The 115,764-nt window shown below is 37.1% G+C and overlaps 5 protein-coding genes across 5 annotated transcripts; 3 read left to right on the forward strand and 2 right to left on the reverse strand.

The window, feature by feature from the left end:
- Positions 1 to 25,138: 25,138 nt before the first annotated feature.
- On the forward strand, positions 25,139 to 25,960 carry LOC142169797 (uncharacterized). Its single transcript, XM_075231712.1, has one exon. The coding sequence runs from the start codon at positions 25,139 to 25,141 to the stop codon at positions 25,958 to 25,960; it is 822 nt and encodes a 273-aa protein (XP_075087813.1).
- Positions 25,961 to 27,850: 1,890 nt separating this feature from the next.
- Positions 27,851 to 29,226, forward strand: LOC142169798 (uncharacterized). The gene is made up of 4 exons (XM_075231713.1): positions 27,851 to 28,354; positions 28,472 to 28,594; positions 28,725 to 29,044; positions 29,106 to 29,226. Exons 1-4 carry the CDS (start codon positions 27,851 to 27,853, stop codon positions 29,224 to 29,226), a joined length of 1,068 nt encoding a protein of 355 aa, XP_075087814.1.
- A 1,307-nt stretch (positions 29,227 to 30,533) lies between these two features.
- LOC107817133 (B-type cell cycle switch protein ccs52A) lies at positions 30,534 to 37,332 on the forward strand. Its single transcript, XM_016642905.2, has 10 exons — positions 30,534 to 31,158; positions 31,775 to 31,897; positions 32,015 to 32,119; positions 32,929 to 33,108; positions 33,206 to 33,268; positions 33,380 to 33,574; positions 36,189 to 36,290; positions 36,408 to 36,470; positions 36,589 to 36,657; positions 36,767 to 37,332. The coding sequence occupies exons 1-10, from the start codon at positions 30,655 to 30,657 to the stop codon at positions 36,818 to 36,820; spliced, it is 1,458 nt and encodes a 485-aa protein (XP_016498391.1). The 5' UTR covers positions 30,534 to 30,654; the 3' UTR covers positions 36,821 to 37,332.
- Positions 37,333 to 37,656: 324 nt separating this feature from the next.
- LOC107817134 (protein STAY-GREEN homolog, chloroplastic) lies at positions 37,657 to 39,444 on the reverse strand. Its single transcript, XM_016642907.2, has 4 exons — positions 39,095 to 39,444; positions 38,825 to 38,998; positions 38,244 to 38,411; positions 37,657 to 38,076 (listed from the first exon to the last, which is right to left on the reverse strand). The coding sequence occupies exons 1-4, from the start codon at positions 39,206 to 39,208 to the stop codon at positions 37,753 to 37,755; spliced, it is 780 nt and encodes a 259-aa protein (XP_016498393.2). The 5' UTR covers positions 39,209 to 39,444; the 3' UTR covers positions 37,657 to 37,752.
- A 17,106-nt stretch (positions 39,445 to 56,550) lies between these two features.
- LOC107816198 (MADS-box protein SOC1-like) lies at positions 56,551 to 92,389 on the reverse strand. The gene is made up of 7 exons (XM_075231116.1): positions 91,839 to 92,389; positions 61,403 to 61,484; positions 58,386 to 58,447; positions 58,137 to 58,236; positions 57,790 to 57,831; positions 57,605 to 57,646; positions 56,551 to 56,841 (listed from the first exon to the last, which is right to left on the reverse strand). The coding sequence occupies exons 1-7, from the start codon at positions 92,018 to 92,020 to the stop codon at positions 56,719 to 56,721; spliced, it is 633 nt and encodes a 210-aa protein (XP_075087217.1). The 5' UTR covers positions 92,021 to 92,389; the 3' UTR covers positions 56,551 to 56,718.
- Positions 92,390 to 115,764: the final 23,375 nt, after the last annotated feature.

Consider the following 115,764-nt stretch of genomic DNA (forward strand, 5'->3'; position numbering starts at 1 on the left):
ACGATACTTGTTGAGTACATTGGATCGATTTTACTCATACTACACCCTGCACTTCGTGTGCAGATCCAGGTACTTTTGGGCACGACGGATGTTAGCTTTGGAGCTTTATCTATTCGGAGATTATTGAGATAGCTACCTTGGCATCCGCAGACCTTGACTCTCCTTTTCAGTTATTAGTATTGTTCTATCTTTCTAGACAGTGTGTTAGCAGTCAGACTATGTTGTCATTTAGATGCTCATGTACTCAATGATATCCGGATTTTAAAAAAATTTGTATTGAGTTGCGGTATTTTCTTATCAGTTATTATGAGATTTTACTGTTTAAGCTTACTTCAGTATGTTTTAAATTAAAGATGCATGGTTATTTGTGAGTGTCGTCTTGCCTAGTATTACGACGGGCGCCATCACGACAAGTGTGATTTTGGGTTGTGACAATAAATATGCTCCTACCTAAATGCTGACCTTCAAACCATCAAGCTTAACAACACTCTACAACACATAATTAAAAATTAAGAAGCTTTTACGAGCAGTAGCTACAACAAGTACTTACAAATGGCCTTGAAAGCTTTCTTGGTTATTGCTGTTATTTGCATGGTTCTTGCTCCAGTAATGTCAACTGATCATTGGGCAGGGGATGATCAAGGTTGGAAGCTCAACTTTGACTACAAAACATGGGCGGAAAGCAAAGAATTACATGTTGGAGATAAGCTCGGTATGTTATTTAGCCTCTTCTTAACGTTGTACCTTTGACAAGAGTGGATTGCTCTAGTAGTGAGAATTCTCCATTTCCAACTAAGAGGTTGTGAGTTCGAGTCACCCCAAGAGTAAGTTAGGGAGTTCTTGGAGGAAAAGAACTGAGGGTCTATCGGAAACAGCCTCTCTACCCCAGGGTAGGGGTAAAGTCTGCGTACAAACTATCCTCCCCAGACCCCACTAGTGGGTTTATACTGGGTTGTTGCTGTTAACGTTGTACCTTAGTTTTTGATAAGGATATATATGTATTTCACTTATATATGTATACAAATATTAGTGTATTTTTACATAGGTGGTAATGTGACTTTTTTTTATGTTACAAGTATACTTTTTCTATGGACGGTTATTTACAATTATCTTAATTTTAAGTGATTTGATAGAGTAAAAATTCTTTTATTATGCACAAAAGCAAGGTTTAATTTTGGGATCATAATGAAAATTATTTTTTGTGGTGCATACAATTTTCAAGTACAAGGAAGGAGCTCACAATGTGTTCAAAGCAGATCTGATATCATTCTAAGACTGTCCACCGGCAACTACTACTACATCCTTCAACGCTGGAAATGATGTGATTGAGCTGATATCTCCCGGAAAGAAATGGTACTTCTACGGATAAGAGATCATTGTGACCAAGGCATGAAAGTTGCTATTAACGTTGTGCCCGAAGTGGAATCTCCTTCTACTGCACCTTCAAGTCCCCCCGGCTTATCTGCTGCTTTTTGAATAGGATAAAATCGGTTCATATTAAATACTCGCATAATATAGCAACACGTGGAACCAAAGACAGACGGAAGATAAGATAGGTAGAAACCAAGACCGGGGGCAGCAGTTTCGATTGACACCAGGAGGCTCCCGAAAGAAATATTGCTAATAAAGACAAATGAATGCATGTCGCGATAGCATTGAATGAAGATTATTCTACGATATTAAATACACAAACCATTATAGAGAATTATGGCATTCATAGCCTACCGCTACACATTCTTCAATGGCCTCCATAATTGTCATTTAAGAGGGGTTTGATCCTAGGACCTTGTTCCCTAGATGCAACTATAAATAGTGATTTCAATAGCCATTGTAAGGGGACAAATTTTCTAATAAACTTATGCTATATACTATTCAAAAGCTCAATAACATTTCATTTCTTGCTTATTAATATTGCTATTACAGCATTCAGAAGCCCTGCTTCTGGAATCAAGCTATTCATTGTCTTGTCTGGATTTCAACACTAAGCCATGTATTTTATTTAATTTATTTATCATTTTGGGATCAAATCGATTCGCTTGTCTATAAACCACATTACAAATTTAACTGTACCATTGTACGGGTAAACAATTTATCCTTACATCTATTACTAACCCGTTTAATTCTTTGTTTCTTAGCAAAAAATTGTAAGAAAATGGCAGATAACAATGTCAACATCACGCCCAAGATAAAGAGGTATCGGGCTCCCGTGACTCCACCTACCCCAGACTTTTCGAATATAATTTCAATGTCAGCGTAGTGGAACTAGTGTCGACTATAAAGAACATTAAGGAAATATGGTTTTCGAGGCCGATGAGATCCTACCCTAGTAAGAGGGATCCTAATCTATGGTGCGAGTACCATGGGACCAACAGCCACCGGATCGGGGACAACCGACATCTGTGTGAGGAGGTGGCGGTATTGCTAAAAAATGACCATCTCAGAGAATTATTAAGTGACCGGGCTAAGAATAACTACGGCCACAACCAGGATAACACGGAACCCTCAAAAGCACGAGAAGATCCTGTAATGACCCGACCGGTCGTTTTGCTTTCTAGATCCCCGTTTCCCTAAATAAGACTCCCCATATGTTCTTTTACTATTTTATGACTTGCGGGGACGGTTAGTTTGGGATTTGGAAGGGTTCGGGTTGAAATCATAACTCTTAGTTCCTTAATATTGGCTTTAAAGGGGTAAGTTTGACTTGAGTCAATATTTCTAGTAAATTTGGTTTGGAGTAGGCGCATTGAAGGTTTTAAAGTTCTTTAAATTTGTTTTAGAGTAGGTTTTGGTGTTATCGAGGTTCATTTGGGATTCCGAGACTGGGAATAGTTCCATATGGTGATTTAAGACTTGAAAGCAAAAATTAGTATCATTCCGAATAGTTTAAGTATGAATCGGCATGTTCGGAGTAAGTTGGAAGGATTTGAAGTTTATAAGTTGATTTTATTGGTTTTGGGTTGCAATTCTTAGTTTTAATATTGTTTTCCGCGTTCCGAGGGTGCAAGCAAGTCCGTGTTATGTTTACAAACTTGTTGGTATGTTGGACGGGGCCTCGGGGCTCCGGATGCCATTCGAACGATGCGCGAAAGTCGTTTGGCCTTGGGCGAACAGCCGAAGCATCAAGCTTCTGGTGCAATCGCACCTGCGGAGGGCCAGTCGCAGGTGCGAGCTCGCAGAAGCGAGCGTATGGTTACAGAAGCGGTTTTGGGCGAGTTGACTGTGGCCGCAGAAGCAGCGAGGGTTCCGCAGAAGCGGCCTTGCTTCTGCGAGGGAAGGACCGTAGGTGCGAAGGGGGCCGGCCAGGCCTGGGCTGCAGAAGCGAGAGGCAAGCCGCAGAAGCAGGCTCGCAGATGCGGTTTCCTCTCTGCAGGTGAAGCCAGTGCTGGGTCTGGAGCATTCCGCAAAAGTGGACCTTAGTCCACAGAATCGACGCCGCAGATGCGTCCCATTGTCCGCATATGCGAGAATGCTGGAGGCAGTGAGGTTCATTTAATACAGGACTTAGGCCATTTTGACTCATTTCTTTCACTTCTTGGGCGATATTGGAGTTTCTTTGAGAGGGGTTTTCACCTAACTATTGAAGGTAAGTAATTTCTATCCAATGTAAGTTAAATACTTAGATTATGGGCATATTTTTATATAAAAAATTATAAAAATCATGGGTTTCGATGAAAAACCTAGATTTTGATAAAAATGGGATTTAACCACGAAAATGGTTATGGGATTGGGTGAAAATTATATATTTGAGTTCGTGAGGTTATGGGTAACAATTATCTTCGAAACTTCCCGAATCCGGGCACGTAGGCCCAGGGGTGAAATTTTGAGAATCTTTCAATTTGGGTTGGGTAATCACTCTAATAGTTATGAACTTTGGAGCATGTACTGATTAATTTATACAACATTTGACTAATTTCAGATTTTTCAGCACCGAGTTGAGGCTTTAGAGTGAATTCGAGGCCGGAAAGCGAACTTTGAAACGAGGTAAGTCTCTTGTCTAATCTTGTAAGAGGGAATTTACCCCATAAGTGATTTAAATTAATATTTGCTTCTAGTTGTGGGGGCTACATAATCACAAGGTAATGAGAGTCCGTGCGTAGATACTAATTATGCCTATGTCCGGGTAGTTTAGGACCCAGATCATGAAATACTTGGAATGTTTGCACCCTACTTGTTAATTAAAGTGCCTAAATTATATTGAAACTTTATAGAGGAATTGTAAAAGACCGAATTTCGCTTACTTATGTTTTGGCGGGTTACTTGACCGTTAATGGGAATTGTGCTTCTTTGTGTATTGGCCATGTAATAACTTTTAAACTAAACGTTTATAAAGTATCATCTCTTCTTGTGGAGAGGTCCGAATGCCTCAGCAGTAGATAGATGCATCTATGGTTCGTGCCGCACGACCCTCGGCAGTGTACATATTATTCTGGATCAGGTCATACGACCTCGGCATAATCGTGCATGATAATACTCAGAGTTTAATTATATTTGATATTATTTCATGGCTTGAGAGGTTAAAATTATATAAGACAGAAATTGACTTGAGATTTACCATTGTGAAAGGATTATTTATTTTCATGCTTGTTATTGAGTTATTATTATTATTTACATAACTCATGATTATTTAGGATTTCTGTATTTTTACTGTTAGCCCATAGTAAGTGTTGATGTATACCCCTTGTCACTACTTCTTCGAGGTTAGACTAGATACTTACTGGGTACATGTTGTTTATGTACTCACACTATACTTCTACACTAACCGTGCAGGATCTGAGGCAGAAGCATCTGGCAGTCTTACCGGTGCGCACCCCCTTTACCCTGAGGCCTAGTGGTGAGCTTCTTCCTGAGCCGTCCTACAACACCTTGAGTCTCTCTTTTGCACTTATTTCTGTCTATTTTTATTTTAGACAGTAGTTAGAGTTTTGTATAGTTTATTAGTTGCTCATACACTTGTGGCGGCAGGTTGCGGCTCACATACTAGTAGACTTTATGGTTTTAGAGTATTTATATCACTATGATTGCACTCAGTTGCTTTCATTTTATTTATTAAATTTTTTACTTCTTAATCTCGTAATAAATAGAATTTAATTACTTGGAAACTTATTAAAAAGAGTAATCACGTAGTTAGTTCACCGTTGGCTTACCTAGCGGCGATGCTGGGCGCCATCACGGCCTATAGGAGAAATTGGGTCGTGACAGATCCCCCTCGTCTAACGATCAACATGATTTTCGGGGAGAACGAGATTAATGGTGTAACCTTTTCGGAAGCGAAAAAGACACAGGTATCGGTGACTGATGGTAGGCTAGAAACTCGTGTTTTAGTTGTAGTATTGCACTCAAATCACTGCATTTTACTGGTGTTGAACTTTAAATGGTAGTGTTTTTGCACTTATTGGTTGTTTTATGCCTTATAGGGGTGATTCCAAATTATGTGGCTATGGTGGAGCCAATCCGAGCTATTTGGAGCTTTGAAGTCTGAGTAGAAGCCCAAGCAATTAAGTCGGGATATCGTTCGGGGGTCGAAGACCAAGTCCAGATGTCAAAAACTGGAGAAGCAAATTTACTCCAAGAAAAATGCACTGCCGCTCCACGGCAGTACAAAATGTACCTAAAATTTCATTTGCAACATGTTCTGGAAATCGTCACAAGCGCGCAACATGCGGCGCGATAGCTCAATTTCCTTAGAGTATTTCTCATTTTCGCTAATTAAGGGTAGTTTCGTCCGGGGGTTGTTTTGGACTTCTGTTTTAAGGCACCAAAAACACCCTTTTTCAATATGTTTTGACTTAGAGAAGATTGGAGAGCCACCAAGGGAGAAGACTCAAGAATTCATCAATATTTCAACCTACAATCGATGCAATACGAGAGTTTGTATCAAATCTTTAGAATTGATGTTTTCTTTGTTCTTAAACTTATTTGAGATGTCATACTCCATTGTTATGGAATAATTTTTATTTGGGTGTTGATAGTATGGTGTTTCAATAACTGGACTAGGGATTCGATTCTTGATACTTGCTAGAATTAATTGATGGAGCTTGAATTGTATTGTGGAATTAGTTAGTATTTTGCTTAATCGAAAGAGAAGTTCGATATTAATTTTCTGCACATCTTATACTCTAGTTTAAATTCACGATTCAAATAGGTAATCGAAGGAGCCTTTTAAATTGTTGATTGAACGAGAAAATAGAGAATATTCGTGAGAAATTACCCTTTAGATCATAAACATCATTTTTATTCTTGCAACTGTTTACCATGCTTCAATTGGGTTAATTACTGAAACTAGTGTTTAATCGAAAGAGGAATATTAGCTTCAACAGGAATCTGATAATCGGTTGAATTCGTAAGAATCAATCGTATTATAGAGTGAATTAACTCAAGAATTGGATCCTGAGTCAGTTATCGTGCATTTATCTAGTCAATTACCCTTATTTTACTCATAAATATTTCTTCGTGCTTACTTGTTCTTTTTAGTGATCAACTGTTATTTGCTTGAACTTCATTAGTTAATCATAGTAATAGATATCCAACCAAGTGTTAATTTTCCTGGATAGTAATCAACTGGAGATTATTCAAACACTGTTTAATTCCAATCCCCGTGGAGATGCTAATTAATCTATACTACCTTTGACTAACGAGCATAATTTAAGTGTGGGTTTTGCGTTCGTCAGTGACCCATAGCAAGAGACTACGGGAAGTCGTCGAGGACGGTATCACCTTCACGGAGGAGGACGCAGATGGACTCCTACTACTGCACAACGATGCCCTGGTAATTTCCCTTAATGTTCTAGATTTTAAAATTGGACGTGTTTTGGTGGACCTAGGGAGTTCAACCAATATTATCTAATGGAGAGTGATGGAACAAGCCAAGCTGACCGGAATCATCATTCCGGTCACAAAGCCCCCGGACGGGTTCAATTTAGCAAGTGTGACAACCCGAGAGGAAATTCTGTTGCCCATGAATGTCGAAGGGGTAATGAAGACGACTTTTTTTAAATTAGTAGACAGCGATACGGGCTACAATATTATTCTTGGAAGACCATGGCTGCACGAGATAAAGGTTGTGATGTCAACATGCCATCAACTTCTGAAATTCCCAACTCTGGAGGGAACTAAACAAATAAGAGGAGATCAACCAGCAGCAAGGGAGATTAGCGCGATCTCAGTTTCTAGTAGCAAAGGGAAGGAGCATGCGGCATAGCAATTACAGGAACCGATGCCTGCTCCTGAGTCGAACAAAGTCAACAAGGAGGAGGAGGAGTCTGAATCATATCAGGTACCAAGATATTTTTAGGTACCAGAAGAAACGGACGCAACCAAATCCACAGCTGAAGTACTCAAACAAGTCACATTGTTTGAGAAATTCTTAGAGAGGAAGTTCCACTTGGGGATAAGATTAAACCTAGAGCTCAAGTCAGGATTTATAGAATTTCTTAAATTTACTGTTGACTGTTTTGTGTGGTCGCATGCGGATATGATAGGTATTCCGTAAGAGGTGGCCGTGCACAAGTTAAGCTTGGATCCTAACACCCCTCCGGTAAGGCAGAAGAAACGCCCTATTGCCGAGGTTAGAAAGAAATTTGTCAAAGAAGAGGTAACTCAATTGCTTGCTATCGGTTCAATCCGGGAGGTAAAGTATCCTGATTGGCTAGCTAATGTAGTAGTAGTTCCAAAAAAGAATAATAAACTTTGCATGTGCGTAGATTATAAGGATCTGAATAAGGCGTGCCCAAAAGACTCATTCCCATTGCCAAATATTGATCAAATGATTAATGCGATGGTCGGGAACGATCTGATGAGTTTCCTCGATGCCTATTCCGGGAAAAATCAAATCAAAATGAACCCGGAGGATCAGGAAAAAACTCTGTTCATAACGAACTTCGGCACATATTTCTATAATGTGATGCCTTTCGGGCTAAAGACATCAGAGCCACTTATCAGAGGCTTGTGAATAGGAAAAACCATGCAAAATTACATAGATGATATGTTGGTTAAGTCTTTGAATGCAATTGATCATCTTAAAAACCTATAAGAAATCTTTGACATGCTAAGGAAGCACAACATGAAGCTAAACCCTGAGAAGTATGCGTTCGGAGTCAGCTCAAATAAGTTCTTAGGATTCCTGGTGTCACAAATGGGGATCGAAGTCAATCCTAATAAAATTAAAAACATCGAGGATCCCCGGCCAGCTATCAAACGTGAAAGAGGTTAAAAAGATAACAGGAAGGCTGGCCGCTTTAAGTAGTTTAATTTCCCGATCCTCGAAAAAAAGTCATCACTTCTTTTTACTTCTAAAAAATAAGAACAACTTCGAATAGACTCCGGAATGCCAGCAGGCTCCGAAAGATTTAAAAAGGTATTATCGAGCCCTCAATTATTATCGAAATCGGAAGAAGGCGAGCAGTTACTGATTTACTTAGCTGTCTTGGAGGTAGCGTAAGTGTCATTTTTGTCTGTGAAGATGAAGGTACGCAATCTCCTATCTATTATGTTAGTAAAATTAACGGGGGCAGAAACCCGCTACCCACATCTGAAAAAATTGGTTAGCTCTCGTAGTCGCCGCTCGAAAACTTAGGCCTTATTTTTAATTTCATCTGATAACCGTGGTGACAAATTTTCCCCAATAGAATATTTTTCACAAGCATAAACTGTTAGGTCAACTGGCCAAATGGGCAGTCGAAATGAGTGAATTTGACATAGAATATAAACCCTGGACTACGATCAAGTCACAATTTTTTGCCGACTTTGTGGCCGATTTTAGTCCTCGACTGCTACCCTTGACCACCAAAGAAGCGGTGATGGTGTCAGAATCGACAACGGGAGTCTGGACCTTATTACAGATGAAGCTTCCAACATAAAATGACCCGAGCTCGGGGTAGTACTAATCACGTCCTCGGGGAAACCCTAAGGCCTACCATAAGAACTGTTCCCTTGACTAAAAATGACGCCGAGTATGATGCTTTGATTGCAGGACTCGAGCTGTCCCGGTCACTGGACTCCGAGGTCATAGAAATCAAATATAATTCCCAACTGGTAGTAAATCAGATCTACGGGATCTTCCACACCAAAGAAGAGCGTATGCAACAAAATGTAGTGAAAGTCTAGACTCTGCTCCCACGGTTCAGGTAATGGTCAATTACCCACATCCCAAGGGAAGAAAATGCGGAAGTAGATGCACTGGCTAATCTGGGCTCGTCCACAGAAATGAAGGGATCAGACTCCGGTACAGTCGTGCAGCTTATACACTTGGTATTGGATGTGGATGGTTATTATGAAGTAAACGCAACTAATTTGGTCTAAGACTAGAGAAATGAGATCATTGACTATTTCGAGCACGGAAAACTACCCGAAGACCCCAAATAATCCCGAGCACTGCGCATTAAAGCAGCCTGTTACTGCTTTAAAAAGGCCAATTGTATAAAACGTCTTTCCAAGGCTCGTTGGCCCGATGTTTAGGAGCCTCCGAGGCTAATTACGTCATGAGAGAAGTTCACAAAGGAATCTATAGAAATCACTCGGCCGCGGACTCCTTGGTATTAAAACTAATTAGGGCAAGATATTACTGGCCCTAGATGGAACAAGACACCAAGTCATATGTCCAAAAATGCGATAAGTGTCAACGCCATGCGCTGTTGGTACACCAACCAGCAGAACTATTGCACTTGGTTTTGTCGCCTTGGCCATTCATGAAATGGGGGATGGACGTAGTCGGTCCACTGCCACTGGCTCCCAATAAGGTAAGGTTTCTTTTGATTTTAATTGACTACTTTTCTAAGTGGGTTGAAGCAGGTCCTTACCAGAAAATCGGCGAGCGCGAAGTGGTCGATTTTCTGTGGGAGAATATAATTTGCAAGTCAAGATACCAAAAGAGATAGCCTGCAACAACGGGCCACAATTTATAGTTGCAAAGGTCACAAAATTCTTGAAGACCTGAAAATCAAAAGAATCACATCATCACCTTACCACCCGAGCGCAAACAGTCAAGCGGAATCAACCAACCTGGTGATTATTCAAAATCTCATAAAGAGATTGGAAGAAGCCAAAGGTAAATGGCCTGAAGAGTTACCAGGAGTATTATGGGCATATCGAACGATGACCAAGTTAAGCATAAGAGAGACACCTTTCTCTCTCGTGTACGGAGCAGAAGCCTTGATCCTGGTGGAAGTGGGAGAACTTACTCTGAGATACTTCCGGGCGGACGAAAAAGAAAACAACGAAGCATTGTTGGTCAGATTGGACCTACTCGACGAATGCAGTGATTTGGCATATATAAGTAGGGGTGTTCATAAAAACCCGAAAAACCAAACGAAACCGACCAAAAAATCGATACTTTTTAGGTTGGGTTTGGGTTTGATTTTGAATTTTAGAAACCGATCAAATTTGGTTATATATATATATATATATATATATATATATATATATATATATATATATATATATATATATATATATATATATATATATATATATATATATATATATATATATATATATATATATATATATATATATATATATATATATATATATATATATATATATATATATATATATATATATATATATATATATATATATATATATATATATATATATATATATATATATATATATATATATATATATATATATATATATATATATATATATAGTAGTTTTCTTTTGCTAAGTACAAGAATTTATTTCATATTATAATTGATTTTTAATGGAGTACTTAAATTATTCATCACTATTTGATTCAATTAACATCAATATATATTGGTAAATGATAGATTTCTCAAAGACCAATTGGTTTGATGGTGTTACGTTGAAAATGTAGTCGATGGAATATGTGTTTGGTAGTGTATGTTTCATATTTAAGAAAAAACCCGATAAATAACCAAAAAAATCGAAAAATCGACAAAAACCAAATCCATAAAAACTGATTTAATTGGTTTGGTTTGGTTCCAATATTTGAAGAACCGACTTACCTGATTTGATTTCTTTTTAGGGAAAAACCGATCCAAACCAAACCATGAAGACCCTACATATAAGGATGGTTTCCCAGAAGCAAATAATGGACACCCGGGAGCTCAACGTCGAAAAAATGGGTCCAACGTAGGAAGGCCCCTACCGGATTTCAGTTGTCGCCGGGAAAGGATCATATGAACTGGAAAATCAAGATGCGGTAAAATTTCCAAGCAACTAGAACGTGGAACACCTAAAAAGGGTACTATTGCTTATGGGGACCACTTATACTGAAAGTATGTGCTGCACTCTTTTTCCCTTCGTCCGATTTTTATCCCAATTGGGTTTTTCTAGAAAGGTTTTTAACGAGACAACAACGAAAATCATACTATAAAGGAAGCATCGTCAATAAAAATAAGACCTTTAAATGACAAGGCATGGGAAAACAATGAACTGCTACAGGATGGTTAGATAATCTTTTGCTTAGTAGCAAAGTTCCTACCGGAAAATAAAGCTTACTCTCAGGCCAAAGGTTACCCAATCGCTCACGAGTATAAGCCACTAGGGTGGTTAGATAGTCTTTGGCTCTATAGTAAAGTTCCTAATGGGAAGTGAAGATTGCTATCGAACCAAAGATTATCCAACCTTTCACTAGTGGAGTCATCAAATGAACAAGACTTCCAGTGTTCGAATCACATTTCTCGCATTCGAATAGGTGGGGGGGGGAGGAATGATATGAGAATACGGCAACATAACTTTTACACAAACTGGGAATGCAAAATCCAGGAACGAAATTGTATCATCGGGACCAGGGACTGCACGACCAGCCTCGTAGAAACAAGTTGTACAAGTTAGCCACAAGTAATGGCAATTTCTTTTCAGCACAACGAATACTTATGTACTTTTAAAAATGGAAGGAATAAAGTAAAGTCCTTTTATTTTTATCTTGTTTCTTGTCCAAACAATGAATTAATTTTATCATTTGAAAGTTAATCAAGTACTTCAAATGCTAGTGCTGGAATGAAAATGAGACGTCCTATTCAAGAGCACTTTAAACATAAGAGGGCCCTCTCTTATAAAATTCTCACAGTAAAGGGTTGGTTACGAAAGAATTTATGCTCGAAATCCAAATGCCATCAAGGAAAAATGCACCCGAAGCCTTGCATAACTCGACGAAAAAAGTAAAATTTGCACAACGCTTAAACGAAAAAGCACTTTTATATATAACAAATGTGCAAAGCACCACAAATACAAAAGTACAAAAAATAAAAACAAAGGGAAAAAAAAGCTAAAAGCTAAACTACTGCATCCCCAGAACTTGGGTGAAGAGAAGCATATGCGTCCCCCAGGAGAAGTAGGCAGATCTGCCGCCAGCTCGGGACCTTGGTCTTCATCATCATCCCCTTCAAGTTCCACCTCCGTTCCCAAGAATGCGGAACTAGAACTAGAAGAGTCAGTTGCATCAGGCTGAACCGGGAGGCCCCTTCGGGTAGTTGACTCCAGCTCACGGGCTTGGCGATCTCGACATAAAAATCAATGACACCTGCTTTATCCTCTTCCAAGGTTTTTATCCTCATGCTATACATTGAATATGTTTTTTTAACAATGAGGGAAGTCGCTCGGTGCTGAAGCTCTTCTATAAGCTGGTCAACCTTGGTCAAAAGGTTATTTCGCTCGGATCTAGCGGCCTGAAGGCTGACATCAAGGTCACGGATAGTGGAGTTAAAAAATTATGCTCCATGACCTTCTTGTACTTCTCTTCCATCGAGCATGCTTCTCTTCGGCAGTAGCATCCTCTTCAGCTTTGGAGTTCCAGAATGCCTCTAACTTATTTAGCCTCTCAGTAGTGGCAGCCTCACACTCGGCAGCAGCAAGAACAACATTTTGAACCTCGGACCACTTAGACTTAGCCTCTTGGAATTGTACCCTTAACAAGGCGGCCTCTTGGATGAGGGTCACCACCTCTTATTCGCTCTACTGCAATCGAGCCTCCAACTCAATGGCTTTGGCAACTTATGCTTCCAGTGCCGGGAGGCGAGCATCAAGTTGCTCCTGCTCGGCCAATAGTTGACCCCGCTCAGATGTGAGTTTCTTTTTATCAAGGATCAACCTCTGAAGGCCCTTGGAAGCAAGGAAGTTAGCCTACAAAGTAAAAGTTCAAATAAAAAATCCTGCCACAGCGAAGCTAGAAGAAACAGTAAAGAGAACAAATATTGTACCGATATTGCATTGTGCATGGCATTGTTTACCATACACTCCCTTGAGAGAGAGTATATTTTATTCTTATCTCTCTCTGAAGCCAGAGGCTTCAGGTAATTGGCAAGTTCCACCGGCTGAGACAACAGATGGCACTCGGTAAAGACCGGGAGGGAGACAATCCTTCTCCTCCGAGGATCTGCGAAGGAGGGCGAATAGTTATGCCCCAAATTTCCATGGACTCGAGACTGGGGATGAGGGACATCCTCCTCTCGGGTGTCTGCGGCAGGTGGGGGTGATGTAGCAATTGCTGGTGGTGAAGAAGGATATGAAGCTGATAGCGTTGTGGGTTGAGAAGTGGCTGCGACAAAAGCAGTGCTTGATATTGGTTTCTCATCAACTGAAGACGGAAGAGGCACGGTACCCAGCCTCATAGTACCGGGAGAAGTAACTGGGGTTTGAAAGCGAGAGTTGGCATCTTCCACTATATCACACTCTCCCTAGAGCGCCTGGACGTCGTCCTTGGTTGGTGTAACTAGCTCAACAGATTGAGCATTATGTTGAGCTGATGAAGATCGTCGTCTTCTCTGTAGGGAAGCCCTATCATCACTGGCTCCCCCATCATCGTCAATCACCAAAGTGGCTGCGGTTGGCTCGAGCACGGCATTCTACACCTTTTTGCTATTACCCTCGGTCGTAGAGGAACATCGCCTTTTTTGCTTGTTCTCCGGCGGGGGATTCTGAGAGAAAGCAGCTACACTGGAAGCAGGTCCTATGACATTCGTTCGGGCGAAGGCCTCCTGCAGCAACCTCGCCGTATCTGTGGGATCAGCTAAAACGTCCTCCTCGGGGAAAATAATAGAGCCCTGTGGAAGACTTGAATTCAACAAAAAGAGAAATTACCCAATTTTTTTATACGCGAGGTAAAAACAAGATTAGTTCAAAAATTAACTTACCATGATTTTTGGCTTTCCACCCGTATCTGAGAGCTAATTCGTTCCACCGGTAGGTTTCAGGCGTAGTAACATCCAGAATCTTCTGGACCCATTGGTCCAATCGTTCAACTCTTGGTGGTGTCCACCGAGTTGCTGAAATAATGAAATGTCCATGACTTAGAAAAGTATAGATTTGTGGCCGAGATGATATCCCTGGTGGCAACTACAATGAACCGCTCCATCCATCAACGGTCGTTGTCGTCATCCATGCTGGTGAGCAAAACATGGTGACCCCATTTTCTAAAGTTTATCATTCCCCCATGGAAAATCTTGGGGGAATAAAGGTTCATCATTCGAGCCATGGAGAGCTCTTCCCTCTTATCTTGGCATAACCGTCGAAGACAGGCTACCGTCCGCCATACAGAAGGGATCACATGTGCCAAGCAGACTTGATAGCGGAAGTAAAACTCCAAGATTACGGGTTCAAGTTCCCCGCTCAATAAGAACAGGACCAATGTGAAGGGGTACATGTAAACGTACGTAAAACCCTTCTTAGGGAAGGTTACCTGCTTTGTCAGATCGAGAGCAATGATGTTCAAATCTTGGCAATCACAATATTCCTTCACAGGAATGCTAGAAGGGCGGATGGAAGAAGGGTATACACCAACAACCCATATGCGCGAGTTAGCAGAAGGAAACTTATATTCAAAATCTTTGGTTGTATTAGGACTCTTGGGAATAATGGTGCTCACCGTAGGATGAGCATCATCATCAGTACTTTCCTTGTTTTTTGAAGAGTTAGAGTTCTTGGAGGAGGAGGCCATGGTAAGCAGAAGGAAGTAAGAGTTTCTATGAAGAAGAAGGTTAAAGAAAGTTGAAAGAAAGAGAGAGTTTAGTAAGAAAAGTTGAGAGATTTCAAAAAATTATGAAGCGTAAAAGGAGAATAATGAAGCGTATAAGTAAAGGAATAGGCGGCTAAAATCGTGGCCATGATTATCTCGAGAACCGGTGAAAGTATTGTTGAATCGTGGAGTGACGCGTGTTCCGTGCAATTAAATGCGGAGAGACGTGCGTCTAATCAAGCGTCAGAAATGTTTTCAGTGGGGCTTGATCCTAGGACCTTGTTCCCTAGGTGCAACTATAAATAGTGATTTCAACAGCCATTTTAAGGGGGCAAATTTTCTGACAAACTTATGTTATATACTATTCAAAAGCTCAATAACATTTCATTTCTTGCTTATTAATATTGCTATCACTTCGGAAGCCTCGCTCCCGGAATCAAGCTATTAATTGTCTTATCTCTATTTCAACGCTAAATCTTGTATTTTAGTTAATTTATTATTATTTTGGGATCAAATCGATTCACTTGTATGTAAACCACGTTAAAAATTCAACTGTATCATTTTACGGGTAAACACTGTTTTACGGATAAACACTTCTGCCATTAGTCCTTCCAAATTTGTTGCTTCGATTGTTGCCGCATTTGCCATGTTTGTGATGATTATTGCTTAAGAACTAATTGAGCACCTAGCACTTGATGGTTCTTTTGTTATGTCTATGTTTGGTTGACTGTTTGGTTGACTGATAATGAATCGAGCAGCTTGGGTTTGAGCACTTGAGATTGTTGTAGTTTTTCATTTGAATTTGATTCAAGAGATATTTATTCGTTTTCACAAATTTTGTGCGCAATCAAACATTTTCACATAAAAGGAACCGAATCGAGTATATGATTCATTATACTGTGGTCCTGCACGAGTCAATAATAGTAGAAATCACTACAATATAATTAATTTATGTCGTATATGCAGGGCTCAAGACCTATTCTCTAATTGTATTCCACCTTCTGCTGGTGTTCTCTTAACTAATCCACCCTAAGATCTTGACTGAAATATCTTTTATATATTCTCTCTTCATTCATGAAAGTCGCCTGCTCGCGTTTTTCATGTTCTTATATGGTACTTGAGATGATTAATTTAGTTATGGAATTTCGTTATGTTCAATGTTTACATAAAAATAATGCTAGATGGATAAGAACCTTTCGGAAAATTTTGAAAAATCAGGATTTTATTGACTTAATTTACTTCTTTTGGTATAAATAGGATTTTTACGTAATTTTCCTTATTGGAAACAACACGTTTTACTTGCTTCTATGTTATTCTCTTAAAATTCATGAAATATTTTGTCAAAAGGCACGACAAAATCTGTACTAGGTTTAAATAACTTGATGAAATTTGAACTAATACTCAAGAACTAATAGTCAAGAATTCAAAGAAGCGATATAGATGGGATGAACATCTTGTCATAAATTTTCATATCATTCACGAAGACCCCCTAGTTCCTCTTCTCTTATGGTACTCGAGATGGTTATACACCTGAAGCACTGGAACCTATAACTGGAACCTTCACTTTTATTTGGTTAAAGAGAATAAAACTAGGAATTATATTGCAGATTACTGTCTAAATTGGGGTACTACAGTTCCCCTAAAACGACCATATTTCATTCAATTGTATCAATATTACATGCCCAAAAATTCCTAACTACTTCAGTTCCTAGGATGTTTTCCCAAAAGATATCATTTGAAAATATCGGAGGAACTGCTAGCATGGTAGTTCTACCCAAAAAATTTGAATTTGCTGCCTCCTTTGCCAGTGCATCGACCACTCTATTATGTTCCCTGAAGTTATGCCTCTGTCACACCCCGAACTCGGGGAGTGCGAGCGGCGCTCAACCGAGTGAACCCGGCCGAGCAAGCCTATTAGATTTTCTTCTACCCAAACTCATTCATTAAAAAAAAAAACAGATGCACTCCATTAATCAACCACTGAAAAGATTTCATTAATAACTCCCATTTAATTTCCATTAGTAGCTTCCTTCATAATTTTTAAAATATTACAAGTTTATAGATATAATGAAAAACATATTTGCTAAACACCAACATTTCTAGTTCAATTTCCCACATCAAACACCACCCACAACCTGTCTACGGAGCCTCTAAATACAACTGAAGAGTAGTATGGAAGTGCCGGCTATACCTCAAAATACAATGTACAACATTAAATGACATCAGGCCTGGAATAGAGTAGGGCTCACCAAAACCTGCTGAATAGAGAGTGACTGCTAACGAGGACCTAAGCTGCTTGTTGATGAACCACCTGCATCCATTAAAGATGCAGCGCCCCTGGCAAAAGGGACGTTAGTACATATGGAATAGTACTAGTATGTAAAGCTAACTATCCACTTTCAAAATAGAATGTCAATATAAGAACAAGAAAACCATAGAAACAGCAAGTCACAATCAACAATATCCAAATGCCCAGTTAAAACATAACAATTGTAAAAATGTGAAAATAATATATATATTTTTGGTTGAGAGATCATTAGCACCGATATACCACCGTATTTTTAGCACGGAGTCCGATCACGACCCGATCAGCTAGGCCGTCTCATCCGAGATATCAACCACAATCATAATTTCAATTATAATTTCCAGCATAATCACCACCATGTGTGCGGCATGGCATACGATCACGACCCGATCGACTAGGCCATCTCACCACAATGTCGTGTGGATCAACATCATCATTTTCTATCAATCATCTCATCCCAATTAAGTGGAAGAATTTTTATCACATCAATCTCATCCCAAATAAGGGGAATAATCGCAATTCACTCATACACCGGCACGTATAGTTTCGGGGTTAGGTTATTTCAGCCTACCCTTCCTCGGTGACTAACGATACTCCCAAAAATATTTATGATTTTTATACAAATGAAACAGCAACACAAATGTATTTATCTCATAACCTTTTACACAATTTATAGCCTCATTGGCATTTTCATCAACTTACAACATCATTATTTTATTGGCTCTCTTGGCCATACATATGATTCTTCATTCATGACACAATGACTGTATTTCATATTCCACACTTTCATATCTTTCTTTATCATGGATCATCATCATAAATATCAACAAATAGAATATTTCAAAAATCACAACTTTAGGTTCATTGGTAATGAAGACATTAAACATAATGAATTTCTTTCTAAGAAATGGAGCAAAATGATTGGCAATCGAAGCACAAGTTAAAATCATAAACGAGTAACACATCATTTATTCTTGAAACACTTTTTCCCAAAAGGGAAATACATAATTTCAACTCATGAATACATAAGAGCTCAAAACACGTTAGAAATACTTATAAGCATATATATATTCTAAGTCAATTTGGAACAATTGAATCAAACTCATTTCTTGACCTTTATCACATCACTTCATTTCATTGGCACCATTGGCCCCAAATATAATTTTCATTATCGGAACGGTGGCCACACATTACATCTTCAACCCACTTCTTTCACTTTCAAGCATCCTTATAGATTATCAACAACAAGGTATTTCAAATCAAGACTTTAGGTACACATATAAGCAATTGGAGTTTTAGACGCATGGGGTATTCTTTCCAAGTTAAGCATAATGGACTTTCATTTGAAATACGGCTCAAAGCCATAACATTTTAATACACATATCATTCTTGAACACATTCCCGAAGGATAACATAATATGATAGGAATATTCAGAACATATTTTGAATACATAATTCTCGACACTTGCTTACTCGGTGCAATCGAATTTATTGAGAACAACTCGGAACATGGGAATAAGGAACTTGAGCCAATCATACTTGCAACTTACGGGAACATCATGGAATTCATTTCTAAAAGAGTAGTTTAGCCAACATACCTCAAATTCATCCCTTAATGATACTACAATGATCCACTACACTAAGAAACTTCAATCCACAATAACAACATCCAATGGGACCAATATTAGTAACAAATTCCATAGTTTAGGCCATTTAGGCACTTTATCAAACACCCAGTAGGCATGAATCTCTACATCTCTTAACCATAGAATTAGTTCATCCAACTATTACCATTTACCAATAATTTATCCCACCATCATTCTTAAATAATTCATAACTTCCAACATCATATACATGACCATCCATCCACACCCAACCAACAAAATTCCATCAAATAATCACTTTTCAATCTCTACAATAGTTATGTATTTAAATTGGGAACTTATGGCTTCCAATCATCATATCATAAGTTCCAATACTTAATTCATACTCATATTCCCATAATATATCCATACATGTACATCTAAGAGTGTAGGATTACCTTTTGGAACAAATCTTGCAAAACCCTCCTTTGAGTTCTTGAAAATCTATGTATTTTATGGAGGATTGAGTTAGTTTTAGGGTGGAATTGATGGAATAAAATACCACATTAGTAGGGATTACTCACCTTGAAGACGGGGGAAGTTGGAGGTCTTGAGTGAGTGGAGGAAAACCCTAAATTTCGGCTAAGAGGAATGGGGAAAAATGAACCCCGAAATTGTATCTATAGGCCCAGATTTTTGGGTTTCGGATGCTACTCCGGATGCTATGGCAGCACTTCACTGCCAGCCCTTCTTTCGGACGCGGCCCTGGATGCTTCACATCCGTAGTTCACTCCCCTGCCAGCCTTTGGGAATTTGGTCATAACTTCTTGTATAAATGTCCAAATAACGAACGGTTTGAAGCGTTACAAACTAAACTCGAAGATATTTCATTTGATAGGCTGTCCATCACATAACTCCATATATATATATATATATATATATATATAAGAATATCTATATCTATATATATATATATATATATATATATATATATATATATATATATATATATATATATATATATATATTCTTGTCCAAAATTAGGTCTTGTACCGAAACCTTCTAGAAATATCCAAATAAAATTTCGGGCATACGCCCAAGTCAAAAATCACCATCCGGACCTAACAGAACTATCAAAACTTCATTCTGAGGTCAAATACTAAAAAGTCAAACTTGGTCAACCCTTTTTCATTTAAGCTTCCAACATGAAATTCATTCTTCCGAACTAATCCCGAAACACCTAAAAATCAATACTGACGATTCACACACGTCATAATACATCATATGAAGCTATTCAAGACTTTAAATATTTAAAAGGAGCGTAAATATTCAAAACGATAAGTCGGGTCGTTACAGCCTCACCATCACCTTGTCCATCCTTTGCATTAATAACCTGCATTCACAAATCAGAGGATCGTAAGTTGTGTTGCCTGTGAGTGAAATTTTTATTACTTTAGCCGAATCTGTATTTATGTCTAGTGGAATCCAGCCATTATGTTTTGCTAGTTGTATGCCCTTTAGCAGTGATTTTAGTTCTGCCATGGTGTTGGTGGCATGTGGTATATTTTCCATATACTCCATAATCCAATCCCCACTATGATTCCTGAATACTCTCCCAATTCCCCCAATGCCTAGGTTGCCCTTGGCAGCCCCATCCGTGTTGAGTTTATTGTGGCCCCTCCTGGGGGGGTCCCATTTTGTGCCAACATATAGTACTATGTTTCTTTGGAAATGGTTTTATTAGCATTGATGTTATCTCTTTTATTATTGAAAAGGCTATGGTTTCTCACTAGCCAGATGTGCCAAAAACAAAAAGGAATGATGTTCTCCCATGGGATGATATTGTTGAAGGAGAGCTTTTTCAGCTTATTCCATGTTAATGGCCATAGTTGAGCTAAGAATATGGGATTCAATTCCTGACTTTCAGTAGATCCCTTGGCTATTATTTCACGCCATAAGTGGGTTACATTGTGGAATTCAAAGAAGATGTGGTCACTAGTTTCAAGACTTGCTGAGCAAAAACAACATTGAGGGTTGCAATTAACCCCAATTCTGTGCAGGAAAGCTCTAGTAGGCAGCCTATCTTGGGCAATTAGCTATATAAAGTTTTTGATTTTGTTAGGGACTTTTATCTTCCATATCTAAGTGAAGTTGCCTTCCTTTTCTTTCCACAAAATCTAATTATTGCTGCTAAGGAAGCCATAGCTGATTTGGTGGTGAAAGGCCCACTTGGAGTCAATCCCCATATTAGCTTGTCTTCCTTGGCAGAGTTGGTAGTGATGAAAGTTGATTTGATCAGGTTAGTAATGTTCTTAGGGATGTCTATAGAGATGGAAGAGAGATCCCAGTTCCCAGAATTATAGACAGTATCCACTTTGGCAGCCATGTCATTAGGGGTTAGAGGGCCCTCAATCATGTCCCTGATTGTTGGCTGGTTTGGGATCCATTCATCATTCATGAAGCTCACCCTATTTACTTTGTGGACAACCCATCTACTGGCCTTATTGTATCTATCCCAACCCTTGAGGATACATTGCTAGATTGGAGATTTTGGCTTCTTGGGGGTATGGTTCCAGTTACAGTGCTTAGAGATCAGGACTCTAGCCCATAAGCTGGAGATGTTATGGTAGATCCTCCAAGCCAGCCCAACATCTGATGCTTTATTTTTAAGCCCAACTTTATTTAAACCCAACCCTCCATAGGACTTCTGCCTGGTGACTTTGTCCCAGCTAACCATGTGCATTTTTTTCTTGTTTGGAGTTGTGCCCCAGATAAAATTCCTCTAGATTCTATGAATTTGTTTGGTAGTCTTAGTGGGCAATTTGATGTATTGCATAATATGGCTTGGGATACTACTGAGAGAGGCCTTGGCAAGGATGATCCTTCCAGTCATATTTAGATAATTGTTTTCCAGCCAGCCAGTTTGGATTGCATATTATCTATTATGAATTGGAAGTTAGTACTAGTGGGTCTCTTATGGAAAATAGGGAATCCTAGGTATTTCCTAAAAGATGTTATAGCTTGGATTGTCGGGGCATTTGTGAGGCATTCAATTGTGTCTTGCCTTGTGTTAGAGGAGAAAAGAACCCTGGACTTGGTGAGATTGATTTTTTGGCCAGAATCCTCATTGAATACCTGCAGGATAAAGTAGATTATGGTGCAGTTCCTAATGTTTGCTTTTGCAAAAGAGGGTTCGGTCATCAGCAAAGAAGAGATGAGAACTTTTTGTGCCAGACCTACTGATAGGGAGCCATTATTTGTCCTGGACAGCTTTATCAATTGACCTAGAGAGCCTCTCCATACACAGAATGAACAGGTAAGGGGAGATTGGGTCCCCTTGTCTGATTCCCCTAGAGGGCTTGAAGGTATCTGGTTTGCCCTCATTCACTAGAATGGAGATGTTTGATGAGCTAATGTAGGATATTATTAACTTAGTTAGCCCAGGAGGGAAGTTGAAGGCATGTAGTGTGTCCCTAATGTAGGACCACTCCAGCCTGTCAAAATCTTTCTCTAAGTCAATTTTGAGAATCATATGAGCCTGGTTCCCTTTCATTTTTCCAAAATGAGTGATGTATTCTTGGACAATGATGGCATTATCAGATGCCCTTCTATTGGATAGGAAACTAGCATGGCTAAGGCCAATTATAACCTTCACTGTGGAGGCTAGCAGTTGAATAGAAATCTACACCTTTAGTTATGACATGTAGTGATTGTTAATGTTTGCATAGACATGACGCTAATAAGATTCTTTTTTTTTTGTTGATAAAAATTACTAAGATTTATTGGTTTGAATTACGTTCTGTTTAAAAAAACCTAAACCCATACTGCGACAAGAGCTCTGGCGATCAAGCGATTGCGACGACTCACACACGAAGCTCTCGCGAGCTTTTAATGGCTTCTCCGGCCACTATCCAGTGTCCTCCTGAGATTGGTCAGTCATCCCTTCCATCCCCACATCCCCAAACAACAACTACCAACCCTAATCCAATCCAGAACTATGCGGAATTATTACAACAAGCGACATTAACTGTCCTCATGCAGTCGCAGCCCATCGTAACCCTAAAACCAATCGAGTATCTTCATGGGGAAGCAGTTATGAGATGGAATAAACAAGAGGTTCGTCAATTTATTGCTCAACGAGGATTGCATTTTGCAGTACTGGGTAAATTCTCATATGGTAAGCCTGTTATTCAAGAACTACGTAAAGTTGTCCCTATACAATACGAATTAAAAGGACAGTGTCCAGTTGGTTTAATTAAGGACAGCCATGTATTAATTAAGCTTTCATTGATGGAGGATTAAATTCATCAATTATCGAAGCCTACTTTTTATTTGAAAGCACAAGGTGATATGTGGCAGATGAGATGTACCAAATGGAGCCCGTGGTGGAGATATAATGAAGAAACCCCAATTGTTATTGCTTGGATTTCGTTCATAGACTTGCCTCCTAACGTTTTTGGTATGTATTTTGTATTTTCTTTAGCAAGGGCAGTAGGGAAGCCATTACATGTCAACATGGAAACTCAAAATGGTACTCGACCAAGTTGTGCCAAGGTGAAGGTGCAAGATTAGGTATGATTACATGCCTAAATATTGTAAAACATACAAGAAACAAGATCACAAAGAAGCTGAATGTTGGATGATTAATCCGAAGTTGAGGCAGTTTGAGGAGCAAAGCAATGACAAAGGGAAAGAAAAGGAGATTGTTGGCACAACAGCTGCTTCAACCAAGGTGCTTTCAAGTGGTAAAGTCTTGGCTAAACCAATTCCAAATCATGTTAGGCAGAAATGGATGTAAGCAAGGAGAAACAAGTACCAACATGATAATACAGGTCATATTATTGACAATACAAAGGAGAAGGAGAATGGCAATGTCAAGGGGAAGAATAAGGCTGAGGCAGTATCAACTAAAATAAATTTTATGCACTGGAAGTTGAGGAAAGTGATCCACCAACATTGAGGATTACTGATGGTAAGTGAGATAATAATAACAATGCTCAACAGAAGAAACAAAAAGGAGATGAAGGTAGGAAGGTTCAGGAGAAAGAGCAGGTGAAGAATAAGGAAAATCCCAGTGCCACTCCTAATGATACTGGGAATACCTCAGCGGCTAAGAAAGGAACTTCTAATCCTAGTAATACAAGGATTAGGGTTGAGGAGCATGGTATGGAAAATCCAGTAGGTACAAAAAGCCTTAATCCTACTGGTAATGGGATTTAGAATGCAGCTATAAAGGAGAGTACAGTTGACTGGGTACAAAGAAGGTTTGGTACTCCTAAGGAGGTGCTCAATGTCTCATTAAATCATTCCTGCCATGAAGTGCCTTCACAAATATTTCTTGAATCACCTAAGTCAACTGGGGCAACTAGAGGTGATAGATCATTATGGAGTGATGAAGTGCAAGAATTAGAAGACAATTCAGAGGTCAATATAAGTATAGAAGTCGATGATCAAGGGGGAAATACATAGCAGAAGCAGGCAGCTAATGTAGACATCTTGTCTACAATAAACCCTAATCCCCAGGAAATTAGGGTTGAGGATTCTGAGGAGAAAAGTGAGCAGCAACCTACGCAACTAACTGGAGCTGATATAGGAACACAAGAAGATCTTATAAACACTGAAGGATCAATCATAACTTCTACAGGGAGGAAGGATCTCAGTGGAACAGTAAACCCTAGAAAAACTGTTCAGGTTTTGGAGAATTCTAGGGTTGATCTGGTGGAGAACTTGGGAAAGGAAAAGTTTGGCAATGTTAATGTCTTAGAGGATACAGTGAGGGCAAACCAAAAAATAGTTGATGGCAAGACCTTTGATCTTAATGGAACAGTAAATTCTGGGAAATCTGCTACAGTGAACCCTAATCTGGGCAATGTTTATAAACTAAAGTTCAGAATGATGCAGGAGGCAGTATGAGATCTGGAGCAGAATGCTACGGTCGATGAGGAGCAGGCTATTGTTACATAGAACCCTGAAGCACTAGAGCTAGTGCCAATGGCTTGTGCTTCAGCCACTGATCAGATTATGCAGCTGCATCTCAATGTACATTTGAAGTCACCATTGCATACACTACATAATACAGTCACATTTGGAGGAAGGAGATGATGAATCAACTGCTGGCAATTTTAGATAAGTGGCAAGGGAGGCTGATTTATCACCTAGAACTAGTGCAAAGGGAGGTGAGAAGACAAAGAAGCAGACTCAAAATAAGGAACCTCTTCAACCTGTAAAAATCATGCCCAGGAGGGCAGCCTCACAAACTAAATGATGATCAAGAGGTTGATTTGGAACATTAGGTCTGTGAATACACAGTAGGCCTTTCCTAGGGTGATCAACATGCAAAAGGAGCATAATTTCTTTGTCATTGCACTAATGGAACCATTCCAGAAGGCAGATCATATACAAAGGTATAAGAGAAGATTGAATATGGAGACTGCTTTTTTCAAATTTGAATGGGAAGATATGATTTTTTTTTATACTGTGGTAGAATGGGAGTTAGTGATGGAAACTACACAACAGGTAACTGTAAAGGTGCTTCATCATGAGTTAGGGCAACATATTATGATGACATTTGTGTATGCAAAGTGCTCTTCATTAGAGAGGCTGGAATTATGGGATAACTTATACTACATGGCAAGTGATATGGAGCTACCTTGGCTAGTAGGAGGGGACTTTAATGTGGTGTTACATGAAGATGAAAATATAGGTGGATTGCCAGTGCATCTCCCGGAATATGAGGATTTTGCATTTTGTGTAAACTCTTGTGGTTTATTTGATCAAGGCTGCAAAGGCAGTCCATTTACATGGTGGAATGGGAGGCCTAATGCTGAGTGTATATTCAAAAGACTGGACAGGATCTTTGTGAATTTTCCATTTCAGAACATGATGCCAATAATTGAAGTGGGACACTTAATCAGAACTAGATCAGATCATGCACCATTACTCATGACATATGGTGAGCAGGTTACAAACTTGGTCAAGCTATTCAAATTCTTAAACTTTTGGACAAAACATGCTACATTTATGGATGTGGTGAGACAGAATTGGAATGTTGATTTTATTGGAGATCTTTTTCTAATGTTTAAGCACAAACTCAAGAAGGTGAAGATAGCACTGTCTAAATGGAGTAGGGATACTTTTGGTGATATCTTCAAATAGTTAGCAATACTGGAGGATATTGTTAGGGTGAAGGAGATGTTGTTTGAGGAGGAGCCTACAATTGAGAATAGGATTGTCCTTCAGAAAGCTAAACTAGAATTGAAGAAATACCTGAGTATAGAGGAATAATACTGGAAGCAAAAAGCTGAAATGACATGGTTTTCTGAGGGTGATAGGAACACTAGTTTCTTTCAAAACCATGCCAATGGCAAGAGGAAGAAGTTACAATTGAAAAAAATTCAGAATGGAGATGGGGCATGGCTAGAAGATCAAGAGTAGATGGATAATGCTTCAGTTGAATTCTATCAAAGACAATTCACAAAAGAGGGAGATCCTACTGATTTTTTTATGTTGGACAATGTCCGAGCTATTATTTCCATCGAGCAGAATTTGGAGCTATGTAGGTTTCCAACACTAGAAGAGGTCAAGGCTGCAGTTTTTGAGCTAAGTGGAGATAGTGCCAGTGGTCCTGATGGATTTACTGGTCTATTTTATCAATCATGTTGGGAGGTGATCTGCTATGATATCCACAACATAGTTCTACATTTCTATGAAGGTGCAACTTTGCCAAAATCTATTACTCACACTAATTTGGTGCTACTGCCAAAGAAGCCAAGAGTTCAGACATTCTCAGACTTAAGACCTATAAGTTTGAGTAATTTTATTAACAAGGTGTTTTCTAGAGTTCTTCATGACAGATTGGAAAAGTTTCTGCCTAGTTACATCTCTCCTAACCAATCTTGCTTTGTGAAAGGGAGGAGTATCTTTGAAAACATCCTACTTACATAGGAAATTGTCACTGACATAAGAATGAGAGGCAAACCTGCTAATATGGTGATCAAGCTTGATATGGCAAAGGCATATGATAGGGTGTCCTGGAAGTATTTGATGCATGTGCTAAGAAGAATGGGGTTTGCAAAACACTTTATCACTATGGTTTGGAACCTACTCTCTAATAATTGGTATTCGATTTTGGTTAATGGACAATCCTCGGGTTTTTTCAAGTCTACAAGAGGAGTGAAGCAAGGAGATCTACTGTCTCCTGCCTTATTCATTCTATCAGCTGAAGTGCTATCTAGGTCTTTGAACAAATTGTTTGAAGACAAGTCCTTTGTTGGATTTGGCATGGCTAAATAGTCTGATCCTTTGAACCATTTGGCCTATGCTGATGATACAATAATCTTTGCCTCAACCCATCCTACCTCATTGAGTAAGATCATGGCAGTGTTAGGAGGTTATAAGCAGGTTTCAGGACAGTTGATCAACAAATCCAAGAGTTCTTATTACATGCATGCCAATGTTGCACATGCATTATTTCAAGCAGTTGGGGGTACAACAGGTTTTACAAGAGGGCATTTTCCATTCACATACTTAGGGTGCCCTATATTTTACACTAGAAGAAGGAAGGAATATTATGATGATCCTATAAAAAATGTGAAAGCTAAGCTACATGCTTGAAAAGGTAAACTGCTATCATTTGGAGGAAAGGCAACTCTCATAACTAGTGTTCTTCAAAGCATGGCAATGCATCTTCTGTCAGTTCTTGATCCTCTTGATAAAATACTGGAGCACTTGCATAAAATATTTGCAAGATTTTTTTGGAGCACCAAGGAAGAAGGTAGGAGTAGGCATTGGTCATCTTGGCAGAACCTATGCCTTCCTAAAGAAGAATGGGGCTTAGGTTTTAGACCTTTACATGATGTATCAAAAGCTCTATTTGTTAAGCTTTGGTGGAGCATTAGGACTACCAAATAATTGTGGTCCAACTTTATATGGAACAAATATTGTAAAAAGGAGTTTCCTACTGTTGTGCAATTTAGAGGGGGCTCTCATGTGTTGAGGCAGATGTTGAATGCTAGGGAAGAAGTAGAACATGAGATCATGTGAGAGATGAAGAGTGGAACAACTAGTATTTGGCATGAAAACTGGACAGGACTAGGTGCACTCTATCATGTACTGCCTCCTGATTTTCCAATAGATGAAGAATTACATGAGGTGTTAGAACTGAGACATTTAGGAGTATGGAATGAGCAACTGATTGATCAAACTTTTCCTGAAGACATTGCTGACCATATCAAACATAATGTCCACTATGATGGTAGTGGGAAATACTGGGACAGACCATGTTGGATGCCAACTCCATTAGGTAAGTTCTCTGCTTGGCAAATTCTGAGGCATAAAGCTAATCATAATCAGGAATTCAAACAAATATGGACTAAAGATTTACCTTTCAAGATATCTTTCTTCTTGTGGAGGTTATGGAGGCACAAATTGGCTATTGATGATTTATGGAGAAGGAAAGGGTATATAGTCATGTCCAGATGTTGGTGTTGTCAACATCCTCAGGAGAAAATAATAGATCACATATTCTTAACTAGTCCTACTGCTTCAAAGGTATGTAAACTGCTTATGGGAGCTGCAGGGATTAATGTATCGTTAGTGCAAGTGAAGTAAGTGATAAGGAATTGGTGGAATGCAAAATGTTGCCCAAAGTTAAAACCATTATTTCAGGCAGCTCCAGCCATCATTACATGGGAGTTATGGAAAAAGAGGAACACGGGCAAGAATGGGGGAACTATCTCTACTAATAGAGTCATTCATGAAGTCAACAAGACATTGCATTACTTGGCAAGGGTTAGATATCCATGGTTATCTCATATACCTTTGTTTGTGGCCAGATATGATCCAATTCTTTGAAACTTATAAACCAATATTGATCACTAGGAGAGTTACTTGACAACTCCCATATCAAGGATGGTACAAGTGTAACACTGATGGAGCTTCAAAAGGAAATCCTGGGCCTAGTTCACTTGGCTTTTGTGAGAAAAATGATGTTGGAGATCTAGTGTATACAAGGGCAGTGGACTTAGGAGTGACCACAAATATTGTAGTTGAGGCAAAAGCAATCCTGCAAGGTTTGGAGTATTGTGTGGAGCATGATCTTCATCCACTCATATTGGAGACTGACTATTTGGTGCTAAAGAAGGTTGTTGAAGGGGAATGGGATCCACCTTGGTCTACAGTACCATATGTGCAGGAGATTAAAGAGATGAGGGATCACTTTAATGTGATCTTTCAACATGTGTTCGGAGAAAGCAACTCAGTTGCAGATTTTATAGCTAACATTATTTTATTTTTTTTGCAGTACAATTCAATTTCAATTCTTTTCTGAACTGCCTAGTGCAGGGAAGAGACTGATCAATCTTGACAAATCACAAACTCCTAATCTTAGGGTTAGGATTGTCAAAATAAGAGCTCCAGATTGATGATGATTCAAGGTTTGTTATTCCAGTTGCCTGCTTGTCGCTTTGTTAAGTTTAGAGTCTATACACTGTTAGAGTATTTTCTAGTGGTATTAGCATGTTATCATGCTCATTCTGGAGGTGCTCTAATGGTGTATGAAGGTTCATATACAAGAAGGCAGTGGATAGTTCACTCTATAAGGTTCCTGGAGAATATAATGTCGGATTATGTGTCTCGGTATATCCTTTGCATTGAGGTTAATGTGTGTATATATATACTAGAACAATGGTTGGCTAAATTCAAAAGTTGGGATCCAATGTTATCAACATGAGTAATGTTGATTTATGTGTATATGTGCAATGCTAAGACATTAGCCAGTGGTATTGGTATGACTTCATGCCCAATCTAGAGATGTAATGGCAATGTACATAGCTATTTTGAAATGTTGTCTTGGTCGATATGTATAGCCTACGGCTGGCAGGTACTACTGCATCACACAGGTAACTACTGGAGCAGTATGTATATTGGTTACAACACACCAATTCTGCAAGGTTTCATGAAGGATCAAAGTTGGTATTTATTGTTACTGAAAGGTGTAAGATCTCATATTGGTAGGCTTTGTAATGTCATGGCATTATTCAGTGGTATTGACATGTATACATGTCCAATCTGGAGGTGTCATGGCAGTGCAAGCATGTGCTCTATTTTGTAGGAGATAACACCTATCACTGTCTTTCTTTGGTTAATCTCATTCTGTATAGGTTGCTTTCGGCTTGGACTACAGTCATCATATGCAGGGATACCTACATTGTTCATGATTTTGGAAATCTATATGGATACTTGGTCACTCCCAATTGGTGGTGTTGCTTGGAGATTTATATTTGCCTTGTCCTTTGGAACGCAAAACTTGACGCCTGGGTGCTATATTAAGGTTTTGCACTTGCTGGCGGATACACATACCTACCTATGTGGGGAGTTGGCTATGGCACTATTTGTAATACTTAGCATTTCATATTTTATTACCTTTAGCCCTAGTTTAGCATATTTGAAATTTGGTAGGATAATTTGTAAATATTGTATCTTTGTTTCCGTTTGTTATATATATATTAGCCACTCGGCAGCCTATATATTTGCTAAAAAAAAATATTACGTTCTGTTTAGGTAAAAATAGGAAACTTTCCTAGTTAAAAGGAAATCACACGTTTTCCTACGTTGTACGAATTGGTTCCCAATCCAATTAGGAAAGAAAGTATATATAGAACGGTGCTTCCTAGTTTAATAAAATGGACCCCACATATATAAATTTCCCGCAAAACTCAAGTACTGTTACTATTTCTCCCGGGAAAATTTAACGAAAAACCAACAAATTTTATTCCCGTGAGAAATATTATTCTCCACCTGCAATTCCCCTCTTCTTCTTCCTCCTAGGGTTTGTTTCAGAAATCTCCTCTATGGAAAACCCCAGCTCAGGTTCCATACACTCTAATCAATCACCTCCTAATCCAAATCTTAATCCCAAAACTCCTAATAATAATCATCTAATCCCGGGTTTCAACTCGTATCATCCTTCCCCTTCTCGTACTATTTACAGCGACCGTTTTATTCCCAGCAGATCTTCTTCTAATTTTGCTCTTTTTGACTTGCCACTTTCGTCCCCGAATTCTAACTCTACAGATGATTCTAGCAAAGCATATACTTCTCTTTTGCGTAATGCGTTGTTCGGGCCTGATTCTGGGCCTGTATTGCCTCCTGTAACACCGGAGAAAAATATTGGTTTAAATGGGAGGAATTTGCAGAGTATTAGACCCAATCGCAATATTTTTCGGTATAAAAGTGAGACCCGTCAATCTTTGCATACTTTGTCTCCTTTTGGGCTTGATGATCAGCTGCTACCTGGTGTTAGTGGTCCTAGCCCTGTTAAGGCCCCCCGCAAAGTTCCAAGATCACCTTATAAGGTAACACTTCTTGAGTCTTTCTTCAAGCTCTGTCCCATTTTACGTGACCCTATTTTCTATTTGGAAATAATTTAACTTAAACTTCCTATTTATCCTTAACGAAAAGCTTTTGTAACCACACAAATGTTATAGCATGTTTAAGAATGACAAGTTTCAATAGTCTTATAGCCAAGAAAATGTGGCATGTTTAAGACCACAAGTGTCAAAAAGTCTTTTCTTTCTTTTTTAAAATATCTGCCCAATTAAATAGGTTTACTGTAATTGAACGGAGGGAGTACTATTAAGGATTTTCGTTCCGAGGAATAGCAAAGTGGTTGAGGTAAAGGAGTAACAATCTAGAGATCTTAAGTTCGATTTTCAGCTAGAACACTTAGTGTGAGCTCATTGCGCTGGTGGGCAAGTTTACTTGGCACCTCAACTTGTGACCTGTAGAGTAGGAATGACACTTATTATATGTTAGTTCCCTTAGCAGCTTCCCAAATCACCACCCTATTCCTCTTTTTTTTTTTTTTTTTTTGGTTCTTGACTATAACGTTGTTATTTTTTTGCTGCGTGGTGAATATGTTATTACCAGATGAGAACGCTTATGTAGGTGTGGTTGTATGGTTGTTGCTAGGTATTAGATGCGCCTGCGTTGCAAGATGATTTTTATCTAAACCTTGTGGACTGGTCTTCGCATAATGTATTAGCTGTGGGACTGGGGAGCTGTGTATATCTGTGGCATGCATCTAGTAGCAAGGTGAGTCGTTTGGCTTCATTTTCTTTCCTTTCATGGAGATGTTAACGTACTCTTGCTCGATCAATGCATCTATCTGGCTGATAAACATAACTTAATTCTGTCGATTGCAATATGCAGGTAGTGAAGTTGTGCGACTTGGGAAATGATGATAATGTCAGTTCAGTTGGGTGGGCACAGCGGGGTACACATCTTGCTGTTGGAACAAGTAATGGCAAAATTCAGGTCTGGAATGCTAAATTGGTTATCTTACTTACTATTTTTATATGAAAGAAAACTGTTAACAGGAGCCAATCACAGATTCTAAATTTTAAATTTTTTTCTGCTTATTAGATCCAGAGTATAATAATCCTTGAGTCAGAAACATAGGCTTTCTCGAAAGGAAACTGCATGTCCTAGCACTGGTGGTATTTGTATATATATAAAGTGCTTTAATCACACTAAGCTGCATATTTATCTCGATGTTCTCTACATATGTTTATTCTGTAAGCCAATTTTGTTCTATGAAATTAAGTAGCATAAAACTTGAAAAACTTGCTGCGGCTGTTGTCTCTGCAGTATTTGGAATTTGCATATAAAGGAAAAAGATTTCAATATAAGCTTCATGAAGTTGTCATATTGTGTTTATAATGAACAAAGTTAAGTTACAAAGGAACTTTACTATTCAACGTAAATTCCATGGGAACACTTATTTGAAAGCTTGGGCTGGTTACGCAGTTGTTTTTCCCTATTTTTCTGAAGCAAGAAATAGCATGAGGCTTAAAGCAGAAAGCACACAATGTTTACTTTTCACCTTTGTCCTCTGAATTCGGGCATCCTAAAGCTAACATTGGCTCGCTTGCTGTAATAACTTAGATCTTTGTTCTCCTTTATTCATGCGCAATTTATTGCATGAAACTTAAATTTCTCTTTTAAGTGCATGAAAATTTTATTTCTAGGTCTAATCTAATCTATTGGATGAAAAACATAGGATTGTTTTGCAGTACCTTCTTTGTTTACATGGTTAACGGGTGTTTGAATCTCATGTGGCGTAGTTATGGGATGCCTCTTGCAGTAAGAGGATAAGAACAATGGAGGGACATCGACTAAGAGTCGGTGCGCTAGCTTGGAGCTCATCCCTATTGTCTTCAGGAAGCCGGGACAAGAGTATTCTTCAGCGTGATATACGAGCTCAAGAAGATTACGTCAGTAAGCTAAGTGGTCACAGGTCAGAGGTTAGGCTTCCTTCTTGCTTCTCATTTTATAACTCATTTTTAGCAGATTTTCTGTTTTACTTTTTCTTGCATCTTAATAGAAACTACTTCTTTTCAGGTTTGTGGGCTCAAATGGTCTTGTGATAACCGTGAATTAGCTTCTGGTGGAAATGATAACAGAGTATGTTGTTAATTTCCAGAATCAAGTTCTTCTGATCATGATACTCGCTAGATGATATTTTGCTATCTTTAGGCTCTTATTTCAGTATCTCACTTAAATCTTGATGACCAGCTTTTAGTGTGGAACAACCATTCAACACAACCTATGTTAAAATACTGCGAGCATACGGCTGCTGTGAAAGCGATTGCATGGTCCCCTCATCTTCATGGGCTTCTAGCTTCTGGTGGTGGCACAGCGGATCGATGCATTCGATTCTGGAATACAACCACTAATACACACCTCAGCTGCATAGACACTGGCAGTCAGGTATTTTCCTATTATTACATATATTTAAGACCTCTTTTATATTTGATATTTCTGCCTATCTTAGATAAATCTTACCAACTTTTTCTTTCTTTCAAAAGATAGTACTTGCGTTATCTAAATTACGTGATCAGAAGAACAATCTTGCTTTTCAATTGTTACCATCTCAAAAAAAGAACAATCTTTCTTTTCAACTCACTTTCTGATCATTCCATGGCGTTTAGAATAGAAAAAGGTTTGGTTTAGCTTCATTTAAGTTTGTGTTCGTCAAGTTTACCATATTCCATGGATAGGATAATTCTGGCTTTTTAAGAATTTGTGGACCTTTAAATCTTACACGTGCGGGCATACAAACATACATCGGGTCAGCTTTTGTGCACTTCAACTAGTTCATCGGGCAACCTGTTCACACCCGGTGCAGATTGCCAAGGTAATCCTGCTCACCAAGGTTAGAGCCGGCGTGCTCACCCCAAGTGTTGCAGTTGGGATTAGAGCTGTTGTTACTACTACGTCTTATCCAGTAGGCCATCCCCTTCTGAACCATCTCCAAGCACATTTTACACCATTCAAGAGCAGGATCTTCCTTTCAAATTGAAACAGTACTGGGGACCTCACTCTGTCATTTCTAATATTTGTATGAGGATGATAGTTAACATTAGGGATGTTGCTCTTACTACACCTTACCCTGCATATTCAGTCCTCCTTTTTCGTAAGAGAATAGTGTCCTCAAGTTTATTTCTTAAAACATTGTTATTGGAGTTATCAAACCATCTTGACCTTCTTTTTAACCCCCACCACCCATCCTCTTCCCATCTCTTTCTTAATCTCAAATATCTTTCTCTATGGCCTTCACTACGTATCTTTATTTATTTGTGCACAAGGCAAAATGCACTAATATTGTACTATTGATAGTATAGGCCCTCTGCAGGTATAAACTTTAAAGAAAAACATCAGAATTGCATAAACATTTACCATCAAGAACCTGAGGCGTTTTCAACTAAGTTGCTCGGACTTTTCACTTTGGGTGCCGCACCTGTGTTGACCTGACATGGGTGTGGGATCTGTACCGGCTCTTGTCAACCAATTTTGGGTACTTTGACCAAAATCGACGGAGAAATTCGGAAAGATACAATGATTTTTGAAATCAAAACAAAAGCTAGGGTGAAATTGAAGAAAATGGAATACCTTGTATATATAAATTTCTATGTCAGGCCTTTTTCTTTTTATCTCATTCTCGGATTCTTCTCTTGATCAATATTTTCTCCTTATCGGAATACCTTGTAAGTTTTCCACATAATATTTTATAATAACATATTTTTGTAACTCTATTTTTAGATATTTGAATTATTTTTAGGCGAATCCCTGCACCCTTATCCGTACCCCCGAATCTTAAAATTTAGATTATGAAGGATCTGACCTCTAGAGTTGCACTCGTATCACTCATAACCCGAGTCCGAGCAACTTAGGTTTTCAAAGCCCTGGGAGACAATATCAACAGTGTTTTTCAAGTTACGCACCTATTCTATTAATTGTGTTGAAGTTCCTAAACAGCTAAAGAATTAGAAGAGTTCCCGCCGTAGCTGAAACTGCAGAAATCTTTGAATATGACTGAGAGAAGGGAGGGTAAAAGAAAAGGGGAGCTGGAGAGAGATTTGGATCATTCTCATTGTGAAGGAGGTCCTTGAAAGTAATTCACTTCACAAGGTAGGAGAGGAACCAAGGAAAGTGATGCGAGACATAAATGAAACTAATCAAAAGATTCGCAAGCTTACTACATTCTGTGTAAGTTTTTTGGATTTTTTTAAAAAAGCCTTTTCAGACAAATTCTAAGCATCTAGGAATTGCTGTAAGAGCAAATAACACTGCAAAAGTGGTTTCATCCACAAAACATGAGGAATTAAAAGTAAGACTTGCCCCGTTTGTATAACAGAATATGAGGAATTAAAAGTAAGACTTACCCCCATTTGTATAACAAAATATGAGGAATTAAAAGTAAGACTTCCCCCATTAGTATACCTTGGGCTGGGAATTCGGGCTAGGCGTGCCCATGGTTTATGCTATCTAGACAAGTTATGCCATTGTAGGTGCTTCATCAGGGAAGAGCTAGCTCGAAAGGCACAGAGGGCAGTGGAGCCCCATCATCCAGATTTTTAGACCTACAACCCCGGGAATTGGCACAGTAGGAAGTAGAGCCCAATCGTCCAGATTTTAGACCTATAACCCTGGGAAATACAAGTATCTCAATAGCTTGGGAATATACCCTAAAGGAGCTCATGAAAAAAAAAATCATTGAAATATTTATGTTTGAACCAGTTCTGCAAGTTCGCTCTCTCTCTCTCTCTCTCTCTCTCTCTCTCTCTCTCTCTCAGACACCCCCCGCCCCAACAGGCACACACACACACTCACATACTGAGTCGGGATATATGTGTGTGTACACACTACAGGATAGTGCAAGATACTTTTATCTGTAAGCATGTGAGGGAGGTTAGAAAACTGTCCAACAATCCCTGCTCAACCCCCTCCCTCCCGGGTCTCTCTGGACTTTCAGATTTACAAATTACAAGTGCCACCAAGTGTTGTTTACTCAGATATACTAACTCATTCAATACTGTGGCAGGTCTGCAATCTTGTATGGTCGAAGAACGTAGATGAACTAGTCAGCACTCATGGTTACTCACAAAACCAAATAATACTCTGGAGGTATCCTACAATGTCCAAGGTATTTCACCTAAGTTTTCAGAATGTGACGCTGCAGTAAAAATTATATGGACAAACATTTATTTGTTAGACATCGTCTTGTACTAGTTTAATCATATGCTTTTTTCAATTAATGCAGATAGCTACTCTGACGGGCCATACATATAGAGTCTTATATCTTGCCATCTCTCCAGATGGACAGGTAGCTGAGCAAAACTAGTTAATTTCGTCTATGTATTTCTTTCTACTTGTCGCCTAGTGCAGCAGCAGCTTCATTCTCTCTACTCTGATGTTTTTAACTGCTATTAACATCTTTGCAGGCGATTGTGACTGGAGCAGGAGACGAAACACTTCGATTCTGGAATGTCTTCCCTTCTCCTAAATCTCAGGTAAAGCATATGTAAAAGGATAGTAACCTTCTATATTACAGGGTACCTTCATTTAGACTTTCAAAAGAATCCAAGGACATCTAACATGTGAATGTAATTGGCCATACAGAACACCGAGACTGAAATTGGGGCATCTTCTCTCGGTAGAACGAAAATCAGGTGACTGCAATGTAATTATTTTTGGGCACTCGTTAAAGTTGTTTCATCGTGAAGCACAAGCAGCGAAGAGGTGCGAGCTGATCTGTTCGATGAGAGATACTTGTAACGGGAAAGAGTTACAGGAAGATGTATGACTTAATGTGCAACTTATAGGATGATGATCTCTATCATCTTTCAAAAATATGTATTAGAGTGATTAATCTGTTAATAGATCAGAGTGTACAGTTGGAGATGTTATTTAATTCTCATTAACATCCTTGGGGCGTTCTGTAATATAGGAGAGAGAGGGAGCGTGTTCTTTTGAGGGGACATCCAATTTTTCGCGAACTTGTGATCTTGTTTGTACATAAAGTTGTCTTTTACTGTTTTTCTGCGTTCCAATTCATGAAAGCAGATCTTATATGCTCACTTACAATTTGATTGTACACGAGTAATTGAACAAGCTACTGTACTCGTGTAACTTCTCAGGTTCAGGTGTAAAGAAGTTCGATCTATTTCTTTTTCACCTTTTGTTTCCTACTGCTGTCTGCCTCAGTAACTTATGCATCAATATTAGTTTATACCAACATAGATTTGGGCTGCCCTTATTTAGTTATTTTAGACATTGAAAGGATAAAGCTTGAAAGAGATTGAAAGGAAATGAAACTAAAGCAAATAAGCAAATGAAAAACATGAAAACCAAGTCAATGAAACGTGGGATGGCTGCAACACTAGATACAATCCAAGTCCATGACTACTATGCATCAACATCTTTATACTCATGCTTTGTTTTAGTGGTAAGGGCGCAACACATACACCGAATGCCTATTTTTCTCCGGTTTTTAAAAAAAGGTACCACCATCTTCAAAACGAAATGCATATTTTTAAATAATTTACATTAGAATAAAGAATTACTCCTATTATCTTTTTACAGTCCTACAAGGACAGTAAATTACTTCAATCTTGTAAAGTTTGTAAACCAGTTTGTGAAGATGAAGAGGACCAGGAAATCAAACTCATTGAGGGGAAGCAACATGTGCAAGATTGTTGACAAGGTTGTGGTAAATCCAAGTTGCAATTGGTGGTTGTAGTAGCTATACTAGCCATTTGGGTCTTACCCAATTCACTAGAAGGTGAGGATGCTTCTTTGAGTTGGCCCCAGCAATCCACTTTGTTGAATTCTGGAATGTTTGAGTGAAAATAAACCCAAACCAAAGCTTCTTGCAACTCTGGGTAATTCTTTAGCAAATTCTCATCTCCATGAACAAATGCTTTTATAACCTGCAGGTGCATATGCCAAATAATATTAGGTCAAAAGACTGCTTTAAATAAAATCATTTTCTGGTGTTTGAATTTTTTCTGAGGAAAAAATACAAGAATACAACAATAAAAACATATATATATATATATATATATATATATATATATATATATATATATATATATACCACGAGGAGTTCCTTGCAGAAGATATAATATCTGAGGGTAGCAACAAAGTCTAACAAGAAATGGCCTCCACTAATGTGACAATGAACATGAAGTGACATCTTCCCTTTAACTTTCTTCCATTCTGCAACCACTTCATCCCTTTGCAATCTATTATACCACCCTTGTAACTGCACATCAAAGTTCCAAATATTTCTTAGAGTAATTTCTCACACCAATTTCAATTGAAATACAAATAAGGAAAATTAACCCTCATGAGGAATATAATTGATTTAAGTACTTCCAAAATCTTATGTCGGGACAAGCCAACACGTCAAAGTAAAGTCAGGGGAGGGCAGTGTGTACACAGACCTTACCCCTATCTTTAAGAGTTAAAGAGGTTGTTTCCGGTACACACTCGGCTCAGGAAGACAAATTTGCAGTAAAACTAATATTCCAATAAAAACAATATTGTAGAAACTGAATCTTTCCCTTTTTTCCTCTGTTGTGCCTAAAAGTTGAGTAGCTATAGACTGAAAGGGAATTATATTTTCTAATTTAGTTATGCTAATACATGAATATGAAGCAGGATCAGAGAAATTACCTGAGAGTTATTAATGGTTTGAGAAATGGCAAGAGTGAGTTTTGAAGTAATATCACTATGTGTAAGTGTGTAAGTTCTTGGAAGATTTCCAGGATGTTTTTTCTCATCAACACCTAAGAATAGAACCTTCAGCTTTGATGCTTCAAAAATAGAAGGTCCAAATAACCTTGCCACCTGAAATCATCAATCACATATATCAATAATTAAACAATGCAGAATGTCCAAATTTGAAAGGCAAAAGAGGGAATTAAGAAAGAAGATGAATATTACAGGAACTATAGATTGGCTCTTTTTGGACAGTCTTCTAGTTTTGTATACAAAAAGAGAGCTTTCTTTTTGAGCGTTGAGATTTGATGGAAGTAAAGAAATGGTCAAAGTGCTCATTTCTCTGAGACTCTTATTAGAATCTGATATGTTATGAAGCTGAAGCTATATCTGAAGATCACAACTAAAGGAGGATGGATTAAACTACAACTACTACTTCTTTAAGCTGCAAATTCTTAAGGCAAATCCCAAATTTTGAAGATAAGTACTGAATATTTTATAGTAGTATGATCAGGTAGGCGTAGGGAAAAGTTAGAACAGGAATTTGCCTTTTTTGGATTGGTTTTGGTTTCTTACTTGCGTAGTCGCTTTTGCTTTAAGGTTTTATAGACTTCATTCAAAGATTAGTATTCATACGTGTATCTTTGAGAAAGACATTAAAAAAACGACGAAAGAGGCAAAGAAAAATGGGGGGATACGTGTTTAAATTCATATTTACATATAAATTAAAGCGACCAAATTAGAGTGAGGATACATATATATCATTTAGTAATAAAGGTTTAAATGTAAATGCTTATAAATTAATTATGAATGTAAGTAAATTTTGTATAATTATTCTATTTTCACAAGCAATGCTCCTCTTCTTAATGGTATCCTTAGTATTTTCGGCATCGACCAAGCTATAAACTTGAGTTTTTCCAAATCGGTGCAAGAAACCTCCTTCTTCTATTCAAGTGTGAGAGAAAAAAAAACATTCATATTTTATATTCTGAATTTAACGAAGGTAAATTATCCATCCTTCCAAGCATACGAATTATACCATTCATTTTCAAACATAGTATTACAGGAAAATTGAAATTTACACCTAATCATATAATTTAATCTAAGAGTCACAAAATTAAAATGATAATATATAGTACTCCTATTAAAAAACCATAATTAAATGAAATACATACGAGTATATATAAGATAAATTATACAGTTGCTTAAAGGAGCTTCTAAGCTTAATTAGGGTTGGGTGCACGGCTTAGCAATTAGCACGTGGGTGGCATCACAGTTTCCCTATTTGGCACTCCCACCTGTGTCCTTTGACTTTTCTACTAATAGCTCCAATTCTTAAATTTTGAGAACTTTCAAATGTATTTGGAGTATATATTTACTACTCCGCCCGTTCCACTTTAACTAATTTTTTAAATTTTTTTTTGTGATTTATAATATTTAATTTTTTTTAGATATCAAGAAAGAATTAATTTTTTTAAAATTGTCTTTGGAGTAAAGAATCTAGGAATATTTATTATATTTTTAATGAACAAATTAATATTAATATGATTAATTATCATTGTTAATTAATGCTAAAAGGTGAATTCTTTAATATATGTGAAAAAATCAATTAAAGGAGACCGGATAAAATACTAATAAACATAGTAATATTTTCTTTTATTATTGGTGTGGCAATTGTATTAAGAAAAGAGTTGCGTATGTTAACTATCTTGAGGGGGACCTTTTTTTTTTTGACTTTATAAAAAACAAAAGACTATGTTGAAAAATTAAAATATCAACCTCATATTTTTATAAATTTAGTTTTATTTAATTCCCTTAATATTTCCAGTAAAAAGACAATACTTTCTTCTCCTTTTAAATGGGCGGATAATCTCGACCTTAGAGTCAACTGCCAAGATGAGCTGGTTATTGTCCAAATTTTCAAAAGTTAAAAAATGGCCCTCAAATTATTATGAATTATTACATTTATTTTTCATAAATGATTTTTTTTACACCGTAGTATTGTATAAAAATGAGTAAATTCAGTTAATTTCCTTAATCTTTTTGGGAAAGGAATAAAATACATCAATCATCTTTTGAATCAGAAAAATTAAAGAACTTGTTCAAGTTAACATTACTTGCGATTTTTGAAGAGTTGTATTCGTATCACCTACAAAGTAATTAGACATTTAGGGTGTGTTTGGTACGAAGGAAAATATTTTCCAATTTTTTCGGAAAATATTTTTCAATTTTTTCATGTTTGGTTAGCTTAAATGTTTTAGAAAATATTTTTCTCATGAACTCATTTTTCTCAAATTGGAGGAAAATATTTTCTCTATCAAGAGAAGAGAAGGAAAAAATATTTTTTTTAAAACTCTTTTTCAACCTTCCCCACCCTGTTCCCCTTCCCCGCCCTTTCAACCAAAAAAGAGTATTTTCTTTATAATTATGGAGCATAAATTTCAACGTTGTTTTGTGTAAAAAAAGTAAAGCAACACATTAGTTTCTTTGGGTTTGTGTGAATTGTTAGAAGAATAATTAAATTGTTGAAGATAATAGAGTTCTGAAAATATTGGGTGTTTGTGGGGGGGGTGGATGGAGCAAGGAAACATGGGGACTTGGAGAAAAGGGGTGAGGAGGGTAGCATAAAAAGATATTTTCCTAAAAACATATTTTCTACTCAACACTAGAAAATATTTTCCACTCACCAACCAAACAAGGGGAAATAAGTGATAAAATCACTCATTTTCCATGAAAATATTGGAAAATATTTTCCTACATACCAAACACACCCTTAACGTTGATATTTTATTCTTCATCAAAATAATTAATCATGAAATATTTATAAACAAATTTGACCACGAGGTATGGGAGAGTACATGAAAATAGAAAAAGTAATGCTTATACAAAATTGATTAATCAAGAGAGAATTTCATACTAGCTAGTATATAAGTAAAAGAAAAAGGAAGAACTGCGGTATATTAAAAATTTCGAATTCTAAATAAAAATCTCATTAAACAAATTGAGGTTTTGAATGTTGAAAGAACAAACTAAACGAGAGAAAAAAAAGCGTATGTGTTTTCACGTTTATACAATACTATTGTGTAATTTTTTATTGTTGAATAAAAAACCCTTGTTATAATTATATGAATTGAGTGTCATTTTTTTTTACCTTTTGAAAGTTTCAGCAATCTCATTTAAATGTTGACAATGAGGCGTTGTTCATCTCATAATTTCTATCACTAGGTTGAGAAATTTCTAACGATTTTCACTTGATGTGAAATATCGAAACAATAATATATATTTTTTAGTTACAACTTACAAACTTAAGTTTTATAATTTTGCTACAATAAGAACAGGCTATTAATAAGATACCATTCAATTCTTGAATGAGCTTCCTCGAGAAAAAAAAAGTAATATTATAAAAAGTTCTTTCAGAAATAACAAGCCACAGACGAAATAACCAGAATTATTTGTACCAGAGTCCCTATGCCAACTTTGCCTGGTCGGCAGTCGACTTGGGCCTCTGAATTCATTGAAAACATATTTGTTGTGTATCTCATTTTCCTTTTTCTTTCTTTTTGATACTGTCTTTGATATGACGAAAAATATTTATAAAAAAAATTAAAATGCTTTCTAGTGTTTTATTGGAGATTTAAGAATACTTTTTTCAGTTTTTTTAATTTATAAATATTGATAACAATATTAGCAAATTGAATAATACTTACATTTTAAGTTGGTACTTGGGATCAAATTATTGCAGATATAGGAGTATATAACATACAAATATATATATATATATATATACAAAAATATATATTTGTGCCTATTATTTTGAGAGCGGCTATACAGTATCATTTTTTCAATATTTTGAATTTGCCGTCATTTTGCAAGAATTTACATGGGGTGGACACCTTAAGGACACTTATTTAAATTTTGACCCTGAGAACAAAATCTTAGCTCTTTCAGCCTAATCCGTCACAACTTTCTTTTTCTCCTCGTTCTACATCTTCTTCTTCTGCTTTCTCCCTTTTCTTTTTCTTTTTCTTCTTCTTCCAATAAATTATGAGCGCACAATCAAAATTAAAAAATAATAAAATTTGTGGTGTAGAAAATTAAAAAATCATTACTTATTTATGGTTTGAGCTTATATTATCTATCCTTAATGATTTGAATTGATTTAGCAGGAGCAAATTGAAAAAAATCATTGTTAGTACCGTTAGAATTTTGTGGCCAATTATGACGATTTACCAGAAATTCTAACGAATCACCACAAGACTTGCCCAATATTAAATATGAAATCATGATGAGCGTGCTTCAAAATTCTGACATAGAAGCTATTTTTCAAATTTTTCTTATATTAATCAAAATTTAAAAGGTAGCACCAAATAATCCTAATTTGTGCGAATCACTCATCATTTTGGGTGATTGAATGAGAGGTTACTATTCAAGTGAGAAGGATTTTTATGCTTTACGATCTGCATATCATGTGTGGGGGGGAAGACCCTATTAGCCAGACATGAAAAAGATTTGATTATTTCTCCACGTTTTATGCGTGCCAAATTATTGCAAAAAGCTAAAATACCGACCTCACCTACTATCGGGGAAATAGTTCTGAAATGTGCACAATATAGAGAAAATTGGAGGATGGGACTAAATTAGATTTAGGGTTTCTTTTTAATTCCTCAAACCGAAGGTATCAATTTGACCCTAAAAACAGCCATCTATATTTAAAGTATTTGATATTTTATTGGAGAATATATGAGGTAAGATAATAACCTTTTTTATGTAAAAATGTAAAACAGGAAAAAGCTACATTACGAAAAAAAAAAGCGATTATACATATATATAGACATCTAAACTAGGACAAATGGTATATTTGACCTAAATCAGTTATCCTAAATGAGGTAAAATATTGTTGTTTATCCGAAAAATCGGATATAGTTGAATTTATTAGTAGTTCTAAGGATATGTGATATAGCTTGACGTAAATCGTACTAGAAGTGGAGATGCTTAGATTCCTGGCTATAAAAACGGGATATGAATTCTTGAATGAGGAGAGTGAGTATGCTGAGTGAAACAAGCTCAAGAGATTTATTTTTCAATAAATAGAAGTAGTATTTTCTTACAATGAGTGAACCTGCCCTGTGCTTACAGGGATTCCCCCTTTTATAGTAGAAGGATCTTACTTTATTTACAATAAAAATATACAGTGGAGAACTCATAATGAATTGTCTCTTCCTCGATTCCCGCCAAGATTCTCTTCTCTAGTGCGGTTGCAACGGCTATTATCTGCGAACTCGATACTGGCTCGAGCTCGTTATTGGGTCGAGCCCTCGGCCTTGGTTCGAGTTCGATATTCGGGGTGAGTGTCAATCGGTCTGTGCGTCTCCGACTACCTTCATGTTGCCTTGCGGTTCGATTTGGTCATGGGCTCGATAATGATACCGAGCCGACTCCTCGATCGGTTTTGGAGCTCGAAGCTTGTTTGTACTATCTTCGGAACTCATCTCGAAGTCTCACTTCGGTCGCTTACCATTCGAACCCAATCAAACGTACGAGGGCCGAAATCTATTTCGACCGTATACAAATAGTCCCCTCGTTTCTCAGGAAGAATGTGGTGAGAAGCGATATGATTTTCAACGGCTCTATCGAGTTATAAGTTGATGTTTTTACTGGGTTCGATCATGACGTACGTGATAGTTGTCCCATCGATTTAGTCTTTCAAGGTATTTAATGTATGTCAGGCGGTGGTCGGCTACCGCTGATACTGAACCGCCATGGTATAAACCTATAAATAACCCCTCCATTTATCATTTACCACTTTTACATCTTCAATCTTCCAAATTTTCTTACTTTTTCTGCCTTTATTTCGCCGCTCGTACAGTCACCTTCACCTGCGTTTGGCACCATCAGCCTTTCATCTTCTTTAGTTTTTCTTTTTCTTATGCCAATGGCAAAAACTTCAAAAACCGTACCTCAGAAGGAGAAAGCTTTATCTTTACGGCCGTCCGGCGACAAGGCGCGATAGAGCCGCCTCCCCACGAGTATGTTCCTAGTCCGTGTACTCTAAAAATCGATTTTAAGGTTGAAAATCCTTCGTCGGTTCCGGGTCGATGTGAGCACGTGTCGATGCACAAGTGCTCGATAACAGAGGGCCATCTCGAGGCTGTGAGGAAAGACTGCAACTGGGGTCCTGATGTTGTATTGCAAATTCCCTCTTCCGAAGAGAGCATCACCACTCATGTGGAGGGTTTTTTAAGTATTTATACTTACCCCTTCACGTTGGGTCCCGTCGATCCAATGATCATTGATTTTTACAAAAGATATCAGGTCTCCCTCGACCAAATTCATCCTTCTCTATGGCGCATAGTAATCTTACTTCGCTTATTCTCCAACAAGGTCGGGGGGCTGGATTTCACCCTAAATCACCTCATACGATTGTATCGGCCTCAAATCTTTCGAGGACTAATCAGGCTCCATCGTTGGGCATCGAAAGCTTTAATGTCGAGCATCGACGAAGACAAGGATCGGGGTTGGATAGGCCGTTATATTCGGGTGAGGACCCGTGACCTCATCCCGAAAGAGAAGATGTCGTTCCCCGAGGAATGGAATTTCGACCGTAAGTGATTTTCATAAGGCGTTGCTTTTCGTATCTTTTTCTGATTCTATCTGATATCTTTCTCCGATATACAGCTGCCCTTTGGATGCTACAAGTGATACCCGACCTCGAGGATTGGGTTCGGAAGTTAGCTTCGACTTCCTCTTATACCGAACGCGCTTGGCGTGATTTGGCAAAAGGTAGATGGGAGGCCAAGAATCACGGTAAGGGTCACTTCTTATGTTTTTCGAAATGTTTTTTATGCTCCATTCGTTACCGACTTCCTTTCATGCAGGTATAACCAAGGATGCCGTTTTGAGGCTTTCGAGTGGTGAGGAAGGAACCAAGTCCCCTATCCCGGAACTGGGGAAAAATAAAAAGAGAAAAGTTATTTCTCGGTCAAAGGACCCCAAGCCCAAAACTCGAAGGGTGAGGAGGAAGGCAATCGCTCTTTTGAAGGACTCGGTCCAACGACTGAGAGAAGAAGAAGAAGAAGAAGAAGAAGAAGAAAAAGAAGATGATGATGATGATGATGCTTCGGCTCTGGTGATCCGATCTGCGAAAGCTATCGAGGTCGCCAGACCTTCTGAGCCGATGACGGCTATACCGGTCAGGGTCAGTTTCGATATCCCGAGTCGTGATTATAGTGTCCCGAGCGATTCGCTCGGGACCATGATAGTGTGTTATTTGCCTTCTCTTTCGACCTTTTCTGAGGAGGCGTTAAAGGAAGCCCGAGAATTGAAGACCCCCAATATGGGCGGAGGCTCTAGTGTAGGGGACCCTTTTTGGGATTGATTTACTGGAGTCGATGATGCCTCCCGATATTAGTGACGCTTCTCTTCTTCTAGAAGAGGCCCAACATTTCATTTCTCGGGTAATGATTTTGCTGCGCTTGGTTTCTTCGTTCTTTTCTAGACCTGACTTGTGTTTTTTCCATACTGTGTAGGATATTAGCAAGTTTTGAGTCGACCTCAGCCGGTGTGAGGTCGAGCTTCAGAAGGTCTCGGGGGAGAGAGATGCTTTGTGGCTTCTTTGCAGCCAAAACGACGAGGTTATAAAGGACCTCCAAGTAGATTTGGCTAAGGCTCGTGAAGAAGAGGCCGAACTAGATAAGCAGGTGAGCCTCGTTCTGTTAGAGTATGGGTTTGACCCAACTATGGAAGCTAACCCTTCGTTATCTCAGCTGCAGTAAAAGGTTGAAAAGATCGGGTTTCTTCGGGAATAAATCGATCAAATCAAGGCCAAATGTGACCGGTGGAAGGAGACTATCGACCGCCTGGCTGCAGAAAAAGAAACCATCTTGGCCAAATTATTATCGACCGATGTTCAGCTTTGAAGCATCAAGCAAAAAGGTTCGGCTCAGGCCAAGAGGGTCGAGGAGCTTGAAACAAGGCTTGTTGAGGCCAAGGCGGAGATCGAGTCATCGAAAGTCATGGCGGACAAGACCATTGCCGTGTATCGGGCCGATGTCGAGGCTGCTCAAATGGAGGCAAGAGAGGCAGCGGATACTGCCGACACTCGAGCACATTGGGTTGCCGAACTTGCTAAGTGTCGGTCTCAGAGGGAGACCCTCGAGGATATACACGCTCGAGGTTTCGACCTTGCTGAAGCGATAAAAAGGGCCAAAGAACTCGAAGCTGATGCTGAAGCCTTGGCTTCTGGTGGCGATGATGATGATGATGATGATGACGGTAGTAAGAGCGGGTCCGAAAATGGGGGGAGCCCAGTGGAGAATAGACCGCTCTCGATGATAACCCAGAAGCTTAGCCCTAAGCTTCTTTTATGTTGCATTTATTTATGTAAACTATCTTTTTATATTTATACAAATATCTTTTTCTTTTACTGACTTGTTTCGTGAAGATTTCATTCATGCCTTACCGATGCTTTCACGAGGATTTAGGTGATTTCATCGAAATCGGCCTTCGTAGCCTTTATGGCTGAGTGAGTGATTGTTTCGAACTCGAACTCAAAATATCTTAGCCAGTAGGCTTTTTATGATTGAGTGAGTGATTGCTCAAACTCGAAGTAAGATAACCCTTAGGCTTTAATAATTGAGTGAGTGATTGTTTCGAAATCGAACTCAAAATATCTTAGCCCATAGGCTTTTTATGACCAAGTGAGCGATTGCTCGAACTCGAAGTAAGATAGCCCTTAGGCTTTAATAATTGAGTGAGTGATTGTTTCGAACTCGAACTCAAAATATCTTAGCCCGTAGGCTTTTTACGACCGAGTGAGCGATTGCTCGAACTCGAAGTGAGATATATCCCTTAGGCTTTAATAATTGAGTGAGTGATTGTTTCGAACTCGAACTCAAAATATCTTAGCATGTAAGCTTTTCATGACCAAGTGAGCGATTGCTCGAAAACGAAGTAAGATAGCCCTTAGGCTTTAATAATTGAGTGAGTGATTGTTTCGAACTCGAACTCAAAATATCTTAGCCCGTAGGCCTTTTATGATCGAGTGAGTGATTGCTCGAACTCGAAGTAAGATAGCCTTTAGGCTTTAATAATTGAGTGAGTGATTGTTTTCGAACACGAACTCAAAGTATCTTATCCCGTAGACTCCTGTTTGAATCATGAAGCAGGAAGATCTTTTCAAAGTGTGAGATATCTGGAAAAAAAAGGTCCTCCTTTTTAAGTCATTATACATGTGTTTGTATCTTGTGCCAGGGTTCGAGCCAAACTACGTGGGCATGGTTCGTCTTGACCATTTGGCCCTTACACTTTTCTCTATTGAGACCTTGTTCGACATGAATTTGATATGAAATAACTTTCTTGCGCCGAACTTGATTTATTCCGATTGGTAGCCCCCTAGTATTCGAGGATGATTATGAAGGAGCCTCAGATACTATTGATTTGTCCTCGGGTAGCACATAGTTGTTGTCTCGTTAAAAACCTTGCCGGAAAAACCCATTTGGGATAAAAGCCAAACTTAAGGGAAAAAGAGTACAACGCGTGCTTTAAAACCGGAGGTCTTGATGTTTTTCATCGAATTCCTGTAATGATTTAATGCCGAATATACGTATATAGACGATAGAGAAGAGAAAATCATACCTTAACAATAATATCGTTTAAGAAGCGATATGTTCCAATTGTTTGGTAATGGTTTTCCATCCATTGCTCCAAGTTTATAAGACCCTTTCCCGACTATATCGAGGACTTGATAGGGTCCTTCCCAATTTGGGCCAAGCTTCCCTTCATTAGGATCTCGAGTGTTGACGGTGACCTTCCTTAGGACCAAGTCCCCGGCCTTGAAATGGCGGAGGTTAGTTCTTCTGTTGTAGTACCTTTCGATTCATTATTTTTGTGCAGCCATTCGAACCAGTGCCGCTTCTCCTTTTTCATCTAATAATTTGAGGCTAGTATTCATTGCCTCGTAGTTCAATTCTTCCGATGTATGTAGGAACCTTACGCTTGGTTCCCCGACTTCGATCGAAATTAAAGCTTCGGAGCCATACACTAAGGAAAATGGGGTCGCTCATGTACTGGATTTAGATGTTGTCCGATATGCCCAAAGGACTTCGGGCAAAATTTCTCTCCACTTTCCTTTAGCTTCGTTCAATATTTTCTTTATGTTTTGGATGATAATCTTGTTCGTTGATTCGGCCTGTCCGTTCCCTCTAGGATGATATGGTGTAGACAGTATTCTTTTTATTTTATGGTCTTCGAGGAATTTTGTCACTTTACCACCGATAAATTGTCTACCATTATCGCATGTTATTTCTGCTGGTATCCCAAATCGACACACGATGTGGTCCAAGATGAAATCTATAACCTCTTTTTCTCTCACTTTTTCGAACGCCTGTGCTTCAACCTATTTAGAGAAATAGTCAGTCATAAACAAAATGAATTTAGCTTTACCTGGGGCCGATGGTAGAGGACCGACGATATCCATTCCCTATTTTATGAATGGCCATGGAGAAATGACCGAATGAAGCTGCTCTCCGGGTTGATGGATCATTGGTGCAAACCTTTGACATTTATCACATTTTCGAACGAACTCCTTAGTGTCCTTATCCATGCTATCCCAGTAGTACCCTGCTTTGATGATTTTTCGAATTAATGGTTCGGCGCCGGAATGGTTTCCACAAGTGCCTTCATGGACCTCTCGTAAAACATAATCGGTGTCTCCTAGTCCCAAACATACCGCTAGTGGTCCGTCAAACGTCCTTCTGTATAATGTTCCATCTTCAACCAGTGTGAATCGAGCAGCCTTGGTTCGTAGAACCCTCGATTCCTTAGGGTTCGATGGGAGTTTTCCGTCCTTTAAGTATTCAATATACTTATTCCTCCAATCCCAGGTTAAGCTCGTGGAATTTATTTCGGCATGTCCCTCCGCGATTACAGATCTTGAGAGTTGAATGACAGTCCCCGAGTTGATCTTATCTTCCTCGACCAACGACCCCAAATTTGCGAGTGCGTCGGCCTCACAGTTTTGTTCTCGAGGCACATATTGTAGGGTCCATTCTTTGAAATGGTGTAGAGTTACCTGTAATTTGTCCAAATACCTTTGCATCCTATCTTCTCGAACCTCGAAAGTTTTGTTTACTTGGTTCACCACTAGTAAAGAGTCACATTTGGCTTCGATGACTTCTGTTCCTATGCTTTTAGCTAGCTCGAGGCCTACAATCATGGCCTCGTACTCGGCCTCATTGTTAGTTAATCTAGTGGTTTTGATGGATTGCCTAATAATGCCACCTCTGGGAGGTTTCAGTACGATGCCAAGCCTGGACCCCTTCACATTTGAAGCACCATCTGTGTAGAGGGTCCAAACCCCCGATGACGTACCCGATTTTAACAAGAGTTCCTTTTCAACTTCGGGTACGAGGGTTGGCGTGAAATCGACCACGAAGTTTGCTAAAATTTGGGACTTGATGGTCGTACGGGGTTGATATTCGATATCGTACCCACTGAGTTCGACAGCCCATTTGGCCAATCGACCCGATAATTCGGGCTTGTGCAAAATATTACGAAGTGGGTAAGTGGTTAAAACGTATATGGGGTGACATTGGAAGTATGGTCTTAACTTTCTAGAGGCGCTTATTAGTGCAAGTGCTAATTTCTCTAAGTGAGGGTATCTAGTCTCTGCTTCTCCTAAGGTTCGACTTACATAATAAACAGGAAACTGTGTACCTTGCTCTTCTCAAATTAGGACGCCACTTAGCGCGATTTCTGATACTGCCAAGTATAAGTAAAGCTTCTCATCTGTCCTCGGAGTGTGAAGTAGTGGTGGGCTCGATAGGTACCGCTTCAATTGTTCTAGTACTGTTGGCATTCCGGGGTCCAAGCGAAATCGTTCTTCCTTTTGAGTAGAGAGAAGAATTTATGGCTTTGATCTGATGACCTCAAAATGAATCGGCCTAAGGCATCTATCCGCCTGGTTAGCCTTTGCACTGCTTTCATGCTATCTACGACGGTGATGTCTTCGATAGCCTTAATTTTATCGGGGTTGATCTCGATTCCCCGATTCGATACCATGAAACCAAGAAACTTGCCCGATCCAACCCCGAAAGCACATTTCTCGGGGTTGAGCTTCATGTTGTATTTCCTTAAGATCATGAACGTTTCCTGCAAATGAGTCAAATGGTCCTCTTCGCGCAGGGACTTAACTAGCATGTCATCAATGTAAACTTCCATCGACTTACCTATTTGTTCTTCGAATATTTTATTCACTAGGCGTTGATAAGTAGCTCATGCATTTTTTTAGCCCGAATGGCATTACATTATAGCAATAGGTTCCGTACTTGGTGATAAATGAAATCTTTTCCTGGTCCTCCGGGTTCATTCGAATTTGATTGGACCCGGAGTAGGCATCGAGAAAAGTAAGGATCTCGTGGCCGGCTATGGCATCGATTATGCGATCGATGCTAGGCAGTACAAAAGAATCTTTGGGGCATGCTTTGTTTAGATCTTTATAATCTACGCACATTCTAAGTTTATTCCCCTTTATAGGGACTACAACTACGTTGACTAACCACTCGGGATATTTTACTTCCCGAATTGACCCTATTTTGAGATGTTTAGTTACCTCATCCTTTACAAATGCGTGCTTTACCTCGGACTGAGGTCTTCTTTTTTGCTTCACCGGCTTGAACCTAGGGTCCAAGCTTAGCTGGTACGTTGTTATCGATGGTGGGATCCCTGTCATGTCTAAATGGGACCAAGAAAAACAATCTATGTTATCAATAAGAAATTGGACAAGTTTTTGCCTGAGATCGGGGTTCAGCCCCATTCCCAGGTATACCTTTCTCTCGGGTAGACGTTCGATTAATATAACCTGCTCCAGTTCTTCGATCGTTGACTTGGTGGCGTCGGAGTCGTTAGGGACGATGAGAGCTCGAGGCATCGGAAACTCTTCCTCGTTATCTTCTATTTCCTGCTTCACCGATTCGGTTGAGACTGGTTGCTGTGATTGCTACTTGGTTTCCCGCCTATCTTTTGTGCTCGACTTTTCTGAGGCCGATAACGTTGGTATTGGTGTTATCTCATCGACCGCAAATATTTCCTTCGCAGCATGTTGCTCCCCGTACACTGTCTTTACGCCGTCCGACATAGGGAATTTCATCACTTGGTGTAAAGTCGAAGGCACTGCCCTCATATTGTGGATCCATGGTCTTCTGAGTAGGGAATTGTACCTTATATCGCCTTCGATTACGTGGAACTTGGTGTTTTGGATGGTTCCAGCTACATTTACAGGCAGAATAATTTTCCCTTTAGTTGTTTCACTGGCTATATTGAAGCCGTTTAAGACCCGAGTTGCGGGCACGACTTGATTCTGTAAACCGAGCTTCTCCACTACCCAAGATCGGATGATATTCGCAGAGCTACCCGGATCCACTAAGACACGCTTAAGTTGAACTTTATTTAATAGGATAGAAATTACCAGAGTGTCGTTGTGAGGTTGAGAGATGCCCTCGGCTTCTTCAATTCCGAATGATAAAGTGCCCTCGGGTACATATCCTCGAGTTTGTTTTTCCTCTGCGGCCGTAATCTTGCCGTATTTGAGCACGGGTCCCTGTGGAGTATCGACCCCACCGATGATCATTTGGGTGATATGCAGAGGTTCCTCTTGTTTATCTTTTTTGCTGGCATCCCTTTATCTGAAGTGATTCTTGGCTCGGTCACTGAGGAACTCTCGAAGGTGGCCCTCGTTGAATAGACATGCTACCTCTTCTCTCAATTGTCTGCAATCCTCGGTCCTGTGGCCATGCGTACCATGATACTTGCACATCGAATTCGGGTTCCTTTGGGAGGGTCAGTTTGCATGGGTCTGGGCCACCTAGTGTCTTTGATTCTTCCGATCGCTGATACACTGCCTGATGCGTCGACGCTGAAATTGTACTCCGATAGCCGATGTGCTTCTATAGGATCGGCATATTTATCAAAGCCATTCTTGCTTATAAGCCCCCGAGAGTTTTGCCCTCGATCATTCCTTCGATTGTTCCGAACGGCACTACGCGTTGAACCGTTGTTCATTCGATCTGCGACGTACGGTTGATATCGGTCTCTGTTCGACCTTTACTCTCTGTCGATGTCCCTCTGGTTTTTAATAGTTGTCCTGTTCTGATGCATGGATTCGGAAGGAGATCCCAACTGGTCGTCTTCGACTCTAATTTTTGACTGATATCAGTTGTGTACATCCGCCCAAGTTATCGTTGGATACTCGATCAAATTTTGCTTCAGCTGACGTGATGCTACTGAACTTTGCCCGTTCAACCCTTGGATGAACGCTTGGACCGCCCAGTCGTTTGTGACCGGTGGCAATTCCATGCGTTCCATTTGAAATTGGGACACGAACTCCCTCAATATTTCATTTCCTCTTTGCTTTACTTTGAAGAGGTTTGATTTCCTTGTTGCAACCTTTATGGCACCAACATGTGCCTTTACAAACGAATCCGCTAACATGGCAAAAGAATCGATGGAATTTGGTGGCAGATTATGATACCAAATCATCTCTCCCTTCGAGAGGGTTTCTTCGAACTTTTTTAATAACACGGATTCGATCTTATCGTCTTCCAAATCGTTACCCTTGATAGAACACGTGTAAGAGGTGACGTGTTCGTTGGGATCGGTCGTGCCATTATACTTGGGAATTTCGGGCATGCAAAATTTTTTGGGGATTGGTTTTGGGGCTGCACTCGAGGAAAAAGGCTTTTGTACGAATTTTTTCGAATCCAAGCCTCTTAACATTGGTGGAGCTCCCGGGATTTGATCGACCCTGAAATTATATGTTTCTATTTTTTTATTGTTGGCCTCGACTCGTTTTGTGAGTTCCTCGAGCAGTTTAGTAATTTCGGGAGTAGTCCCCGATTCTTACTCGTTTGACTTCACTATGGTTGGTTCCATCCTGTGGGTGATTTCTCGAAGAGAATTGGGCTCCGGCCTGCTTTGTACCTGAGTTTGGCTCTGCAATTGAGCTATCGCTATTTGCTGGGCTTGTAATATCTCGAAGATCATCCGTAAGCTGACTCTGATCTCCTCCACGTTATGAGTGTCTCGAGCTACGAATCGAGAACCGCCCTGAATGCTTTTTTCCGGTTCAAAACGTTGGTTCGCCTCAAGATCCACTTGTGAATTGACATCTAGTGATATTTCGACTCGAGCTTCGGTCACATCATTAATTAGCCTTCCGGCCCTAGGTGTCAAGTTGTTGGTTTCATCTTGAAGGCCGACGTCGTGGTCGATAGGTAAAGCCATCAATCGAGGGTTTGCCATTGTTGATTTGAAGTTGTAAACTGGTGTGTATTGAAGATTTGTATCAAACACAACCACTATTACCCTTATCCCCACGGTGGTCGCCAAACTGTTTACCCAAAAAATCGGATATAGTTGAATTTATTAGTAGTTCTAAGGATATGTGATATAGTTTGACGTAAGTCGTACTAGAAGTGGAGATGTTTAGATTCCTGGCTATAAAAACGGGATATGAATTATTGAATGAGGAGAGTGAGTATGTTGAGTGAAACAAGCTCAAGAGATATATTCTTCAATAAATAGAAGTAGTCTTTTCTTATAATGAGTGAACTTGCCCTGTGCTTAGAGGGATTCCCCCTTTTATAGTAGAGGGATCTTACTTTATTTACAATAAAAAATATACAGTGGATAACCCATGATGAATTGTCTCTTCCTCGATTCCCGCCAACATTCTCTCCCCTAGTGCGGTTACAACGACTCTTGTCTGTGAACTCGATACTGGCTCGAGCTCGTTATTGGGTCGAGCCCTCAGCCTTGGTTCGAGTTCGACATTCAGGGTGAGTGTCAATCGATCTGTGCGTCTCCGACTACCTTCACGTTGCCTTGCGGTTCGATTTGGTCATGGGCTCGATAATGATACCGAGCCGACTCCTCGATCGGTCTTGGAGCTCGAAGCTTGTTTGTACTATTTTCGGAACTCATCTCGAAGTCTCACTTCGGTCACTTACCATTCGAACCTGATCAAACATACGAGGGCCGAAATCTATTTCGACTGTATACAATTGTCACCATCCAAAACTGAACGGTCATGACCGACACTTGGTGAGTTGATGAATTGCTTAATACTACAGTGTAGGCTATGTTTCTTTTCCCCCAAAAAAAGGAAGAAGAAAAAGAACACAGTTCTTTTTAAAAACAAAAATAACACAACTTTTCAAACAAACCACAATATATATTCTACTTTAGTAAAAAAAAAAAATTACTTGTGTACGATCAAAACCGATTGAGTCAGTCGTACGGACTGATTGAGACGGCAACACTTCGATCGAAAGGTATCTACGTAAGGTCAGGTCGAGGTCCGAAGAAAGGGCTTCAGGATTCGAGCTCCAAGTCTGATCAAGGATCAGTTCGGCATCATTATCGGGCCCATGACCAAATCAAACCATGAGGCAAAAGGTTGTCGAAAATGCACAGACCGACCAACACCCACCTCGAATATCAAGACTCCGAGTCAGGATCCAGCTCGAGTCAAGGCCAATGGCTCGACCCGATATCGAGTTCGAGTCAGTATCGAAGCTCATATTTTTTATTGTATATAAAGTAGGATCTCTCTACTATAAGGAGGGGGATGAGTTGTAAGCAGGGACACATTGTAACAAAAGATTTCTTCTTATATTGAAAGTTATCCCCTTGTGTTTATTTCATTTTATCTTATTTGTTCTTCTTGTTCACTGTTCTCATTCTCATAGTCAAAAATACATGTATTTCTATTTCTCTATACGATTTGTATCAAATTATATCGCATATCCTTAGAACCATACACAAATCTAACTCTATCCAATTTTTCGGGTAAACACTACTTTAGAAATGTTGCAAGGGATCCGAATCAAATGAATGATTCTAAATTATAACTAAAATCCAAAAGTCAGTAGAATAAATTACATAAAACGCTTTGCGTGTTGTCAACCTGAAACTTAGTTGGACCCAAATCCTCCAGAAAATATCTCAGGATATTGTCCAAAATGTCAGGTTATAATTAGCAGTATATAATAGGCGAGAATCTCGTCATTTTAGTAACTGAATTACTTGTAACAATTAAGCCCCTTTGCATGAAGTTTTATTTTTATTTTCATGATTCAAATTTCTAAATCTATAAACTTTCTTCTCCCCAAAATCCCTACCTTCGAATGAAATATTATTTTCATAAGCACCATAAAAGTTTCTTTTTTGTTCTTACACCTTTTTGTATTTCTTAGAAACCAAATAGTGGACTATATTGTGTTTCTTGTACTTGATAATTGCATTGTTAAAATATTTTGTTGAAGCTAATGTGAAGAAAAAATAAAATTAAAACATAGGTCAAAAATACATTTCATTCTTTCCAACCTAACGAAATTCTAACAAGATTTTCAGATAGCGACTTTTTCTTTTCAATTTGAAACTAACCCACCAAGCGAATTTTAGTTTAACAATGGTTAAGGGATTGTTTAGTCTAAATGAATCATGACCCTTAGATCTAAAAATGAACAGATGTCATTAAACTAGATGCGCACTGGTGGAACTAGAGGGTTACTGTACTGGAGGTGAGCCAAATCCGAAGAAACAAACCTAAAACTATACAAGTACAACAACCAATATACATCCAACACCTTACAATGTAAGACACGAAAAATTTTTTAACACTCCATTTAGATTATAATTACTCCTGAAAAATAGGGGGGGGGGAAACATATGCCAATTTGGTTCTTTTTTTTCTTCTACTTTTTCCATTTTGCTTTTATTCATCAACTCAATAAAATTACAGTTGCAAATGCTCGAAGTTATGGAATTTTCTTATCAGAGAAGTAATAATTAAATTAGTGGGAACTTAGTCTTTCAGGAGGTCCAATAAATAGCTGTGTCTCTACATCCACTGTCTCTCTCTGAAGATGTTCTTCTTGTTGTCGATCAGTAAATAAAGGCAGCGGTCGGACCTCATTCTGTAGAACAGAGAATGTCTAGCTTTTGTTACATAGTCATTGAAATAGTACACATTAAGAAAATGGAGACAAGTGATCACTAAATAGAACATTCTACAATACAAATGAAGGTGTAACTTCGTGAAGACAGAGTGTGGGATGAATAGGACCCCCACCACCCTAATTATCAGAGATTTCGAGTTCAAAATGAAAAAATTCTGACGGGGACACTACCCCTTTTAGGACCTTACCATGGCGCACATCCAAATAAATCTGGACCCCATGAGGGTACCAGACCTCGGGTAGGAAATCGAAAAAAAAAAAATGAACTAGGTTCATATGAATTTTCTTAGTTTCATGTATTAGGAAACTAATACTAAGATGTATGCATGGTTTAATCATGAACTGGGGAAAAAGAAAAGTTTAGAATAAAACTAAGGTATATGTGCTAGCTAGACTACGCACATGCTAAAAGAAGTACTATAAATACTTAGACACTATACCCTTTTTTGGTAAGTCAAGTTGAAAGCTTTCCTCCACTTGTCTTCAAATAAAATGAGATTGAGAGTCTCCTCCCCGAATTTCTAACAGTTCTAATATGAGACTTTACTGAAACTCGTGATCTTAAATAATACTATAATATTTGTGCGACTATAAAAGTTTGTCATTAAAAATCCCTAAATTTCGTGTCGAGCCAAACTATATATGTCAAACGAATTGAAACAAATGCAATATTAGATATGTAATGTATGTTAAGGGCGTTGAAATTCAAGTACTAACTCACCTCTTTCCGCAATTCTGCATTTTCCTCCATTAGGACTTTTTCCTGGGACAAGAGAATAAGGAAACTCTGAAGCAATTAGTACTTGAATGATCTCACAGTTATTTTGAACTGAATTGTTGATATGTAAATAGAATAAAATTAAACAGATTTTATGGATATAATAAAGTATGTTTTAATGCATTTACCTCGTCCTTTAGAAGAGCAATATGTTCCCTCAATAGTTGGTTCTGGAGTAAAACAGAAGAAGATGGCAAAATATTATTCAAAAGTGTCGGACAAAAGTACCGCATTTTTAAAGGATAAAATACGGGTGTGGTACAGTTTCGAGAGTCCCAGCAATATAAATAATAACCTATGTTGCACAGACTCTCCAAAATAATACCGCATCCATGTTAGATCCTTAAAAAATACATTACTTTTCGAGGATCCGAAACGCACCCGAAAATATTTTTGGAAAGTTCGAGCAATATAGATAATTACTGCAAAAGGAACAAAAATAAATACAGCAATATAATGATATATAATATTGTACCTTTCTTGCCCTAATGTTTCTTAAACTTCGGTCTAACTGTTCTTCTACCTTTTCAAGTTCATCAATGGAGCAAGAATCTAAATCTTCTCCTAAAATTCTTCTGCAATGAATAAGAAAAACTCGTCAAATTAACATTTCAGAATCATCTCTGCCAATCTGTTACGCGGTTTGCAATACAAGGATAAGGAATCTTATTGCTTAGCTTAAAATTTATGATAATGCAGCATTGGGAAGTAGTAGAAAAGAGACCTTTTAGAGTTTTCAAGAAGCTCCAGCTTCCTACTCATAGTAGCAACCTCCTCTTTCAAATGCTACAAAGATATTTAAAGAAGTAGCATTCAGTAACATTTCTATACCTAATTTTGTTTACTTTTGAGTTTTCTTCAGCAAGAGACAATAATGAAAAAGAAAATGCATCTAACAAGAAGTAGTATTACAAAGTTTCATGTGCATGTTGAAGACGTAATTAAGTAAATAAGAGTGTGCTCTTTCTAAAGCTTAAAGCGTGTAGATGAGATGGACATACACTTCAACATGATATCAGAGCAGACAAAGGTCTTGAATTTCGAGTTTCACTGTCATCCATTATCAAAAAGAATTTTCACGTGCATGACTCATAAAAATAAAATAGAATCAAGCCCTCACGTGAGAGGGCGTGTTGAACTCTCTCCAATAGCTTAAGTTTTAACATGAGATTGTGAGACACTTCAACAAAAAAACTCAATCCCAGATTCTTATATTAAGGAGTAACCATGTTAGAAATTCATTTGCTATGAGAGATAAAGATTGTCTTAATTCTGTCCAAAATTTTCCGTCCTTGTGGTATATTTGCCAGATTTTCTGTACTTGTTTTTCGAGGTTTTAAGTTCAAGTTCGTTTCAGAGATCTTTTGCTCCTATACTTAATATCTTAATGCTGTTTCCTTTTTTTTCTTTTACACTACCAGAATTTGTTGATTTTTGTCCAATTAGGGTTCCGAGATTTTTATGTTTCTTGCATATGTTCTTTCCGGCTTCTTTCTATAATTTGGTATCTCAGTATCTGCTTGAATTTGCCAATCTGGCAGCGCACTACCGCACTGATTACATTTTACAGTTTGCTGCATTTTCATGTTTGGCTACTAAAGGAAATTTTATGGTTTATATACCTCGAACAAATCCCAAAGCTAGATGACCAACAAAACAACAATATTGGTCCATACTCAATATTATCTTGCCTAACTTTGTTGACAATTTTGTTGAAAAAAAATAGGATGGGAGGTGCCTAACTTGTTGAAAAATTATAGGATTAAATTAACAACAAGTCATCTTCTTTGTAGTAGTTGGACGGCATCTTTTACTATAAATAGATGCCTATATTCTTCATTTCAATTACATCAAAATAAGAAAAAAACAATAGAAGTTAGAGAGAGTAATCCACAGATTGTAGTCTGTGAGATAAATAGTGTATGTGAGTAATATTGCAGTGAGTTGTTTTTAAATAAAGAGTATTATTTCTTTCAAAATTGTAATAGTCTCTTGACACTACTAAGTTGTAATATTATAGTGGTTATATTGCTCCGCTCGGGTATTGTATTTTACCCCATTAAAAGAGTTGATGTCGTTGTTACTCTCTTGTGTTATTATTATTTGTTGTGAATATTATTCCTCGACGGGATTATTATTTTTCCCAACACAAATAAGATGTTTAAGTACAACCATTTAATTTTTAATTGTGTGTTTAAAAGAGTTTTATAAAAATAAATTTGCGGCCAACCAGACTTCCAAATTGATGAGCAAAGCTTGCGGGTAGCAAATTTTTGTGATCAAATCTTGACGGATTGATATATTTTGTCAGATAATCCGATCACCATAACTTACTGTATGGAAGCTTCATTAACACGTTGTTGTTTCAAAATTGTTCCAAATCAACTGTAAAATGACTCCAAATTTGATATCCAATCTTCTAATTCTGGTTTCAACTATTTTCAATGGTTAAATTCAACCCAAACCTTCAGAAATTAATAGACTCACTTTGTCTTCAACAACAAGTTTTTTCCACAACAACAAAATCAAGTAATGGTGTTCTTCAATTTTCTTCCCCCAAACTAATCCAAAATCACTAGGGATACACAATATAAGATAAATGGAACATTACTCACTCAATTTCAATCATAAAATAAAAGAACGAGTTCTCAATTTTCTACAACATATATCTCTTCATTTTTCAATTTTAAGTGTGTGATCATAATTATAAGAAGAAAACGGAGAAGGAGGAGGAAGAAGGATATGAAGAAGACGGAGAAGAAAAAGGAAAAATAAGGTAAAGAAGAAGAAGAAGAAGAAGGGAGAAGGGAGAAGGGAGAAGGAGGAGAAGTTGTGGCGGAAATCTATATTTGCATAACTTTTCTTAACATGGTCAAAAGTACACCAACTCTTAAGAAGGGCATGGTGAAAATACTTGTTTTAAAAATGCTTTAAAAATTGAAAAATATATATTTTTCAATTTTTTTAGTTTTTTAAAGTATTTATTTTGTAAAAATTAAAAAAAAAATTGCAAAATATTTTTATTTTTTTAAAACTAATGCATATGTAGTCTAATGCATATGTAGTTCACTTTAAGAGAGTTTTTTTTTCCAGTTTTTATAAAAAATATTTTTTTTTAGTTTTTATAAAAACAAATACTTTAAAAAAACTGAAAAGACTTAAAAAATATATATTTTGCAAATTCTTTTTTTTTTTTTTTTTTACAAAAAATAATTCCAGTTTTTACAAAATATATGCTTTAAAAAAACTGAAAAAACTGAATTTTTAAATGGGTCATGGGGTGGGTTTTTTAAAACGGATCGGGTAAAAAAAAAGAAATGGGTCGTTTTCATCTGGTGCTGCTACGTGGCACTCCATCCAAAATAAGGGTTATATTTGTTCCAAAGTATGACGGGAAGGGTATATATAGCCCAATAGTATAACGAGGGGTATTCTTAGACCATTTTCGAAAATACAGAGATATATTTGGCCCTTTGCCGATGATTATAACATACTTCTAAAGTCACAATCCAATTCGCTTTGGCCGATCCCTTTACGCGCATATATGGCCTCTAACTTTCCTCTGAAATGTGGGATTTGCATAAGATATTCTTACAACTAACCCCACTTTCAAGTTCAACGACCTGATTATTAACGTGCAAAACCTGATTGTATACATTTTTTTTATTGATACATAGAACTTAAACTCTTGAAAAATACGTATGCAGCATAAAAACAAGGCATAACAAAAAGAATGCTAACCTCGGTAGTCTGTTCAAGTAATATTTTGTCATGTCTCAAATTCTTGTCATTCTTCTGATAACGTTCTATTGTCTTGTTAGTACTGTTAAAAGGAAAAAAATGAAAGAAACTCAGACTGTTAGTTCTCCAACATGTTACTGAATAATAATGGAACACACAATGAGGTGGTATATATGTAGTTAAATCATTAACCTAACTGTGATAGACTTTTTGAAGGGTTTGTACTAGCTCGATCGAATCCTTTGATAAGATGTATGCTTTGAATGGGAAACTGAAGATTAATTATATTGCCTTACATTCATCCAATCTACCAATTCAATGTCAAGTGTGTAATAAGGTGACCATTCTACAATATTGTCATGCTACAAACAGATATAATCATGCTTTTCCAGTCCAACTCTAAATAATAAATGAGTGAAATTACATTATTGTTCCTCAACCTTCAACTATTATGGACTCATCTTGGTAACCGGACTGAGGAGCCACTAATCACCCCACTAGTGATCTGAGTAACATGACTACAAATTACTCAAAAACTGGTACATCTTGGTGTACACCTTCCTGTTGCTCCTAGGTTGTGGTGACAATCTCTCAGCCACCTAAGTTATTACAAATCCTATATTCCATGCTAGAATTAAACACGTTAAGGAAGATGTTTACTTTGTTATGGACAAGTGGTCTCCAACGATCTTGAGGTGCGTTTACGGGTGGAACCTAAACTCATTCAACTCGCGCAACCCGTCTAAAGTTGGGCTGGTCATTGACCCACCCATTTATTGAACTCAACCCATCTTAACGCAGCCTATCTCCATCTAAAGTTGAACTGATTTTTAGCCCAAATTTATCCATGAGTAACTTTGCTAAAATATCTTAAAAATAACTTAGCTACTATGTGGAGAACACAGAGTAATGATGAAGCATCTGTTCTTTGACTGTGACTTCTCCAAAATATGCATTACAGAAGTGCTCCTGCGGATGAAGATCAAATTACAACAGCTAGATATAGAGAGTATATGGAAAAGAGCAGCGAGAAGAGAGTTAGGACCGAAAAAGGTCGGGTGTCATGCGGAAGCTAGTAAAACAACCATTGAACGACGATACATTAGACAACAAAAAAGAAATATACTAAAAGAGACACAGACATTTAATATGGCTCTATCAATTAACCTACGTCCACGGATGGAGATGAGCAATCCACTATATAAAAGAGAGTACAAAATATCGAGAGACCAACCTCACGAAGAGGCAAACACAAGTGACACACTACACTTGTCCCGTAAAGTTCTCCCTCTAAACAAAACTCTCAAACCTCATATGACTACATTGTGGATGCTACTGAATGATAAGGAAGGATCCTCAATTTATAGAAATCCAAATATTTTCTTACAAAAAAAAAAGGACTCGCCAAATATGGGAGATTTATGTTTCCTTCTAAGAATAGGAAAGCCCAATAATGGTAAACATGTTGACCTTTTTTTCAAGAGATAGGAAAACCAATATGGTAAGAAAACCAGGATAACTCTTAATAATTCTCCCTCTTGGCATGAATTTTATGACAAAACAAACTTGATCAACTTTCTTCATATAATCTTCAACAGGTTGCATCTCCAAATCTCCACCGCAAAGTTTGTCTCAATGTGCGTAGCACTCGATTCAAATTTCTCAGACATAAATCATGATTACCGTCAAATAGGTTGCAGCTCGAACTGAACCCGCCAAGATGAACATGTCTTGAACCTTGCTCTGATACCACTTGTTATGACCGAAAAAAAATAAGGTGCCATGCGAAAACTAGTAAAACAACACTTGATCGACGATACATCAGACAATAAAAGAGAAATATACTAAAAGAGACACAAACATTTAACGTGGTTCGATCGATTGACCTACGTCCCCAGATGGAAATAAGCAATCCACTATATAAAAGAGAGTACAAAATATCGAGAGAACAACCTCACCAAGAACAACACAAGTGACACACTACACTTGTACCGTAAAGTTTTTCCCCTAAACAAGACTCTCAAACCCCATATGGCTACATTGTGGATGCTGCTGAATGAGAAGGAAAGATTCTCAATTTTTAGAAGTCCAAACCTTTTCCTATAAAAAAAAAGGGACTCGCCAAATATGGGAGATTAATGTTTCCTTCTAAGAATAGGAAAGCCCAATTATGGTAAATATGTTGCCCTTTTCTTCAAGAAATAGGAAAACTAATATGGTAAGAAAACGAGGACAACTCCTAACAAAGAGAACAAGGAAATATGAGCAGGTCCATAATCTAGGCAGGAATAGCAGCACTAATCTACCACATATGATTAGCAAAAAATGATGCATTATGGAATCAAAGAGTCCGAAGGCCACAAATAATGCAACAACTGATAAAGATGGAGATAAGGTACAGAATGAGTGAACTCATGCAGAAAAAAAAGGGAAAGAAAGATAGGATTTGGATAAATCAGCTACTAGGAAGAAATGAGGTATAAGATGTCCCATAAAAAGAGGGCAGGAGGCTATAGATACTAATTTGTATTTTTATTCCTTTATTTTTTGAGTAGTTTTTTTGTAGGAGGCTGTTGTAATTGGAGTTTTTGACGGGATATTAATAAAATGTGATTCGTTCGACCAAAAAAAAGAAGAAGATCAATCCAACCTACCCATTAGACACTCCTAGGCGCGTTGCATTAGCTCAATTGACCAACTGGGTGACATATTGACAAAGATCCTATCTACTAGGATGTGTTGTCAATTTCTACGTGACAAGCGTGCAATGTTGCATCCACAACTTCACTTGTGGATGAGTGTTAGAACAGAGTCCAAGGCTTGATAGACTTCACTTCAAATATATGTGAGGTTGGTAAAATGTATTAAAGACATAATTAAATAAATAAAGTATATATTTTTAATAATTTAATCGTTTAGATTGTTTGAATTCATGCATTTCTTGGATATTTATCCTTGATTTTAGTGTTTTTTAAGAGTATCATTTTGTTATTCAATATTATCTCTTAATTTTTCAAGAAGTCTTTTAGAAATTGTGATGCATATAATTTTTTAGTTGTGGAAGCAGGGGCGGATCCACCCTTAAGGGTGGGGTGGTACGTCACCCGCTAGATTGGTAAAATTATCAAATATTTATGTAAAAATTTTCTTAAACTAGGTTAAATATTTGACCCAAATCTTAGCTCATCCTGACCCAACTCATTTCGGCCCAAATAATTTTTGGGTGGGTCATTGATATTTATTGATTCAACCCATTTTGACTTGCCCAAAATCAATCCCAACCAACCGTCCAGAATATGTGAATAACAAACAAGGGGATGTATACTACCAAGAGTGGGTATTGGTGGAGAAGAGGAGAGGGTGAAGAATGGAGATACTAGAGGGGGTATGTAATAGAGTGAATTTACCTAAACATAGGTTTATGAGTTGGTTGGCATCAGTAGCGAAGCCAAAAAATTCAATAAGGGTGTTCAAACCTTTGCCAGTGGGCTATGTAAGGGTATTCAAAGTCTATTTTTAATCAATAACAAGTAATATTTTACTTATACGGAGTATAATATTTCGACGAAGGGTGGCCAGTGACCACCCTTGATGGAACGTAGCTTCGCCCCTGGTTGGCATGCATCAAAGACTATTGGCTAGGGAGAGGCTAGCAGCAATAGGAATATGTCAAGACGAGACATGTCTACCATGTAGAGAATAACGAGAAATGATGAAGCATCTATTCTTTGATTGTGACTTCTCCAGAATATGCATCACAGAAGTGCTCCTACGGATGAAGATCAAATTACAACAGCTAGATATTGAGAGCATATGGAAAAGAGCAGTGAGAAGAGTGTTAGAACCGAAAAAAGTCAGGTGTCATGTGAAAGCTAGTAAAACAATACTTGAACGACGATATATCAGACAACAAAAGAGAAATATACTAAAAAAGATACAATTGACCTACATCCACATATGGAGATGAAAAATTCACTATTTAAAAGAGAGTACAAAATATCAAGAGTACAAAATATCGAGAGAACAATCTCACGAAGAGGCAAACACAAGTGACACACTACACTTTTCCCGTAAAGTTCTCCCACTAAACAAGACTCTTAAACCCCATATGGCTATATTGTGGATGCTGCTGAATGAGAAGGAAAGATTCTCAATTTATAAAAGGCCAAACATTTTACTACAAAAAAAGGACTCGCCAAATATGGGAGATTTATGTTTCCTTCTAAGAATAGGAAAGCCCAATTATGGTAAACATTTTGACTTTTCCTTCAAGAGATAGGAAAATCAATATGGTAAGAAAACCAGGACAACTCCTAACAATTCTCCCCCTTGGCCTGAATTTTATGACAAAACAAACTTGATCAACCTTTTTCACATAATCTTCAACATGTTGCATCTCCAAATCTCCACCGCAAAGTTTATCTCAACGTGCGTAGCACTCGGGTCAAATTTCTCAGACATAAATCATGATTACCGTCAAATAGGTTGCGACTCGAACTGAACCCGCCAAGATGAACATGTCTTAAACCTTGCTCTGATACCACTTGTTATGATCGAAAAAAGTCCGGTGTCATGCGAAAACTAGTAAAATAACACTTGATCGATGATACATCAGACAATAAAAGAGAAATATACTAAAAGAGACACAAACATTTAACGTGGTTCGATCGATTGACCTACGTCCACAGATGGAAATAAGCAATCCACTATATAAAAGAGAGTACAAAATATCGAGAGAACAACCTCACCAAGAACAACACAAGTGACACACTACACTTGTCCCGTAAAGTTTTCCCCCTAAACAAGACTCTCAAACCCCATATGGCTACATTGTGGATGCTGCTGAATAAGAAGGAAAGATTCTCAATTTTTAGAAGTCCAAACCTTTTCCTATAAAAAAAGGGACTCGCCAAATATGGAAGATTAATGTTTCCTTCTAAGAATAGGAAAGCCCAATTATGGTAAATATGTTGCCCTTTTCTTCAAGAAATAGGAAAACCAATATGGTAAGAAAACGAGGACAACTCCTAACAAAGAGAACAAGGAAAGATGAGCAGGTCCATAATCTAGGCAGGAATAGCAGCACTAATCTACCACATATGATTAGCAAAAAATGATGCATTATGGAATCAAAGAGTCCGTAGGCCACAAATAATGCAACAACTGATAAAGATGGAGATAAGGTATAGATTGAGTGAACTCATGCAGAAAAAAAAAGGGAAAGAAAGATAGGATTTGGATAAATCAGCTACTAGGAAGAAATGAGGTATAAGATGTCCCACAAAAAGAGGGCAGGATGCTATAGATACTAATTTGTATTTTTATTCCTTTATTTTTTGAGTAGTTTTTTTGTAGGAGGCTGTTGTAATTGGAGTTTTTGACGGGATATTAATAAAATGTGATTCGTTCGACCAAAAAAAAGAAGAAGATCAATCCAACCTACCCATTAGACACTCCTAGGCGCGTTGCATTAGCTCAATTAACCAACTGGGTGACATATTGACAAAGATTTTATCTACTTGGATGTGTTGTCAATTTCTACGTGACAAGCGTGCAATGTTGCATCCACAACTTCACTTGTGGATGAGTGTTAGAACAGAGTCCAAGGCTTGATAGACTTCACTTCAATATATGTGAGGTTGGTAAAATATGTTAAAGACATAATTAAATAAATAAAGTATATATTTTTAATAATTTAATCGTTTAGATTGTTTGAATTCATGCATTTCTTGGATATTTATCCTTGATTTTAGTGTTTTTTAAGAGTATCATTTTGTTATTCAATATTATCTCTTAATTTTTCAAGAAGTCTTTTAGAAATTGTGATGCATATAATTTTTTAGTTGTGGAAGCAGGGGCGGATCCACCCTTAAGGGTGGGGTGGTACGTCACCCGCTAGATTGGTAAAATTATCAAATATTTATGTAAAAATTTTCTTAAACTAGGTTAAATATTTGACCCAAATCTTAGCTCATCCTGACCCAACTCATTTCGGCCCAAATAATTTTTGGGTGGGTCATTGATATTTATTGATTCAACCCATTTTGACTTGCCCAAAATCAATCCCAACCAACCGTCCAGAATATGTGAATAACAAACAAGGGGATGTATACTACCAAGAGTGGGTATTAGTGGAGAAGAGGAGAGGGTGAAGAATGGAGATACTGGAGGGGGTATGTAATAGAGTGAATTTACCTAAACATAGGTTTATGAGTTGGTTAGCATCAGTAGCGAAGCCAAAAAATTCAATAAGGGTGTTCAAACCTTTGCCAGTGGGCTATGTAAGGGTATTCAAAGTCTATTTTTAATCAATAACAAGTAATATTTTACTTATACGGAGTATAATATTTCGACGAAGGGTGGCCAGTGACCACCCTTGATGGAACGTAGCTTCGCCCCTGGTTGGCATGCATCAAAGACTATTGGCTAGGGAGAGGCTAGCAGCAATAGGAATATGTCAAGACGAGACATGTCTACCATGTAGAGAATAACGAGAAATGATGAAGCATCTATTCTTTGATTGTGACTTCTCCAGAATATGCATCACAGAAGTGCTCTTACGGATGAAGATCAAATTACAACAGCTAGATATTGAGAGCATATGGAAAAGAGCAGCGAGAAGAGTGTTAGAACCGAAAAAAGTCAGGTGTCATGTGAAAGCTAGTAAAACAATACTTGAACGACGATATATCAGACAACAAAAGAGAAATATACTAAAAAAGATACAATTGACCTACATCCACATATGGAGATGAAAAATTCACTATTTAAAAGAGAGTACAAAATATCAAGAGTACAAAATATCGAGAGAACAATCTCACGAAGAGGCAAACACAAGTGACACACTACACTTTTTCCGTAAAGTTCTCCCACTAAACAAGACTCTTAAACCCCATATGGCTACATTGTGGATGCTGCTGAATAAGAAGGAAAGATTCTCAATTTATAAAAGGCCAAACATTTTACTACAAAAAAAGGACTCGCCAAATATGGGAGATTTATGTTTCCTTCTAAGAATAGGAAAGCCCAATTATGGTAAACATTTTGACCTTTCCTTCAAGAGATAGGAAAATCAATATGGTAAGAAAACCAGGACAACTCCTAACAATTCTCCCCCTTGGCCTGAATTTTATGACAAAACAAACTTGATCAACCTTTTTCACATAATCTTCAACATGTTGCATCTCCAAATCTCCACCGCAAAGTTTGTCTCAACGTGCGTAGCACTCGGGTCAAATTTCTCATACATAAATCATGATTACCGTCAAATAGGTTGCGGCTCGAACTGAACCCGCCAAGATGAACATGTCTTAAACCTTGCTCTGATACCACTTGTTATGATTGAAAAAAGTCTGGTGTCATGCGAAAACTAGTAAAATAACACTTGATCGATGATACATCAGACAATAAAAGAGAAATATACTAAAAGAGACACAAACATTTAACGTGGTTCGATCGATTGACCTACGTCCACAGATGAAAATAAGCAATCCACTATATAAAAGAGAGTACAAAATATCGAGAGAACAACCTCACCAAGAACAACACAAGTGACACACTACACTTGTCCCGTAAAGTTTTCCCCCTAAACAAGACTCTCAAACCCCATATGACTACATTGTGGATGCTGCTGAATGAGAAGAAAAGATTCTCAATTTTTAGAAGTCCAAACCTTTTCCTATAAAAAAAGGGACTCGCCAAATATGGGAGATTAATATTTTCTTCTAAGAATAGGAAAGCCCAATTATGATAAACATGTTACCCTTTTCTTCAAGAAATAGAAAAACCAATATGGTAAGAAAACGAGGACAACTCCTAACAAAGAGAACAAGGAAAGATGAGCAGGTCCATAATCTAGGCAGGAATAGCAGCACTAATCTACCACATATGATTAGCAAAAAATGATGCATTATGGAATCAAAGAGTCCGAAGGCCACATATAATGCAACAACTGATAAAGATGGAGATAAGGTACAGAATGAGTGAACTCATGCAGAAAAAAAAGGGAAAGAAAGATAGAATTTGGATAAATCAGCTACTAGGAAGAAATGAGGTATAAGATGTCCCACAAAAAGAGGGCAGGAGGCTATAGATACTAATTTGTATTTTTATTCCTTTATTTTTTGAGCAGTTTTTTTGTAGGAGGCTGTTGTAATTGGAGTTTTTGACGGGATATTAATAAAATGTGATTCGTTCGACCAAAAAAAAGAAGAAGATCAATCCAACCTACCCATTAGACACTCCTAGGCGCGTTGCATTAGCTCAATTGACCAACTGGGTGACATATTGACAAATATCCTATCTACTAGGATGTGTTGTCAATTTTTACTTGACAAGCTTGCAATGTTGCAACCACAACTTCACTTGTGGATGAGTGTTAGAATAGAGTCTAAGTCTTGATAGACTTCACTTCAAATATATGTGAGGTTGGTAAAATGTATTAAAGACATAATTAAGTAAATTAAGTATATGTTTTTAATAATTTAATCGTTTAGGTTGTTTGAATTAATGCATTTCTTGGATATTTATCCTTGATTTTAGTGTTTTTTAAAAGTATCATTTAGTTATTCAATATTATCTCTTAATTTTTCAAGAAGTCTTTTAAAAATTTGTGATGCATATAGTTTTTTAGTTGTGGAAGCAGGGGCGGATCCACCCTTTAGGGTGGGGGTGGTACGTCACCCGCTAGATTGGTAAAATTATCATATATTTATGTAAAAAACTTCTTAAACTAGGTTAAATATTTGATCTTGTCACCCTCAATCGCAAACTAGACAAAGGTGCCATGGCTGGTAGACCTTTGTGAAAGCGTTTCTCGTGTGCAAAATTCAAGTTCGAATTTATCTTGAACCTTGCCTAACATTCCTTTTTTGTTGTGCTTTTTATTTCATTTGTCCTAGTCATTTTTCTTTTTGGCTACCTCCCAATTTCCTATTTGTCGTTTATTATTTTTTTTATATGTTTTCCTCTATTCTATTATTTTATCTCTAATCTTTAGCAAAGACACTCAAAAAAGAGCCTCCTATATTTAAAATACCGTAAAATAACAATTTCTCTTAATTCAAATCTTTTAATTTTTTTTTTTTTGCAAAATCAAAAAACTTGGGTCTTGATAGAATTTTTTGATTGAGATCAAATTTAATTTTTATAATTTAGTTTTTTATTATAACATAAAAATTTGTGTTATTCTATGATTGTTAAATATAATTTAACTGTCTTTACTATTAAATTATGATGAATATTTCGCAAGTATTACTTAGAAAAACATGAGATTTTTTATTTTAACTTTTGGGATCTTATAGTTTATCTAATTCTACATTTACTTATGGTGTATAATTTATCTATTGAAAATATTTTTTTATTTTTCTTATTCTCATTGGTGGAATTCCCTTATTAAATATGATATTTTACTTGTGCAAATTTACTTTTAGCATACAAAAAAAGATGTAGTTTCCTAGTAAAAAATATTGATTTTACTTGTATTGTTAATAATAAAGGTGTGATTCCTTCTTTAAAATGTTAATTATATTTGCTTCTTGATGTCTGAGATGTAATTTTTGTACAACGTAATAACAACAACATACCCAGTGAAATCTCACAAGTATATTCTGGGAAAGAGATGTAATTTTCTAATTTTAAATAAAAATGCCTATTAATTGCCGGAATAAACTAAAAAATAATTAAATGGGACAAGCGTTTCGAACAAACTCTATATTAGTTATTTTAAGGTGTACATTAGAAATAATTGTGGCACCCGCCACCTTCAAATCCTAAATCCGCCTCAAGTGGTCTGGAGTAGCCAAACACATCTTGAGCATTCTCTATAAGAAAAAAATATTTTTTCCTTTCTTTCCTCCAAATTGGTATATATCAACAACAATTTTCGGTCTTACTCTGGGGTTAGGTGAAGAAAAATCATGACATCAAACACAAAAGAAGGTGTTGATTCTTCATTTGTTCTTACTACCATTTTTGATAGAAATGACTTTGAATATTGGAAGATTAGAATGAGAACGTAAATCTGAGAGCTATGCTAGTGGAATATTATTGCAAATGACTATAAAGAGCCAGAAGAAGAAGGTGCTCTTTCAGGAGCAGAGATAAAATATCCAAATATGCAAAAGCCTTGAACAAAATTCAAATGAGAGTCTCAAGAATATTTTTTTTGCAAAATTTGCTACATGTGATACTGCAAAGCAAGCTTGGATTCTCTTTAAGCTGAGGTATATGGTGATGAAAATGTACACACTATCAATCTTCAAACTTTTACAAGAGAGTTTCAGAATTCGAAGATGATAAATCTGAAAAAATAGATGAAAGTTTGCACACGAGTCATGAATATTATTAATAAAATGAGAAACCATGATGAAAAAATTTCTGACCAACAAGTTATAAAAAAAATTCTAATTAATGTTTATCGAAATATATGAGTATATTGTTGCTATCACTAAGAAGATGAAAGATCTTTTTAAGTTTTTCATAAAAGATCGCTAGTTGATCGTTTCGTGCACATGAGAAGCAGAGAATTTTATTTGTGGGAATCAACCCGAAGAAACCATTTTCTAGTCTAGAACCAATAAAAATTCTCAAATAATCAACAAAGAAGAAGTAGGATCCAAAAAGAAGCAGGATTGTCATTGGTCCACCAAGGATGAAGAAATAAGTGAGAAAACCACTAATTTTATTTTGTAAAATTTGCAAAAAGACTAACCATAATGCAGAAAAATATTGGCACAACGACAAACCCCAACATAATTATTATAATGAGTTTGCCCATATTGAGAATGCTTGTAGACACAAGCAAGGAGAGCAAGCCAACTTTTGTGGGAAAAAGAGGAAGAAAAAGAAGGAAGTTTTTTCTACTCTTGTCAATTATGATGCAATGATGCTTCATAAAAAAGTAATGAATGGTATGTTGACACAGCTGTTATAATCATATGTGTGGAGATGTAAAGGCTTTTATCTCAATTAATCCAAACATCACCTTTAACGTGAGAATGAAAAATGAAGCCTTAGTTGACGCTCAAGATAAATGTATCATTTCGATCAACTAAAAAATAACTGGTAAGCATATTCATGATGTTCTTTATGTTCCTAACTTATAACAAAGTTTGCTTATTGTTGGCCAGCTTATGGAATATGGTTATTCTCTTGTTTAGGAATAATCATTATAGAATTTATGATAAAAATGAGCTAAATCAAGTCATTGTTGAAGTAAAGATGGTAAATAGAAACTTTCCTTTATAAAATTATTACAATGCATTCAAAAATGAAGTTGTGATGACTAATGGATTTGGCACGAAAGATTTTTTCATTTGAATTCTCATGGGTTGAAGCTTCTCAAACCAAAAGACATAGTGCAAAGCCTTTCTAAAATACACACTAATGGATCCATATGAAAGTTGTATTATATATGTGAAAGCAACATAGAAAGCCTTTTCCAAAAAGTAAGTCTTGGAATTAATCCAACGAAGACTTCATATTTGGGAATCCAAAGGTACGTTCTAAGTTTTTTTTGATGATGTTTCAACAATGACTTGAGTTTATGTCTTGAAAGAAAATGAGAAATACTTGCTACTTTCAAGAGATTTAAAAGTTTTGTTGAGAAGCAAAAGGGTTATAACATATAAGCTATGCATAATGATAGTTTGAAGGTAAATACACAAGTAGAGAATTTAAAGAATATTTCAAAAATAAAGGCATTGGGAAGCAACTTATAAAATAATGTATCTGTAAAGAAGAACTAAACTATTTTTGAAATGGCTAGAACAATGATAAATGAGAACTGACTACTATTTTTTTTTTTGGAAGAGCAGTACATACAACAATGTACATTCTCAATAGGTACCCGTCAAAGGCTTGAATGAGCAGACACCAGTTTGAATCTTGGAGGGAATAAAAACTTCTGTAAGTCATTTGAATATTTATGGGTATGAGTGTATTTGTTATTACTCATATACCCGTTGAAAAGAACAAAACTAGATGAAAGGAACCAAAAATATATCTTTCTTGGTTATAGTGATGTGTGAGCAAAAGCTACAACCTTCTCAATATGAGAACTAACAAACTTGTTATTAACCGAGATATCATTTTTTATGAAATGTTGGAATTTTCAAGAGAAAATAGCAGGAATAAGTAAAAGGGAAAACGATTATTGGCTTAAAGTTCTGATACAACATGTCGCTTCAAGTATCACTTTGGCTAATTCTTGCACCTCTTTGGTTATTATTTTCTGGTACTTTTTCAGTTGTTTTGAGAATTAGACATCCTCTATAAATGGGGAACACTCCTTGGCATGATATATACAGATATATATCTCAAGTACCAACATTCTTCCTTAAGAAAAATTGCATAAGTTTGGTAACTGCAGTACTGATACTTGTGTGTTTGGAGATATGATTTATTATTTCTTGGCTTTACTTCATTCTATCCCGAGATGGTATTTGTAAGGGACAAATAATTCTCTTTGGAAAGTGATCCTAACAAGGTATACGACTTGAAGTATATCCAGATTTTTCACCACAAACACACTGATTTCTAACAATCAAAGAGAATTATCATCATGTCTTATGTGAAAGATCTCGCCACCAACTTTTCCAAACTTGACATGTTTGGTGGAGTTGATTTCGGCCATTGGCAAAAGAAAATGCACTTCCTCCTGAAAACACTAAAGGTTGTGTATGTGATTTCCGCCACTCGTCCACTAGACGCCAATGAAGGTGATCGAAGAGGAACCATTGGAAAGCACAAGAGCAAGGATGAAATGGGACAGTGATGACTACATGTGCCGAGGCCATATATTGAATGGAATTTCGGATGCTTTATTCGATATTTATCAACATGTGGAGACCGCTAAGGAACTGTGGGATGCTCTGGAGAACAAGTTCATGTCTAAAGATGCATCTAGTAAGAAATTCCTTGTCTCACAATTTAATAATTATAAGATGGTAGAACAAGAGTTCCGCATGTAGGATGAATCCAAGGAGCCTAACACTCAAGATGGCAAGATTAATGTTGTTGAACATGGGAAGTCCTCCAAACCACACAAATGAAAATATAACGATAAGAAGAGGCCTTATGATGATGGAAAAAAAGAATAAGGGGTTCCAGGGTATGTGCTATGAATGCAACAAACCGGGCCACAAGAAGAAAGATTGCTCTATCTGGAAAAGAAAGAAGAGTCGAGGAAACCAAGGGGCATCAATGGACAATTTTGTATCCATGATCTCTGAAATCAATGTTATTGAAAATGACAATTCTAGGTAGATAAACACATGTGCTACAAAGCATGTGTGCAATGATCGTTCTTTCTTCAAGTCACTCATATCAGTTGATGATGGGACCGTCCTCTACATGGGGAACTACAAACCATGCTTATTTGAACAAGCATGGTTTCAAACAAGTATTTGAAACCAATAAGTTTATATTGTCTAAGGGTGGTGTATTTGTTGGGCAGGGGTATTATGCCAATGGCATGTTTAAGTTAAATGTAATTATCAATAATGACAATGCAATAAATGATGAAGTTTCTATTTACATGCTTGACTCTAATTTTTCGTTGTGGCATTCACGTTTGGGACATGTTGATTTTCATATAACGAGGGATATGTCTAATGTGGTTTGATACCAATGATGATTGTCGATAGTGGAAAATGTAAAACTTGCATATTAATAAAGATCACAAGGAAATCTTTTCCAAGTATCCAGAGAAGTACTAAGTTGCTTGAATTAATTCATAGTGACTTGAGTGATTTTCATACTACTCCTACAATTGGAGGAAAGAAATATTTTATTACATTCATTGATGACTACTCTAGATTTTGCAAAGTTTATCTTGTAAATTCTGAAGATGAAGCATTCGAAAAATTCAAAATTTACAAGAGCGAGGTTGAATTGCAATTTGAATCTTTCGTTAAGTGTCTAAGACCCGATAGGGGAAGAGAATATTATAATTTCACATTTTTCAAAAGAACTGGTATTGTACATCAAGTAACTGCACCATATACACCACAGCAAAATGGTGTAGCTGAACGGAAAAATCGAGTCTTAACGGAAATGGTTTATTCTTTATTATCTACCTTAGGATTAAGTCAGGGATATTGGGGTGAAGCTATGTTAACAGCTAGTTATACTCTTAATAGGGTTTCTAATAAAAGGAATCCAACAACCCCATATGAACTTTTGAACAAATACAACCAAATTTGAGTCATCTCAAAGTTTGGGGATGTAGGGTTTAAAGTCCCGGAACCGAAAAGGAAAAAGTTGGGTGAAAGAGAAATTGAATGTATATATTATTATCAAAGCCTATAGATTTTGCCATTGAACCAAATGATTCATACTCAGTTAATACCTTCATTGAATCAAGAGATGCAATTTTTTATGAAACTAGATTTGTATCAATTCCTATACCAAAATATATTATTTCAGGTGATCCAAGTTCTTCTATTTCACAATCATCAATCTCTCAAAATGGTGGAAATCAAGATGACATTGTTGAATAAGAAGGAGTAAGAGAGTTAGAAAAGAAAAGACATATGGAGATGACTTCCACATCTATTTAATAGAAGGTTCAATTAATAAAACTGGAAATAAAATTCCTTATTGTTATAATGAAAATGATCCCACTACTTTTAGTGAGGCCATGCAATCTCCTGATGCACCGTTATGGAAGGAGGCTATCTAAGATGAGATAGATTCCATTATGGAAAATAATACTTGGATCCTAACAGATCTTCCACCCGGTTGCAAACCCATAGATGGTAAATGATGTTGAAATTGTCAAAAGTCCCACATCGGTGGATGACAATTTTGAATGGGAATTTCACCCTATAAAAGGAGGCCTAATGTTTAGGATTTAAACACACCTCTCATTTGCCTTTTTTATCTTCTTAAGGTATTTGTATCTTCTCTCTTTAGTATTATTTCACTTATAATTTTGGAGTAGAATAAAATATTGATTGTATCCGAGGAAGTAGGTAAAATTGGTCGAACCTCGTAAATTCTGGTATTCTTTTATTGTTGTCTTATTGTCTTATTTATTATTTTTTGGTTGTCATAATTTTTGGTATAGTAGTTGTGACTCATTCACACTATATACATTTGGCTTCCGCAATAATTGGTATCAGAGCCAGATTACTGTCTAAGTATGCTCTGTGATTGCAGCATAGACTGATCTTCCACATCAGAAAAGATCTATCTTGGTAACTGAGTCAAGGTTCTGTCTGAGTATGCTCTGTGGTTGCAGCTTAATCTGATCTTCCACACCAGAAAGGAAATAATCTTGATTTGTGTCGTCAGCTACTACATAATATTTGTGTCAAAATGGAAGACAATAAACAAGAAGAATCTACATCAAGTGTCAATAATACGTCATCGTTGGCATCTTCGCTTATGACAAGAATTGTGTCAAATGCGAAATTTGCGGTAGAAATTTTTGACGGGTCAGGATATTTTGGGATGTGGCAAGGCGAGGTTCTAGATGTTCTTTTTCAACAAGGGCTAGATCTTTCCATTGAAGAAAAGAAGCCAGATATTATTGGAGAAGATGATTGAAAAATTATCAATTGTGTTGCTTGCGGTACCATTCGATCCTACCTTGCTAGAGAGTAGAAATATCCATACACAAAGGAAACTTCTGCAAGTAAATTATAGAAAGCACTGGAGGATAAATTTTTGAAGAAAAACAGTCAAAATAAATTGTACATGAAGAAGAGACTGTTTCGCTTTACCTATGTTCCTGGTACCACAATAAATGAACATATCACCAGTTTCAATAAGTTGGTCACAGATTTGCAAAATATGGATGCAACTTTTGATGATGGTGACTTGGCATTGATGTTGTTGGGTTCACTTCCTAATGAGTACGAGCACCTTAAAACTACTCTACTCCATGGAAATGACGAAATTTCTCTCAGAGAATTTTGTTCGGCTTTGTACAGCTATGAACAAAGAACGGGAGAAAAACAGAAAGGCGGAGAAGGAGAAGCACTAATTGTGAGGGGTCGTCCTCAAAATCAAACGAGGACTAAGAAGGAAAGATCCAAGTCGAGATCTAGACCCAGCAAAGATGAATATGCCTTTTGTCGAGAAAAGGGGCACTGGAAGAAAGACTGTCCGAAGTTGAAGAATAAGGCCAGACATAACAATGGAAAGGCCATTATGGATTCAAATGTAGCTGATTATGATGATTCAGACTTCTCATTAGTTACAACAGAGTTATCAACATCATCAGACATATGGTTGATGGACTCAGCTTGTAGCTATCATATGTGTCCCAACAAGAACTGGTTCATGAATTTTCAAGAAGGAGAATATGGAGTCATCCACACAGCGGATAACAGCCCTCTTACCTCATATGGCATTGGTTCAATAAGATTAAGGAGCCATGATGGAATGATCAGAACATTAACAGATGTTCGATATGTACCGGGTTTGAAAAAGAATCTCATCTCTGTGGGAGCCCTAGAATCAAAAGGGTTCAAAATCATTGCAGAAAATGGAGTGATGAGAATATGCTCTGGTGCACTAGTGGTAATGAAGGCCAATCGGAAGAAAAATAACATGTACCGCTATCGTGGTAGTACAGATATTAGGACAGCAACAGTGACATCCAATGATGACAAAGAGGCAGAAGCAACCAGGCTATGGCACATGCGCTTGGTACATACTGGAGGGAAATCCTTGAAAGCTCTATCTAATCAAGGATTGTTAAAAGGCGTAAAGACTTGCAACTTGGATTTTTGCGAGCATTGTGTCAAAGGGAAACAGACAAGAGTTAAATTTGGTACAGCGATCCATAATACTAAATGCATTTTGGATTATGTACACTCTGATGTTTGGGGTTCTTCCAATACACCTTCATTGGGTGGGAAGCACTATTTTATAACCTTTGTTGATGATTTTTCCCGAAGACCATTATGGATTCAAATGTAGCTGATTGTGATGATTCAGACTTCTCATTAGTTACAACAGAGTTATCAACATCATCAGACATATGGTTGATGGACTCGGCTTGTAGCTATCATATGTGTCCCAACAAGGACTGGTTCGTGAATTTTCAAGAAGGAGAATATGGAGTCATCCACACAGCGGATAACAACCCTCTTACCTCATATGGCATTGGTTCAATAAGATTAAGGAGCCATGATGGAATGATCAGAACATTAACAGATGTTCGATATGTACCGGGTTTGAAGAAGAATCTCATCTCTGTGGGAGCCCTAGAATCAAAAGGGTTCAAAATCATTGCAGAAAATGGAGTGATGAGAATATGCTCCGGTGCACTAGTGGTAATGAAGGCCGATCGGAAGAACAATAACATGTACCGCTATCGTGGTAGTACAGTTATTGGGGCAGCAACAGTGACATCCAGTGATGACAAAGAGGCAGAAGCAACCAAGTTATGGCACATGCGCTTGGGACATGCTGGAGGGAAATCCTTGAAAGCTCTATCTAATCAACGATTGTTAAAAGGCGTAAAGACTTGCAACTTGGATTTTTGTGAGCATTGTGTCAAAGGAAAACAGACAAGAGTTAAATTTGGTACAGCGATCCATAATACTAAAGGCATTTTGGATTATGTACACTCTGATGTTTGGAGTTCTTCCAAAACACCTTCATTGGGTGGGAAGCACTATTTTATAACCTTTGTTGATGATTTTTCCCGAAGAGTGTGGGTGTATACAATGAAGAGGAAAGATGAAGTGTTGGGAATTTTTCTCAAATGGAAAACGATGGTGGAGAATCAAACAGGCAGGAGGATCAAGTGTATTCGCACAGACAATGGAGGTGAATACAAAAATGATCATTTCAATAAGGCATGTGAAAATGATGGCATCGTCCGACACTTCACTGTCAGACATACACCATAACAGAATGGAGTGGCAGAACGTATGAACCGGACTTTACTGGAGAAGGTACAGTGTATGTTGTCCAATGCTGGCTTGGGCAAAGAATTTTGGGCTGAGGCAATTACATATGCATGCTACCTCATTAATCGTATACCATCTGCTGCTATTGATGGCAAGACACCATTTGAAAAATGGTATGGAAAACCTGCTGTAGATTATGACTCCTTGCACGTGTTTGGCTCAATTGCATACTATCATGTGAAAGAGTCAAAATTGGATCCGAGAGCAAAGAAGGCTATATTTATGGAGATTACTTCTGGAGTCAAAGGATACCGCTTATGGTGTCCAGATACAAGGAATATTATATTCAGCAGAGATGTTACCTTTGATGAATCCGCCATAACAGATAAGGTGACAGTTGAAGATGTCAAACAAACTGGTGGTGCATCAAAGCAGGTGAAGTTTGAGGAAAAATTTATTTTTCCTACACAAGAAGCAGAGGAGGAAACTCATGAAGATTACCCTCTGGAAGAAGAGCCAGTAGAGAGGGAGATTCCAACTCAGGAACCTCAACAATAACTTGAATCAATAGCAACCCGTAGGCCAAAAAGGACAATAACGAAACATGTTCGTCTCATAAAAACGGTTGCTTGTGCAACCTCAATTGTAGCTGATGGTGTTCCTACCACTTATAAAGACGCAATCCAAAGTTCAAAAAAAGATAAGTGGAGGATTGCCATGAATAAAAAAATGCAGTCCCTTCACCAGAATCATACATGAAAATTGGCCAATCTCCCGAATGGAAAGAAAACAATTGGGTGCAAATGGGTATTTGCAAAGAAAGAAGGATTTCCTAACCAAAAAGATGTTCGATACAAAGCAAGATTGGTGGCCAAAGGATATGCTCAGAAGGAGGGAATTGATTACAATAAAGTATTTTCTCCAGTTGTAAAACATTGCTCCATTAGAATTATGTTGGCTTTGGTAGCACAGTTGGATTTGGAAATAGTTCAGATGGATGTAAAAACTGCATTTTTACATGAAAACTTGGAGGAGGAAATCTACATGAATCAGCTAGAAGGATTCAAAGTTGCTGGAAAAGAAAATATGGTATGCAAACTTGAAAAATCGTTGTACGGATTGAAACAATCTTCTAGACAATGGTACAAGCGATTTGACAAGTTTATGTTGCGGCAAGGGTACAAGAGAAGCAAATACGATCATTGTGTATATTTGCGCAAACTTAATGACGGTTCCTTTGTATATCTTCTCCTATATGTTGATGATATGTTGATAACTTCCAAGAATTCGGAAGAAATTGATAAGTTGAAGATTTAACTGAAGGAGGATTTCGAGATGAAGGATCTGGGTGAGGCAAATAAAATTCTTGGCATGGAGATAATAAGAGATAGACGTTCAAAGAAACTCTGTTTATCTCAGAAAGAATATTTGAAGAGAGAACTACTGCATTTTGGCATAGATAAGAAGACTAAGCCAATTAGTACGCCACTTGCTCCCCATTTTAAGCTAAGTACTACTATGTCGCCAAAGGATGAAACTGAACAGGAGTATATGTCAAGGGTACCATACGCAAATGCTGTTAGTAGCTTGATGCATGCAATGATTTGTACGAGACCTGACATTTCACAAGCCGTTGGAGTTATTAGCAGATATATGCATAATCCAGGAAAGGAGCATTGGCAAGCTGTGAAATAGATTCTACGGTATATTCATAGTACTGTAGATGTTGGATTAGTTTTTGAGCAGGAAGGCAATCGGTCTGTAGTTGGATATTGTGACTCAGATTTTGCGGGTGATCTGGACAAACGAAGGTCAACTACTGGTTATGTGTTTACTTTTGCAAAGGCACCAGTTAGTTGGAAGTCTACTTTGCAGTCAACAGTTGCTTTGTCTACAACAGAGGCAGAGTACATGGCTATTACAGAGGCTGTGAAGGAGGCAATTTGGCTTCAGGGGTTGCTAAAGGAGCTTGGTATTGAACAAAAAAATATTACAATTTTTTGTGATAGTCAAAGTGCTATTCAATTAGCGAAGAACCAAGTTTATCATGCAAGGACGAAGCACATTGATGTTCGGTATCATTTCATACGAGAAATCATAGAAGAAGGTGGAGTCACGGTGAAGAAAATTCATACTACGGAGATCCCTGCTGATATGCTGACAAAAGTGATGACTGCGGTCAAGTTTCAACATTGTTTGGAAATTCACTAAAGATTAAAGATGAAGACACAACCAAAATTTGTTATTGAGAGAAAATTAAAGATGTGGAATTTTGCCAAGGTGGAGATTTGTTGAAATTGTCAAAAGTCTCACATCGGTGGATGGCAATTTTGAATGGGAATTTCACCCTATAAAAGGAGGCCTAATGTTTAGGATTTAAATACACCGCTCATTTGCCTTTTTTATCTTCTTAAGGCATTTGTATCTTTTGTCTTTAGTATTATTTCACTTGTAATTTTGGAGTGGAATAAAATATTGATTGTGTCCGAGGAAGTAGGCAAAATTGGCCGAACCTCGTAAATTCTGGTATTCTTTTATTATTGTCTTATTGTCTTGTTTATTATTTAGTGGTTGTCATAATTTTTGGTATAGTAGTTGTGACTCATTCATACTATATACATTTGGCTTCCGCAACAAATGGTTGTTCAAGAAGAAGTTAAAGGTAGACGGTACCGTGGATAAATACAAGGCTCGCTTTGTGGTTAGGGGTTTTACCCAAAAGCACGACATTGACTACTTTGATATTTATGCTCATGTGGCTAGAATAGTCAAGATAAGGGTGCTTATTGCACTAGCCTCCATTTACAATCTAGTAATTTACCAAATGGATGTCAAAACTGCATTTTTGAACAGTGAATTGGAAGAGGAAATCTATATGAGACAACTCGAGGGGTTTGTAATTAAAGGATAAGAGAAGAAAGTTTGCAAACTTTTAAGATCATTGTAAGGGCTAAAACAAGCCCCTAAGCAATGGCATAAAAAATTTGATGGAGTAGTTTTATCTAATGGTTTTAAAATCAATGAATCAGACAAATGTGTGTACTCAAAATTTGAAAAAGGAAAAGGAGTTTTCATTTGCTTGTACGTAGATGATATGTTAATTTTTGGGACCGACATAGAACGGGTCAAGACCACCAAAAGATTCTTATCTGCTCAGTTCTCCATAAAAGACATAGGAGAAGCGGATGTTATTCTTGGTATAAGAATTATTAGAAATACCGGGGGGTGGGGGGTGGGGGGGAAGTGGTTCTTAACACAATCTTATTAGATTGAGAAAGTGTTAAGGAAATTCAATCATTTTGATTGTAATCCTGTTTCTACACCGTATGATCCATGTTTTAAATTGGAAAGAAATGGCAGAAAGCCAATTGCTCAACTTGAGTATGCTAAGTTGATCGGGTGTTTGATGTACGTCATGACTAGTACGAGACCCGATATTGCATATGCAGTGGGTAAGTTGAGTAGATATACTTGCAATCCAAATGAGTATCATTGGCATGCTATAAGAAGAGTACTAAAGTATCTCAAGAAAACTCTAGATTATGGCATCTATTATAGTGGTGATCCCACTATACTAGAAGGGTATTCAGATGCAAGTTGGATCACTGATCAAAAGGATAATTCCTCAACAAGTAAATGGGTATACCTCCTTGGTGGGGGTGCGATATCTTGGGGATCTAAGAAGCAAACGTGTCTTACAGATTCAATTATGGCTGTAGAATTTGTAGCCTTGTCATCTACTTCTAAGGAAGGGGAATGATTGAGAAATTTGCTTTTTGATATTCCATTATGGCCTAAGCCCATGCCACCGGATTCTATCCATTGTGATAGTGAGGCAACCTTAGCTCGAGCATACAGTAATATATATAACGGAAAGTCTAGGCATATTAGCCTAGACATAGTTATATAAATCAATTAATTAAAGATTGGGTGATCACTGTTGACTATGTACGCTTATTTAATAATCCTGTCGACCCATTAACTAAGGGATTAGCAAGGGACTTGACGTTGAGAACATCAAGGGGGATAGGGTTAAAACCCATAAAGAAAGACCGTTAAGGGTGAAACCTCAATTTGACGCTTGATACAACATCCAGTCTCGAGTTCAATAAGTGATAACATACTTAATTGGTTGATAGCACTTGGTATTACCATCCTAAAGTAAGTGTTTTGTTGTTGCAGAAACCAAATGTATATAGTGTGAATGAGTCACAACTACAATACCAAAAATTATGACAACCACTAGATCTTGCCATTGAAGAAAAGAAGCCAGATGTTATTGGAGAAGAAGATTGGAAAATTATCAATCGTGTTGCTTGCGGTACCATTCGATCCTACCTTGCTAGAGAGCAAAAATATCCATACACAAAGGAAACTTCTGCAAGTAAATTATGGAAAGCACTGGAGGATAAATTTTTGAAGAAAAACAGTCAAAATAAATTGTACATGAAGAAGAGTATTTCGCTTCACCTATGTTCCTGGTACCACAATGAATGAACATATCACCAGTTTCAATAAGTTGGTCACAGATTTGCAAAATATGGATACAACTTTTGATGATGGTGACTTGGCCTTGATGTTATTGGGGTCACTTCCTAATGAGTACGAGCACCTTGAAACTACTCTACTCCATGGAAATGACGAAATTTCTCTCAGAGAAGTTTGTTCAGCTTTGTACAGCTATGAACAAAGAAAGGGAGAAAAACAGAAGGGCGGAGAAGGAGAAGCACTAATTGTGAGGGGTCGTCCTCAAAATCAAACGAGGACTAAGAAGGGAAGATCCAAGTCGAGATCTAGACCCAGCAAAGATGAATGTGCCTTTTGTCGAGAAAAGGGGCACTGGAAGAAAGACTGTCCGAAGTTGAAGAATAAGGTCAGAAATAGCAATGGAAAGGCCATTATGGATTCAAATGTAGCTGATTGTGATGATTCAGACTTCTCATTAGTTACAACAGAGTTATCAACATCATCAGACATATGGTTGATGGACTCAGCTTGTAGCTATCATATGTGTCCCAACAAGGACTGGTTCGTGAATTTTCAAGAAGGAGAATATGGAGTCATCCACACAGCGGATAACAGCCCTCTTACCTCATATGGCATTGGTTCAATAAGATTAAGGAGCCATGATGGAATGATCAGAACATTAACAGATGTTCGATATGTATCGGGTTAGAAGAAGAATCTCATCTCTGTGGGAGCCCTAGAATCAAAAGGGTTCAAAATCATTGCAGAAAATGGAGTGATGAGAATATGCTCCGGTGCACTAGTGGTAATGAAGGCCAATCGGAAGAACAATAACATGTACTGCTATCGTGGTAGTACAGTTATTGGGACAGCAACAGTGACATCTAGTGATGTCTATGGCACATGCGCTTGGGACATGCTGGAGGAAAATCCTTGAAAGCTCTATCTAATCAAGGATTGTTAAAAGGCGTAAAGACTTGCAACTTGGAGTTTTGTGAGCATTGTATCAAAGGGAAATAAACAAGGGTTAAATTTGGTACAGCGATCCATAATACCAAAGGCATTTTGGATTATGTACACTCTGATGTTTGGGGTTCTTCCAAAACACCTTCATTGGGTGGGAAGCACTATTTTGTAACCTTTGTTGATGATTTTTCCCGAAGAGTGTGGGTGTATACAATGAAGAGGAAAGATGAAGTGTTGGGAATTTTTCTCAAATGGAAAACGATGGTGGAGAATCAAACAGGCAGGAGGATCAAGTGTATTCGCACAGACAATGGAGGTGAATACAAAAATGATCATTTCAATAAGGCATGTGAAAATGATGGCATCGTCCGATACTTCACTGTCAGACATATACCACAACAGAATGGAGTGGCAGAACGTATGAACCGGACTTTACTGGAGAAGGTACGGTGTATGTTGTCCAATGCTGGCTTGGGCAAAGAATTTTGGGCTGAGGCAATTACATATGCATGCCACCTCATTAATCGTCTACCATCTGCTGCTATTGATGGCAAGACACCATTTGAAAAATGGTATGGAAAACCTGCTGTAGATTATGACTCTTTGCACGTGTTTGGCTCAATTGCATACTATCATGTGAAAGAGTCAAAATTAGATCCGAGAGCAAAGAAGGCTATATTTATGGGGATTACTTCTGGAGTCAAAGGATACTGCTTATGGTGTCCAGAGACAAGGAATATTATATTCAGCAGAGATGTTACCTTTGTTGAATCTGCCATAACAAATAAGGTGACAGTTGAAGATGTCAAACAAACTGGTGGTGCATCAAAGCAGGTGGAGTTTGAGGGAAAATTTATTTTTCCAACACAAGAAGCAGAGGAGGAAACTCATGAAGATTACCTTCTGGAAGAAGAGCCAGTAGAGAGGGAGATTCCAACTCAGGAACCTCGACAACAACTTGAATCAATAGCAACCAGCAGGCCAAAAAGGACAATAACGAAACCTGTTCGTCTCATAGAGACAGTTGCTTGTGCAACCTCAATTGTAGCTGATGGTGTTCCTACCACTTATAAAGACGCAATCCAAAGTTCAGAAGAAGATAAGTGGAGGATTGCCATGAATGAAGAAATGTAGTCCCTTCATCAGAATCATACATGGAAATTGGCTAATCTCCCGAAGGGAAAGAAAGCAATTGGGTGCAAATGGGTATTTGCAAAGAAAGAAGGATTTCCTAACCAAGAAGATATTCGCTACAAAGCAAGATTGGTGGCCAAAGGATATGCTCAGAAGGAGGGAATTGATTACAATGAAGTATTTTTTCCAGTTGTAAAACATTCCTCCATTAGAATTATGTTGGCTTTGGTAGCACAGTTGGATTTGGAACTAGTTCAGATGGATGTAAAAACTGTGTTTTTACATGAAAACTTGGAGGAGGAAATCTACATGACTCAGCCAGAAGGATTCAAAGTTGCTGGAAAAGAAAATATGGTATGCAAACTTGAAAAATTATTGTACGGATTGAAACAATCTTCTAGACAATGGTACAAGCGATTTGACAAGTTTATATTGCGGCAAGGGTACAAGAGAAGCAAATACGATCATTGTGTGTATTTGCGCAAACTTAATGATGGTTCCTTTGTATATATTCTCCTATATGTTGATGATATGTTGATAACTTCCAAGAATTCGGAAGAAATTAATAAGTTGATGATTCAACTGAAGGAGGAGTTCGAGATGAAGGATCTGGGTGAGGCAAAGAAAATTCTTGGCATGGAGATAATAAGAGATAGACGTTCAAAGAAACTCTGTTTATCTCAGAAAGAATATTTGAAGAGAGTACTACAGCGTTTTGGCATAGATAAGAAGACTAAGCCAATTAGTACGCCACTTGCTCCCCATTTTAAGCTAAGTACTACTATGTCGCCAAAGGATAAAACTGAACAGGAGTATATGTCAAGGGTACCATACGCAAATGCTGTTGGTAGCTTGATGTATGCAATGGTTTGTACGAGACCTGACATTTCACAAGCCGTTGGAGTTATTAGCAGATATATGCATAATCCAGGAAAGGAGCATTGGCAAGCTGTGAAATAGATTCTACGGTATATTCATAGTACTGTAGATGTTGGGTTAGTTTTTGAGCAGGAAGGCAATCGGTCTGTAGTTGGATATTGTGACTCAGATTTTGCGGGTGATCTGGACAAACGAAGGTCAACCACTGGTTATGTGTTTACTTTTGCAAAGGTACCAGTTAGTTGGAAGTCTACTTTGCAGTCAACAGTTGCTTTGTCTACAACAGAGGCAGAGTACATGGCTATTACAGAGGCTGTGAAGGAGGCAATTTGGCTTCAGGGGTTGCTAAAGGAGCTTGGTGTTGAACAAAAAAATATTACAATTTTTTGTGATAGTCAAAGTGTTATTCAATTAGCGAAGAACCAAGTTTATCATGCAAGGACGAAGCACATTGATGTTCGATATCATTTCGGACGAGAAATCATAGAAGAAGGTGGAGTCACGGTGAAGAAAATTCATACTACGGAGAACCCTGCTGATATGCCGACAAAAGTGGTGATTGCGGCCAAGTTTCAACATTGTTTGGATTTGATCAACATTGTTGAACACTAAAGATTGAAGATGAAGACACAACTAAAATTTGTTATTGAGAGAAAATTGAAGATGTGGAATTTTGCCAAGGTGGAGATTTGTTGAAATTGTCAATATCGCTAGATACTTCATTTGTGCATGGATTCACTTGTCTCTTATTTTCTAAAGGAATTGTTGGGTTGTTATTTTCACTTGAAAATGGTGTGGATTGTTGGAATTTTCATGAGAAAATAGCAAGAATAAGCAAAAGGGAAAACGGTTATTGGCTTAAAGTTTTGATACAACATGTTGCTTTGCGAAATGTTGCGTCGCTTCGAGTATCACTTAGGTTGATTCATTGCACCTCTTTGGTTATTATTTTCTGGTGCTTTTCCAGTTTTTTTGAGAATTAGACATCCTCTATAAATAGGGAAACACTTCTTGACATAATATATCCTGATGTATATCTCAAGTACTAACATTCTTCCTTAAGAAAAATTACATAAGTTTGGTAACTGCAGTACTGATACTTGTGTATTTGGAGATCTGATTTATTATTTCTTGGCTTTACTTCATTCTATCCCGAGAGAGTATTTGCAAGGGACAAATAATTCTCTTTGGAAAGTGATCCTAACAAGGTATACTGCTTGAAGTATATCCAGATTTTTCACCACAAACACACTGATTTCTAACATGAAATAACAACATGGATAGAAAGATAAAAAGGTGGAGAATACTTCTATCTTTTCTATGAATGTGCTAAAAGAAGAGGATGAGGAAGATGTCTCTCAAGGGGGGGAAATATCAAATTCAGAAGATGAAGAATCACCTCCAAGATAAACAGAAAGTTGAGTTACATCTATCAAACATGCAACTTTGCTTGCATTGAGCCAAAAAACTATGAGGAGGTAGTAACGTAAGATATTTAGAAGGAAGCCACGAAAGAAGAAATTGGAATAGTTGAAAAAATAACACTTGGGAGCTTGTTGATATACCCAAAGGAAGAGCGATTATAAGTCTTAGATTTACAAAATCAAACTCAACCAAGAAGGAGAAATTCAGAAGCATAAAGTAAGGTTGGTTGCTAGAGGTTTCACACAAAAACTATGTATTTATTTCTACGAGTCTTTCTCCGGTTGCAAGACTTGAGACAACAAGAATCTTGATTGTTATTGTTGCACAAAAAGATAAAAGATTTTTTATCTTAATGTTATCTCAATTTCTAAATGAAAAACTTGAAGAAGAAATTATGTTGAGCAACCTCAAGAGTTTTTAATTCAAGGAGGAGAAGAAAATGTGTACAGGCTAAAAAAAACTATTTATGCACCAAAGCAAGTGCCAAGAGCCTGGTACAATAAAATTGACACATACTTTTTAAAAAATAATTTTCAAAAAAGTAAAAGTGAAAGCAATAAAATGACAACATTCTCATTGGAAGCAACAAAATGACGACATTCTCATCGGAAGCATCTATGTGGATGATCTAATTTCTATAGGAAATTACTGAAAATGATGCAGAAATTCAAGCAGGATATGATGCAAATATATGAAATGCGCGATCTTGGCTATATTATTTCTTTGGCATTGAAGCTTCTCAAGTGAAAGAAGGATCTTTTATCTCTCTGAAGAAGTATAAAGCATTCTTCACAAATTTAAAATGATGAATTTCAGGTATACGTCCACACAATTAGCAGCAAATAAAAGTTAAGGAAAGATGACGGAACAAAGAAAGATAATATCTCATTGTACAAGAGCTTGATTAGAAGCCAGTTATATCATACTTCAATAACTGCCATTATGTTTGTTGCTAGTTTATTATTCATATTCAAACGAGCACCAAGCCAAGTGTATTTTGGAGCTGCAAAGAGAGTGTTATACTACTTGCAAAGTATAATGAATTATGGAATAATGTATAAAATTGACGAAGATTTGAAATTAATTGGCTACTCTAATAGTGACTGAGTTAGATGTGTAGATGACATGAAGAGTACTTCTTGTTATGCTTTCATATCTGGTTCAAGTTTTGTTCTTGGTTGTCAAAAAAGTAAAATATTGTTGCTCAATCTACTGCCGAAGCATAATACATCTTGGTCGCTAAGACTACTTCTTAAGCTAATTAGCTTAGGGAAATTCTTGAAGATATTGATGAAAAAACAAAAGGGAGGGACTTTTTGGTATTGCAATAACAAATCAGCCATTGCTATTGCCAAGAACTCGGTCAATCATAAATGATCTATGTATATTTTTATCGAGTATCATTTTATTGGAGAAGTACAGTAGAAAGATAAAAGTCGACTTCGTTATTGCAAGACTGGAGAACAACTTGCTAACATCTTTCACCGAAGCACTTTCTAGAGGAAAGTTTTGTTACCTTTTAGAACGTATTGGAGTTGTCAAACAAATGAATTAACTAAGAGTGTTGAAATTAAAGCATTTCTTGAATATTATCTTTGACTTTTGTATTTCTTATTAAGTGTATCATTTAGTTCATCAATATTATCTCTTAGTTTTTCAAGAAGTGTTTAGGAATTTTTAATGCATGTATATTGTTAGTTGTGCAAGACTCTTAAATTATCTTTTGAATAATATAAATAGAGATATATTTAGTGGTTGTAATCATATCAAGTGACCTTAAGTATCTAAATACAACTTGAACATTCTCTATTTTGTTTTTTAAAAAGCATTCTCTTCCTATTTTGTCATTTATAGATGAGATGATCACACACTTCTATATGGCATCAGAGCAGGCGTAGGTTCTGCATTTAGGTCTCACTGTCACTCATTATTCAAGAAAAGAACTTTCACATGTTTGACTCATAAAAATGAATTAAGCATGCACCTGAGATGACATAATGCAGATAATAATTAAATAAATAAAGATATGCTCTCTTTAACAATTTAAACTTTTGAATGAAATGATCAAATACTTCAATAAAGTGTATCTCCTAGATAGAGTTTCAACCCTCAAGGATTTATCACCTTTGTGTGTAACTGAGTTGTATTTAGTGGAGGAAATCCTCCTGAATGAAATTGTGCTCTTATCAAATATTTGCTCAAAGTATTAAATGCAACAATGTATTCACACTAGTAAAACAATTTTTATCTTTCCAAAAACAAAACACAGAAAATATATTTCAGTCTCTTGGATTAAGAATTTTAGCCTGATAAGAAAGTGGTGGGCAGTTCTAAATCGCTGAGTGAAGAAAACTCTTTGCGTAAAGGAACTTCAAAGGGAAGAAAGATTAAGGATTAATTAAATTGTTATGCCGACTGATAAACTTGGTATGTACGAATAGAAGCAAATTTAAATGCATTACATTTCCGTACACATGAGGCAAGTTACCTGAAGGCTGGTAATTAAGATAAAAACTTGATATTTTATGACAAAATGTACCAGTTATATCTACCAATAAGACTAAACGAAATACAAAGTTGTTAAGTATAAGAGGAGTACTATATTGTGAAATACTGATAGTACAAGGAATTTTTAGACTATCAATAGCTGGTAACTTATCTTATTATTCAGATTACTATCCGGTTAGTTAGATCAATAGTCTTAGTAATGATCATCCCAATGGGGCATCTAGATTATGTAATGCTTCTACTTAGTAATGAATAAAAATTACCTTTTAACCAAAAACAAGATTACTAATCCGACTTTTATGAGTGGGTATATATATGTTACTATTTAGGTGACCTGTAAGTAAGTTTATAGAAGTTAAACTCCAGCCTCTCTTTTCCATCAATAGAAGACATCAGTGCTTTGTTGGAGAAAGGAAAGATATAGCAGAAGTTGATTTCCACTGGGGTTTAGCACTAAGTTGTGATATAAACAGGCAAAAAGTGGGTGGGGTTTTGGAAATAACGATTGGGTAGCAAGTACAATTTCCCTTCAGGTATAATCATATTATATTCCAAAAACAAAGGCACAAATAGCCTTCAAAATTGGCTTTCTTGTTTGAAGAGTAGTATGCTTCATATTTTACAGAAAATCGTCTAGAATTTGTACAAGATACGGCTTAATCAAGAAGTTTACAGATTATTCAGTATATTAATAATTCATGTACCATGATCATAGGTCCTTGAGGACCAAAAGAAGAAAAAGCACACACACACACAAATATATATATATATATATATATATATATATATATATATATATATATATTGTACGTGTCAACTCTCTATTTCTGGATAGCATGTTAATATCCAGCCACAATGGTCTATCGACTATCGTACGACCTTGCATTTCCACTAGAAAGATATAGTTCGAGAATGAAGAGAAATCAACAAAAGAAACTAGAAGGAAAGATTATTGGACTCAAAAGAAAATACAATATTTGAAACAAGAAGGGTCCCTTTTGCACAGTGAGGTTGTGATCATTGTACTTGGTACTTGTTGCATTAAATCGTAAAGGCCAGTTAGTTAATTCGTAAGGCTCCTAATTCAAAGATGCTGTATATATAGTATGATGATATAAAAACAAAAAGTTGAATAAGACTATTCTTTATTTTGTAGCAAAGAGGTGAATAAAATAGAATAGATGTACCTGGAACTTGAGAACTCATAAAGCTTTCCTTTTTGGGAAAAAACCATAAGACTAACTTCTGCATCACACAAAACTGAGAGCTCAAATGCCTTCTTAAGAAGCCCACTTCTCCTTTTAGAGAAAGTCACTTGCCTGCTTGTTGCATTTTCAATCCTTTTTATCTGAGTTTTTCCCCTCACCATTCTTGAGAAATCAAGATTTGAGACAAGCAAATTACTCTTGAAATTCTAGCAATTCATGGGAAGTTTCCAAAAATAGAAAGGTTCTAAATCAAGAAGTGGATAAAATTGATTGACACAAAACCCTTTTTGGGGGTGTCTCAGATCTGGAAGATGAACAAAAAAGGAAGAAAATTTGGTTGGTCAAGACTAGAGAGTAAAGACTTAATGCTCAAGAGTTGAATTAGAAACCATATCAGCCAAAGGAAATGAAGAGCTTTGATTTCTTAAGACTTTTGTGCTACTGTATTATCTTTCCCTTTTGAGTTCCAGCCAGTGGATCTATATATAGTAAACGTACATAAAATGATTAAGGAAAGAACCCCTTTTATGTCTTTTTCTACTTTTGGTAAACTTACTAGAGAGAGGTGACTAAAAAAAACTTCCAAAGAAAGAGATAAGAATAAAATAAGTATCTGGTTGGCAACAAGAGAGAATCATGAGTATTTAATTCGTCGAGACGCTCTTAGGGACCACTAAAGGCACAAAATATATTTTTATTCCAGATTCCTATTTTCTAATTTAACTATATATTTATATTCGAAATACATTGACTAGACTAATTTACTCGTGTTTGCGCTGGGCTTATTTAAAGAAAAGAGCTCTCAATCAGAAATTTCTGAATCAAAAATATTTTGTTAAAGGTGGAGGGATCTCACTTGTCTCGCCTTATCTCTCGGTGATTCAAAATACCATCTAACATCCATAAATTAAAGGAAATTTTGAACTAATTTTTTCTTATTTTGTTTATTCTTTCTTCATATAGTATGATCTTATTCCTTTCTCTGTCAGAAAAATATTTTAGAGGAATCAAGATTTTGAATTCTGAATTTTTAATTTGACAAATGAAGTTATATACTATACTCCTACTTTTAATTATTTTGTAGTAGTCATGCATATTAATTAGTTGATATTCGTTTATTCTGCATGTCTAACTGGTATAATTCTCCAAATTAATTAAGTGTCATAAATTTTTATGCTCCTCGTTTAAAAATCAGAAAAGAGCCAAAAATATCCATGTACTATTAGAAAAGCTTTAAATGTACCTCTTGTTATACTTTGAGTCTATATATACTTCTGTCGTTATACTGTTGGTTCAAATATACCCATTTTCTATTAAGTTTGTCCAAAGTGGACATCCAATCCTACGTGGTACTGACATTTGATGAGGTGTATGCCACATGGCTTGCGACCTCAGCGCTCCTAACCCATTTTATCCCTCCTCCCCCCCTCTATTTTTTTCCATTACTAAAATTTTCTTCCCCTCCACCACCATTATCGCTACTATGAAAAAAAAAATATTTCAAATTTGTCACGACCCAAAATCTTACATGTCGTGATAGCGCCTATCTCAATACTAGGCAAGCTGACAACCTCAATAAAACACAATATCTTTTAAGTTTGAAAAACATAATACTTGAATTCAACAGAAAGCCTCACAATTACAAATACAAAACACTCCCAAAATCCGATGTCACTGAGTACATAAGCATCTAAATGAATACAAAGTCCGACTGATAAAAATACTGTTCGAAAGTATAGAATAGTACAATAACTAAAGGAAAGAGAGTCAAGGTCAGCGGACGCCAGGCAGCTACCTTGATAGTCTACAAAATGATAGCACTTTGAAATCTAGCAGTCGTCGTGTCTGAAAGTACCTGGATCTGCACATGAGGTGTAGAGTGTAGTATGAGTACAACCAACTCAATAAATAACAAGACTAACCTCTGGGTTGAAAGTAGTGACGAGCTCCGCAGGTACAGTCCAGTATATTAATAACGGTACAGAAATGTAGGCATGCTTTCAAGTTCAACAGTTAAACTCAATACAAGTAAGATAGATCAATTTTGAATGATATGAGGAATATGAGCATCTCAGTGGAAAACCTCGTGTACTCCTGATCACTAATCGCTCGGTCACTCGGTACTGTTTATGGCCAATCCAGCCCAGGGATATATATATATATATATATATATATATATATATATATATATATATATATATATATATATATATATATATATATATATATACACACACACACACACACACACACACACACACACACACACATTGACTAACAGTGAGTCACTCAGTACCGTATAAAGACAATCCAGCCCTGGGGTAATTTATCCCCAAATGTAAATATTTCGTACAAGATCCATGTCCAGAAAAATTCATCACAATTATAGATAAGTAAGGCAAGTCCAAGCCCTTGGAAGTCCATCCCGTATATATAAATTAACTACGCTTATTGTGGAGGGTGCAGACTCCGGAGGGGCTCCTTCAGCCTATAAGGCCTACTGCAGTCGGGCATCCCCGTTTTATATAATAATAATATATATAAAGCCAATATGGCCTACTGCACGCGGGCAACCCCGATTCTATAAATATCCTCATAATAGATGAACATGACTGAGTATAAAATATATTTTTTAAAAAAAAAAAATTAAATTCAACAGTAACACAATCCTAGGAGTCCCAAAATATCGGTACGTAGCCTAAACTTGATTTTTAATAAGAGTCTCAACTCAATTTCCTAACACGTGGAGAATATTCGGATAATAACATGATTCTTTAAATTTACAACTTCACATAATTTATTTAAGTCACAATTTCTATGGTGCACGTCCACACGCTCGTCACCTAGCATATGCGTCACCTTCAAACAATTGATATAACACCAAATTCGGGGATTCATACACTCATAACCAAGTTTAAAATTGTTACTTATCTCAAACCGTGTAATTCTTTACTCCGTTATGCCTTGCCTCATGAATCGATCTCCGAACGTCTTGAATCTAGTCACGATTAATTCAATTCAGTCAATATAAATCATTGGAATTATTTCCATATGAAAATACTAATTTTCCAATAAAATTCGAAATTTAACTCAAAAATCGCCCGTGAGGCCCACGTCTCGGAACCCGACAAAAGTTACCAAATATGAAAGTCCATTCAACCACGAGTCCAACCATATAAATTTTACCAAATTCCGACATCAACTCGACCCTCAAATCTTCAAATTAAACCAAGAGGATTTTCTAAATTTTCCAACTTAAATCACCAATTAAATGTTAAAAACAACCATGGATTCGGGTAATTTGACCAATATTGAGTTAAGAACGCTTACCTCGTTGTTTTACTTGAAAATCTCATGAAAATCGCCTCTTCCCGAGCTCCAATTCATCAAAAATGGAAAATTCAGAACTTAAACTCTCTGCCGAGCGATTCCTTTTTCGCGAACGCGGCCACTACCTCGCGTTCGCGAAGAACAAATTTCGTTCCGCCCGAATTCCACCTTCGCGAACGCGGTATCTACTTCGTGTTCGCGAAGTACTAAGTGTTCTCTGCCTCAAATGCCTTCTACGCGAACGCGTTCAACCAACCGTGAACGCGATGAAGGAAACCACATATTGCATCAGAAAAATTTCAGCAAAGCTCCAAGTTCAAAAACTGATCCGTCAACCCTCCGAAACTCACCCGAGACCCCTGGGACCTCAACCAAATACACTAACAAGTCCTAAAACATCATATGAACTTAGTCGAATCCTCAAATCACATCAAACAACACTAAAAACACGAATCGTCCCCCAATTCAAGCTTAATGAAACTAAAAAATTTTGACTTCTACATTCGATGTCGAAACCTATCAAATCAAGTCCGATTGACCTCAAATTTTGCACGCATGTCATAAATAACATAACGGACCTATTTCAATTTCCAAAATTGAATTCCGACCCCGATATCAAAGGTTCAACTCCCCGGTCAAACTTCCAAACTTAAATTTCTATTTTAGCCATTTCAAACCTAATTTAACTACGGATTTCAAAAAAATATTCTGAACACTCCTAAGTCCAAAATTACCATAATGAGATATTGCAATCATCAGAACTCTATTCCGGGGTCATTTATACATAATTCAATATCCGGTCAACCTTTTCAACTTAAGTTTTAAACCTTGGAACTAAGTATTACAATTTATTCCAAAAACTCACCGGACCCGAACCAATCACCTTGGCAAGTCACATAACAACTGTAAAATATAAATTGAGTAGTAAATGGGAGAACGGAGTTTTAATACTTAAAACGACCAACCAGATCGTTACAAAATTTTAGTCTTTTATATATGGATTAGGGGCACTGAGGTGGCATGACATGTGACATCCACCTCATCAAATATCAATGCCACGTATGATTGGATGTCCACCTTGGACAAACTTAATAGAAAAAGGGTATATTTTATGATAGTATATAGATATATTTGGCGTTTGCCGTTTAAAACTTTGCACATGATATTTAGTTTGTGATATTATCGTCATTCTTCATTAATTGATATACTAGTCACTCTGTCTTCATTTTCAACCTCTAAATTTACACTTTCAATAAACAAATATACATTATCGTTTTAAATATGCTTAATGTATATTTTACTCTCCTAAGTTATTTCGAAATTCATTTTGACACATTCCTATTTTTTAATGTGCTATTTGTACATCATGCCCCTTTATAATTTTGAATTTAAAAAAATGACCTTTTTAGATCTCTTATGTGTAAAAGATAGATCTCTTACGTGTAAAAGAAAATCTCTCATGTGTAAAAAAAAATAAAAATATAGAGTTATAAAACTAAAAACAAGTTTATAAAGAGTCAAAAAATCAATCTACCTCTTTTACGATGAAAAACAAATAAAATCAGAACAAAAACTTTAACAAACAGAATGAAAACAAAAGATAAGAAACGTAGATAGGCTCTTATTATGGGTCAAATGGAAACCCCTCTCCTCTGTTCTGTGTTTGTGACGAATCTACGGCGGCTCCGGTGAGCACTCATGGCAAGAAGAGAGAAAGAAAAAAAAACGGTTAAAGATATAAATATTTAAGGAAAAATATAAAATAAAAATAAGTAGGGTAAGAAGAAAATTTCGGTGAAAGAAAGCTGTAAAATATTACTCTCATTCCCAATTTATGTAACGGTGTTTGATTGATTACTGAATTTAATTTTAAAATTTATGGTCTAAAGTAAGTCAAATATATTTGTGTAGCTATAAAATATCCTATTAAAAATAAAATTAGCATATTAAAATTAAACTATTATTAAATATATAAATTTATTTTTTTAAATTTATTATAATAAAAAATATTACATAAATTGGAACGAAGAAAATACTATACGTTAATATTTTTATTCATCACAGGATAAGTAAATCACACTTTTTGTGCCACATGGCATCTCAAATTAGATATTACGTATTTAGCTTCGGACAAGTTTAAGGAGGAACAAGACCCCCAAAATTTAACTTTTAAGTATGAATTGATATATGATTTGATAGTATAAAAATTCTTTACATAATTAACCTTTTTAGTACTAGTTGAATACTTTCTTCATTTTGATTTATCTGACATTATTTTTCTTTTAGTTATGACCCAAAAAAATTATATTTTTTTGTATTTCGTAACCATTCAACTTTATGATTTCTAACCATATAAATTTTTATTATTATTTTAGACTAATAAATTTTATAATTTTTTTTGCTAAATATCATCACATAAATTGAGCCGAAGGGAATATGTATCCTCCCTTGAAAATACTAGGCATAAATTCCGATGGGAAATTACAACATAAATGAGAAAGGATGTCAAATAAAGGTTAGCACACTTGATTGGACAAACCCTTGCCCTTTCCTTTCCTGGCTGCGGCAGAGTTTCAAATAGATTGTCCGTATGATTTTTTAATTCGTTCCGTACAAGATGGACAGTCCAACAGCCAATAATTGTTCGCCAGCTCATCTGCTATCACGTGGATCACTCTGTGTTTTTTGGCTCTTTTCGTAGTTCCCTTTTCAGAACTTACCACATAATATTTCGAAGATTTACTGTAATATTACTCCTTTTGGAAAAGACATCTTATTTTACCCAGGCCAAATATACTGCAATGTGCTGTTTTTTCACCTGCCAAGTTCAGTAGCCAATCAGAGGTATACTACTTCTTTTGTCTCGTTTTATGTGTCATACCTTTTTTTACGACCACAGAAGTATCTATTGTTTGTTTAAGACAAGAAAATTTAAAAGTCTACTTATTTGTTTCCTTAAAAGGCTTGTCGAATCAAGCAACACCATATAAATTGGAACTAAGCAAGTAACTAATAATTGCGTCTAAGATAAGTGAAAAAATTATTGTGTTTGACTAAGATCGATTTAGTTTGGCCAAATTTTTAAAAACGGATAATTTTGAGAATTGTGTCTAAAAATAAGTGAAAAATCATTTATGTACTTTTTGGAGAAAAATTATTTATATTCAACCAATTCATTAGAAAAGTGCTCTTTTGATCATCAATTTACTAAAAGAACAATATTAAAGTTTATTTTACAATTATGTTATTTCATTAGAGAAATAATTTTAAATATTTTTATGAATGAGAATAAGTAAGTTTTTGTTTTTATTTATTAAAATTTAAAACATAAAATTAAAAAATATGTGAAGGTTTTTAATTAATATAAATATAGTTAAATCCAAAAAGAGAAGAGAAGAAAAAGTTTATATTTGTATTTGAGAGATACAAAGGTTAAATTAATGAGAGCTAGTTTGATAAATATAAAATTTTGATAAGTATTATTTTATCTTTAAACAATTAATTTTTTGCATATCCTTCTTTCTAAGAAAAAGGAATTTGTAGCTTTCTCTAACAACAAAAAATTATTTTTGCTGCTGCAAAGCACGTTTTTTTCTTTTCGAACAACTTAAATCACTTGAGAAGTTATGAATTTTAAAGTGTTCTTATTTCATTTGAATTGGTGCTAAATTTAGAGTTCTAGGTGTTATTTTGGTGATTTGATCGCGCGAGCAAATTCGTATGATATTTTTAGACTTGTGTGCATGTTTGATTTGGAGCCCCGAGGGCTCGGGTGAGTTTCGGATAGGCCACAGGATGTTTTGGACTTTGGAAATCTGGTTTTCTGTAGAATCTTTGTTCTGGCATGTCCTTCTTTGCGTTCGCGAAGGTACTCTCGCGAACGCGAAGAGTAATCCGGTGAGGCTGAGAATCCTTCTTCGCGAACGCAAAGGTCTGGTCGCGAACGCGAAGTGATGGAGGATTTACCCTTCGCGAATGCAAGCACTTGGGGACCCGGGGGAGGGTTGGTCATTCTTTCATTGCGAACGCGAGTAACGTCTCGTGAACGCGAAGGCCAGGGGAGCGTAATCATCGCGAATGCGAGCAACGTCTCGCGAACGCGAAGGCTTGGCAGCCAGTACCCTTCGCGTTCGCGACAGTGGACACGCGAACGCGATGCACACTGTCACCTAGTGCATAAAACAGAATCAAACATGGGTTTAAGTCATTTCTTCAATATTTTTCAAGAACCAAATGGGTAGAGGCGATTTTCAAGAGTTATTTTTTTTCTCAAAATATTGGTAAGTGATTCTAAACCATTTTCTTTCAATTACCCATTACATTCCTTGAATTATCAACCAAAAATCTAGAGTTTTTATGGTAGAATTAGGGGTTAGGGTAGAAAATAGAAATTTCGGAATTTAGACCTCAATTTGAGGTCGGATTCCAAAACTAATTACATATTCTGGCTCGGGGGTGAATGGGTAAAAGAATTTTGGTCCGAACCTCGGGTTTTGACTAAGCGGGCCCGGGGTTGATATTTTTACTTTTTGGAAAAAAAATTGGAAAATTTAATTTATGCAATATAATTAATTCCTTTAGCAATATTTGATATTATTGAGTCATTTTTGAATAGATACGAGTGGTTTGGAGGTGAATTCCAAAGAAAAAGCTATGATTGAGGATTAAGTGGACTTCGGAGCGAGGTAAGTATTGTGTCTAACCCTGACTTGAGGGAATTAGGAACCTTAGATTAATTGCTAAGTGAAATTCATGTGAGCGGCGTATATGTGAGGTGACGAGTACCTATGCGCCGCCAATTTACCTGTTTTTTCACGTTTCTCTATTTTTCTGACATTTTCTCATTCCTATGCCAAATTACAACGTGTTATACTAGTGTTATCCAAATTATCGTTCTTATTATGTTTACGGATTTTTTGGTGATAATTGAGTTTTTATTTCAAGTTGAGATTGATATTATGAAACCAAATGTTGAAGTACGGTTTGTACTTGTTATTCTATCTCCCTGTTGTTATTTATGCATTGCATTATGGTAAGGGAGAGTGTTAATGCACGAAGGGTGATGCCGTGCTATATTGTGAGTGTTAATGCACGAAGGGTGATGTCGTGCCATATTGTGAGTATTAATGCATGAAGGGTGATGTCGTGCCATATTGTGAGTGTTAATGCACGAAGGGTGATGTCGTGCCATATTGTGAGTGTTAATGCACGAAGGGTGATGTCGTGCCATATTGTGAGTGTTAATGCACGAAGGGTGATGCCGTGCCATGATATGAGAGTAAAAGCACGAAGGGTGATGCCGTGCCGTTTCTATTAATTTTATGGTGAGATTGAGAGTAAAAGCACGAAGGGTGATGTCGTGCATTTTTCCTTACTATATTCACTATTCCTGTTGATTCATGGTATATTGACTGCTCCGGTGATCATTCTGTTGTAGTTCTTTATCTTGTATTCCCCTGAATATGTTTCTTCTTGCGACATTTCCTGTTTAGTTCTTCATTCCTGTTATTTGTGTATACACTGTTAAATTATACATGTTGATTTGTAGGTGCCTTGCCTTAGCCTCGTCACTACTTCGTCGAGGTTAGGCTCGACACTTACCAGTACATGAGGTCGGTTGTACTGATGCTGCACTCTGCACTTTCTGTGCAGATTTTGATACCGGCTCTGGTTGATCGAGATTTTGCTATTGGTCCGCTGTCCGGAGACTCAAGGTAGATCTGTCGGCGTCCACAGACCTTGAAGTCCCCGTCTATCATTTCTGTTCTACTGTTTCTTTATTTCAGACAATAGTATTTCTTTCAGACTATTACTTGTAGTAAATTCTAGAATGCTCGTGAATTATGACTCCAGATCCGGGTGGTAGTAATTAATACAGTTTTTATGATATTCTGCACTTATTATATTTCATTTTGAGTTAATTATTGTTATTTACTGAATCTAAATAAGGAAATGGTTTAATGATTCTCTAACGTTGACTTGCGTGACAAGTAAAATATTAGGCGTCATCACGGTCCCGTCGGTGGAAAATTTCGGGTCGTAACATTGAGGTTAGGGATTCAAATTTAAATATAATGGGTTCAACTTTTAAGATTATTAACATTAAACTTATTATACTGTAAAATTTATGGGGTCAGACTTCATATTAACACTGCAATAAAAACAAGCCATAAAAGAACACTTCGTTTAATAGTTCAGTTTAGGAAACCGCGACGGCTACAAAAATTGGTTAGTATAGCGGTGAGTAGGGGTGTTCATAAAAATTCGAAAAATCGAACAAAACCGAAAACCGAACCAAATCGACTAAAAAACTGATACTTTTTAGGTTTGGTTTAGTTTTGGTTTTAAATTTTAAAAACCGATCAAATTTGGTTTTGTTTTGGTTTTAATAAAAATATAACCGAAAAATCCCGAACCAAATCGACTATAAAAGTAGCTATTTAAATTTATTATTATACTTATATATATGTATATTTTTATATAAAGTTTCTGAAATTTTATATTACATATTAGTCATTTGTATTTTTAGTCTAGTTTTTGGCTATTATAATAATCTAATTCTTTGCCTTCTAGTTTGATTGGTAGTTTTCTTTTGCTAAGTACAAGAATTTATTTCATGTTAAAAATAACTGATTTTTAGTTGAGTACTTAAATTATTCATCACTAATTGAGTCAATTATCATCAATATATCTTGGTAAATGATAGATTTCTCAAAGAGCATTTAGTTTGATAGCGTTACGTTGAAAATGTAGTTGCCGGAATATGCGTTTGGTAATGTATGCCTCATATTTAAGAAAAAATCGATAAATAACCGAAAACCCGAAAAATCGACAAAAATCAAATCGATAAAAACCGACTTCATTGGTTTTGGTTTGGTTCCAATATTTGAAAAACTGACTTATTTGGTTTGGTTTCTTTTTAGAAAAAAACCGACCCAAACCGAACCATGAATACCCCTAGTAGTGAGTATTCCAGCCTATCACGCGGGTGACCCAGTTTTGGTCCACGGTAACATCTACAAAATTTGACGAGTGCGCGTCACACTATAAAATAAGATTGTGCTATGTCAAAGATAGTATAGAAAGTTATCGTCTTCACAGGAATTAAATTAAACGATGTTCTAGTAATTTCTAGCTTAAATGCTACTCAGGATGATCAATATTTTCATTAGGAATGATTATGAACTACAACTAACTGCTAGAAGTAAAGCAAATAGCAATTGATCACAAAGAATTAAAGATTTGCAAAACTGATTTATTATCCGTGTGAGAAATAAGGGTCATGACATAATATGTGCGACTATTTTATTCTGAATTTAACACTATTAAATTTTACTCTTAATGTTCTGTTGATTCTCACGAATTCAACATGTTATTATCATAAAAGAAGAGTATGGATTTTCACTTTTTATACAATACTATTGTGTAATTTTTGATTGTTGAATTAAAAAAAACTTTATTATAATTATATGAATTGAGTGTCATTTTTTACCTTTTGAAAGTTTCAGCAATCTCATTTAAAATGTTGACAGTGTGGCGGTGTTCATCTCATCCTTTATTTGATAACGTCATCTTATGTGGCGCTTAGTCGTAATTTCTAACGATTTTCACTCGATGTGAAATATAGAAACAATAATATATATAATTTTTAGTTACAAACTTTAGTTTTATAATTTTGCTACAATAAACACAAGCCATTAATAAGATACCATTCAATTCTTGAATGAGCTTCCTCCAGAAAAAAAAAAAAGTAATATTATAAACGGCAAATGGCCAAATATATTCATCTACTTTCGAAAATGGTCTAAGAATACTCCTCGTTATACTATTGAGTTATTTATACTCATGCAGTCATACTTTGGGTTCAAATATACCCCTCATTTAAACGGAGGGACACGTGTCATCGTCCTGTTGGTCAATTCTAAATATCTCCTAATTAATTACCTCCAGGAAAAAAAATATTTTCATTTTTTTTTTCAGTTTTTAGTAAAAAGAATTTCAGTTTTTACAAAAAAAATTCAGTTTTTAGAAAAACAATTGCTTCAGAAAATTAATTTTCAGTTTTTTCAAAAACATTGTTTTAGAAAATATTTTTCAGTTTTTTCTAAAGCAGGTTTTTTGTAAAAACTGGAAAAAAAAATATTTTCGTTTTTTTCAGTTTTTATTAAAAATAATTTCAGTTTTTTCCAGTTTTTATAAAAAAAAAATTGCTTTAAAAATTGCTTTTCGAGTATGATTAATGGGTATTTTTAATTAATTAGAAGATATTTATAATTGACTAACAGAACGATGACACGTGTCCCTCCGTTTAAATGTGGGGTATATTTGAACCCAAAGTATAACTGCAAGGTTATAAATAACCCAATAGTATAACGAATGATATTCTTAGACCATTTCGAAAGTAGAGAGATATATTTGGCTCTCTAACGTATTATAAAAATTTCTTTTTGAAATAACAAGCCACAGACGAAATATCCAAAATTATTTGTGGTAGGGTCCATATGCCAACTTTGCCTGGTCGGCAGTCGACCATCACTCGGCTTGAGCCTGTGAATTCATTGAAAACATGATTTTTGTGCATCTCATTTTCCTTTTCTTTCTTTGATACGAAAAATATACCTTTAAAAAATTAAAATGATTTCTAGTGTTTTATTGGAGATTTAAGAATATTTTTTCAGATTCTTTTTTAAATATTGATAACAATATTAGCAAATTGATTAATACTTACACTTTAAGTTGGGACTTGAGATCAAATTATTGCAGATATAGGAGAAACAGTTATTTTACACGTGTGATCTAACATAATTAGTTGCAACTCTTGTTATCTGCTGCTAATCATTATTTCGTCAAGGTGTGTTTGTCTGAATAACGCATTGAGTTGAGTTAGAATTTGTACGTAGTTCTAAAGGTATGTGGTATAACTTGACACAAATCGTGAGAGTAAATAGAAATATTGAATGCTAACTGTAGAGAAAAAAAAATAAGGAAAGTTGAAAAGAGGATGATTTATGGATTAAACAAGATGAATCAATCTATGAAACTTAAAAAATGATAACTTTTCAATATGAGAGTATATAATATCTCAGTTACAATGTATGCAAAACTTGATGCTTTACAGGAATATAGTCATCCCCTTTATAGTGGGGGATCCTACTTTAGATATAATTAAAAATATATAGTGGGGAACCCGTGATAAATCAGTTTTTTCCTAATTCCCGTCGAGATTCTCTCTCTTAATGCGGCTGCAACGGCTCTTGTCTATGAGTTCTATCTTGATCGGACTCAGCATTGGTCGGTTTCCAGTTTTAGAGCTCGATGCGAATTTGAGCTTGATGCCGACTCGGGGTCCTGTAATGACTTGGGCTCGGTATTGGTTGGCCTCTGGCCCTTAAGCTCGATTTCATCATATCTCATCATAGTTCGATAAGGACTCGAGCTCGATAATGACTTCGAGCTCGGTATTTGACCTGTTCCTGAAACTTGAAGCTCGTTTGTGCCTTCTTCGGATCCTATCTCGATATTATGAAGACTTTCTTCGGTCCATTATATTCCCATCTCGATCAGACCTACGAAGGCCGAAATCAGTTTCGACCGTATACAGATAGTCCCCTTGTTTCTTGGGAAGGATGTGACGAGAAACGATATGATTTCTCAACGGCTCGATCAGATATAAGCTGACGTTTACATCGGGCTCGATCATGATGTACGTAATAGTTTGTCCCGTCAGTTTATTTTTTCAAGGCATTTAATGCGTGTCAGACGACGGCCGGCCAATGTTGATACTGAACCGGCGTTGCTTAATCTATAAATAGCTCCTTACTTTACCATTTATCACTTTTGCATCTCCAATCCCCAAATTTTATAAAGTTCTTTCTTGCATCTTCTGAGTTTATCTGTAAATCTATGATTTTTCACTGCAAAATCTCTCTTTAAAAATACCAAATTTTTGTTACCTCCTTCTATTTTCGATCTTTAAATCCAAAATGGCGAAAACATCAAAAACTATTCCTCAGAAAGAAAAAGCTTCTTCTTCATAGCCCGGCGCCGACAAAACACCGGTGGAGCCACGGCCTGAGGAGTGCGTTCCTGGGGCGTGTGTTCTTACCTCTGATTTTAAGTTCGTCAAAGGCTCGTCGGTTCCCGGCCGATGTGAGCCAGTATCGAGGTATATGTGTTTGATAACCGAGGGGCACCTCGAACAGCTAAAGAAAGATTGCAATTGGAAGAACAAAGAAGTGGTAATCCCGTCTCCTCAAGAAGATATCACCACTCACGTGAAAGGGTTTTTAAGCGTGTATACTTACCCTTTCACGTTAGATCCTCTCGACCCTATTATTATTGATTTCTGCCGTTAATACCAAATAACCCTAGGCCAGATCCATCCTTCTTTTTGGCGGATCGTTATTTTGATCCGTTTCTTCGTGAACAAAATCGGGGGGATGCCTTTTACCCTCGACCATCTAATTCGATTGTACTGCTCTCGCCTCTTTCGAGGCTGGTTAATAAAACTTCAGCGCCGAGCTACCAAGGTTCTATTTTCGAGCATAGACGAGGACAAGGATCGAGGCTGGATATGAGGTTCGTTCGAATGAAGACTTCAGACCTGATTCCGACTGAAAAGATGCCATTTTTTGAGGAGTGGAACATGAAACGTAAGTGTAATTCTGCTATTATCCCCTACTATTTTGCCCCTTCATTTCTTCCTCACTGATATCCCCTTTTTGTGATGCATTGGTTCCTTGGATTCCCGCCGCAGTTCCTGACCTCAAGTACTGGGTACGAGGTCTAGCTTCGACCTCTACATATGCCAAGCGCTCATGGCGTGATTTGTCAAAGGGCCGATGGGAGACCAAAAATCATGGTAAGCCTCTCTCTCTCTCTCTCGTATCTTTGGTAATTCGAACGAGATGCTCTCCATATACTTAAATCAATTTTCTTGTATGTAGGCCTTGGGAAAGATACGGTTTTGAAGCCCCCGTTCGTCGAGGAAGACGCTTCAGCCTTTGTTCCAAAACCAGTGAAGGATAATAAGAGAAAAATAGCCTCCGTTTCCGAAGATCCAAAACCGAAGACGAGGATGGCTCGTAAGCCGAAGAAGAATACCATCCCTTTGACCATAGAATCAGTTCTGCGTCTAAGGGATGAAGACGATGATGAAGAAGAAGAAAATGTCGGGTCCATGCTGGTGGCCCGAAACCATCGATGCCCCCAAGGAAGCTGAATCGATGGTGATTTATAAAGCTCTGCCTCGGACTGAGGAGATATTAAAGGAAGGTTCGGGCAGAGTCCCCGAATCGTTAGAGATCGAGGATGCTTTCAACTGAAGTCAACAAACGGTGGGTATATCAGAAGGGGTCGGTCCTGAAGTTCTCCGAACTGAGGAGAATGCCCCAAGCGAGTCGCTTGGGGAAATAGTAATCGGAGAGTCATCCACTCTCCCTGCTTTTTTCGAAGGGGCGATTCGGGAAGCCCAAGCTTTGGGGACCCTCGAGGTAAACCGATCTCATGAATGGGAGGACCCCTTCTGTGATTTGTTTACTGGTGTCGAGGATGTTGTTGGCGCTAGTGATGTGTCGGGCCTTTTCTGTGAAGTGCAACATGATCTGAATCGGGTAAGCTTTAACTACCTTCGTTGATATTACTTTTATGTTTTCTATTCTTCTCTAACTTATTTTCTTTTTTCTTACATAGGCCGCAGCGGTTCATTGAAAAGCATGTTCTCGGTCTCGAACTGAGATGCGTCGGTATGAGGCCGAAATCCGACGGGTCACGAAGGAGAGGAACGCCCTTAGACTCCTCTTCGGGCAAAGGGAAGAAGAAATCAAAGACCTCCGAGCTGAGTTGGCCAAGGCTCATCAAGACCAGATCGACCTGACCGAGCATGTAATAATAATAGTAAAAACCCATGGGCTTGATCCTTGAACGGTGGCTAATATTTCGATCTCACAGGTGCAGCAGAAGCTTGAGGTGATTGGGAAGCTTCGTGAGGAGGTCGATATGATAAGGGCATAGACCATGGAATGGAAAGATGGCGTGGAGCGTCTTGCCGCAGAAAAAAGAAACTACTCGAGCCCAATTATCATCGGCCGAAAACCAACTTCAAAGCATGAAGAATAAGAGCTCGATTCAAGCAAGAAAAATAGAGGAGTTCGAGGCTCGGTTAGCCTCCGAACTTGCCAAGGCCAAATCTGACGCTGAAAAAGCAAAGACCAATGCAGATGCATTAGTGGCCGTCTATCGGCCGGATGCTGAAGCTGCTCAGGTACAAGCAAGAGAGGCGGCCGAGATCGCTAACGCTCGAGAACATTGGGTTGCTAAACTTGCTAAATGCTGATCTCAGAGGGAGACCCTCGAGGAGATCCATAATCGAGGTTTCGATCTCTCCGAAAAAATTAAAAGGGCTAAAGAGATCGAAGTCGATACTGAATCCTTAGCTTTCGATGATGATGATGATGATGATAATGGGAGTAAGAGTGGGTTTGAGAGCGGGGAGGAGCCTGATAGAGAAGAGACCGCCCCCAAAAATAACCAAGAAACTTAGCCCTTAGTTTCCATTTTGGTTTTTTGTGTAGGGTCCTGTTCGGACATCGTAAACATTCTTGTATATATATAAAGATCTTTTCTTTTCCCGACTTGCCTCTATTTTATTCTCTGCCTTGTGAAGATTTTGTTTCATTCACACCTTATGAAGGTTTTCATAAGGCTTTAGGCAATTTGATCGAATTTGGACCTTGTAGCCTTTATAATCGAGTAAGTGCTTGCTCAAGCTCGAAATATGGTAGCCTGTAGTCTTAGTAGTCGAGTGAGTGATTGCTCGAACTCGAAGTAATATAGTCCGTAGTCTTAGAGGTCGAGTGAGTGATTTGAACTCGAAGTAATGTAGCCCGTAGATTTAATGGTTGAGTGAGTGATTTAAACTCAAAGTAATGTAGCCCGTAGGTTTAATGGTCGAGTGAGTGATTTGAACTCGAAGTAATATAGCCCGTAGGCTTAATGGTCGAGTGAGTGTTTGCTCGAACGCAAAATAAGAGTAGCCCATAGGCTTTGTAGTCGAGTGAGTGATTCGATCTCGAAGTAATGTAGCTTGCAGGCTTAATGGTCGAGTGAGTGATTACTCGAACTAGAAATCAGAGTAGCATGTAGGCTTAGTAGTCGAGTGAGTACTTGCTCGAACTCGAAGTGATGTAGCCCGTAGGCTTATTAGTCGAGTGAGTGCTTGATCGAACTCGAAGTGAGAGTAGCCCGTAGGCTTAGTAGTCGAGTGAGTGATTCAAACTCGAAGTAATGTAGCCTGTAGGCTTAATGGTCGAGTGAGCGATTACTCGAACTCAAAATAAGAGTAGCCGGTAGTCTTAATAGTTGAGTGAGTGATTCGAACTCGAAGTAATGCAACCCGTATGCTTAATGGTCGAGTGAGTGTTTGCTCGAACTCGAAATAATAGTAGCCCGTAGGCTTAGTAGTCGAGTGAGTGCTTGCTCGAACTCGAAGTGATGTAGCCTGTAGGCTTATTAGTCGAGTGAGTGCTTGCTCGAACTCAAAGTGAGAGTAGCCCGTAGGCTTAGTAGTCGAGTGAGTGATTCGAACCCGAAGTAATGTAGCCCGCAGGCTTAATGGTCGAGTGAGCGATTGCTAGAACTCAATATAAGAGTAGCCCGTAGGCTTAGTAGTCGAGTGAGTGGTTCGAACTCGAAGTAATGCAACTCGTAGGCTTAATGATCAAGTGAGTGTTTGCTCGAACTCGAAATAATAGTAGCCCGTAGGCTTAGTAGTCGAGTGAGTAATTGCTCGAACTCGAAATAAGAGTAGCCCGTAGGCTTAGTAGTCGAGTGAGTGCTTGCTCTAACTCGAAGTAATGTAGCAAGTAGGCTTAATGGTCGAGTGAGTGTTTGCTCGAATTTGAAATAATAGTAGCTCGTAGGCTTAGTTGAACTCGAAATAAGAGTAGCCCGCAGCTTAGTAATCAAGTGAGTGCTTGCTCGCACTCGAAGTGATGTAGCCCGTAGGCTTCTTAGTCGAGTGAGTGCTTGCTCGAACTCGAAATTGGGCAGCCCTTGGGCTTCGTATATAGTACCCGAGTGAGAATGGTTGCTCGAACTAGAGTCGGTGTAACACTTGGGCTTTATAGTCGAGTGAGTGTTGCTCGAACTTATTGATTTTTCGGTTGGCAGTCCCCGATTTATGGGGTAATGGTCGGCCCTTAAGCTTGTTCGCATAATAGATCTAGAAATAGAGGAATATTTTTTGGATATAAGATAACGGTAAAAAAGAAATTTTTCTTTGTAAGTCATTATACATGTGTTTATGTTTTGTGTCAAGGCTCGGGCCAACTACATGGGCATGGCTCGTTTGACCATTTGGCTCTTACAATTTTTTCTGTCGAGACCTTGTTTCCATGAAATAACGAAGTAACTTTCTTTGCATCGTACTTGATAATCATCGTTGATATGTTCAATGACAATGGTATGCCCCCAGTATTCGAGGTTGATTGTAAGGAGGCCTCGGATACTGTTGAATTGTTCCAAGTTAGCACGATCAATGGTTGCCTCGTTAAAAACCCTTGCTGAAAAACCCATTTGGGAAAAAAACTGGTCTAAGGGAAAAAGAGTGCAACGTGTGCTTTCTGGCCTAAATGCTTCGAGTTGAATAATCCATCCCTGTCTTTGGTCGAGCACTTGCAAGGGTTAGTTTCGAAATATAATTGAATAAGGGAGAACGTACCTTAGCAGTAGTATCGTCTTAGGCGTGACACATTCCAATTTGCGTGGTAGTTGATTTCCGTTTATTACACCGAGTTTGTAGGATTTCCATTATACGGCCGGTATCGGTCTCTGATCGGCCTCTGTTCTCGGTTGGCAGCCCTTTTAATAACGGACCCAGAACTCAACTGGTCATCTTCGACTCTTATTTTGGATTGATATCGATTATACATATCGGCCCAAGTAATAGCTGGGTACTCGATCAGGTTATGCTTCAGCCGCCGTGAAGCCATCGAGCTTTGTTCGTTTAGACCTTGAGTGAAAGCTTGAACAACCCAATCGTCTGTGACTGGTGGTAGATATATTCGTTCCATTTGGAAACGATATACGAATTCTCTTAGCATCTCGTTATCCTTTTGTCTTACCTTGAATATGTCTGACTTCCTGGTCTCGACCTTTATAGCCCCAACATGTGCTTTTACGAAAGAATCTGCAAGCAAAGCAAAAGAATCGATAGAGTTAGACGGTAAATTATGATACCATATCATTGCTCCCTTTGTCAAGGTTTCACCGAATTTTTTCAATAATACAGATTCGATCTCATCATCCTCTAGATCGTTCCCTTTGATGGCACATGTGTAAGAGGTGACATGTTCGTTGGGATCGATCGTTCCATTATATTTAGGAAACTCGGGCATGCGAAACTGCTTTGGGATCGGTTTAGGAGCCGCGCTTGGGGGGAAAGGCTTTTGAGTAAATTTTTTGGAATCTAAGCCCTTCAATATCGGTGGTGCCCCCAGGATCTGATCAACCCTGGAGTTATATGCTTCTACATTTTTGTCTTTTGCCTCGATACTCCTTTCTCCTGATTCTATTCGATTAATCAGTTCTTCGAATATCTAAGCAATTTTGGGATTAGTCCCCGACTCTTGCTCATTTGACCTTACTATAGCTGGTTTCGTTCTGTGGGTGACTTCTCGGGGTGGACTGGGCTCCGGCCTGCTCAGCACCTGGGTTTGACTCTGCAACTGAGCTATCGCTACCTGTTAAGCTTGCAACATTTCAACATTTGTCTCAATGGCCATATGCGAATTAACGTCTAATGGTACTTCGACTTGAACTCCAACGACGTCGATAAGTGGCCCTTCGGCCCTGGGTGTCGAGTTGCTGTTCTCACCTTGAAGGCTAGCTTCGTTGTTGATAGGTAAGGCCATTTAATTGAGAACTCGTCGTTGCTAATCCGAAATCAAAGATACTACCGAAAACAAGCATAAAATGGTGTATTTTTGCAGATTCGTATCAAATAACCACTATTATCCTTAGCCCCACGGTGGACGCCAAACTGTTTGTCTGAAAAACGAATTGAGTTGAATTTGTACGTAGTTCTAAGGGTATGTGGTATAACTTGATACAAATTGTAAGAGTAAATAGAAATATCGAATGCTGACTGTAGAGAAAGAAAAATAAGCAAAGTTGAAAAGGGGATGATTTATGGATTAAGCAAGATGAATCAATCTATGAAGCTTAAAAAATAATAACTCTTTAATATGGGAGTATATGATATTTCAGTTACAATGTATGCAAAACTTGATGCTTTATAGAAATATAGTCATCCCCTTTATAGTTGGGGGATCCTACTTTAGATATAATTAAAAATACATAGTGGGGAACCCATGATAAATAAGCTTTTTTCTAATTCCCGCCGAGATTCTCTCCCTTAATGCGGCTGCAACGACTCTTGTCTATAAGCTCGATCTTGATCGGACTCAGCATTGGTCGGTTTCAAGTTTTAGAGCTTGATGCGGGTTTGAGCTTGAGGCCGACTCGGGGTCCGGTAATGACTTGGGTTCGGTATTGGTTGGCCTCTGGCCCTTAAGTTCGATTCCATCACATCTCATCATAGTTCGATGAGGACCCGAGCTCGATAATGACTTCGAGCTCGGTATTTGACCTGTTCCTAAAACTTGAAGCTCGTTTGTGCCTTCTTCGGATCCTATCTCGATATTATAAAGACTTTCTTCGGTCCATTGTGTTCCCATCTCGATCAGACGCACGAAGGTCGAAATCAGTTTCGACCGTATACAAGATGTAGTTGACCTTAAGTATTATCTCAAATCTTTACTATTACAATGATAACACAAATAGATGGATTTGCAATTTTTTTAATCATGTTGGTACTTCCTCCGTCTCAAAATTATCTGTTGTGTTTCTCTTTTACACGCCTCTTAAAAAATATTATTTATGAGGGATTTTAAATTATTTTTCCCTTATTTATATTTTAAGATATGATCTTTTTTCATTGAATATTTACTCTATTTATGTACTATCTCTATTTTCAAGAATAATTACTATTAAAGGTAAAATAGAATTTTTTTTTATTTATTTGTCTTGAACTTTTAAAACGATAAATAATTTAAGACAACTATTTTAAAAAATCATGACAGATAATTTAAGATGTGCAATAGATGACACAAAAATTACGAGGCATAAGTTCCAAACCTTCTTAAAATAAAATAATAAATTAATTAATTAATCCAATAAAACCTAACTTAATTTTGGGTGCATAAATGTGAGGTAAATCATTTAAGCTGGCAGTGGGGACTTTTTTAAAATTAAATTTTGTTTCTTTTCGATTTAACTATTTGGCATCCAACACACTCTGCTCAGATTAAACCGGATTCGCTCGCAGTAGGATAACGAAGATGAGTGAAAAGCTCCTATGCTTAATTAGGGCTCGACTCCAAATTTATAAAATTTGAAAGTAGCATGCATTGTTAAGAAACTTAACTCAAAGTAATAATATAAAATAAGAAAATAGACAAAAATGTAGAGAGCAAGAGATAGGAGATTCTTATTTTTTTCATGTATTCAAGTGTGTACAATGTAATGCCCAAACCCTCTATTCACATGATGATATTTAGGTAATACAAATGCATGTCATAAACATGATATTAACTATTGAGATCACGGGAAAGATTACGGAGGTGTTGAAAAAGAGTAGTGAGAGTAACTTTAATAGTAGTTATAGACATCCACTACATAATATAATATTTCATAACAAACATAAATATTTGCAATAAACTCAACTTTAAAGTCAACACGGCTTCGGTAGGCCCAAAATTATTATAGCCGCTAGCTAAATATATAAAAAATTATATATATATGTATCGTATACATTAATATTTTAAAAAAAGTATACATTCGCGGGCTATTGTTATAATATATAATTTTTCTAATTTTAAATTCGCCGTCATGTTGCAAGAATGTATATGGGGTGGACACTTTAAGGACACTTATTTAAATTTTGACGCTGGTAACAAAATCTTAGCTCTTTCAACTTGATCCGTCATAGCTTTCTTCTCCTCCTCCTTCTCCTTTTCCCTTTTTCTCTTCTTCTTCTTCTTCCAATAAATTGTAAGTACACAACCAAAATTACAAAATAATGAAATTTGTGGTATGGAAAATTAAAGATTCATTACTTATTTGTGGTTTGAACTTATATTGTTTATCCTTAATGATTTGAATTGGTTTAGCCGGAGAAAATTGAAAAATACCATTGGTGGTACCGTCATAATTTTGTGGCCAATATAATTATACGATTTGTCATGCTTTTTTGCACAACAATTATTTCAATCGTCAGAATTTTGTGGCTAATTATGATGATTTGTCAGAAATTCTAACGATTCACCACAAGACTTGTCTCATATTAAATATGAAATTATGATGCGCGCTATTTCCCAATTTTTTTCTGAACATAATCAAAATTTAGAGGGTAGCACCAAATAATATTATTTATGCAAATCACTCACCATTTTGTGTGATGGAGTGAGAGGTTCCTATTCAAGTGAGAAAGATTTTTATGCTTATTGCAAAGCCAAAATATAGAGAAAATTGGAGGATGGGACTGAATCAGATTTAGGGTTTCTTTTTTCTCAAACCGATCGAAGGTATCAATTTGACCCTGAAAACAGCCATCTATATTTAAACTATTTGGCATTTTATTTTATTGGATAATACATGAGGTCAGATAATTAACCTTTTTTTTCTGTAAAAATGTAAAATAGGATAAAATCTACATTACCAAAAATAAAAGTGATTATACATATACTGCAGTGTAGGCAATGCTTGTTTTCCGCAAAAAAAAAAAAGAAAGAAAGAAGAAATACACCATTTTCCGACCAAACAACAACATATATTCTACTTTAATAATGTTGCAAGGGATCTGAATCTGAATTAAATGAAATATTCTAAATAGTAACCAAAATCCAAAAGTCAGTGGAGTAATAAATTACATAAAACACTTTGCGTGTTGTCAACCTGAAACTTAGTTGGACACAAATCCTCCAGAAAATATCTCAGGTTTAGTGTCCAAAAATGTTGTAGGAATGGCGTGGTATAGCCATTTTTTTAAGTGGTATTTACTTTTTAGCCAGTATTTTTAATGTTGAGCAAAAATAGTCACTACTATATTAAAATTGATACGAAAAGTCTTTTTTACCCTTTCTTCATGAGTGATGTGTAAATATTAAGGACATGATGTCCTTAACTTCATGAGTAATGTGTAAAATATTAAGGACATGGTGTCCTTAACTTCATGAGTGATGTGTAAAATATTAAGGACACTATGTCCTTAACATTTGCATTGCACACAAGAAGTTAAGGACACCATGTCCTTAACATTTACAATGCACATATGAAGTTAAGGACATGATGTCCTAAAGTTTAACAACAGAAGTTGCAAATACAAGTTAATGATATTATGTCCTTAACATTTACATTGCACACATGAAGTTAAGGACATCATGTCCTTAATATTTACATTGCACATATGAAGTTAAGGATATAATGTCCTAAAGTTTAACAGCATAAGTTGCAAATACAAGTTAATGATATTATGTCCTTAACATTTACATTGCACACATGAAGTTAAGGACACCATGTCCTTAACATTTACACAACACATATGAAGTTAAGGACACCATGTCCTTAATATTTACACATCACTCATGAAGTTAAGGACACTATGTCCTTAACATTTATATTGCACACATGAAGTTAAGGACACCATGTCCTTAATATTTACACTGTACATATGAAGTTAAGGACATCATGCCCTTAATATTTATACATCACTCATGAAGTTAAGGACACCATGTCTTTAACATTTACACTATACATATGAAGTTAATGACATGATGTCCTAAAGTTTAACAACAGAAGTTGCAAATACAAGTTAATGATATTATGTCTTTAACATTTACATTACACATATTTACACTGCACATATGAAGTTAATGACATGATGTCCTAAAGTTTATCAGCAGAAGGTGCAAATATAGGACACTTTGTCCTTAATATTTACACATCACTCATGAAGTTAAGGACATTATGTCCTTAACATTTACAATGAACACATGAAGTTAAGGACACCATGTCCTTAACATTTACACTGCACATATGAAGTTAAGGACATGATGTCCTAAAGTTTAACAACAGGAGGTGCAAATACAAGTTAAGGACATTATGTCTTTAACATTTACATTGCATACATGAAGTTAAGAACACCATGTCCTTAATATTTACACTATACATATGAAGTTAAGGACATGATGTCCTAAAGTTTAACAACAGAAGTTGCAAATACAAGTTAATGATATTATGTCCTTAACATTTACATTGCATACATAAAGTTAAGGACACCATGTCCTTAACATTTACACTGCACATATGAAGTTAAGGACATGATGTCCTAAAGTTTAGCAGCAGAAAGGACACTTTATCCTATATATTTACACAACATTCATGAAGTTAAGGACACCATGTCCTTAATATTTATACAACACCTATGTCTAGCACAGGAGTATTTTTGTCCGATGAA

The sequence above is a fragment of the Nicotiana tabacum genome, chromosome 15 (genome assembly GCF_000715075.1).
Source record: "Nicotiana tabacum cultivar K326 chromosome 15, ASM71507v2, whole genome shotgun sequence".
NCBI classification, from domain to species: Eukaryota; Viridiplantae; Streptophyta; class Magnoliopsida; order Solanales; family Solanaceae; genus Nicotiana; species Nicotiana tabacum.

Excerpts from the sequence above, each read along its gene's own strand:
- LOC142169797 (XM_075231712.1), top strand. The coding sequence starts at position 25,139 with ATGCAAAAGGAGCATAATTTCTTTGTCATTGCACTAATGGAACCATTC.
- LOC142169798 (XM_075231713.1), top strand. The coding sequence starts at position 27,851 with ATGAAGAGTGGAACAACTAGTATTTGGCATGAAAACTGGACAGGACTA. Across the intron at positions 28,355-28,471 it reads CTAGTCCTACTGCTTCAAAG|GCAGCTCCAGCCATCATTAC; the intron begins GTATGTAAACTG and ends CCATTATTTCAG. Across the intron at positions 28,595-28,724 it reads CATTGCATTACTTGGCAAGG|TGTAACACTGATGGAGCTTC; the intron begins GTTAGATATCCA and ends GGATGGTACAAG.
- LOC107817133 (XM_016642905.2), top strand. The coding sequence starts at position 30,655 with ATGGAAAACCCCAGCTCAGGTTCCATACACTCTAATCAATCACCTCCT. Across the intron at positions 33,109-33,205 it reads TAAGTGGTCACAGGTCAGAG|GTTTGTGGGCTCAAATGGTC; the intron begins GTTAGGCTTCCT and ends ACTTCTTTTCAG. Across the intron at positions 36,291-36,407 it reads GGTATCCTACAATGTCCAAG|ATAGCTACTCTGACGGGCCA; the intron begins GTATTTCACCTA and ends CAATTAATGCAG.
- LOC107817134 (XM_016642907.2), bottom strand. The coding sequence starts at position 39,208 with ATGAGCACTTTGACCATTTCTTTACTTCCATCAAATCTCAACGCTCAA. Across the intron at positions 38,999-39,094 it reads AGAGCCAATCTATAGTTCCT|GTGGCAAGGTTATTTGGACC; the intron begins GTAATATTCATC and ends TGATGATTTCAG. Across the intron at positions 38,412-38,824 it reads AAACCATTAATAACTCTCAG|TTACAAGGGTGGTATAATAG; the intron begins GTAATTTCTCTG and ends TTTGATGTGCAG.
- LOC107816198 (XM_075231116.1), bottom strand. The coding sequence starts at position 92,020 with ATGGTGAGGGGAAAAACTCAGATAAAAAGGATTGAAAATGCAACAAGC. Across the intron at positions 57,832-58,136 it reads GAAACATTAGGGCAAGAAAG|AACCAACTATTGAGGGAACA; the intron begins GTACAATATTAT and ends GTTTTACTCCAG. Across the intron at positions 57,647-57,789 it reads TTGCTCTTCTAAAGGACGAG|GAAAAAGTCCTAATGGAGGA; the intron begins GTAAATGCATTA and ends CTCTTGTCCCAG.